At 47.4% G+C, this 139376-nt stretch overlaps 5 protein-coding genes and 1 non-coding gene across 17 annotated transcripts; 5 read left to right on the top strand and 1 right to left on the bottom strand.

Moving 5' to 3' along the window:
- Positions 1 to 33627: 33627 nt before the first annotated feature.
- Positions 33628 to 59912, top strand: ARAP3 (ArfGAP with RhoGAP domain, ankyrin repeat and PH domain 3). Of its 4 annotated transcripts, none has more exons than XM_061151575.1 (33): positions 33628 to 33708; positions 35366 to 35915; positions 36027 to 36088; positions 36180 to 36291; positions 39727 to 39927; positions 40064 to 40133; positions 40400 to 40520; positions 40612 to 40796; positions 40889 to 40995; positions 41256 to 41455; positions 41548 to 41633; positions 41790 to 41972; positions 42114 to 42249; positions 42886 to 43002; positions 43450 to 43597; positions 43702 to 43804; positions 45823 to 46042; positions 46797 to 46860; positions 47104 to 47267; positions 51900 to 52112; positions 52371 to 52476; positions 53587 to 53734; positions 54052 to 54120; positions 54752 to 54826; positions 54925 to 55039; positions 56796 to 56924; positions 57025 to 57158; positions 57395 to 57477; positions 57574 to 57609; positions 57715 to 57778; positions 57877 to 58014; positions 58200 to 58238; positions 58731 to 59912. In XM_061151575.1, exons 2-33 carry the CDS (start codon positions 35383 to 35385, stop codon positions 59214 to 59216), a joined length of 4647 nt encoding a protein of 1548 aa, XP_061007558.1. In that variant the 5' UTR covers positions 33628 to 33708; positions 35366 to 35382; the 3' UTR covers positions 59217 to 59912. The 4 variants fall into 4 exon arrangements, with proteins under 4 accessions (XP_061007558.1, XP_061007562.1, XP_061007561.1 ...); XM_061151579.1 differs by having other exon boundaries at positions 58130 to 58238; positions 58731 to 58941; XM_061151576.1 differs by lacking the exon at positions 33628 to 33708 and adding an exon at positions 34581 to 34604 and having other exon boundaries at positions 35398 to 35915.
- A 2462-nt stretch (positions 59913 to 62374) lies between these two features.
- On the top strand, positions 62375 to 75030 carry FCHSD1 (FCH and double SH3 domains 1). Of its 7 annotated transcripts, none has more exons than XM_061151570.1 (20): positions 62375 to 62442; positions 62675 to 62772; positions 63372 to 63417; positions 63795 to 63862; positions 64189 to 64324; positions 64411 to 64547; positions 64644 to 64707; positions 65528 to 65656; positions 66091 to 66213; positions 66390 to 66485; positions 67854 to 67979; positions 68390 to 68494; positions 68682 to 68843; positions 69674 to 69802; positions 69880 to 69963; positions 70130 to 70247; positions 70353 to 70573; positions 71301 to 71388; positions 72543 to 72598; positions 72736 to 75030. In XM_061151570.1, the coding sequence occupies exons 1-20, from the start codon at positions 62422 to 62424 to the stop codon at positions 72799 to 72801; spliced, it is 2073 nt and encodes a 690-aa protein (XP_061007553.1). In that variant the 5' UTR covers positions 62375 to 62421; the 3' UTR covers positions 72802 to 75030. The 7 variants fall into 7 exon arrangements, with proteins under 7 accessions (XP_061007553.1, XP_061007552.1, XP_061007549.1 ...); XM_061151569.1 differs by having other exon boundaries at positions 64183 to 64324; XM_061151568.1 differs by having other exon boundaries at positions 62397 to 62451; positions 64183 to 64324.
- Positions 73516 to 77362, bottom strand: RELL2 (RELT like 2). 3 transcript variants are annotated; one of them, XM_061151574.1, is made up of 7 exons: positions 76569 to 77362; positions 75925 to 76164; positions 75476 to 75541; positions 75314 to 75380; positions 74684 to 74869; positions 74044 to 74419; positions 73516 to 73651 (listed from the first exon to the last, which is right to left on the bottom strand). In XM_061151574.1, the coding sequence occupies exons 2-7, from the start codon at positions 76106 to 76108 to the stop codon at positions 73631 to 73633; spliced, it is 900 nt and encodes a 299-aa protein (XP_061007557.1). In that variant the 5' UTR covers positions 76109 to 76164; positions 76569 to 77362; the 3' UTR covers positions 73516 to 73630. The 3 variants fall into 3 exon arrangements, with proteins under 3 accessions (XP_061007557.1, XP_061007556.1, XP_061007555.1); XM_061151573.1 differs by having other exon boundaries at positions 76586 to 77362; XM_061151572.1 differs by having other exon boundaries at positions 76593 to 77362.
- Positions 77363 to 77494: 132 nt separating this feature from the next.
- HDAC3 (histone deacetylase 3) lies at positions 77495 to 90522 on the top strand. The gene is made up of 15 exons (XM_061151563.1): positions 77495 to 77628; positions 77736 to 77818; positions 79145 to 79287; positions 81585 to 81666; positions 81797 to 81853; positions 81979 to 82034; positions 82422 to 82555; positions 83035 to 83115; positions 83496 to 83569; positions 83726 to 83790; positions 85128 to 85217; positions 85336 to 85394; positions 85645 to 85724; positions 86031 to 86188; positions 89869 to 90522. Exons 1-15 carry the CDS (start codon positions 77574 to 77576, stop codon positions 89936 to 89938), a joined length of 1287 nt encoding a protein of 428 aa, XP_061007546.1. The 5' UTR covers positions 77495 to 77573; the 3' UTR covers positions 89939 to 90522.
- A 2100-nt stretch (positions 90523 to 92622) lies between these two features.
- Positions 92623 to 137779, top strand: LOC133062492 (protein diaphanous homolog 1-like). Its single transcript, XM_061151561.1, has 17 exons — positions 92623 to 92820; positions 122252 to 122278; positions 123290 to 123445; positions 125848 to 125949; positions 126298 to 126428; positions 126617 to 126703; positions 127514 to 127577; positions 129960 to 130099; positions 131211 to 131319; positions 131801 to 131911; positions 132212 to 132330; positions 132987 to 133103; positions 133569 to 133684; positions 134210 to 134274; positions 134949 to 135128; positions 135903 to 136667; positions 137540 to 137779. Exons 1-17 carry the CDS (start codon positions 92704 to 92706, stop codon positions 137762 to 137764), a joined length of 2631 nt encoding a protein of 876 aa, XP_061007544.1. The 5' UTR covers positions 92623 to 92703; the 3' UTR covers positions 137765 to 137779.
- On the top strand, positions 101972 to 102078 carry LOC133062936 (U6 spliceosomal RNA). The gene has a single exon (XR_009694256.1). It is a non-coding gene; the product is annotated as a U6 spliceosomal RNA (small nuclear RNA).
- Positions 137780 to 139376: the final 1597 nt, after the last annotated feature.

Raw genomic sequence — 139376 nt, 5'->3', positions numbered from 1 at the left:
CCAGTGGCCGGGGAAGGCAAGCAAACTTCACAGGGCAGTAGATGATTCTAGGGGTGGGGAGGGAGAGGGTGTTTCATGTACAGAGAACATTAAAGCCCACAGAAAGCTCCTGACCCAATCAGGGAGCAAGAAGGCCTCTGGGAAGAGGTGGCATCTGGGCTGAGTCCTAAAGAATATGTCAGAGTAATGAATGCCTGAGCAAGAACCCGGGCTCTGCCGCTGCTTGCTGGTGACCTTGAACGAGTCACTTGACCACTCTGTGCCTGTTTCCTCATGTGCAAAATAGGAGTAATAATGGTAATTTACCCCACGGGCTTGTTAAGAATGATGTAAGTTAATACATATAGGCGTTTAGGACAGTGCCTGGCCAACAGTAAGCATCTATCACATGTCAACTAGGATTATTTTTACCTCGTAGTTTGTTGTGAGGATGAAATAAGATAACACTGAAGCCCTTAGCACAGAGAAGTTCTCAATAAATGTAAGCTGCTATTATTTTTGTTACTAAGGAGGCATTTGCCAGCACTGGCCAGGTGGACGAGAGGGTTGGGGAGAAGAAGAATCAAGGCGGACATAACAGCATATGCAAAGGCCTGGAGGCCAGAGAAAGCCTGGTGCATTTGGCAAAGTTGAGACATTCAATTAGACTGGCACAGACGTGGCTTCCAGGAGTAACGCAGGATGGGGCTGGAGAGATGGAGGCAGTGGCCGGATCTAGAGGAATGGTTAATACACTGAGCCTCCGCCCCTAGTGACAGCTCAGCTGAGTGCCTAGGCTGTTAAAGGCTTGTCTGGGGTGGGGGGTGGGGGCAGGGAGGTGTGAGAGTGGACAGCTTGGCCCCATCCCCACCTCGGCCCCATCCCTCAGGGCCACTCCTCTGTGTGGAGCTGCCGGCTGTCAATTAGGGTGCCTCAGTGCAAGGGGCTCTCTTTCCTCACGCGATACATGTCACATCCGGGAACGATCAAAACAGCTTTGCTTTGGCAAAACGTCTTGTGCTGCGTGTTTGTTCTTTGGTGTCTGAGTGTAACTCCTGTTGTTTCTGAGACACCTGTGATTTGCTGGTCCCTGACAGCCATTACCTGCTCAAAGTCGCTGCCTGCCACACAACCCACCTGGTGGCACCCCATTCCTTTCTCTGCCATCCCCAGAGCACTAAATGCCTCTCCAGGCCACAGGGGTTGAGGCTGGCATGGAACCAGACACAGTTGGCAAGAATGGCCAATTTTAGTAATCACCTCGGCTATTGAGGATACCTACTGTGTGCCAGGTGTTTGAATGCCTTATTATTCTGCCCAACAACCCACGTTCAGGCTTATTATCTTTATTTAGCTGAGGCACAGTAATGCTAAGAAACTGGCCCAGGTCCACCTGGTTGATAAGAGTCTGAGGTGGTGTTTGAACCCAGATCTCTCAGCTGCCACAGCCTGCACGCCCACACTGACACCAGGCTGTCTCTTTCCAGCTCACTGGCTCCACAGCCACTGAACAGAAGCATTTGGGGCTGGCTAGGACTCAACATAGACAGGAGATCAACAGATGTCAGCTCCTCGGGCCCCAGGGCCCCTCAGCCCCTGAGGACTGGCCCCCATGGAGGTATCAGGCCTCCTGCATTCAGTTCCTCCCCTGTCTCTTTCAGCTCCCAGACCCCTTTATGGCCTCCACCACCTACCCACCAAATCTCCCTTTGAGTTCATCCATGTCAAGCATTCAGTTCAAATTAACTGTTGTTAGTATTACAGTGGATGCAATCATAGCCTTAGGTTTGAGGGTCCTTCCTCCCCCCCTCTGCCCCCCCACTTTTCCCACTTTCTGGTACTCCATTTTGTGATAAGCTCCCTGAGGGCAGAGCCCTGTCTAATCTGATTCATCCTTATTTTCCCAGTGCCTTGAACCACAATTAGGTGCTCAGAAAGTATTTGTTGAATAGTCACCTCCATAGCTGCTATAACTGAGCTGCACTGAGCATTTCATTCACATGACCCCATTTAGTTGTGATAGTAACCACAGAAAGCAGGGATTATTTTTCCCACAGTTGAGGAAACAGAGGCTCTGAAAGATGGAGCGATGTGTCATCAACCACAGTGAGGAGGTGGTGGAGCCAGGATTCAAAGCTCAGGGTTGCCTGGCCCCAAGCCCGTGTTTCTTACCCCCTATCCTCTACTCCCCATTAATGTAATCAATCAATGAATAATCAATCAGTGAGTGAATGGAGGAGTCTCACATGCCATCTGCAGTCAGCTGCACCTGGCCGGACCCCTCCCACCATCTCTGAGGACACTGGAGTCCCCTGCCCACCCTGCCCCTTCCCTTGGCCATGGGCTCAGAGCAAAGCCTCTTCCAACAAGGCTGATTATTTCTGATCTGAGGAGAAGAGCCTTAGTTCAAAGGGATTTCAGTTCCATGGGAGACAAGGAGCACTTTGCCTCTCTGACCCTCTAACACCCCCACCTCCTCCTCCACCTGGCACCAGTAATACAAGATAAATCTTCCCTCAGAAATATAATAGTCGTTCTTCCTCTTCCCGTTGAAGTCTCTGCCAGGTAATTAGCATACGCTGACACCTTGATAGACGAAAAGAAAGGCATGAGATAATTCCCTTTTTCTTTAACCATTATAGTATGAAGCCGCCTTTCAATTTGCCAGTTACCCAATCCAGCATTCCTGAACGCAGCCCACCGTGTGACATGTTATTCTAGCTGATCCTACCATTTCTGGTATTCATCACCAACCCCAGGTCACACTTCATAGAGCAAATTCTCCCTCTTCACATTGACCCTCCTCTGGTAGGAGGGGCAGCCGGGGTTCAGACCGTCTGGAAATTTCAGTGATGCCGTCACACTTGGTTGGGCGCCCCCAGCTGGCAGCCTGAGGCCTTACAAGGGCCACAGAGCTCCCCAGAGGGCACCTTCAGACTCCTTCCCCTCTTCCTCTTTCCTGGTCCCCAGAGAAGCTGGCCTTTGACTAGGGCTCTGGAATCAGATGCAGCAGGAGCTTCAGCATGCAACTGGTGGTTTTTCTTTCTCCTCATCAACACACACACACACACACACACACACACACACACACACACACACACACACACTCACAGTCACTCTCTGGGCTCATGGGCCTGACATCTTGGGGTTGTGCCCAGCCTGTTTTGGGGGACTGTTCCTCTACAGTCATATATACGTTTATATGGATATGATTTTCTCTTTGTCCATTTTGGGGTTGAGGAACAGGAGAATGCATTCACTTAATTCATTCATTTTACAAATGATAATTTATTAAGTGTTTACTAATGTGCCAGGCAGACAGGGATGAAAAAGACAATTGAGGGTTCCTGCCTCATGGAGTTTATAATTCAGTCCTAGGAAACATTCAAGGAATTATTAATAAATCAGTAAAAGATATAATTTCAGATGGTGATATGTGCTGTTTAAGGAAACAAAACAAAAGAAGTGAGGGTATAGGGAAGGTGTGGGAAGACTATCTTAGACAGGGTGGCCTGAGAGGGCCTGAGATGTGAATTGATAGATGGATGAAGGCGAACAAGCCAGCTCCATATGAGCTTGGGGGGAACTTTCTTGTAAGTGGGAACAAATACTTGAGAACTTGAGAGCTTGAGAACAGGTCAGCCTGTATCTGGGCCCATCACTTTGGAGGGGTCTGTCCCACCCTGACACCCAGTTTGACATTCCCTAGGATTGCAGAGGGTGGGCCAGGGTGGGACAAGCAGCTCACCCCTCTCTTTGGTGATGGTGAACAATAGCTGCCTGGGTCAACCAGTCTCTCAGGCCCTCTGCAAGGCTGGGGACCGGGCGCCCCACACCTAAGCAGAAACCAAAAGCCAGATCAACCCTATTATCCTCCCAAAGGCTACCCAAGAGAATCTAGCCCTCCATGCCTCAACCCCCTTCTGCTCCAGGCAGGAGGCTCCCCTGACTCCACCTTCCCCTCCCCTGTTTGCCCACTGGCTCCTCCTCTTGGGTGACAGTTCCTGACACCCTCACACCAGACGCAGGGGCTGGGGGGTGGGGACTGAGAGCCTGCCAGCTGCCTCATCTGTGAGGGCACTTCCCCCTTGTCAGTCAGCGAAGAGAAAGGGAAAATTTTCTTCAAAGGAAACTCACCTAGCAAACAGAGAGAAAGAAAACAAGAGAAAGGAAGGGTGGGAAAATGAAGAAGCTGGGAAATAGGTGTCTACAGAGCTGGGGTTCTGGATTCAAGGAATTCTAGCCTGCGCCATAGCTCACTTGGCCTCCTGAAGACCTAGCCCCACCACCATCAAGATGCAGGATGGCCTTGGGACAGCACTCAGGCCACCAGGTGATTTGTTACGGGTTTTGAGGGGGGTGTAGAACATAGGCCCAGAGCCCAGCCAAGCCACGTGGAGCCTCTCCTTCCCCCGTCTCACAGGGGAGCCTGTCAGCACTCCCAGCCATCTCAGCCTCCAAACTCATCTCCCTACCTTGCCCCGTGCCCTTCCCCTATCTGTTCTCCACACATGAACACCAGCGCTGCCTTTAAAAAACATTATATATGAATCAGATGACATCATTGATGGATAAAACCCTCTACTGAATAAATACCAGGATGAGTGAAAGAGAAAGGCCTGAATACACGGCATGAACAACATGAACTGCCAGCCAGACCTCCCTTCAGAGATGGGCTGGTTGCTCCAGGTGCTGGGGTGCTGTGGGCAGACGGCTGCCAGCTCTCAGCCCCTGCAGGGACTGCCTCAGCTGCAGAGAACAGGGTTCAAGGTCGTGTCCCTTCCTGGGGTTTCCACATTCAAGAAATGATATAGGTCATGAAGGACATCTTCGGCCCAACTCTGAAGGGCCATCAGCTGCCGAGCTCACCATCGCGCTGGCCAAGGCTGTCCTTGGCCCGGATCCCAGGTCCTCCTCTCCCCCTGTCCGAGCCAGCCTCCTTCCACAGGTGGTAATCCCAAGGGAACAGCTTAATAAAATCTTGCACACTAAAGCAAAATCAAAAACAAAAATAGAAAAATTCCACTGACCTCCCATAATATTTTCAATAAAAAAAATATATATATATATTTTTTTTTACGAGGGCCAATAGACCTTGCACGCCTGCCCTGAACCCAGCCTGCCTTTCTCACCTCATGTCACTGAGGTCCTTCGTGGCCACTGTGTCTAAAATTTCAACCTCATATAACCATTCATTTTTTTCTCCTTACCATTTATCACTATCTATCATTCTACATATATATTTAAGCTAACTTATCTAGCTTATTTTCTGTTTCTGCACTAAAATATAAGCCCTAGGAGGGCGGGAATTTTTTACTTTTTTGTTCCTATTGTGCCTTCACAGTTTAGCAGAGAGCCTGATGCACAGTAGGTTGTTTAGTGAAATCATCGACAAATCTCCTACCTGCTGCTATCTCACACAGCACCAGGAACATAGTAAGCATGAAATGAATATTGATAGAACAAATGAAAGAAAGAAAGAATAAATAAAGCTGTGTCTGCTGTCTGCAGTGGCATCCCTCCAAAATCCTTTTTTTTTTTTTTTTGCTCTAAGGGGCTCCTTCTTTCCTCCCAGTTCCCTAAGTTCTCTCTGGTAACCCCTTAGAAGTCCAAGGTCACAGGGATCTGTGGCAGAATTGTATATGCCTGTCCCCTGCCACCTGTAAACCCCGATCACAGACTTCCTGACCACGGGCAGTGTGGGGAGTGGTTACAAACCAGGGCTCTGGAACCAAACGGCCTGGATTCAAGTTTCGGTTCAACCAAGTTTCAGTTGGGTGATCTTAACATCTGAGAGCCTCTCATCTGCAAATGAGGAAGATGACTGCCTACTTCCCAGGGCTCTGGAAGGTGCCTACTGGACACTGGTCCCCTGCTAGATCCCCAGTGCTCAGAAAGCAGGGCCCAAATACACAAGGTCACAACTGGCTCCTCAGCAGCTAATAGGTGTTCAATAAACTGGAGAGTGACACTCCGTGTTGCCCACTGTACACGGCTCCTGAATGTGCATGAGTGAACAAAGTGGTCAGATGACACAGCAGATACAGACCTCCACTGGCCACACTCAGGGAGTCTCTGCCTGCAGGGTTTGCCTTCTTCTTCCCTGGCCTGAGGGTGGCCACTGTTCCCTCATTTGGAGGTGGAGGTGGGAAGGAGAGAGTCCAGTGGTGGTCATCCTATGCCCAGGGGTCCCTGTGTACGTCAAGATCACCATGCTACCCTGCCGCCTCTCCACTCACTGGCCTCTGGCTGAACCCCAATCTCTGATCTTGCACCCCTCTCCTCACTCCAGGATCCAGCCTAGTCCTGCCTCCAAACAGCCTCAGATAGCTCAGGCCACAGTGTTCTCTCCTCTTTCTAACCACCCACTGCGTGTATCGATGGAATCGTGCTTGCTGGCATTTGCTTCCACCTAGGCTGGCATTTGATTAGGTTCTGCCCCAGGTTCTCCCCCAGGTTCTCATCTCACTTGCCTGTCAGATCTCCAAAATCGACTTTAATAATAATAACGCTCTTGCACATCTGGGACCCTACTGGGCACTCACACAAAAGGCTTCTATTGTTTTTATCTCTGTCTCCACAGCCACCCCAGAAAGGAGAAAGTGGGGATGTAGAATCCACCCCACTCTACAAATAAGGCAACCAATGCTCAGATAGGCTCACATCAAAACCCCTCACCCAACCCGTTCCCCTCCCACCAGCCCAGTCACTGGAACCACTCTTCACAGAGATGCCCAAGCCAGAAACAGGGGTGACATCACTATGCTGTACCTCATCCTTTCTTTCACAGACAGACAGTCCCCAGGCCCTGCCCAGGCCACCTAAGTCTTTGACCATTCCTCAGTTCTGCCGCCTTGGCCCATGGGAGTTGGCTCTCCGCCCCCCACCACCCCACACCCAGGGGATTGCAAAGATCCCTCTCTTTACCTCCGCTATTATCCCACCCTCCCCCCCATTCTTCTGTGCACTGCATCAGAATGGCCCTTCCTTACTACCCACTCATTTATGAATGTATGTGTTCATTCACGCAATAGTTTCAAGAGCTTACTCTGGCCAGGTCACTCTACTAGATGCTGGAGGTTCAGCAATGAACTAAACAAAAAGCCCTTGCTTTCACGGAGTTTGTATTCCAATGGGGAGGTGGGGGATCAGTAAGAAATGAGCAAATAAATACAGAGCATCTAGAGAGTGTTGAACCTTCATAGAAAGAAAAAAAGCAGAGGGAAACAAGGAAGTGCTTGGGCAGTAGAGAGGCTTGGGATTATACAAGACAGGAAGGGAAGCAGACTTCTAGAAGAAGTGACACTGACCCTAGTTGACACCCGAGGCTGTTCCAGGCAGTGGAACAACAATTGCAAAATCCTCAGGTGAGATTACTCTCGGCAAGTTCATGTTTGAGGAAGTACACAGCCAGCAGCAAGGCTAAAGGAGTAAGAGAAGAGGGAGAGATGTGGCGGCAACCACATCACCTGGGTTTATAGGCAGGGTCAGTAGGCCATCTTAAAGATTTTGGTTTTGAGTAAGATGTGGAGCTACTGGAGGGTTTGAGCAGAGGAGTGACATGATTTGTTGTACAGGATCCCTCTAGCTGTTGGATGGATAATAGACTGCAGGGAGACAAGAATAGAAGCAGGGGGACCCATTAGGAAGAAACTGCGGCCATGTGGGAAGAGATGATGATGGCTTGGACTGGGGAGGTGGCTGTAGAAGTGGTAAGAAGTAGTCAGATGGTGGACAACTTATGAAGGTAGAGCCAACAATATAATGAGTCAGATGTGGAGAATGAAAGAGAGGAGGCAGGAATGAAGCCATGGACGACTACAGATTTGATCTTGTCACTGCACTACTTCCCCATGGCTCTTCGGTTTGTCCCAACCCCTTAACACAGATTATAAGGTCCTTCATGATCTGAACACCCACCCCCATCACTCCCCATGCTAGTAGTCTAATCTTGGGCAAAAGTAAATACTACTGTTTAACAGTTATTGAATATTTACCTCCGACTGTGTGGACCACAATAAACTGTGGAAAATTCTGAAAGAGATGGGAATACCAAACCACCTGACCTGCCTCTTGAGAAACTTGTATGCAGGTCAGGAAGCAACAGTTAGAACTGGACATGGAACAAATGACTGGTTCCAAATAGGAAAAGGAGTACGTCAAGGCTGTATATTGTCACCCTGCTTATTTAACTTATGTGCAGAGTACATCGTGAGAAACACTGGGCTAGATGAAGCACAAGCTGGAATCAAGATTGCTGGGAGAAATATCAATAACCTCAGATATGCAGATGACACCACCCTTATGTCAGAAAGTGAAGAACTAAAGAGCCTCTTGATGAAAGTGAAAGAGGAGCGTGAAAAAGTTGGCTTAAAGTTCAACGTTCAGAAAACTAAGATCATGGCATCCAGTCCCATCACTTCATGGTAAATACATGGGGATACAGTGGAAACAGTGACAGACTTTATTTTGGGGGGTTCCAAAATCACTGCAGATGATGACTGCAGACATGAAATTAAAAGATGATTGCTCCTTGGAAGGAAAGTTATGACCAGCCTAGACAGCATATTAAAAAGCAGAGACATTACTTTGCCAACAAAGGTCCATCTAGTCAAGGCTATGGTTTTTCCAGTAGTCATGTATGGATGTGAGAGTGGGACTATAAAGAGAGCTGAGCACCAAAGAATTGATGCTTTTGAACTGTGGTGTTGGAGAAGACTCTTGAGAGTCCCTTGGACTGCAAGGAGATCCAACCAGTCCATCCTAAAGGAGATCAGTCCTGAGTGTTCATTGGAAGGACTGATGCTGAAGCTCAAACTCCAATACTTTGGCCACCTGATACAAAGAGCTTACTCACTGGAAAAGACCCTGATGCTGGGAAAGATTGAAGGCAGGAGGAGAAGGGGACAGACAGAGGATGAGATGGTTGGATGGCATCACCAACTCAATGGACATGAGTTTGAGTAGTTCCAGGAGTTAGGGATGGACAGGGAAGTCTGGCGTGCTACAGTCCACGGGGTCGCAGAGAGTCGGACACAACTGAGCGACTGAACTGAACTGAAGCCCCTGCCTACAGGAGATAATAAGAGCTGACGTTACTGAGTGCTTACTGCGCACGAGGCACAATACTAAGCACATTACATGCCCGATCTCACTTAATCCTCCCAACACGTCTTTGAGATAAACATGTTTATTATCTCCATTTTCCAAGTGAGGTAACTGTGGCTCTCAGAGGTTAAGTAAACTCCCCAGGGTCAAAAGGACTTGGATGCTAAACTAATAGCTGATGAATTGAACTGATGACACCGGCAGTAACTGGTGCCTGCTTTCTGTGAGCCCACTGCCCTCAGCCCCCAAACTGGCACACCGTGGGCAAGGGGCTTAAGCAGTGAGCAGATCCCAGCTTTCAGGCCACGGAGGAGGGCCTCCCTTCGCTCCCTCAGAGCTTCCCTCTGCTCATTCATCTCCCCCTTTGCACCCTCAATGAAAGTCCTGAGAGTGACCGATTGAAGGATGTGATTTCCTCTGGAAAGCAGCATCATTTACATGGAAACATTCAAACAGGAACAGAATTCTTCCGCGAGGGCATGGGCTTTAGAAGACAGCTGTGGATGGAGGGTTGTTGCTAGGAAGGAGGGGGGTGCCCGAGGGATGGGGAACGATCCTTTATTTATTTATTTCCCTCTCAGAGCCTTCACCTTTCATTAAAACAGCCTCCGGATGTAGGTGCAATCAAACATTCATTAGACAAGCAAGGTACATTAAAAAAAAAACTAACAACGCCCAAACACCACACACACACACACACACACACACACTCACACTATACAGCAATAATCAATCTGCGAAATGAAACCAGTCCCTTCCTTCAGGCAAGAAAAGCAGGCTGTGCGCCCCCGCACGAAGCTCCAGAGGCAGTGGGTACGCCCCCGGAGACCGTGGCTCCCTCCCTGGCTGTGCACCCGTCCCTGTCCGTTAGCTTTCTGCTCCAAAGCTGTGACCCCAGGATTTGGCACCTGAGTGTGACGGGGACCTGCGGAGCAGTCTGTTCCCCGCCAGCGGGCCTGACCCAAGGGGTTCCTTCCTGGCGCTTTCACTACCCGCCTCGACAAGTTGCCCATCCGGTCTCAGGCGCTCACAGAGCTCTCCCTTGCATCTCTTCGCACACCGTGACCCCAGGCTCAGAGCTTGGCTCTAGGGGTCGTCTGCACAGGGCATCAGCATTTCCCCAAAGCCATTTCTGGGTCGTTGGGGGAGTGGGCAGTAGAAGGCAGTTGTCAGAAGACCTTGGCTCTCGTTCCCTCAAGCACGACCGGCTTCCCGGAGGAGGGGACGGCGGCAGAGCGGGGGAACCGGGCTAGGAAGTGAATCGACAGATGGGGAGTAGGAGGCTCTTCCCAGCATATGGAGCCGCGTGGGCGGAAGGAGTCTGGGCCGGGTGTGGGGGAGGGGGCACAGGGCGCCGGGAGCCGGGACGCGCACTGGAGAGGGGGGTGGGCGTGTGAACTGGACGGAGAGGGGAGGAGGTAACTCTCCAAAGACGCGGGCGGGGGTGTGGGGGCGGCCTCGGATGCGCTCACTCCCGAGCCTGCGGATGGCGCCCCTCGCCCAGCGCCTTGCACAAGGGCGCCCCCTGATGGCGCCTCTCGTGTCAGGCAAGGCTTCTATTTTCTTCCCTAATCAGTTTAACAAAATCCTTCAGGAAGAGCTTCCTAGGAGCCCCGTCGCTGGGCTGAACTCTTTGGAGGATACCACCGTGCCCATTTTTCAGTTAAGGGAATGGAGGCCCAGCGAGGTTACACCTCTAAATCTCGGTGGCAAGAAACAGGATTCAAGTCTGTGCATTCATTCATTCCATAACCCCCACTAAGAAGCCCGTACATCCCACTCCAGTATTCTTGCCTGTGAAATCCTGTGGACAGAGGAGCCTGGTGGGCTACAGTCCATGGGGTGGCAGAGTGGACACAACTAAACAACAACAACAACTGGGGAGATACTTCAGTACGGGAGACCAACGGGTCCCTGGCCTCCTGGGGCTTATGGTCTAGGTGAGGAGATAGACAGTACACAAGTAAACAAATAAATAAGCAAAATAATATGAGTGCTGTGGAGGAAATAAACCAGGGTGTGGAACCAGGCAGCAAGTGCTCTCAGCTTCCCCCCGCCTGCCTCCCCCTTACTGCTCCCTGGGGAGTAAAATTTGTCAGCCTTGGCTTCAAGGCAGGCAGCAAAGGATGGTGGCTCTGGGGTAGAAACTAAGGTGTGGGGGGGTGTAGATTCCCAAGACCATTCTTGGGAGCCGCTCCCGTCCCTGGCACCCCCTCCCATGTGCCACCACCAGCACCTGCAGCCCCAGGCTTTCCCACTGTGGCCAACAGGCTGAATTATTTTCTCATCTCAACCCGATGAGTTTTTAATCTGTCTTTATACAGAAGCCTGGCTGCCTGCGTGGGGATTATTACTGAGTTCTCTGCACATCGATCCTGCCTCCCCTGGCTGTTCTGACCAAGTGAGGCTCTGAGACAGAGGTGGGAGGAGCCTCCACTCTGGAAAGATGTAGGGGTGCACCGTGCTTGCTGTGGCAGGGGCCTGCAGCATTCAGATGGCAGGTGCTCCGGATTTCAGGGGCCCTGCCTGCAAAACGGAGTGCAGCCAGGGTGTGAAGGTGTGGGGATGAAGGGGCAAAGTGCACCATTTGAGCTCAGGAGATGGGGCTGTTTCCATAGGGCCAGGTTACTGTTCACTTGATAGCTTTGTAGCTCTTGCATCTTTGGATGCAAGGAGGCGGAAGAGGCTAAGATGGCCCAGGACAGGGTCAGAAGATCAGGAGAACAGGGCTCTGATCCCACCTCTGCTATTTCTAAGCCGTGTGCCCTTGGGTAATTATTTTTCTGTAAAAAGGAGGTGAGGAGAATATTCTGAGGATATTTAATGAGGCAGTGTATGCACATGGTTTTCACACAGTAAACACACAGTCGTGTCAGCTATGGTTATTAATATCGTTATATGTAAAATGGAAGTAGGAGTGCTGGCTCTGCTTCATGGACAGATCTCTGGTGAAACACAAATGGACAGAGGCGCCCGGCCCACATGAGGACTATTGTTGATCCATGGCCAGCTCACCATTGCTAATAAAGGTGTGAGGAGGCGTGAGGCAGACACACATATTTAGTCGCTCCCGCACTGGGTCAGTGACAGACACACACACACACACGCTGACAGCTGTTTCGACAGATACACCTCCCCCACCCCTGCCTTTATTCTCAGCCCGATAGCAGGCATTGTGGAACAGCAGCTCCCACACGTGATTTTGTGTCTGCCCTGGCGCCAGTAGGTGCTTGAGAGTGGCCTTCAAGCGCACAAATCTGAGTATTTTCATTGTTTTCATTTCATTCATGGTCCTGGGATAAGTTCCCAATGCCCTGGATGGCCTGGTTGTGTCTTCTGGTCCCACCTTGCCACTCACCTCTCCTGCCCTCTGCATGCCGAGCTCCCTGGGGCTCCTATGCTATACTTGGTACCTCTTGTCTCTGCCCTCACATGTGCAGTTCCTCCTTCCTGGAACACTTTTCCATTCAGACTCTAACCCCCTGATAACAGGGACTTGGGCTATTGGTTTATCAAGTGGATGATCAGAAACTATTTGTTGAACTGAGTTGAATCCATCCACATCCCAACTGGCTCCTTCTGGCCTCAACTCAAACTTCACTTCTCAAGAAAAGACTTTCTGCTGCAGAGGCTGGATAGAGACTCTTGTTTCCCCTCCGAAAGCCACCTGTACCTCCCCTGGGAAATGGACTAAACTCTACAAGGGCAAGAACAGCCTTTTCTTGTTTACTGCTCTGTCTTCATTACTCAGCATGTCGTAGGTGCTCAAGAAATATTTTGAGTGAGTTAATAATGGAGAGATGGTACCAGGACTCCCTGTCTTCAGTTTTAGTCCCTTTCTATCCTCCCTGTCTTCACCCTGACTCACCCTCCTTCCCTAGCTTCAAAGGAATGACTTCTGGTATATCAGAACCAGGTCTTTGGTCTCCAGCCCCTCTTCCTTCCCTTTCCTTCTTCTACGTAACCATTCATTTCCAGGCCACGCCCTGGCTCCTGGGTCCACCCTTCTGCCTGGGCCCTCTCAGCTCTGGTTTGCTTTCTCTGAGGAAGAGTAGGGTCTGCTCTGAGCTCCTGAGGGTAGGCTTGGCCCTGGGCACACTGGGCCCACTTCCCTTCCCCACTCCAAAGACCCCAGCTCTGAGTCTGCAGACACAATGAGGCTGAGCGCCTCTCTCCCTTCAGCAGCCAGCCCAGTCTAGCAAATGCCGAGTCACTGCCTTGCCAGCTGCTGCCTGTCTCCAGCTCCTCCAGCCTGAGGAGCCGCCAGGAGCAAAGCCAGCAGAGCAGCCCCTGGCAGCATCTGAAGCACTTCCCACCTGGAGCCAAAGACTTCCCGTTCCCTTTGTGCAGACTCCGACTTCCAAACAGGGGGATAGAGGCCCAAAGCCAGGTGGGACCATTGTCCCCTCTCAGTGCCACCTCCCCATCCCACCCTCCACTGCAAGGACCATGGACACACGCTGACCACCCAGCCTCAGTTTCTCCAGGGGACCCTTCCCATGAAGGGGCTACCAAGGGAACCTCTGCAGGGCTGCGCCAAAGCTTTGGTGCCTGGGAATGCTGACTAATAATTAAGCCCCTACAAACTGCCTGTAGATAAGCAGAATCCCTGCATTTATACAGCCCTGCATGCATTTCAAAGCCTTTTCACATATATTATCTCATATGATCTCAAACAATAATCCTATTGGGTAATTACTAGGAAGAAAATGAATGTCCTTATTTTGCAGAGGAGAAAACCAAAACTCAGAGAGGAAAGAGTCTTGTCCGAGGTCACACAGCATGTGGAGGTCAGAGCCTAGAATGCAGATTCCTAATAATCTGTGGCTCTTAATTATCCCTTTGCCCAGGAGCCTGGAATAGCCTCTACAACACTAACCCTCTCAGCTTTTCTGCCCATGTTACAGGTGAGGAGGCCAAAGCTCAGAGAAGTTAAGTAACAGTCTTGTGTCACACAGGTTCTTCAGGACATAACACTGGTCTCTTTGACCAGTCTGACCTTAATCCCTATCCTTAGGCTCTCCTTGACTTAACCAAGGCTCCTTCTCAGACCCCAAAACTTCAGAACCTTTTCCTTGTAGTCCAGGACAACTAGAGATCTCCTTTTTCAATGGCTCTCTGCATTCCCAACTCATGCATTCACTCATACATTCATTTGATAGACATTCACTGAGGCCTTCCTGTGTGCATGGCATTATGAATTCCACAGTGAACAGTGGGTCAATCTCCTGCTCTGGAGGATCTAGCCCTGGCTGGGGAAACCTGGGAAGGCTTCCTGGAGGAAGGGGCACCCAAGATGAATTTTGAAAGATAAGTTGGGAGCAGGCAGCAGAGAAGGAAGAATGTTGCAAGCAGAAAGAGCCAGAGGCAAGAGAGAGCAGCACCTGTTCAGAGACACTGTTAGTGTGGCAGCTTGACTAGAGAAGAGAAGAGAGTTAAGGTTAATGCAGTGCTGTAGAGGGGCCTGTGGCAGGATAGTGACCCTGTCAGGTCTGTTAAGTGTGCTATGGGCCCTCCCTGGTGGTCCAGTGGTTAAGACTTCACTTTTCAGTGCAGGAGGTACTGGTTGAATCTCTGGTCAGGGAAGTAAGATCCCACATATCTTGTGTTCAAAAAACCAAAACATAAAACAGAAGCAGTATTGTAACAAATTCAATAAAGGCTTTAAAAATGGTCCACCTCAAAAAAAGGAGGTGGGGGGATGCTATGGAGGCTGTGTGGAGGGTGGGGCTGGACCTGGGGACATGTGTTCCCAGGTCCCTTCTGATCTAGGACCTTTGGAGTTGGGCTTACAGGCTTTGGGGATGTGGGAGTGTCCTTCCAGCAGACTCTTGGCTGAGCCTGGGGATACTTCGGAGGCCAGGGGTAGGAGGGTGGTTTGTGGGTGGGGTGAGATGTGACAGCCAAAGCTTCCCCCGCAAGTGGTCCCCAATCAGGTACTCATTTGAGAGCAAGCAGAAGGAAGGACATTCTAGAAAATAGGTACATCATGTGCATAGGCCCAGAGGCAAAACAGAGCAAGAACAGCAGGGAGCTAGAGACCTTCACTGTGACTAAAGTGTGTGTGTGTCGGGGAGTAGGGGGTGGGGGGGCGGCGCTCTGGGCGGGGTGGAGTCATTACTGTGCTTTAGTAGGAGTGAACTCAGGCTTTAATGGGTGAGTCCTGGGGCTCTGCAGGCGGTCCTCTGTAGGGTCCTACTCCCAGCTCCTACTACCTTGTGTCCTGGGGCAAATTACACCATTTCTCTGGTTCTCAGTTTTCTCCTCTATAAAATGGAATTGCTATGAGGATTATACCAATAATACATGAAACACTCAGTATATAATAAATACTCAATAAATGCAACCTATGTTATTATCGCTATCATGAGTATTATCATTATTAGCTGTTTTGCAGTGAGAAATCCAAGGAGGAGTACCACTTTGTAAGGGAGGAATCTCATTTTAAAAAGTAAAAACAAGTTGCAAATGTGCTTATCTGTAATCTCCACATTCACAGATATGTGTGAAATTTCATCTGCAACTGTTTTCTCAGGGTGTCATCCCATCCCAAATCAAATGATGATGTTGGATGTCGTTACAGGAATAGTAAGGGCATCACAGCAACTGGTAACAGGCTTGAGGCTGGGAGCGGGTGCAGGGGAGGGGAGGGGGGCCTTTCTTAGTCCCTGGGGGGATGACAAGCTGCATGTTTCTGAGTTGAGATGGTGGGGGGCACTTCGAGGATTAGAAGTGACTCTGCCTGCCCCAGTTAGGATGAGAGTTAGAATCAGCCACGTTTTGGGGCTTCCCTGGTGGCTCAGTGATAAAGAATCTACCTGTTGATGCAAGAGACAGGGGTTTAATCCCTGATCCAGGCTGATCCCACACGCTGTGGAACAACTCAGCTGGTGCACCACAACTATAGAACCTATGCTCTAGAGTCCAGGAACCGCAACTGCTGAAGTCTGTGAGCCCTAGAGCCGACCTCTGCAACAGGAGAAGTCACAGCAATGAGAAGCCCACCCACTGCAACTAGAGAGTAGTCCCCATTGCTGAAACTAGAGAAAACCCCTTGCAGTAACGAAGACCCAGCATAGCCTAAGATAAATAAATTAAAAAAAAAAAAAAGGGACCGGGTGTTTTTCTTCTGGACTGAATGCTGTAAACAGTCTGGGACCTGGCTGCCTGCCTCCAGAAGTTTATCGTCTTCTAGAGTTATAGATTAATTTCATAGAATCTGAATTGTTTCAGCGAAGGGATTAAGATTTTTCAGGTATTAACAGTGAGATCCATAGCTCCTACATGGTCAGACAGGCGATCAAGGACCGATAAACCTGTGCTCCAGAGTCCTGCCTAGTTGGAATCCCGCCTCCATTTCTGCAGCTCTGGGCCTTAGACAAGCTACTTCTCTGAATTTTGGTTTCCTTGCCTATATATCTGAACCAATAATCAGAACTATCTCAAGGGTTGTGTTAAGATTCAAAGAAATAACTCCTGTACAGTGCTTGACATGGGCCCTGACACACAGTCAGGGCTCAGAAACTGGCCGTGGTCATTGCCGATATGATGTGCTTCTCCTTCGGGGAAACTCGATGGCCAGTCTCAGGTAGACTGCCCATGGAGAGGGGCAAGAGGCTGGGGCCCTCTGTCTGGGGATTAACAGGTGTTTCAACCAGACTACTGTCCCCTTAGGCAATGGCAGTTTGCAAGAAGGGTCCATGCTCAGAAAGACAGCTGTGCCTGCAAGGGGATGGGAACCTCTGACTTCAGCTGGGGAACAAATCGGGCCTTGGCCTCAGCTTTGAGAACTGGGAAGGAGGATAAATCAGCCACAAGACTGGCTGGACAAATCAGCACACAAAATATGGAGCCTGGGGCAGGGCTAGGTCTGCATTGGGAGTACTGGTCTACCGCCTTGGTGGAGGCAGGGAGCAAGGCCAATCATTTTCTAGGCCTTCTGAAATTCAGAAACATGAAATTAAAAAAAAAAAAAACAAACAGCACACACGTAAAAAAAATGGTTTTTTGCAGCTGTTTTGGCATTTGGGGAGTAATTTACCAACTTGGAGTTCAACTTAATGAAGTTGGGGATAGGCAGCTTCCATGGGAGTTCCGCTTCCTAGCAGTCTGTGTTCACCCAACCAGCAAGGAGGGCCGAGTGGGTGGTCGGTGGGGGACATTAACAGTAACAGGTTGTGTATTTGTCATCAGAATGAAGCCCCCGGGCACAGGGGTAGTGCCTATGGCTGCTCAATGATGCATTTGTCATGTGGCCACTGACACAATCAATTGACCCCCTTACACACCGGTGTTTACCAGCCATTGTATAAATATTTCACCCCTCCCCAGCTGACACATAATCTCTTCTTTGCTGCCTCTGACAAATGAACATTTCTCTGTAGACTCTTAAATGAGTATGTGTCACAGCTATGTCACTGATTAATTTTTTTTTACCACCACGAACAACGATGCATAGAAATGTAACTTATATTCATTTCCCGGCTTGAGCCCAGCTGTCTAAAAAATTCCACTACGACTGACAGACAGCTATCCCAGTGCTTGGGCGTGCTGACATGTGGTTGTGTGAGTGCCAGCTTGTTAATTACGGGCTTTCTCTTCCGGCCTGGCTGCTGAGTAACCAGCCACAGGGACCTTAATCACTGTTGGGACCAGGAAGGGCCTGCTTCAGAAGGCGCTAGGGGCTGGCTCCCCCACCCAGCCTAATCACACACATTTTTTTTCCTCCAAGCACTGGTCACCTTTTTCTCTGGGTCTTGGTTTAGGAACACCTCTGATATTACCGTGGTTATACTCATCACCGCCTTGAACTCTTCACCCACTGATCTGTGAGATCATGAGGGTAGGGACTGAATCTTACTAAGCACGGGTTGGATGTGCCAAAAATATTTGCAGACATTAAATCAACTACGGTGTAATTATTGAACAAAGTACCAGACACTTGACATGTACTCTTCGTTTCATCTTTCCAATGAGTATACTTGGAGCCTAAAACCTGAGGCCAGAGGAAAAGGTGATCATTAACTTGGGGAAAAAATGGAGTGTGTGGTTAGACTGGGGTGGAAAGCCAGCCCCAGGAGCCCTTGGAAGCTGCCATTCCTGGGCCCAACGGTGATTAATGTGGTTGTGGATGGCTGCCTGGCAGCTGGGCCAAGATGAAGTTCAGGTTCTAGCGGTAGAGGACTAGAGGTTCCCAGGGTAGGTGCTATTTGTGCCTTGGTTTGCAGCTGAGAAAACCAAAGGACAGTCCTTGCCATTGGACTGGCTAAGAGCCTGTGTTGTGGACCCCAGAGCCTGCACACCTAACCGTTCTCTGTCAATCTCCCCATGCCCACCGTCCTTCCCCGGGGCTGCCTTGGTGTCTCCTGCACTACAGCTCACCTCCGCTCCTGTCTTTTCCTCTCCTTCACATTTTCCTCTTCCTGGCAGATTCCCGAGTCACCTTGGGCTTCAGAGCAGACTCAGCATCCCTGCCCCCACCCCGACCCTGTCCATCTGCTGCTTCCCCTCCCCACCCACCCGCCGGCACAGGACTGAGGCTTCCACCGGTGTCTAGGCTGCTCACACCCTCTGCCTGTCTCCAAGCACCTGTGTCCCATGCACCTGTGTCCCTTCTCTGATATCATGTAACCACTGGCTGGGAGCCAACTGCACGACTCCTGGGGGCACTTCCGATAGATTAACTCACTCACACCAGCTCTGCCATCGCCCACAAGGCTCTCAGGGGACTGACCTGAGGGAATTCTCTGGCGGTCAAGCGGTTAGGACTCTGTTCTCACTGCTGTGGGCCTGGGTTCCATCCTAGTTGGGGGATTAAGATCCCACAAGCCTCGCATTGTGGCAAAAAAAGAGAGAGAGACTGATCTGAGAAATAGAGACCCCTCCCCTGCCTAATGTCATGTCCTTGGAGTCGACACAAGTCAATCAAAACCAATGATGTATATAGTAAGGTAGAAAGCCTGGAATGGGGGACAGTGTGAATCCCAGTTTCTCTGTTTACCTACTTGTATCCTTGGGCAAATCACCCATTATCTTCCTGTCTTTGACACGGGGGACCCTGGTATAACACTGGGCTATTATAAAGGTGAAGAGAGCCCCCATGGAGCAGCAACAGGCAGGCGCCTAGCGTGCAGTAGGTACACAGTAAATGGCAGATCTTTCAAGGAAAGGACTTTCAAAACTGTCCCATCCTGACCAATCATCTCCCATCAGAGAAGAAAAGTTGGTCAAACATGTCTCCTGAATCACATGTAGCTGCTTGTTGATACCCAGTCCTCTAGGAGCTTGTTGATACCCAGTGGAACTAGGAGGCAGCCCTCTGAGACCCCGTGTACCATGTACCACCTTCTCCAATCCTGGACTGAGTGGTGTGGGAAGAGAGGCAGCCCCAGGGAATGAGATGAAACTGCTGGGGATGGAGTTGCCCAGAGGATCTCCTCTCACTTTCAATAAGCATCATCCAGAATGAGGGCTACATATGAACATTCAGTCCAGGCAGCCCTGAATGAAGGACATATTTATGTGCATTATCCTACTGAAAATTCCCCCAAACACTCTGAGTTAGGTATAACTGAGCTCATTCTACTGATAAAGAAATTGAGACCCGAGAGGTTCAGGAAACTATAAAAAGTCACACAGAACCAGAACTCACTTGAACTTGGGTCTACTCCCTTCCCAATTAAGGGCTCTTAACTCCCACCATATGCCGCCTTCCCTAGATCTCCTTCCCCACTATGCACAGAAGCAAGCTCCAGGGAGTAGGCACCCACTGTTCAATGATGTCACCCAGGGCCTGTGTTATGACGTCACAGCCCCAGTGGGCCGGCTCTGCCCCACCTGTGGGGACTTAGTGACGCTGAGAGTGGGGTCAGGGGGAGGAAAAGCCCAGATGATGAAGTACCGGGTAGGAACCAGGATGACAGCAGGTCTGGGGAGGGGGCTGATGCAAGAGAGGGGCCCACACAGTGGGTCCTTCAGTTTCAGGGGTGGCTGTGCCTTCCCCCATACGTTTCCTTGTTCGAAATGGAGCATGGAGCCCCGGAAATCAGGACAAAAGCACCACCCACAGCTCTGGTCTCGATGACTCAGACTCCACCTCCCACAGCCTCCTCCTATGTGTGCTTCTGAATGTGTGTGTACCCGAGCATGTGTCCCGCCAGTGCATGAGGCTGTCAGCTGTGCATGTGTGTGTGTGCACATGCACACACAGGGATGAGTCCACTTGTGCACCTGTGTCCATCTGCAGCCCTGTTTCCAAGCCCTGTTTCCAAGCAAGAGACGATGACCAGCAGGGTCAGCGATACTCATAATGTTAACAGCAGACGCACTTCATATGTTCAAAGGCACTGTCCTAAGCATTTTAAATTTTGCATGATGTGGAATCCATACAACAGCCTTTTGACGCGAGTACCATCATTATTCCCACTCTACTGACGAAACCAAGGCTCAGAGAAGTTACACTTCTTTTCCAAGGTCACACAGCCAGGAAATGATGTAATTTTCAGATGCCAAAACCTGTGCCCAGCAACACATGCTTTCGTCCTTGTCCCCTCTAGGGGGTTTGGAGAAAAGACCCCAAAGGGTCCTTTGTATCCAGGGTGTCTAAAGGAACAGGGACTGGAAGCCACAGTCTTGAAGAAGAAGGGGGCAAATAGCACAGAGATGCCTGAGCAGGAGGGGGCAGGGCAGCTGTCTCTCAGAACAGGTGTCAGAGAAGCTGTGACAGCCACTTAGAACCACAGTGGCAAGCCTCCTTTACATGGCGATTTGCATATATTTGCATGTATTTGCATCACCAAATCTGTGGAATCGGCCCTAATGGTCCCTGCCTTGGAAGACTGGCAGAAGCTAAGAGGGTGGGAGTGACGAGTAGGGCCTGGGTAATTCGGGGAAGGGAAAGAGGGAAAAGGCAGTATTGTGGAAGCAATGGGAGGTGCTAGACACAGCAAAGAGACAGTTTCTAGGGGAAAGCAGGAAGGTTCTCTCCCCTGTGCCCTGAGTCCTTCCCCTGAGGGCAGTGCAGAAGGGATGGCGGGTTCAGAAATCAGAGAGAACAGAGGAGGGTGCGGGACCTAAATTAGTGAGTAGCGCTCAAGAGGAAGGCCTAGGCTGAGGCCTGGGTTGGGAACCCGCAGCCCTAGGTCCTGGGAAGACTGGCAGGAGGACAGGGGAGGGCCTAGGCCTGTTGTCTCCCCGCTGGGGCGGCTGCCCACTCAGCTGCTGGAGCTCAGTGGTTCGGTATTGGGGCGCCATCTAGTGGAAATATTTAAGAAGGCGCCCCTTCCATCCTCAGTTCAATTCAGTCGCTCAGTAGTGTCCGACTCTGAGACCCCTGCACTGCAGCACGCCAGGCTTCCCTGTCCATCACCAACTCCCGCAGCTTGCTTAAACTCGTGTCTATCGAGTCGGTGATGCCATCCAACCATCTCATCCTCTGCCATCCCCTTCTCCTCCTGCCCTCAATCTTTCCCAGCATCAGGGTCTTTTCAAATGAATCAGGTCGTCGCATCAGGTGGCCAAAGTGTTGGAATTTCAGCTTCAGCATCAGTCCTTCCAATGAATATTCAGAACTGATTTCCTTTAGGATGGACTGGTTGGATCTCCTTGCAAGTTGAAGGACCTCTCAAGAGCCTTCTCCAACACACCACAGTTCAAAAGCATTATTTCTTCAGCGCTTATCTTTCTTTACTGTCCAACGCTCACATCCATACATGACTACTGGAAAAACCATAGCTTTGACTAGACGGACATTTCTCAGCAAAGTAATGTCTCTGCTTTTTAATATGCTGTCTAGGTTGGCCATAGCTTTTCTTCCAAGGAGCAAGTGTATTTTAATTTCATGGCTGCAGTCACCATCTGCCCCTTCCTCTAACGGCCTGCGGAAAATGGCTATCAATTTTGCCCCTGCGGAAGATGCACAGTGTGAATCATGGTCTTGCAGCCTGCCTGGGAATTACAACTTTCCAGAGGATCGCCAGCAGGGAGCTTCCTCTCGGGCTCAGGTCAGGCTAAGATAGACTAATATAGCTTATGAGGAGCTTAAGCTTTAAAATCAGAAGAACATGGCTGTGCCAGTACTAATATTGTGACTTTTGCAAATTAACCTCTGAATCAGTTACCTCATCCATCAAGGGGGGATGATAATCTTTACTTGTGGGACTGACAGGGGCGAATATATGTTAAGAGATTATTAGTAGGATTAGGACTAGGGAAAAGCAAGTGAAGTCCCTGGGACACAAAATTTAAGGACACAAAACTTGAGGACACTGAGACACCCTCTTAACATTTGTGTCCTAGGCCCCTCATTCTTTTCCCTCTTGTCCTGGCCTTCCTTGTTAGCACATTGCCTGGCAGTGGGGGAGCTATTGCTGGTGATATTATCATAGCATTACTGCCTAGAGGATGCTGAGCCTTGGGGAAACAGCTCTACCTCCAAGGCATAGAAGGCCCCATCTGGCCTGGCCTGTCAAGGGTGTGAAGCAAATTTGGAGGCCAGAGAGGTGAGGGGGTGCTTCCCAAAGAGTCAAGAATGGAGAGGAAGGCACAGACAGGTAGGATGGAGGGGGATATTAGGTCATAAACCTCTTGTGGCTTCTCAGATTCCCTGTGCCCAACTGATAGACAAGGACGGAACACAGGCCTGATTCACAGAGGATCACTGTGATACGCTGTTCAGAGTTGGAAGTGGACTTTGGCCACTCATGGCCCTCTCAGAGTGACCCCAAAGAGCATCCATGGGGACTTCCCTGGTGGTCCAGTGGTTAGCACTCTGTGCTTCCACTGCAGGGGGCACAGTTTTGATCCCTGGTCAGGGAACTGAGTGCAATGCATGCAGGCAAGAAATTAAGTAAATATATTATAGATAATATATACAGGTATATATTATATATGTAGATAATTTTTTTAAGCCATCAGTGAAGGGAAGTCCTACCCAATGTGCAAAGCTTTGAAGGGTACACTTGGTCCAGAAGAAGAGATGGACGGAGGTGTGTATATTCCCTGAATCCTGGGAAATAATGAATGTCTTGGCCACTTGGTCAGGAGTCTGGATTGAACAAGACCAGGATAGGTAGCAAACAGGCTGGGGGAAGGGTAGATGGACAGACCCTGGGAGGGGGCATCATGTGTGCACACTGCTGGTCTTAGGTAAACATGCTGCAGGGCATCCTTTGCTGGGAGGCTCTGAACCAGGCAAATAGAATGGGTCATCAGGCAGGGTCTCTCTTCCTGCCCACCTGAAGTGCCTGCACTGCAGCCCTTGGGCAGAGCATCGGTGGGCCAGAGGTGAGCTTGTTGTGTATGCCAGGCAGCACGGGCTCCCCTCACCAAGGCTGAGCTGCTTCTACCACGCTGGGGGCTCGACCTACCTGCTGCAAGACCCACCTACTCTACTGCAAGACCCACCCCAAGCGCGTGGCATAGAAGAGCCAGCCAAGCCATGATGGCAGGAGGATTGCCCTGAACCCCTACCTTCCACCCTAAAGGGACGTCATTCATCCTTCCTGGAACCAGCGAGTGCTCAGGATTCAAGCTTGTCTTCCTTGTCTACAGAGCCTCCACAAAGAAGGTACAGTAGTGGGGCCAGCTAAGACTTTTACACTTTCAGCTATTACATTTAGGGCTTTCATCCCTTTTTTTTTTTTTTTAATATATGGTATGAGGTAATCATGGGATGCTGATCAGCAGATTTATCGCTCTTACACACTTGTATCACAGCACCCACAAGCAGTTGGCCTGGCAGAACATCAGAGCAACCTGTGGAATGCTCAGAAGATGCCAGCAGTGGTACAACACCTGTGGGTTTGGATCTTGACAGGATACTTTCTTTGAATAGCACTGTGTCCCCCATACCTGGAAATTACAGGTCTCAGAATCCATGCAGAAGTGGACTATCTCATTCTCAGATTTGCACAATTTTTCCTTCTTGTCCCCCAAACTTTAGGCTGTGCCAGTTAGAGGTCCTGGTTCCCAGAGAGGGAGAACTTAAACCAGGGAACACAGTAATGTTTCCACTAAACCTAGCCACCTGAAGCTCCTCACACTAGGGGTGTGCGTGCATGCCTAGCTATTCAGTCGTGTCTGACTCTTTGTGACCCCATGGACCGCAGCCCTCTGTCCATGGGATTTCCCAAGCAAGAATAGTGGACTGAAAAAAAAAAAGAATAGTGGACTGAATTGCCATTTCCTTCTCCAGGGGATCTTCCTGACCCAGGGATCAAACCAGCATCTCCTATGTCTCCTGCATTGCAGGCAGATTCTTTACCTGCTGAGCCATCAGCGAAGCCCCTATACCAGGGGCCCAATAGCCAGAAAGGGCATCACTGTACTATTCAAGGTCATTGATCCTGGCTGCCAGGAGGAAGCATGGTTTTAGATAGAACACACATAGATACAATGAAGGTAGGCCCGAGTACGCCTGGACCCAGTCAGGGGACTCATGGGATATCTCTTGGACTGTCCCACCAGTGCTAACTGACAATGGACAACTTCAAAAATGACAGTCCCCAAAGGGCAATAATCAAAGAATCAGACCTTTCTGGGACAAGAGTCTGTATGATATTATCAGGCGAGTAGCCCAGATCTGCAAAGGGCTAGCTGAGGGGAGGGGGAGAGAAATGACATCATCAATTTGGACTCAGGACCAGATACGGCTGTGGCTCCCCGACTTGCTTCTTAACCCTCTTGCCTGTGTCTTCCTTGAGATCCCATCTAGCACTATCTTAAAGGGGACTTGTTTACAGTGGACTGTACCTCACTTTGAGGAAAAGGAAGGTGATGACAACTTTGTTCTCATGAAAGAAAATGAAGGCACCGTGTTGCAGTAGGTAAGTCAGGTAAAACCAGAAGGCTCGAGAGGATCTCAGCAGCTCCAGCGGTGGGCTGCCTAGAGACACAAACCTTTCTTCTCAAATGCCTTGATTACCTCCTTGCTCTCTCTGATGCTGCCCCTCTGCTTTCAGGTTTAGACGAAAGGCCATGCTGTGCAGTTGCCGAGTGCCAACCTGCGGCTGGACAACAGAACCTAGAAGCTTGGGGTGCACCTTGACACTTGGGGAGGGCTAGGTTGTGGGTGGGAACCGTGGGCCACTCCAAAGTGTGAGTCTCCTCACAGCCTAAAGCAGAAGCCCCCCACATGTTGTGTGTCCACCGTGAAACGCAGCCGGGATCTCAGGGCAGTGCTCCTCCCCGCCTGCACATCTTTTCTGCCCCCTTGTCCCCTTTTGTCTCACCCTTGGCCCCCTGGGTTTCACCTGAATCCTGGCCACAAACTGCTTCTGGAAGACCTAAGACGAGGGGTGTCTGAGAGTTGTCTCGCCTCATGTGTCCCACGCCATGGTCACTGCTAGAGCCTGCCTGACCACTCCAGTCCTGCTGCCAAAGCCAAAGAAATGAAGACAGGGGGCGGGGTGGGGGGTGGGGAAGGCAGGAACCAACCAAGGTCTTTCCAGTTGGGGTTTGTCAACAAAGAGGGTGGGCACCTGAGAAATGAAGGAGGGAGAGCAGAGAGGGTAGAAGCTGAGTCCCCCCAGCTTTGTGCAGTGGCAGTATCATAGCCAGTGAGATTTATCCAAGGCTCAATTATTGCTAAATGGAAAAAAAAGAAAGCTGAGTCCCAGTGAGAGTTGTCTTCTGTAAACAGGTCTCTGTAGGGAGCTTTAGGGAAGGAGTGGTTGGAGCCCTGAGGTGAGAAGTGAGGGCAATATTTGCATCTGGTGGACATTCCCATCCCCGCAGTGCTGCAGGCAAGGTCCTCTGAGTCCCCTTCACATTCTTGGGAGGGGGAGTGTCTGATTCTCGAATGATGTGGACAGTAAAAACCGCAGAAGCGAGTAGATAGTGCTGGGGGCAGGGGAAGGCAGCCTCAAGCAGAGGGTCCAGAGGGAACACTCCCTTTGCTGGTGCGAGGAGAGGGGCTGGATGAGGGCTGAGCAACCTCCCTCCTACCTGAGGTCCCTCCCTCTCCTCTGGCTCCTCCACATCCCCCAGTTTATAAACACTGCAGGCTTCTGGCACGACCCCATCTCTAGAGTTCAGCTTCACACTACAATGGAGTTATGTGTCCAGGAGGGACCGTCCCAGTGGCAATCTGGTGGTTTTCAGGGCGGCAGGGCAGGAGGAAGTTCAAGCCAAGACTAAGAGACCAAATGTCCCTAATGTCAGCTCTGGCTTCACCCTCCCTTTCTTTAGATGTGTGGGAAGTACTCCAGGCTGCGGCAGAAGTCCAGGCTTAAAGTTGCTCTGCTTGGAGTACTACCAGTGTTTTATAACAACTATAAATGGACTATAACTTTTAAAATTTGCAAATCACTATATTGTACACCTATAACTTATATAATATTGTATATCAACTGTAGTTCAATTTTTTTTTTAAAGAAAGACTGTGTTCTGCTAGTTTCTGGGGTCTTCCCAGTCATTCTTCTACCTCCAGGCCAGACCCTATTTTTCTGCACATTAAAGGCAGAAAGAGGGGCAGGTAGATCTGGGACCTGAGCCCCAGGCAGTTGGCCCTGCCCGCCTGGGCCACATAAATGGGACTAGAGGGGGCCATTGATAGAGCGCGTGAGAAGGAGAATTCTCATAAAAGTTTTGCCGCTCTGTATGGCTTGCAGGATCATAGTTCTCTGACCAGGGATTGAACCTGAGCCATGGCAGTAAAAGCCCAGAATCTTAACCCCTAGGCCACCAGAGACCTCCTCGAAAGTTTAAGGTATGCCTGTGCTGTCCTGTAAGGTAGCCACTAGCTACATGTCGCTATTTTAAATTAATTACAATAAAATAAAATCATTCAGCTCCTCCGACTCACCAGCCATATGTCAGTGTCTCAGTGGCCACATGTGGCTAGTGGCCACCATGTTGGACAGCACAGATACAGAACATGCCCATCATTGTAGAAGGTTTTATTGGATAGCACTGCTGCCCATTAACCTTAACATTTCTTTCCAGCTTTGGGACTTCCCTGGCAGTCCAGTGATTAAGACTCCATGCTTCCAGTGCAAGGATGTGCAGGTTGGATCCATGAAAAACTTGTTTTCCATCTTTATTGACAGAATCGTATGAATTTCAAGTGTACAGAGCAGTAGTTTGATATATGTTTATATGTATTGTGGAATGATTACCACAATGCCGTTTAGTTAACACATCTACCACTTCACATAGTTACCATTTTTTTGTGTGGTGGGAACATTTAAGATCTCCCTTAGCAAATTTCCAGGATTCAGTGCAGTATTCTTAACTGTAGTCACTATGCTGAACATGAGATCCCTGCCCACAAAATGTACACATCGGGAAACTGAAAGCTGTGAAGGGGTGACCTGCCCAAGGTTCCACGGGGAGCCAGTGCTAAGCGGAGGACTAGATGCCCTTCTTCAAATATCTGGCAGTGAAACTGCTTTACACTACCTCCTTGTAGATACAGCTGACATCAACAGCCTAGGGTGGAAGGAACGGGGCTCTAGTTTCAGGGGTGAGGATGGGGGGGAGGAAAGGGAGCTCTTCTGTATTTATTCCTCCCCTCCCCCATCCCAGGGCTGCCCTGGCCCTACAGGATAAAGGAGGCTCAGAGGCCTGGAACTCCCTCCCCTCCCCCACGATGACCTCATCCTCACAAAAATGTGAGGAGGGCACTGGGGAGGGGCTGTGTGGAGGAAAGTGTGTGGGTGAGGGAGATGGCACAGTCCTCAGGCCAGAGAAACTGGGGGTGGGGAGGGCTGCACTGATCCTCACCGGTCTCCGTGCAGCTATCTTCCTAAAAATGCATCACCTGTCTAAACTCTTTTGGGAATGGAGACCGGATCCCAACCAAGAACAAGAGTCTTCTTCACAGCCTGACCCCTGAGGTCTCTTAATCTGGGGTAGCCTCAAACTCCCTGGGTCTTTGCTAAGTCTCTATTTCTCACCAGGCTTGCATCCCATTGTGATTCCTCTGCCTCACAGACCCTCCCTCCCACCCCCAATTAACTCCTAGCCTTCTTTCTGATCTCAGCTTAAGCACAGCTTTCTGGACAGGCCTTTGCAGAACCCCAGACTGGGTCAGCTTCCTCTGTTACATGTTGTTATAGTACTCCCTCCAGAAAACCCATTTTGGTGTGTATTAACACATTTATATGGGGTTCTTTGATAAGTGTCTCACTCCCCTAGTAGCAGACCACACTCTGCAGTCTGTTTCTGCTCATTGTTATACCTAGTTGGGGAGGGAAAATTTCCCCTTCTACCCATCTTGAGTTCTTGTGGCTGGACTAACAATAAAATTGACACAAGAGAGATTAACAGGAGAAAAAAGAAATTTTAATTCATGTACATGGAGGTTTCATAGAAATGGGACCTAAGAAGTAGCCAAAGAGGGTAGCTTTTGTACTTTTTAGAGAAAGAAACAATAAATGTATGAGATTGACAGGACAAAGAAACTTGGGTTTGGGGTGCCCAATTAGTGAAGAATTTAAACAGCGTTTGGGCTTGGGGCAGTAAATTAAAGAAGTAGCAAGATTTGTTTATACAGGCTTCTTGGCCTGACCTTCTATCTTTGGTGATAAGGGCGTCCTTCCACCTCCAGATGCAGGGAGCGCACCTGTCACATGAGAGATGGATTTCCTGCTTCCAGAGAGACAGAAAGGAAAGTCAGGGTGTCCCTCTTGCATTGGCTGTTTCTTAGGTAACTTTAATTCAAAAGAATCAATATGCCATCGAGGCACAGTTCGGGGTGGCCAACCATAGACCCCAACAATCTCTAAACCCTTGAGCAGTGGTTGGTTCATAAGAGATGCTCAATAAAAACATGATAGGTATCTAAGCATGGGGAGAAATGTGAGAAATAAATGAAATAATCGAAGGGGAGTGTTTCCTCCTGAGAAAAACATGCCCCTCAGAGCCCACCCCCAGCCCGACTGGCCCAAATGTGGGTGAGGTTTTGCCGTCTACCACACAGAAGGGGAGTGAGATCTGGAGGCCACTGAAGACAATGGAGGTGATCGGGGTGACAGGAAATTGGATGAGGAATAACCAAATTGGTGGAACTGACAAGATGACAACCAGGGACCCTGGGGGATGGCAGAAGTAGGACAAATACAACATGCCCTAATTTGACAATGGATGCCATGGGATGATTGATTAAAACAAGATCATAGGATGTACCAGGGCGATAGGGTAACAAGCAAGGTGGTTGTATTCTAGAGTCACCGTGGAAGTGACTAGTGAAAATAGTGACAAAGAATGGGAAGTGTTTATGAACACTTAATTGTGTTTCATGTCCTTTGCACATTATTATCTATATATTTCCATGGATAAATCTTTACAATAATCCTATGAGGAAGGCACTATTACTATCTCCACTTTGCAGAAAAGGAAGCTGAAGCACTGAGATGTGAGTAACTTGCTCAGGTCCCAGAGTTGGTAGAGGTGTGGTCAGGATTTGACTTTACAGGCTTTGCTCTTAATTACTACATCATACCATCCCTTTCCAGTGAGCAAAATGGTCTCCTAAGTGATGGGGGTTGTAGCAGTCAGTCTACGGTGTGGGTGGGGAAGGGGAGGAGCAAAGAGACATGGGAAGGGCTGTTAGAAAATTCCCTTCCACACCACCACCCCTGCTTGGTTCTGCCCCTTCCTCTGCTCACTAGTGCCCCTTTATCCCATGTGTTAGGGTTAAGGTTCACTATTGTCATGGTTCGGTCTTACTCCTCTCTCCCTTCAAAATGCCAGAGAGGTTGAATCAAACTGCACAAAAAAGACCATGGGAGAGAGACAGACAGGGCTGGCTATGAGGTCTTTGGGGAGATGGGTTATCAAGGAGAGGACCCAGACAACTGAGGTGTGTGAAGCACACGGAAGTGCTGCTGTATGTTATAAGGTCATTTGAGAGATGAAACACTGGAGAACCTGTTCATTCTTTTTGGTGTCTGGACTGTACCTTACCTTATTGATAAAACCATAGCTCCATGCATACGCTGGGTCATGTGAGCCCTGCAGCTTATGTTTGGATTAGACCAGAGCAGGCAGATCAGACGATGAAGGTTGGTAACACAGAACCTCTTGCCAGGGTGAACTTGTGGGAGTCTGGGGTTAAAGTCTAGAGACGGTTCTTCCCAAGTAGTAGCACAGATGACACCCCAAAAGGCAAAGGCAGCTCAGCCCAGACTGCCAGCCACGGCTGTCCCTGGAGTATAAAGTGAGTTCCCTGGCACTGCCTGGATCTGCCAATCTTGCTATAGGTGGACTCCTTGGGCAGCGAGAATGAAGGAGGTCTGGCTAAGGAGCAGGGACCAAGACAACCCCCCGGCCCCGGGGAGGAACCCCTTCAAGGGCCAAGAGCCACCATCCCTGTCTCAGTTTCATTCCTAAGAGCTGGCTCATCCTGCACACTACCAATGCCCCTGCTCTCTCCCAGGATGCCTTCAGCTCTTCCAGGACATTCTGTGACCATTCTCTGTCCCTAATTTCTCTGACCCACAGCCCTCCCTTGGTCCCAATCATCTTGGAGGGTGTGCACTCCAACAAGGGGAGAGCTGACTTGGTACTCCCCTCATTCTTAAGTATTCAGAGAAAATATCAACCCCAGAAGCCCATGCTCCTCTTCCTTGAGGACCCCCGATCTCCCTTTGTCCATTCATGATGTCATGTCAGGGCTGACATCAGCTGCAGGCTCACTCCAGCGCCCCGGTGCCCTCACCCCATACCTGGTCAGCTGGTCACTGCTCTCTTGGGGGGCTGGAGGTGAATACTCAATTCCTGGACTGCAGCTCCACAGAGGGGAGTTTGGAAAAAGATCCCTTGGACCCAAGTCCAGGATCACAGAGGCATCAGCCCTTGTCTTCAGGAGCCTGGGATGCCTTCATTTCCTGCTTCATTCTCACTCATCTCTGTCTTGGCCTATTTCTGCCCCTAAGAAGGCTGAGAGTGGGAAAGGGGGTGGGGAAGGAAACACCCACACTTCCCCCCAGAACTCCGAGGCTCAGGGACACCCCCTCTTCCAGCTCCCAGTGACCCTGGAATTAAAGAGCTCTCCTTGCTCCACTGTGCCCAGGCTACAGGAATCCCCTGAGTCTGTCCTGTCCCCTCAGTGATAAGACTGTGAGGCCACAGGGAGACACAGACAGAGGCACACAGAGACAGAGATTAGAAAAACTGAGAGGAGCCAGGGAGAAAGAGGAAAGAAAGATATCATCCAAGGGCCAGATGGGCCCCTGGCCCCAAAGGGTTGAGTCAGAGAAGGGAAGTGGGGTCTGAGGGAGCTGGGTCTCCTCTGCAGCTCTGCCCCAACCCTCTGACTCAAGTCAGAGGAGTCACTCAACTTGGATGGGAAAAAATTACATTATTTTCACTAATCTCTAGCTGAAATGTAGCACGTTCTTCATTTATAACAGGAATTACAAACCAGTCCTATTAGCCATAACTATGGCTTTGTCACCAGTAGAAATCATATATATTTTTGTATCAGATTGTAGCACTGCAGATATTTTGAAATATCATTTATGCTCATCACTGCTTCAAAATTATGTGAGGCATCGACCTACTGCTAGATCTTATTTAAAGCATTAATACAGAAGCACATATATTACTATATCACTTAAAATAGTTTTATAAGTATATTGCAATATAATTGGTTTCCTTTGTAATCCTACATATTTCATCTTATGCATTTTTAAAACATTCTTCTGAGGCTGGGTCCATACATTTTGCCAGATTGTCAAAGGGGAGCCTGACATACACAAAAATAGGCTCAGAACTCCCGTATCTGGGTCCTGATCAGGACCCCCGGCACCCATCCCTCAAGCTCCCTGTGCCCTGTACTAATTTACCCAAATCTTCTCTCTTGTTGAGTTACTCTGAATCCTCCAAGAAGAAGCTGCCAAGGCAGGATGAAATGTGCAAGGATTTGATTAAAGCAAATGCCTGTGAAAGAGGAAGGGAGCCAGGAGCTAGCTAGGAGATCTATGAAAGAGAGAGGGAAGGAAGGAAGGTTGAGAGGAAATATCCTAGAGAGAATTCTCTAGTCAATGTCTGCTGTCAGGAGAGCCACCTATCTCCCAAGACTGGACCTGTCTTAGGATCTCCACTGCTGGGTCACTGGCTGGGAGCCTCCCAGGGGGACGCTGGCCTTAGAGTGGAAGCTGATAGATTTCAGAGAGAACCAGCCAAAACCCTTGGTCAATTTTCACTCCTTATAGTTGGAGTTCTATGAAGAGCCTTCTCCTGGCCCCCCAGTTACATCCATTACAAAGGCATTCAGAAAACTCTCCTTATTTGTAAAATTGAGGTGGTAAAATTCCCTATCTTAAGGGTTATGGTGAGAATGAATCAAAATTTGCAAAGCAGTGTTTGCACAGGGCCTGGGGCCTAGTCAGTGCTCAATAATTGGTAGCCATTATTATGGCCATTTTAAGTATTATTATCATTCTCCTCCTCAGCTAGAATGGCTCCAGGATGCTGGAAATGGCTGCCCGGTTCCAAGCTGGGGCAACTGGGAGAGGAGGGGACACTTCCCCACATTCCCTTCACCTTCCCTGGGGGGCAGGGGTCTTCCCCTAGCTACTGACAGACAGTTCCTGTGTCTGCTGACTCACAGCCAACTTCCTCTAATACAAACAGGAAAGCAAAGCTGGCCAGCGGGTGTCCCCCCCCCCCCCCCCCCCGCCCCAACACCACACACAGCTAAAGGCCAGCCCAGCTCTGAGGGGGAAGTGCCTCAGGCCCTGGGGGACAGGCTCCAAGGTTGGGGCTCCAGGCAAGATCCTGAGAAGGGAGAGAAGCAGGTTATCCTCAGGCCTTCTTCTCACCACCCCCCTCCAAATTGCAACAGGGAGGTGGGAAGAAGGGGTTTCACCCCAGGATGAAAAGGCTGCTTGCTGGGTAACCGTGCTGACAGGGCACCACGCTTGTCTTCACAAAGGGCAGCCGCAGAGCCTGGTCTGGGAGTAAGGACGTTGCCTTGCTGCCCTGCATCCCTGGGAGGAGTCCTACACCGGGCGCTTGGAGAGGAAGAAGCAGCTGAGGGCTCCTCTACTGGGCCTCGGCCTCTCTCCCCCAAGTCAGACCGCGGGGCTTCTGAAGGTTCGCCAGCTTGTAAGGCTGTGGATATCCGTGACTTGTGAATGTCAGCTTCTGTTCCCCGTTAACTGGGTACCAGAATCCAGCCACCCTGCTGGGCGTGGGAGAAGTGCCCTGAGGACTTAGGGTCCTATGCCTTCCCTCCCCTTTTGACCAGACGGACGGGGAGGGAACGGCGGCGGGGATGCAGAGCTGTCCCTCGCAGCACTCTCCTTCTCTCTCTGGTTCTACCCTTGTCCCCAGTTCCGTCTAGTCTCTGACTCTTTGTCCCGCTCTTTAAGGCTGACTTGGCTTCCAACCTGTTCCGGTCCCCCCTCACCCCCCTCCTTTCTGGGCCCCTAAAGGGGCTGAGCTGGTTAGGCCGCGAGATAAGCACAGCGGTTGGGTAAGGAGCCCAGACCTTTTGAAGACCGCCGCTTGCACAAGGAGTGGCCGGGGCCCCCGCGGAGGGAACCGACGAGCGGGACGGGGCGGGGCTCCGTCGGGGGAGGGCTGAGGGGAGGCGGGGCCGGAGCGGCGACCCGGAGCCTCGGACGGCACGGCGGGTGGGTACCGGGGAGCGGACGGCGGCCGCGTAGTGAGGTGAGGACCCCGCGCCCCCCGGCTCCTGCCTCCCAGACTCCTCCCCATCACCTCGAGGGCCTCTGTGGGATCCCTGGCCCCACTCCGCGCCCGCGGCCCTCCCCTCTCCCCCTCCCCGCCGCGATCAGCCCCTCCCTCCGGGTGCCGGCCTCGGCCCCCTCCCTCCTTGCCCCCTCCCTCGTCGCCGCCGCAGTTGCCCTGCGCTGCCAAGCCCGCCCCCCCTTGCCCCCCCCCCTCCCCCCCCCCCGCCGCACTCCTGCCCCGCTCACCTCCTAGTTCTCAGTCCCGTGCCCTCGAGTCGGGCCTGAGTCACCGGGAAACTGGACTCTGAGTCAGGACGGGAGGTGCAGCACCCGGGCCCTAGCTTGGGGAGGGGGCTCCGTCCGCCGCAGAGAGGCGGAGAGAGGCCAGAACTGATGCTGGGGCGAGTGGCAGTCCTGGTAAGAAGGACCCCGCAGGAGAGAAACTGGGAGAGAGAAGTACGGGCAGAGGCAGAGACAGAAACCTGAGTCAGAGTTGGCCAGAGACAGATAAAACTGAAGATCTAGTTGAAATGGAGACAGAGGCAAGGAGAGGCTTAATGACAGCAAAACAAGGAAGGGGACGGAGATGGATTTAGACGTAGAGATGGAGATGAATGGGGTGGGGACAGGGACAGGGTAGACAGAAAACTCATGGAGACAGGATCCAAGAGAGGTCTAGGTACTAACTAGATCAGGGTCCACCACATCAGGGTGGTGGAATGGGACAGAACCTCAGAGACCTGAGTCCAAAGGCATGGACAGGGTGAAGGAAGGCTTGGAGAAAGCAGAGGTACGGGGTTGTCATTTCACAGTGTGAGTTCCTGCAGGGTGGGTGTTCCAGTTTGCGCACACATATGGGAGAAGATGCTGCAGGTGGGTGCTGAGTGGAGACCCTGGTGTATCCCCGGTCCCTCATCTCTCTGGCCCAGTTAGTTCTCTGCCCCATCCTCACTCCCCAAGTGGCCTCTGCCCAGATGTAGGTACTGCCTAGAGCTCTCTGGACAGCCTGACCAAGGCAGGCAGGATGTGGGGGCGGCCAGAGCTGGAGGGACAGGAAGGAAGTCTGAGCAGAGACAATAGGTGGAAGGGGAGGAGGAACTGGGAACGATCAGGATTAGGATGGCCCGAGCCTGCACTCAGCTCTGGAACCAGTGGGAGTGGGAGGTGCATCTCCCCTCTCCTCCTCCCCTCTCCTCTGTCACAGCTCTGTGCCACAGCAGCTTCATCGTGGGCCCCTCCTCCCCACCAGCCCCTGTCATCCCCACCCCTGCAGGGTTCTGGCATCTTGTCCCAGGCTTGCTGACTTGAGTGTATGCAGAGCTTTGACCCAGACACTGTGTGGGTGGGAGCTAAGGGGCCAACATTCTCACCAAGAAGCCAACTTGCCCGGAGCCTGGAGCAAGCCTCCTCCCCTCCCTGGCCTCAGTTTCCTCCTCTGCAAATGAAGGGGTGCTCCTACAATGGGGAGGCCCTTTCCAATGTTTGGGGTTGGCTCTGCCCCCGGATCACAGGCTTCTGGTCGTTTTTCTCTGGAGGAAGACAGGAGTCTGGTGGCCTCTGTCCAAGCCTCAGACGTTGGGACAGGGAGGGGGAATCTCAGCCTGAGCCCTCCCTTCACCCTACCCCTCCCCCAGCAATGGCCTGAGCCCCCATGGCTGCCCCTCAGGACCTGGACATCGCTGTGTGGCTGGCCTCGGTGCACCTGGAGCAGTATGCAGACGCGTTCCGGCAGCAGGGTCTGGCTACGGCGGGTGCGGCCCGTGGCCTGGGCCACGGGGAGCTGAGGCAGCTGGGCGTCAACGCCACGGGGCACCGGAAGCGCATCCTGCGCCTGCTGCAGGCAGGCACTGCCGAGGGCCCCCCAGATCCCCAGCCCGAAAGTGCCATGGAGCCTTCGCCCAGCCCAGCACCCCCAGCCCAGCCCACCAAGCCTGTGCCTAAGCCCAGGACAGTATTTGGTGGACTCAGTGGCTCTGCCACCACCCAGAGGCCTGGGTTGAGTCCAGCTGTCTGGAGACCAGAGGCATCCAAGAGCCCAGAGCCCAGCCTGAGTCCGAAGTCCCCTACTGTCCCTCCGAGGTCCTCCTCCGAGCAGCCGTCGGCCTCAAATACTGTGGAGATGATGCCCAATGCCATCTACTTTGGCTTGGACTTAAGAGGCGGGGCCCAGACAGCTCAGGACATGTGAGTGGGGTCGGCTCCCTGGGGATCCAACGCTGGGGGCAGGGAGGAGCAGGGCGGGAGGACTTGTCCTTCCTTCTCGCTCCCTGAATGACCGCTAGACCTCTCTCCTAGGGCCCCAGACGGCTCTCAGACAGCTGCCCCCACCCCTGCCCTCAGGCCCACAACGGGCACAGGTAGGTTGGCTATCGTGGGTTGGGGGAAAGGTTGCCCTTCAGGACTCTCATCTGACCTCTTCCCTGTCTCCCCCGTTTCTCCACCTGGCAGTGCACATCATGGACCCTGGTTGCCTGTACTATGGTGTCCAGCCTGTGGGGGTCCCAGGGGCCCCTGACAGAAGAGAAGGCAGAGGTGTCTGTCAGGAAAGGGCTGAACACAGGTGAGTGGTCCATAGAGTGATGATGGCAGGAAGAGGAGCAGGTTGAGCTGGTGGCAGCTGTGTTTCCCATTGGTCATCAAATGTGTGTAGAGCGTCCACTGTGTGCCAACTGGGTTATTGAGATTCAGGATGAATATGACAGACAGACCCAGTCTCCCATTAGGCAGCCTGTGACTCAGTGGAGACAGATAGGAAATAAAACAGGTAGACAAAGAAATGGATATATGACTTAAAATATGGAGAAGTGCCTTTCATTCTTTCATTTAACTATCTTTTTGAGCACCTATTGAATGTCAGATATTGTTGTAAATACTTGGGATAGATCAGAAATCCCTGCCTTTGTGGGAAATTAGTCAAGTAACAATAGATGTAATAAATGAGTTATACCTATGTTGAAAGGTAATAGTGAAAGTGAAAGTGCTAGTCGCTCAGTCGTGTCCGACTCTTTGCGACCCCATGGACTGTAGCCCGCCAGGTTCCTCAGTCCATGGAATTCTCCAGGCAAGAATACTGGAGTGGGTTGCCATGCCCTCCTCCAGTGAAAGGTGGTAAGTGCCATGAAAAAAAATTGAACAGCGTAAGACGGCTGGAAGGGGTGAGGGAGGAAAGGACTGCAGTTTTTCACTAAGAGTTGCCAGAGTGTTAAGAAGATGATATTTGAGCTAAAACTTGAAAGAAGTGAGGGAGTTAGCCCTCTTCTAGGAGAAGAATGTTGCATGTGGGAAGAGTGGCCAGAATAGAGACTTTAAGAAGGCCGTGTAACCAGGGGATCCGGTAGCGATGACAAGGTCAGCAGGGCTGGGGCAGAGAGGGCCAGGCTGGGAAGAGTTGGGGCAGACACTGTCAGAGAGGCAAAAGGAGCCATATTGGGACTTTCGCTTTTACTCTTAAGTGAAATGGGAAGCGAGCTATTGGAAGGGTTTTGACTTACTTTTTTTTTTTTTGACTTACGTTTTAAGAATCCCTCTGGTTGCTGTGTTGGCAGTGATCTGTAGGGGCCAAAGCAGAAGCAGAGAGACTAGTTTGGAGGTTCTTACCACGATCTAGGTGAGAAATCTCAGGCTACTGCTATGAGAGTGGAAAGGGTGAGGAGTGGTTGGTTTGGGTTATATTTTGAAGACAAACTGTCCTAGTAAATTGAAGTGTGACAGAAAAAGAGGAGGCAAGAAAGACTTCAGGGGTTTCCGTCTGAGCCTGCACTGTCCGGTGTGGTAGCCAGTAACCACGTGTGACTGCTGAACGCTTGAAATGTGGCTCGTCTGGTGTGAGCTGTGCTGAAACTATAAAACAACCAAATTTCGAAGACAGTTTGACAGCGCTCTTCTGTGCAACTGAAAGTTCATGGAGTTGCTGTGGTCTGAAATGGGGAAGACTGTGCATAATGCAGGAATAAGGCAGATTCGGAGTTCAGGTTTTGATGTGTTGAACTTGAGGTGTGTAATATATGCCCAAGAAGAAGTGGCAAATAGGCCGTTGGATATACAAGTCTGGAGTTTGGGGGAGAGGTCTGAACAGGAGATCTAGGTTTGTGTGTTGTCAGCATTTAGATGGGTGTATGTAGCTGTAAGTGAGTGTAGGTAAAGCAGAGGACCAAGATAAGGTCCTGGCATACTCCAGGATCGAGAGATTGGGGATAAGAGGAAGAATCAGCAAAAAAAGCTGAAAAGAAACAGTGAAGTAGAAGGAAAATCAGGAGAAGCTGATGCCACAGGAGCTAACTGAAGAAAAGATATAAGGAGGAGGAAGAGGTCAGGTCAGATGAATCCAGTGCTACTGAGAGGTTGGGTAAGATGAGCACTGAGAATTGACCTCTGGAATTGGTGATACGGAGGTTACTCGGGACCTTGACAAGTGCTGGGAGTGAAGGCTTGATCTGTGTGGGCTCAAGAGAGAACAAAGGAGAAGAACTGGAAATATGAAGACAACATTTTTGAGGAGTTTTTCTGCAAAGAAGAGCAGAGAGTTTGAGTGGTTATTGATAGTGGAAGTGGAGTCAAGAAAGGGGTTTTAATAGCATGGAATGCTGTGTATATTCGTAGGTGAATAGGGATGATCTGATAGAGAGGGAAAACTAGTGGACACAGGAGAGAGAAAAGGGACAAAGTCTGGAGTGATGTCCTTGTGTAGGTGAGAGGACTGGAACCAAGTGCCCAGAGGACAGATCAGCTTTAGACAGGGGTATTTATCATAGTACCAGGAGGAAAATGGTGTGTATGTGGAATGGGGCAGATGTGGCGCTGGGAGTCTGCGGGGATTATCCTCTGGTTGCTTCAGTTTCTCTATGAAGTAGGAAACAGGTAGGGTAGAGTGGAGGTTCTTAACCCAAGCTGCACTGCAGCCTGGGGTACTTTGAAAATGACAGACGCCTGGGCCTTGTTTCCAATGACTCAAATTTAAGTGTCTGGCATGGGGCTCACACAGGGCTTCCCCAGTAGCTCAGTGGTAAAGAATCCACCTGCCAATGCAGGAGACTCGGGTTCAATCCCTGGGTCAGGAAGATCCCCTGGAGTAGGAAATGACAATCCAGGCCAGTATTCTTGCCTGGAAAATCCCATGGACAGAGGAGGCTGGTGGCTCTAGTCCATGAGGTCACAAGGATCTAGATGTGACTGAGCACACATGCATGCTCTTGGGGTTCATATGCAGATATGTTTAAGTTTCCCAACTGATTTGTACAGCTGAGGTAAGGAACCACTGGAAAGTGACAGAATAATAGAGGACTTTCTGGGAAGGAATATCTGAAGGATGGAAAGAAGCAGCCTAGGGAAGTGTGTTCCAGGCAGAGGGAACAGCATGGCAAAGACTCTGAACTAGGGAAGAGAATGTAGCTGAACTGTAGTGAGCAAGGCGAAGGCGATGCAGGATGAGGTCGTCAGAGTTGCCCTGGGTCTCTCTGTACACAGTCTTGCATCCACTGGTAAGGAATTTTGATTTATCCTAAGTGTTGATGGGAAGTCATTGTAGAGGTTCCTGCAGGTGCGTGAAATGATCTTATTTGCATCCTTAGTGGGAGAATGACTGGTGGAAGGGCGAGAATGGAAGCAAGTGACTGGTTAGATGATTCCCTTCACCTCGGTGAGAGCTATTGGGAACTTGGTCCAGGGAGAGAAAGGCAAGAACTTTTTGGAGAAAGAACCAATTGGACTTATTGATGAGATAGGCAGCTGTGGCAGAAAGTCATGTGTGTAGTTATTCCTCAACTTTTCCACCATGTAATACTAATGGCAGAGGCAAAGGACTGACATTTTTGAAATGAAAAGTCCGAGTGTGCCCTGGGAAGAAGACCCATGCTTGTGTTTTGGGTTCTTGGCCTCCCTGTTCCCCTGTTTAAAAAGCAGATCTGGTACCTGCCGGGCATTCCACTAGGTGCTGTGGGTGGGGCTGTCCAGGGAACTGGCTCTAAAGTGTGTCCCCCTCTGTCTTGGCCCCCACAAGGCTCAGCAGGCCGGATCTGGAGGCACGTGAGGATGCTGGTTATGCCAGCCTTGAGCTGCCCGGGGACTCCACCCTCTCCCTGCCCACCCTGGACACAGAGACCAACGAAGACCTCATTTCACCCTATGCCAGTTTCTCCTCCACGGCAGACCGCCCCACGCCCCTGCTCAGTGGCTGGCTAGACAAGCTCTCCCCTCAGGGGTGGGGCTGCTGGGAAGGGGAGCGGGGCACGGGAGGCTGGCTGGTGCTGGAGGTCGGGTCTCAAGTGCTCCCAGATCCTAGGACCCCTGGGGTGCAGCCTCCACCAGTTACTGATCTCAACCTCTCCCATCCCCAGAAACTACGTCTTTCAGAGGCGCTTTGTGCAGTTCAACGGGAGGAGTCTGATGTACTTTGGCAGTGATAAGGTAGGTCTGGGAGGTGCTTCATGGGGCCTGGGGAAAGGGAGAGGGAGAGCTGAGAGAGGCTCAGGATTGGAAGGCCAATGCCCCTGTGATGGGGAGGCAGGCACCACGTGACTGATGTCAGGGGTCAAAAGGAGGCGGTTAGCAGCTGTACCCCACTGCTCGCGGAATGAGTGCTGAATCTCATTAAATGTTGGTGCTGGCCCCGGGGGTCAGCGCACATGGCTGGGTTCCTGTCCCATGGGCCAATGGGCTGTCTGTCCCTCCAGGACCCCTTCCCCAAGGGCGTGATCCCTCTGACGGCCATTGAGATGACCCGCAGCAGCAAAGACAACAAGTTCCAGGTCATCACCGGCCAGAGGGTGTTCGTGTTCCGCACAGAGAGTGAGGGTGAGGGCCAGGGCCCCCTGGGTTCAGAGCAGGGCTGGGGAGGCCAGGTGAGCTCACAGCCCACTTCACCTGCTTGCCCATCCCCCGCCAGCTCAGCGGGACATGTGGTGCTCCACGCTGCAGTCCTGCCTAAAGGAGCAACGCCTCCTGGGCCACCCCAGGCCCCCGCAGCCACCTCGACCCCTCCGCACGGGCATGCTGGAGCTGCGTGGGCATAAGGCCAAGGTGTTTGCTGCGTTGAGCCCCGGAGAGCTGGCCCTGTACAAGAGTGAGCAGGTGAGGAGGGCCGGGCGGGGGCCGAGGGGCCTGACCTAGCCCACTCGGACCTCACTGTGCCTGCCTACCACCCCCCGCCCTGACTCTGCCAGGCCTTCTCTCTGGGCATCGGGATCTGCTTCATTGAACTACAAGGCTGCAGTGTGCGGGAGACCAAGAGTCGCAGCTTCGACCTGCTCACACCACATCGCTGCTTCAGGTGGGGCCCAGACTGGCAGGAGGCAAGGCCGGGGGAGAGACATTGAGGGGGGGATACTGGGGTGCAGAGGCTCCAAGGCCTTCTCCTTAGGATGTCAGTGGGTGTGTCCCGACAGGAGTCCAGTGAACAGGGTCAAGGATGTCAGGAGGGGCTGGGCTGGCCCACAGATGGCTGTGGTGACTGCTGCAGGAATGCCCCGGGTGGTGGGGCGGGTAGGGGGGTGGGTGTCCAGGCCCACGGACTGGCTGTCCACCCCTCAGCTTCACAGCCGAGTCTGGGGGGGCTCGGCAGAGCTGGGCGGCCGCTCTGCAGGAAGCAGTAACCGAGACCCTGTCTGACTACGAGGTGGCTGAGAAGATCTGGTCCAATCGGGCAAACCGGCACTGCGCGGACTGTGGCGCCTCCCGCCCAGACTGGGCCGCGGTCAACCTGGGAGTGGTCATCTGCAAGCAGTGCGCAGGTGAGGGCCGGGGCCTTTAGCTGAAATGGGGAGGGGCTTGGGGGCTTGGGGCAGGAGGGCTCAGGGTGCCCATGCCCTTCACACCCTAACAGGTCAGCACCGGGCCCTGGGTTCTGGGATCTCCAAGGTGCAGAGCCTGAAGCTGGACACAAGTGTGTGGAGTAATGAGATAGTGCAGGTGAGAAGTCTTCAGAGGGAAAAAGTGTGTCTCGGAGTGTGGGCTGGGGTGGAAGGAGCATGTGTGAAAAGGCCTTGGGTCCAGCCTGGGGACAGGATTGGAATGCCTGGGGATACAAGTTTCTGTCACTTGCCTCTGCCCTCTGTGACCCTGCAGTTGTTCATTGTCCTGGGAAACGATCGTGCCAACCGCTTCTGGGCAGGGTCACTCCCCCCTGGTGAGGGGCTGCACCCAGATACCCCCCCTGGCCCTCGGGGAGAGTTCATCTCTCGGAAGTACCGGCTCGGTCTCTTCCGGAAGCCCCACCCTCAGTATCCAGATCATAGCCAGCTTCTCCAGGTAGGAGGGAAGGCTGGGGCTAATGGGTCTCTGAGTTGAAATGCCTAAGCTTGGAGTGGGGGCTGTTTTGGAGACAGGAGGACTGTCCCCAGGACTCCCAGGTTGTGTCCTGGGGTTGACAGAGGTCTTTTCTCCCTGTAGGCACTGTGCGCAGCTGTGGCAGGACCCAACCTGCTGAAGAACATGACCCAGCTCCTCTGTGTCGAGGCTTTTGAGGGAGAGGAGCCCTGGACCCCCTCAGCCCTCGATGGCAGCTTCCCTAGTCTCCTGCCCCCAGGTAATCCCCACAAGGCTTCCTCTCTCTCCCTGCAAGAATTCTCAGCCCTGACCTGTGCCTTGGTTCTTCTGGCGGGGGCCCCCAATTACCTCTCAGCTAGGCCATCACAATGGCCCAACTTGGGCAGTTTCCCAACCCTCCAAGTCCTCTAGGCCCTATTTCTTGATATTTGAAATGACCACTAATGACCACTGTCTGGAGTGGATCTGGATGCTTGAGGTGTTAGTGCTGGCCTATCCCTGTCAAGGTCAACCCATAGGTCAGGTCTCACCTGCCCAAGGGAAGTCTGATCATAGAAATGGTCATCTTACACAGGCTGGGCTCGAGTAGCCATGCCACAGGGGCCAAGACACTTACAGGAGGGCCCCTGCTCTGAGCCTTCCACCCAGAGCTTACTTGTTATTCGCTGGCTGGTGGGGACAGGCAGTGGGCAAGGCTGGCTTAGAAGCCTCATCACTGCCTGCCACCTTCTTCTCTGATCTGGATGGTGAGGAGTCCAGCACCACTGGGCTCTACTAGGCCATGCTGCCGATGGAGTTGGGTCCCACTGTTTTCCTCGATTCAAGCACTTCCCCAAGGGGGTCAGGCCGTTCCATTGCACTGGCCTGACAAGACCACGTCTCCTTTCCCTTGCAGACCCCTCCCCTGGCGTGTACAATGAGGTGGTGGTGCCTGCCACTTATAGCAGCTTCCTGTACTGTGGTCCCATCAGCAACAAAGCTGGACCCCCACCTCCTCGCAGGGGCCGAGATGGTGAGAGGGGAGCCAAGGGACGGGAGGAGATGGGCAGAAGCCAGGACGGTTGGGAGTGTTCCCTAGAGGGACAAGGAGGAGAGGACTGGGATAGGACATGCCCTGAAGTGGACAAGGGTGCTGGGATCATGGGGACCATGGCAGGGGTGGGGAGGGGCAGCATTGGCTGATGGTTGAGAGGCTGTGCTTTGAAGTCACACCGCAGGGGGTCAAATCTCAGCTCTGCTGCTTTCTCCCCACCTGACTTGGGCAAGTACTTCAACTCTGAGCCTCAGTTTCCCCATCTGCAAAACAGGAGTGAATGTGAAACTCCCCTCATAGAGTTGTGACGACTACAGGAAATCGTACATAGGTAGAGGGCTTGGCACAGAATGATATCTGGCAAATGGGAATTCTGACAGTGGGGACAGAAGTCTGCTGCCTGCTGACCACCACTTTCCCTCTTAGCTCCCCCCCGACTGTGGTGTGTCCTGGGTGCGGCTCTGGAAATGTTTGTGTCGGAAAGCAGCCCTGAACCCCTCCACCTCATCCAGCCCCAGGATGTTGTATGTTTGGGTGTGAACCCCCCACCCACTGACCCAGGTGACCTCGACAGGTAACACCCACCCTGTTCCCTGAACTTCCCTTTTCCCCTCCTGATCCTGAGCCTGCCAGCCCCCTCACTCACCTCGTCCCTCCTCCCGGACCTCATCTCTCCAGGTTCCCCTTTTCCTTCGAGCTCATCCTCACCGGGGGGAGAATTCAGCACTTTGGCGCAGATGGAGCTGACAGTCTGGAGGCCTGGACCAGTGCCCTGGGCAAGGTGACACAGCTGAGACCCCTCCCCTACAGCTCGCGGGTCCCCTGCACCCACCCTGCCCCCATCCTGTCCCCCCCTATTCCTGCAGCCACTCCCACCCCCGCCACTAACAGCTGAGGTTGACTGAGCACTTACTCTGTGCCACTGTGTTAAACGCTGCCCGCTCAATATCTCATTTAATTTTCACAACAACACTTAGAGGTAAGGATTATCAGTATTTCACACCTAGAGAACTCAGAGGTTACGAAGCCACTCAGTCAAGGTCACAGAGCTAGAAGGCAGCAGCACACACAGGATGGAAGTCAGGCCTCTGTCTGCAAAGCTCACAGGCCAGACTGCACTGTGCTGGGCTCTTCCCACAGAGAGGCTGCCACCTGACTCCCACCCCCTCCCCCAGGCTCAGATCTCCAAATCCACAGCAAAGCTGCCTTCATCTGACCCAACTTCTCTATCCCCAGGCAAGCCACTCTCTCTCCATCCTGCACCCCGCCCCTGGCATTAAAAGTTCAGGCCCTGGAGTCAGATATCCTGGGATTTGAGTCCTCCGACTCCCACGTGTGAGCTCTTCCATATGGGTAGAGTGGGTGTCAAAGATCTACCCCCTAGGGTTGAGGATTAAGTGACACGTGAGGCCCACACTGCCTGGCAAGCCGCAAGCCCTCTATCTGTGGGTGTTGAAGTAGTAATGGCGATGACAGTGATAATCGCTCCCATCCTTAAACAGCTTTCCCCCAAGCCCTGCTCCACCTTCAGCTCATCACCCTGGCATGCCACCTCCCTGTCCCACCACAACTTAGAAAGTTACGAGCTCTGGCACCCTGCAGCTCCTCCCTAACCCCTTCTGGCTGCCCTCCTCTGCCTTGCTTTTCTGAGCGACTCCCATGCAGGTGGCCAGCGACTTGCCCTGGGTAAGGTTCAAGGGCTGTCCTCTGGCCTCACCAGGTCGCATCTGACACTACTCTATAGGAAACGCTCCCCTGCTCTGGCTTCTGACCCCACTCAGAACTCCTCACACCAATAAGCTGTCTCCATATCCTCTAAGGGCTCTGATATGGTCCTCCAAGTCTCCTCTTATTATCTCTTGTTTATTTGCTAAGTCGTGTTTGACTCTTTTGAGAACCCATGGACTGTAGCCTGCCAGGCTCCTCTATCCATTTCCCAGGCAAGAATACTAGAGTGAGTTGCCATTTATTCCTCCAGGGGATCTTCCCTACCCAGGGATCAAACTCATGTCTCTTACACTGGCAGGCGGGTTCTTTGCCACTGAGCCACCACTTTTCAAAAATCCTTTAAGGCAGTGCTACCCCAAGTTGGTCTGTTACCTGGTTCTGGCCGAGGAATTCTCTTATGGCCCATGACAGGTTAAGTATAGAGCTTGAGAGTCACTATTTAGAATCTTTCATAGCAATGTGACAGAATAATTTTATGTGTGGAGTCTAATTTTTAAAAATTGGAGGCTTATATTTTATATGTCATTCTTTTTTCATTTCACTTTTCTAGTAATTCATTTTGTTGTTTTTTAATCAAAGTGTTGGTTAGTGACAGATTGGTAAAAAAATTTTAAATTCCCTGTTCCTTCAGCACAAGTAGCTTGAGAAGCACTGCTTTGAATTACACCTCGAATAGTCCTTTCTCCTTTTTCCGTGAAGCCTCTGCCTGGCCCCCTGGGGGTGGGACTTCCCGGGGCCTCATGACTCTTCGGTCCCAGCATGCAGCTACCCAGTCTGTCTTTCCCTACATCCCAATTAAGGGTATAACACTGCCTGCCTCACAGGGATCTTCTCTGTGTTGGCTGGAGCAAATCGAATTGAACTGCATTTCTTTCTTGTTTTTCTCCATCCATCTCCTGTCTCCTGCACTGTCTTTCCTTTACTCTCTCCCCATCCCTTTCACCCCCCTCTTTCCTTGGCTTTCTCTCCATGTCCTCCTCTGCCTCCCCTTATCCCTCTCACTCTTACTTCTCTCCCCACCCCCTGTCTCTTTCCCTATCCTCCTCTTTCCCATTGTCCTCCTCCTCACAGTGGTTCTCCCCACTGAGCTGTCACCAGCTGTTGGGCCCTGGGCTGCTGCGGCTGGGTCGCCTGTGGCTGCGGTCCCCCTCCCATGCCGCCCTGGCCCCTGGCCTCTGGATGTCTGGGTTCGGACTTCTTCGTGGAGACCATCTCTTCCTGTGCCCAGCGTCAGGCCCTGGCCCCCCAGCCCCTGAGGACATGGTGCATCTGCGCCGGCTACAAGAGATCAGTGAGCAGGGCTGGGGAGAGGGACGAAGGGTGGCTGTGAGGGGTGGGGGTAGTGGACCTTCATGTATTTGGGGTCCCTATGGGAGATAGCAGGAATAGTGGATTCAGGCAGAAGCTCTACAGTCAAATTGCCCAGATTTAGACCCCCCCCCCCCCCCACATCTCCATCACTTGCTGGCTGTGTGACCTTAGACAAGTTACTTAACTTCTCTGTGCTTCAGTTGCCTCATCTTCACAATAGGTACAATAATAGGGTTGTAATGAGTTTCATATAAGGCAATGCATGTAAAACACTTATCACAGAACCTGGCAGGAGGAATCTTACAGGTATTCAATAAATGTTATGTGTTATATATGTTATTGTTATTATCATTCTTTGGAGTCGCTTGCTGGTTGGGGACTGAGAGAAAGGGCTGGGAATTCTCATTTCCTCCTAAAAGAGGAACAGTGTAGGATAGTGTTTTAAAGAGCTGGAGACAAGAAACTTGAGTTCAAGCTCAGCTTTGCCATAACAAGTAATCTGAGCCATGTCACTTAATCTCCCTGAGTTTAGGTGAAACGGGTGTCCCTCATTGCTGGCGGGTTCTTTACCGTCTGAACCCAAAATGGGGATAATAGTATGTAACTCATAAGGTTTAAGGCAGTATTGTTTGTAAACCTCCTAGCATGGAACCTACATACCTTAAATACTTAATGAATATTAATCACTATGATGAAGATGACACTGATGATAATGTTCCTGGTTCTCCTCCCAGGTGTGGTCTCAGCAGCTGACACCCCAGACAAGAAAGAGCATTTGGTTTTGGTGGAGACAGGAAGGTAAGTCTTGCCCCTGTCCTTGACTCTGGGCTGCCCTTCCTAGAGCACAGCTCACACCTTCCACCCAGGCCTGCTGGACCACTGCCCACTTCCTCAAAGTCACTTCCCTAGTCAGGGGCCCTGTCTGGGTTGGATGTTGCTGCCCCCTGCTGGTGTCTCTGGGAAGTCTGATCCTTGTGCTCCTGGGCCTCAGCCTGAGGACTCCCCTGGAGCTGGCTCTGACTCAGATCTCTCGGGTCTCAGGACACTGTATCTGCAGGCAGAGGGCCGGCTAGACTTCTCAGCATGGAACGCGGCCATTGGGGGGGCAGCCAGCGGGGGAGGCACAGGGCTGCAGGAGCAGCAGATGAGCCGGGGTGACATCCCCATCATCGTGGATGCCTGCATCAGTTTTGTCACTCAGCATGGTGAGTGGGTACTGGCTGACACTGAGCTAGTGAGGGATGGGGAACGTGGGCACTGCAGGTCAGCCGGGATTGAGGAGGGAGATGTGTGCATGTGACTTGCCTTCAGAAACTTTGCCTCCAGAGACTGCAATCTGACAGTGACAAGCTGCTCTGCCTTTCTGAATCTCAGTTCCCTCATCTTTAAAGTGGGCCAGGACTTCCCTGCTGGTTAAATGGTTAGGAGTCAAGGCTCCCAAAGCAGGGGGCACAGGTTCAACACCTGGTCAGAAAACAAAGATCCTGCATGCCACTAACATCCCACATGCCGCACAGTACAGCTGAAAACTTTAATAATAATAAAATAGATTTTAAAAAATAAAATGGGGCTATTGGACTTCCCTGGCAGTTCCAGTGGTTAAGACTCCACGTTCGCAATGCAGGGGGCACAGGTTCGATCCCTGGTCGAGGAAGATCCCACAAGCCGCATGGTGTGGCCAAAAAATAAAAAGAAAAAAAATGGGGGTCCTCACAGTCTCATATTCCAGGATAGTGGTAATAGTGAGAGAGCACATGTGAAGCATTCAGGACTTATAGGTGGTTAAGTGAGAAATAGATTTAAGGGACTAGATCTGATAGACAGAGTGCCTGATGAACTATGGATGGAGGTTTGTGACATTGTATAGGAGACAGGGATCAAGACCATCCCCAAGAAAAAGAAATGCAAAAAAGCAAAATGACTGTCTGAGGAGGCCTTACAAATAGGTGTGAAAAGAAGAGAAGCGAAAAGCAAAGGAGAAAAGGAAAGATATACCCATTTGAATGCAGTTCCAAAGAATAGCAAGTAGAGATAAGAAAGTCTTCCTCAGTGATCAGTGCAAAGAAATAGAGGGAAAAAATAGAATTTTCGTGCAAAGATGGACTCAATAAAGGACAGAAATGGTATGGACCTAACAGAAGCAGAAGATATTAAGAAGAGGTGGCAAGAATACACAGAACTGTACAAAAAAGATCTTCATGACCCAGATAATCACAATGGTGTGATCACTCACCTAGAGCCAGATATCCTGAAATGTGAAGTCAAGTGGGCCTTAGGAATCATCACTATGAACAAAGCTGTGAACAAGTGAAGGTGATGGAATTCCAGTTGAGCTATTTTAAATCCTAAAACATGATGCTGTGAAAGTGCTGCAATCAATATGCCAGCAAATTTGGAAAATTCAGCAGTGGCCACAGGACTGGAAAAGGTCAGTTTTCATTCCAATCCCAAAGAAAGGCAATGCCAAAGAATGTTCAAACTACCGCACAATTGTACTCATCTCACACACTAGTAAAGTAATGCTCAAAATTCTCCAAGTCAGGCTTCAACAAACGTGAACTGTGAACTTCTAGATGTTCAAGCTGGTTTTAGAAAAGGCAGAGAAACCAGAGATCAAATTGCCAACATCCGCTGGATCATTGAAAAAGCAAGAGAGTTCCAGAAAAATATCTATTTCTGCTTTATTGACTATGCCAAAGCCTTTGACTGTGTGGATCACAATAAACTGTGGAAAATTCTGAAAGAGATGGGAATACCAGACCACCTGACCTGCCTCTTGAGAAATCTGTATGCAGATCAGGAAGCAACAGTCAGAACTGGACATGGAACAAGGGACTGGTTCCAAATAGGAAAAGGAGTACGTCAAGGCTGTATATTGTCACCCTGTGTATTTAACTTATATGCAGAGTACATCATGAGAAACACTGGGCTGGATGAAGCACAAGCTGGAATCAAGATTGCTGGGAGAAATATCACTAACCTCAGATATGCAGGTGACACCACCCTTATGGCAGAAAGTGAAGAAGAACTAAAGAGCCTCTTGATGAAAGTGGAAGAGGAGAGTGAAAGAGCTGGCTTAAAGCTCAACATTCAGAAAACAAAGATCATGGCATCTGGTCCCATCACTTCATGGCAAATACATGGGGAAACAGTGGAAACAGTGAGAGACTTTATTCTTTGGGTCTCCAAAATCATTGCAGATGGTGACTGCAGCCATGGAATTAAAAGATGCTTACTCCTTGGAAGGCAAGTTATGACTAACCTAGACAGCATGTTAAAAAGCAGACATTACTTTGCCAACAAAGGTTCATCTAGTCAAAGCTATGGTTTTTCCAGTAGTCATGTATGGATGTGAGAGTTGGACTATAAAGAAAGCTGAGCGCTGAAGAATTGATGCTTTTGAATTGTGGTGGTGGAGAAGGCTCTTGAGAGTCCCATGGACTGCAAGGAGATCCAACCAGCCCATCCTAAAGGAAATCAATCCTGAATATTCATTGGAAGGACTGATGCTGAAGCTGAAACTCCAATACTTTGGCCACCTGATGTGAAGAACTGACTCATTGGAAAAGACCCTGATGCTGGGAAAGATTGAAGGTGGGAGGAGAAGGGGATGACAAAGGATGAGATGGTTGGATGGCATTACCGACTCAATGGACATGAGTTTGAGTAAGCTCCGGGAGTTGGTGATGGACAGGGAGGCCTTGCATGCTGCAGTCCATGGGGTCGCAGAGTCAGACACAACTGAGCGACTGAACTGAACTGAACTGAAGTGTTCCATAGCCACTCTTATTGGGGCGTGGGCATGGAAGGAGGGGGGCCCTCAGATGTGACTGGAGATGCAGAGCTATGGAGAACAGAGACAGCGCAGCTATTAGGCAAGAGCCAAGCTGAGCAGCAAAATCCTTGAGGGTCTGAGTAGAATTATTCTGTGTGGGAGGGTTTTCCAACCATAAAGGATGAACTATGCAAGGAGTTCCCTGAATTCTTTGTGAGTTTTTGGCCTCTGCTTTTTTCTCTTTACCGAGTAAGGATCGAATTGATTCTTTTCCCCCAGCAAACTCTCTTTAGAAGGCTGGACTCTTGAGAAGAAAATTCTCAGAAAACTAAGTAGGACAGTAAAGGGGGAAAAGGCACATCCATGTGCCTACAAATAGTTGTGCTTACTACACAGACAATGGATAGCCAGTGGTTAAAGACATCCTCCATGCCTTTGCAGTAGCCTCATGTACTGACTCCCCAAACTTACTAGACCCCATCCACTTCTCAGCCTCACACGTGTTCCTAGGAGGATTGAAGTCAGAGGCCCAGTGAAAAGCCCTGGAGAAAGTGTGGGTGTTCTTCCCTGCTGCTCCACAGATCTTACACTGCCACTCTTCATTCAACACATATTTATTGAGCTGCTCCCCTGTGCCAGCCACGGCAGGTGGGGCAGTGAACGAGGAAGGTTCTGTGAAGCTCAGAGACTAGTGGGAACGATGGGTAATAATTAAGAACACAAATACACTCAGTTCTCATGATTCATGGCAGTTATAAAGTCACTCAATCACTGGATCAATGAATGCTGAACTGTCGCCCCAGTGGAAATACAGGGTTAAGTTCCTGGGAAATTCTGGTCATATTTTCATCATGTAACTTTGCTTTATGTGTGCTTCTGTTTAAAGACACTTAGAATTTTTTTCAGTTTTCATCTTCTTTTCCTCTCTTTTTAAATTGAATTATAATTAATTCACAATGTTGTGTTAGTTTCAGGTGTATGACAAAGTAATTCAGTTATATGTGTGTGTGTGTGTATAAATATATAATACCTATATTCTTTTTCAGATTCTTTTCCATTATAGGTTATTATAAGATACTGAGTGTAGGTCTGAGCTTTCATCTTTAAAATTTTTTTATTTTATTATTTTTTTTTATTGAAGCATGGCTGATGTAAAATATTTGATAAATTATACGGGTACAACATACTGATTCACTATTTTTGAAGATTGTACTCCATTTATAGTTATTCTAAAATATTTGCCACTTTCCCTGTTATACAATATATCCTTACAGTTTATTTTATACCTAATAGTATACCGCTCCTCCCCTATTCCCTCTTCATACTAGTCACCACTAGTTTGTTTTCTGTATCCATGAGTCTGCTTTAAAGACACTTTATTTACTATACAGCTGATTCGTTAACTTTGAACTAGCTGCCAGCAGTACTGTAACTTATGCCTGAACAAAGTCATCTGACACACGTGTTTTCTCCACAAGGCCTTCTGGTACTTAGAACACTAGACAGCACTTCAGCCCTAAGTTGGGAGCCATTTTAAACAGTGAAATTCCCCCCCAAAAGAAGTACAAGAATGCAAAAATATGTGGCTCTAAATATACCATTAGTATGACACTTGTTTACCGCTTGAGGCCTTAGCTGGGAAAATGTTCATCAGGCAACTGAAAATTTTCTCCATTTGCACATGTTCACAGGTAACTGCAGAGTGCCACAGGTATTGATTTGGGGGTTCCAAATACATTTTAGCAGGTAGATGAATTCATAAATTCAAAACCTGTGAAGAACCTGTCCTGAGTGTGATATGATTTCATAGAGTGCTATTTAAAGATCAAAGTGGTGAGGAGAGAAGGGAGCTGCAGTGTGATGGCATGGTTAGGGATGGGCCTTCTGAAGGCGAGGGCTGGAGTAGGGACCTGAGAAGCAAGACCAGAGAGGCTGATTTCTGTCTGACCCTCCTACCCCCAATAGCCACGTACAGGAAGGGGGGGGTGGGTCACAGACAGGGCACTGGGTGAGTGATAGCCGGTCTTGGGCAGTGGTGAGCTGAGATGCTGGCTGTTCGCAGGGCTCCGGCTGGAGGGCATATACCGGAAAGGGGGTGCCCGTGCCCGCAGCCTGAAGCTGCTGGCTGAGTTCCGGCGGGATGCCCGGTCTGTGAAGCTCCGACCAGGGGAGCACTTTGTGGAAGATGTCACCGACACGCTCAAACGCTTCTTTCGAGAGCTTGATGATCCTGTGACCTCTGCACGGTTGCTGCCTCGCTGGAGGGAGGCTGCTGGTAGGTACTCCTAAGAGCCTCATGGGCAACTGAGACCCGATCAGCAACTCCACACTCCCCCAGAATCACTGAGGCTCCCTTGTGGGATCGGGCAGCTCCCGCCCCAACACTCCTGGCACAGTTGGCCGATCACCCAGGGACTCAGCCAGGGAAAGGTGGGAAGGGGCAGACACACATCCATCCTGGGTTTGTTTCTCTAAAAATCCCTCTGTTCTTCTTTCCCCGGCCCTCTCCACCCCTTGCCCATCACGTCCCCAGAGCTGCCCCAGAAGAACCAGCGCCTGGAGAAATACAAAGAAGTGATTGGCTGCCTGCCACGGGTCAACCGCCGCACACTGGCCACCCTCATTGGGCATCTCTATCGGTCAGTACAGCCAGACCCCTGCAGGCTTCCCCCTGACCCTTCGTCACCTCTGTCCAATCCCTCACTTATATTCACATATCCATCCCATAGACAATTGTTCAGTGAAGGTGTAACAGCATAAAGGTTCACAGGATGGACTTTGGGGTCAGACAGACCTAGGCCTCAATCTGACTCCACTATTCTAGCACATGACTTTGGATAAATTATCTGTTTTCTTTGAGCCTCAGTTTCCTCATTTGTAACAGGAAAATGGTATAAGGTACAGAATCCATCTCATGGGCTTCCCTGATGGCTCAGTGGTAAAGAATGCTCCTGCCAATGCAGGAGACCAGGGTTCAATCCCTAGTCTGGGAAGATTCCCTGTAGTAGGGCAGGGCAGCACACTCCAGTGTTCTTGCCTGGAAATCCCATGGACAGAGGAGCCTGGTGGGCTACAGTCCAGGGGGTCACAAAGAGTCGGACATGACTCAGCAACTAAATCATCACCACCACCATCCACCTCATAGGTTATATGAGATTTAAATGACGTGCTGGTTGTAAACGTCTTACTACAGCACCTGGCATATATGTGGTAAGCATTCAGAAATGGTGTCAGCAAAGGATTAGATGTTGGAGACACAAAGAGGAATAAGATGCAGGTCTACCTTTACCAGTCTATTGGGAGAGACAGATTTTTTTAAATGATTCTAGGATGAGCCTCAGTTGTATGGTACTGATTACAGACTGGACAATTATGGCCTCTGGGCCAAATCCAGCTCATTGCTTATTTTTGTAAATAAAGTTTTGTACATAAAATGTAAAGTCATACCCATTCTTCTATATATATCCCATGGTTCCTTTCACATGACCAGAGCAGAGTTGAGGGGTTGTGACTGATGGTACAGCATGAAACCCTAAAATATTTACTATCTATAAACTTACATAAAAAGTTTGCTGACCCCTATATATAAGCCTGGCTCTCCCCTAGACTGGGAGCTCCTTGAGGGCAGGGTTGTGTCTAACTCACTGCTATAGCCCAAGTGCTTAGCCCAGGCACATAGCAGGGACTCAATAATAAGTGTTTGCCGAATGAGTGCTGTACCTACCCGTGACCCACACACCCCTCCACAGGGTGCAGAAGTGTGCTTCTCTGAACCAGATGTGCACGCGAAACCTGGCACTGCTGTTCGCGCCCAGCGTGTTCCAGACAGATGGGCGGGGGGAGCACGAGGTGCGAGTGCTGCAGGAGCTCATCGATGGCTACATCTCTGTCTTCGATGTAAGCTTTCCCGACCCCTGACCTACGGCCCCTCTCCTTGGACGCTGGATCCTGCTCGTCCCGACAAAGCCCTAACCTCACCCTCTAAAGGCCCCCTGCGCCAGGAACTCCGTCCCAGATCCCTGGGCCCCGTCTCCTGTAACCGCACTCCTAACATCCTTGCCCCTTAGCTCTCAGCTCTTCTGGCCTCTCCCCCTCTCCTCCAGGGGCTCTGGTCTTGCACATATCTCCGGGCTTACCCCCTTTCCCGGCAGCCTCCCGCTAACGCACACACACACAGACACAGATACACACACACCGTTTTGGCTCTTCCACAGATCGACCCTGACCAGGTAGCCCAGATTGACTTGGAGGTCAGTCTCATCACCACCTGGAAGGATGTGCAGGTAACTTGTCCTGACCCTAGACTCCTGAGTGGGCCAGGAGGGGACATTGAGATAGGAAGGTGACCTTCAGCTTCTGGGCCACAGGAAACCCAAGGAGAGGAGCACCTTGAGGAGGGGTGGTTGGTTTAGGATTTGCTCCATTTATTCTACCCTGAGGGTTCTTCATTACAAAAGGGTGGCAGGAGCACTTCAGTTTCAGGTGTAGAGATCCAAAGAAGGGTTAGCTAAGTTAGACAAAGAGGTGAGAAGAATAATAAATGCTGTAGCTAACATCTGGGGACAAATTATATTCCAAGCACCTGTAATCTCACTTTAGTGCCACGCAACTCTAGGAGGTCAGTGGTCCCATTTTTTCAAAGGAACTGAGGTTTGAAGGGTCACTTATTCAAGGCTGTACTGTAGCAAGAGGCAGAGTTGGAACCCAGACTCCAACCTGTCTTCTCAAGCGCTACTGTACACAGTGCCACCATGCCTGGAGTTTCTTCTCTTTAAAGGGCCTGAGGGATGTTTGGGATGAGGGTTCAGAGGAGGCCTCTTTGGGGGAAGCACTCATGAGACAACCTAAGGGGTCCTCTGACCTTGATTCTTTGTACTGTCTGTGTCCTCCTCATTTCTTTACTCCTCCCCTCAGCTGTCCCAGGCTGGAGACCTCATCATGGAGGTCTTCATAGAGCAGCAGCTCCCAGACAACTGTGTCACCCTGAAGGTGAGTCCTGAGGACACAGGAGGGGAGATGAGAGGGTGGCGGGGAGCAGGGGCAGTGGCCTGACCCGCATGGGTCCTCTGCTTGTGCCCTGACCCCAGGTGTCCCCAACACTGACTGCTGAGGAGCTGACCAACCAAGTATTGGAGATTCGGGGGACAGCAGCTGGGACGGACTTGTGGGTGACATTTGAGATTCGAGAGCACGGGGAGCTTGGTGCGTATGACAGTGCATGTGCACGTGCGTTTGGGGTGAAAGTCACCAAGACTTCTGGGTTACCAGATGTGCAGCTGTCCTCTCGGTCTTTTTTTTTTTTTTTTTTCTTTTTGTATTTATTTATTTGTTTGGCTGCGCCATGTCTTAGTTGCATCAAGTGGGATTTTTAGTTGTGGCATGCAGGACCTATTCCCTGACCAGGGATTGAACCTGGACCCCTGCATCGGAAGTGTGGAGTCTCAGCCACTGGACCACCAGAGAAGTCTCTACTCACCCTTTCTCAATACTCTCTGTTCTCTTGTCTTTCGTGGGTCCCAAAGACCCTTGGTTTTTCACTTCAAAGGAGGCGTCTCTTTCTACTTTGCCCAGGCTTCAAATGCTGGAGGGACTTGGGGCTCAATCCTCGACCCTCTTCCTTTCTATGTGTGTTTCCTTGGGTGAGCTCATCCATTTCTGTGGCTCTAAATGCCACTAATAAGCTGGCCCCAAATGTTTATGTGTGGTCCAAACCCCTTCTCTGAGCTCCAGACTCACATAGCCAGCTGCCCGCTTGACACCTCCACTTGTACATCTTCTAACATCTCATGTTTTAAACGCCTAAGACCAGGACTTCCTGGCAGTCCAGTGGTTAAGACTCCACACTTCCAACTAGAGGGATGGAGGTTTGATCTCTGGTTGGGGAACCAGTGGTCCCACATGCCACATGTACAACCAAAAAAAAAGTAAATAAAAAATTCTAAGGCCAAACTCAATTCCCAACCCCCTCCCCTGACACAAAGCCCAAACCATTTCCTAGTTTTCCTGACTCAGTCATTGAATCAGCATTCACCAGTTATCAAGGCCAGAGACTTGGGAGTCCTCTGGGACTCGTTCTGTTCCTTAATCTTCATACCTACCAGCTAACTAGTCCTCTTGAGTCTAAATGTATCTTTCTAAATTTACCACTTCTCCATCTCCATTGCTACCACTTTAGTTGAAGTCACCATGATCTTTCTGCAACCCAACACTAACCACGAAAATGTAGAGCTCCATAAAGGGCCCAGCTGGCCAGTGTCCCTTCTTGCGTTCCAACAATCCATTTTCTACACAGCAGTCAATGAGCATGTTTAAGCATAAATCACATCATGCCACTCCCGTGGTTAAAACCTTCCAATGGCTTCCCATTGCACTTAGAATTCAAACCCTTTATTCTAGCCCACAAGACTGAATATCTGGCACTCACTTATTTTTCAGATTTCATCTCAAATGACGTGTTTTCCTTGCTTCAGCCACGCTGGCTGTTAAGCTCCTCAAGCATATCTTTCCTAACTCAGGGCCTTTGGTGCTGCATTTCGTCGTCCCTGGAGTCTTCTTCCCCCATCTCCACATGGCTTGTTCTTCCCAATCCTCCAGGCTCTGTGTCTCATCTTCAAATGCTTCCTCTGAAAGGCTTTGCCTGGTCACCCTATCTCAGTAGCTGCCCCATTTCTCTCTCTCAGGTTTTTATTGTTTCCTTCAGAATAATGGTTTGTCTTTACCTCGTTTACTTATCTGTTACTCTCGGCTGCCTTGCTAGGCTGTGGGCTTTGTGAAGGCAGGCTGGGTGTTTTAAGCTTCCTACTGTATCCCCAGGGCAGCCCCGTGCCTGGCACAGTCAGTGCTAAATTACATCTGTGGCTGGCTGGACAAATGAATGAGTGACTGGTGGGCAAGGAGGAGGGGGCGCCAGGCTGTGGATGGATATCTGGTTGACACCTACCATCACCTTGCCCCCTAGAGCGGCCACTGCACCCCAAGGAAAGGGTCCTTGAGCAGGCCCTCCAATGGTGCCAGCTCCCAGAGCCCTGCTCAGCCTCCCTGCTCCTGAGAAAAGTTTCTCTGGCCCATGCTGGCTGCCTCTTCACAGGTGAGCCTCCTTCTTCAGCCCAGCACCAGACCCCGCCCCCCCGCCTCTGGCCTCTCCCAGGGACCCTCCACCTAGCCCTGCCCTGCCCCTCTGTGCCCAGGTATCCGGCGTGAGAGCCCACGAGTGGGGCTGCTGCGGTGTCGGGAGGAGCCACCCCGCTTGCTGGGAAACCGCTTCCAGGAGAGGTTCTTTCTGCTGCGTGGCCGCTGCCTGCTGCTGCTCAAGGAGAAGAAGGTGGGCCCTGGGCGAGTGTGGAGGGAGGCTGGATGGCTATGTGTGAGGAGCCCTGACTGCTCGATCCTGTCACTCCCCAGCCCATTTTTCCATCAGTCTCATTGCTTGCCTGGCCTTTTGACCTCTGTGACCCTTTGACTTCACACAACTCCAGTGCTTCCATGGTTTCTTGACCTCCTTAACCATGATCCTTCTCTCTCACCGTTCAACCTCACTGCCGGCTTTCATGTTGTCAGAGCTCTAAACCGGAACGAGAGTGGCCTTTGGAAGATGCCAAGGTCTACCTGGGAATCCGCAAAAAGTTCAAGCCTCCCACCCCGTGAGTTTTTTCCCCCAGTCCACCCTTCTAGAGCCTTCATGCCACCAACCCTCTGGCCTTTCTGACCACCCATCACTGGTCTCCTTTGCTTCTCAGGTGGGGCTTCACATTGATCCTGGAGAAGATGCACCTGTGAGTACCTCCCAGCTAGACTCCCTGTCCTCCAGCCTTTCCTATCCTCCACCCCTCTAGTTGTGACCCCTTCCCTCCTGGTGATCCCACTCTGATCACCCCCAGCTACCTGTCCTGCACAGACGAGGACGAGATGTGGGACTGGACCACCAGCATCCTCAAAGCCCAGGTAAGGGGAAGGAGGGAGCTGAGAGCCAGGTCTGTGGGCCCAGCTCTACCCTCAGCACCTCCCATGCCCACCGGTGCCTCCCCTCGCCCTCTCTCCAGCACGATGACCAGCAGCCAGTGGTCTTACGACGCCATTCCTCCTCTGACCTTGCCCGTCAGAAGTTTGGCACCATGCCTTTGCTGCCCATCCGTGGGGATGACAGTGGGGCCACTCTCCTGTCTGCCAATCAGACCCTGGTGAGGTTCCCCTAGCCTGCCCAACGCCTCGGGGTCCCTGCCCATAGCCTGGCCACACTGCAGGAGGAAATGGCATGTGTGCCAGCCTGGTGCCCCCTCTGCCTTCTCTGTGCAGTTCCTGCTGCCAGGCCTCACTGTGTCTCTGTGTCTTTCCCTCCTTGCCTCCCCACCCTACCTGTGCCCAGCGGCGACTTCACAACCGGAGGACCCTGTCCATGTTCTTTGTGAGTACTGTGCCTGCTCCAGTCCTGTGCCTGTCAGCCCTGTGCTCTGTGCTGCTGGAGCCCATGTGCTCTCTATTTGTCTGATGCAGGCCATCCGTGAGTGTGTGTGCGGATGGACAGAGTGTTGCGACCTGAAGGAATGAGGAAAACAAGGGATGGTAGGATGCAGTGAAGAAAGGGGGAAGTGGTCACAGGATTTGAGAAGTAGAAGGAAGAGGTTAAGTGAATGCATTTTGGAGTCAGACAGACCTGGGTTCAAGCTCCAGCTCCACCATTTACTTACTGTGTGGTCCTGGGCAACTTACTTAACTCCTCCGTACCTCAGCTCACTCACCTGAAGTGTATCCATCATACAGGGCTGTTTTTGACATCATACACGCAAAAGTATTTTTGCAGCATCTGGTCAAGAGGAAGAGCTCAATAAATATTAGTGATTAATAATCTGGGAACTCTAACTCTGTGCCTGCCTCTGGTTACCCCATTCTCATCCAGCCAATGAAGTCATCCCAGGGGTCTGTGGAGGAGCAGGAAGATCTGGAGGAGCCTGTGTATGAGGAGCCGGTGTATGAGGAAGTTGGGGCCTTCCCCGAGTTGACCGAGGATATCTCCACCTCCTTCTCTACCCCACGGGAGCGGACAGCCAAGCTGGAGACCCCTGTCCCCAGCCAGAGGTCCTTTGATCAATATCTTCTGTCCAAAGCAGGCCCCCAGGGCTGGGAGGAGAGGCCGCCTGAGCCCCCTCCGGGCCCCCCTTCCAAGAGCAGCCCCCAGACACATGGGTCCCTGGAGGAGCAGCTACTCCAGGAGCTGAGCAGCCTCATCCTGAGGAAGGGAGAGACCACCGCAGGCCTGGGCAGCCCTTCTCAACCCTCCAGCCCCCAGCCCCCGAGCCCCAGTGGCCTTCCGACACAGACACCTGGCTTCCCCACCCAAACTCCCTGCACTTCAAGTCTACCCCCCAGCCAGCCCCTCACATGACTCTGGGACAGCGGTCTGAGGGGTAGGTAATCAAAGACCCAAGCTCTCCCCGTGGCAGACACTGCCGGGGCACGTCTGCCCTGGCTAGAAAGACTCTACAGAGTCCAGTCTGGTGCTGTGGAAGGAGCACAGGGCCAAGAGCTCCCGAGACAGCATCCGGCTCAGAAAAGAGGCAGGTCATGGCTCCGCTATCAGCCTCTGCTGACTCACCTGTACCATGAAGTAACTGAAATAAGCAGAACAATGAATGTCAAACTGTTTCTCAGAACTATAAGCCCCACATAGTTTCCCTCAAGAAGGGCAATTCCTGCTTTATGTATTTGATATGTAGGGGTTCTGTGAGAGATTTGGGGTTTGAAAAGAATTGTTTTATGCATTAACGGTAAGAAGATTTGGAAGGCAAACTTTTTTTTTTTTTTTTGGCCACACCACTCAGTATGCGGGATCTTAGTTCCCCGACCAGGGATCAAACTGGCATACCCCTGCAGTGGAAGCATGAAGTCTTAACCATTGGACTGCCAGGGAAGTCCCTGGAAGGCACAAATTTGAATGATCTCCAAGTTTATCCTACCCCACCTTCAACATTCAGAAACTACAGTGAAGCCCTAGAGTGGGAGGTTGATTAGGGTTGGGAGCTGGGGCAAAGAGAAGCCCAAAAGGATAGGTCACTGTTAATAAACCTTGAAACAAAAAGGCTGCCATTCATTCATTCATTATTCAACATGTATATGCTGAACACCTAATTGGTGCCAGGTCTTGGGGATATAGTGTGAACAAAAGAGATGGGGTCCTTGCTTTAATGGAACTTCCACTGTAGAGGGAAAACAGAAAATGCACACATAGAATCAGCGCTGTGAAAGAACTAAACCAAAGTGATGTGCTTGAGGAGGTGGCACTGGGCTGGGTGGAAGGGTTTCTGTGAAGAGCTGAAATGTAGGAATAAGAAGCCAGGCATGTGGAATGCTGGGAGAAGGATCACTCCAGAAGGAATGGAAAGGCAGTAGGTATGAAGGCTCTGCAATGGGAAGGCACTTGGCATATTGGGGGAAGAGCAAGGAGACTGGAGTGACAGCACAGTATGGGCTGAAGGGGAAAGATGGGCAGGGACCTGATCATGCACAGTCTTGTAGGCCATGATTTTATTCTGAAGCAATCAAAGAGTCTTAGGGAAGAGAGGGATGAGATTTTCTTTCCTTTTTAAAAAAAAGATTGATCACTCAGGCTGTTTTCTGAACAATGGGTTGTTGAGGGGAAGACTGAAAGCAGAGACCAGATACCAGACCATATGGGAGACTGATAATAGGGGCTTGGACCAGGCTGTTGGTTCTGGAAATTGAGAGAAGTTGATCAGTGGGAGATAGAACATTTAAGACTTGCTGATGGATGGAAATATCAATAACCTCAGATATGCAGATGGCAGAAAATGAAGAAGATCTAAAGAACTTCTTGTTGAAAGTGAAAGAGTAGAGTGAAAAAGTTGGCTTAAACTCAACATTCAGAAAACTAAGATCATGGCATCTGATCCCGTCACTTCATGGCAAATAGATGGGGAAACAATGGCAACAGTGAGAGACTTTATTTTGGGGGGCTCCAAAATCATTGCAGATGGTGACTACAGCTATGAAATTAAAAGACGCTTGCTCCTTGGAAGAAAAGCTATGGCCAATCTAGACGGAATATTAAAAAGCAGAGACATTACTTTGCCAACAAAGGTCCATCTAGTCAAAGCTATGGTTTTTCCAGTAGTCATGTATGGATGTGAGAGTGGGACTATAAAGAAAGCTGAGCACTGATGAATTGATGCTTTTGAACTGTGGTGTTGGAGAAGACGCTTGAGAGTCCCTTGGACTGCAAGGAGATCCAACCAGTCCATCCTAAAGGAAATTGATCCTGAATATTCATTGGAAGGACTGATGTTGAAGCTGAAACTCCAATACTTTGGCCACCTGATGTGAAGAACCGACTCACTGGAAAAGACCTTGATGCTGGGAAAGATTGAAGGTAGGAAGAGAAGGGGACGACAGAGCATGAGATAATTGGATGGCATCACAGGCTCAATGGACATGAGTTTGAGTAAGTTCCAGGAGTTGGTGATGGACAGGGAAGCCTGGTGTGCTGCAGTCCATGGGGTCTCAAAGAATCAGACACAACTGAGCAAAGAACTAAACTGATGAGTGGAATGTAGGGGTAGAAGGGAAGGCACATAGACTCTGGGTTTCTGACTTTCCTCACTGTATGGAGAATGGTTCCATTTAGTATGTTAACTGGGGGAGGTGACTGGGGAAGGATCAGGTGGAAGGAGCTGTTTTAAAAGTTCGAGGTACATATTTAGATCTCGTGAGGTGATCTTCATGGAGGTAAGCTGTTGGAAATATGAACCTGGAGTTTGGGCCACAGATACCTGCCTTTTCCAAGTCAGGGGTGTGGTGAGGAGGTGTGAGCCACGGAAAGGTGAGAAGGATGAGGAAAGGGTGTGCAGATCTTCAGAAGGCAGTGCGGGGGTGGGGTGGAGCAGGGTATGTCCTGGGGTGCAGAACCTTAAGGGTGCAGAACCTAAAGGTGATAGAGGCTTTCTAGGCCACAGGTCCCCACGCTCATCTCCCAGCTCACGCACGCTGGTTGTTTCTTCTCCACTGGCCCAGGATGTTCCTGTCTTTTCCTCTGGTATGGGTTGCTTCCTGGCTCCAGGCATCTTTCTCATCCTTGCTCACACGCCGGCTTTTCCAGTTCAGTGGGAATTGGGAAAAGGCCTAGGACCAGCCCTGTTTCCCTCATCAGACGCATCTTCGATGAGGCATCCAGTGATTCAGTTTTTCTGGTCACAGATTGAGTTCCTCGCCGTCCTTCAGCCGTCGCGTCAGGATTGGAGATCTGCATATGTAAATGAATGATTAGAAATAATTATGGGCTGAGTCAGCAGCTCCCTACTAGAAATAGAACCCAGGCGTCTTGACACAGAAACCTGAGGTTTCCCCCTACTGTCTGGCGGACTGGGCGTCCACCTGGCGGCGAGGACCCTTTCCGGGGTATTCACAGCAGTAATAGAGGTTTAGTTTCTCTGCGGCCCCCTCGCGCTCTGCCGCGCAGCAAGTAGACTGACCAGGCGTGGGCGGGGCGAGGGCGGAGCTGGACCGGGGCGGGGCTTACATGTGGGCGGGGCTTCCTTGAGTTCCGGAGTCGACTAGCTGCCTGGGCCGGAGCGGAGATGCAGCCGCCGCCCCGAAAAGTGAGCTTGGTCTGGAAACGGGGACTCCCGGCGGGCTGGGGGAGTGATGCGGACCAAGGGGGCACCAGACCCGACCAGGGGGTCGAAGAGTAGGAAGGGGTCAAAGGCCAACCCAGAAGTAACCGAGGAAACAGCCCAGCTCCTCCTTGGCCCCGCCCCCTCACCGCTCCCAGCGCGGAGTGTTTTTCAGGTCCCCGCGCCCGGGGTCTTCATCCTCTTTTTACCCCTACAGGTGAAGCCGGCCCAGGAGGTGAAGCTTCGCTTCCTGGAGCAGCTGAGCATCCTTCAGACCCGGCAGCAGCGAGAGGCAGACCTACTGGAGGATATCAGGTAGACCCTGACCCCCTCCACATATCCCCCACTTTCTCTGTCACATGCTCCGCCCCTTCTCCAACATACTACAGCTGTCGGGGCGGGCGGGGGTGAAGAGCTCTCCAACCTGCCCATTCAAGTCCTTCACCCTAGGCCTCTCTCATACCGGATAGGAATTATCCTTCCGCCCACTCCAACACATATAAACACACTGGGACCCTCCCTCAAAGCCCTTCACTCCACACTGCCCCGCCACCCCCCCCCCCCCCCAAATCAAGCTTTGGGCAGAAGCCTACCCCCCCACCCTACCCCCCGCTTCGAAACCTGTTGGAAGGCTGGCGGACACTGTACCCAGGCCCCCGTGCGTCCTCACCTCCAAGCCCGCAGATGGTTCTCCAGGGGTGGGGAGGATCCTGCTGGGTCTCTGAGCACTGAGGTGAGGTTGTCCTGTGCTGCGGCTGCCCGAGGTGATCTCAAGGACTCTCTCTTCAGCGTCAGTGTAGTCACGCTCTAGGCCTGACTCCCCACTCCTTCCTGCACACGCTGAAGACAGGATAGAGGGTGGGAGAAATGGACCAAATGGTAACACCCCCCTCCCCCACCCCCAATCTCCACAGATCCTACAGCAAGCAGAGGGCAGCCATTGAACGGGAGTATGGGCAGGTATGGGACTCTCTTCTCTGGACCTTGCCTTTTGTTCTGACCTCCTTTACACCACTAGCAGTGTGGCTCCACACATACTTCTGTGCTGGTCAAGAGCACATGCCTAGAATCAGGCACGGTGTGTGTCAAGTCTCTGCTGTGGTACTATTTAGTTGTGTGACCTTGGACAAGTTACTTAACCTCTGGGCCTCAATTTCTTTCTCTGTAAAATGGGAATAATAATAATTGTACCTTCACGCAGGGTTCTTGCAAGGATGGAATAAGTTAATGCATGTAAAGCACTTAGCAAAGTGAGGAGTATTATTATATTGTGGTCCTATGTTCTCACACGTGGGGTCTTTGAAAGGGAATCGGGTCTGTGATGATTTTCCCGCCAGGCACTTCAGAAACTGGCTGGGCCATTCTTGAAGAGGGAAGGACACCGGAGTGGGGAGACGGACAGCAGGTGAGTCCCACAGTGGGGTGGGGTGGGGGGAACTGGGGGCCAAGAAAGAATGAAGCACTCAACCCCAGGAACCTGTAGGGAGGGCACGTGAGCTGTAGGTGGAGCTGATGCAGCAGGAGGAGAGCAGCTGACCCAGCAAGGACACTGGATGGCGGGGGAGGGCATGAGGGATCCTTGTGGCTGAGATAATGGGCGGATCGATTGATGGGCTCCCAGACGAGGGGGATGGGAAAGCTGTCTGTCTCCCATGGTTCTGGAAGGGGGGCATCTCGTGAAGCTTTGGAGTACTCACCTCCTTAACACAGTCTTTCTCTGGGGAGAGGCAGGATGGTGTTCGGTGCCTGGCGCTGCCTGCTAGATGCCACCATGGCTGGGGGCCAAGCCCGGCTCCAGGCATCTGACCGATACCGTGACCTGGCTGGGGGCACGGGGCGGAGTGCTAAGGAGCAGGTGCTTCGGAAGGTATGGTTCAGTGGATGGGGTGAAGGAAGGGCTGACTCAGGGATGGAGGTGGTCTGGATCAGGACTTCCTGTGACCATGCCCCTAGGGAGCAGAGAACCTTCAGAGGGCACAGGCTGAGGTGCTGCTGTCTGTCCGGGAGCTGAGCCGAAGCCGAAAGCTGTATGGGCAGCGGGAACGCGTGTGGGCCTTGGCCCAGGAGAAGGCGGCTGATGTCCAGGCCAGGTGGGCTGATGGGGAGTTGGGAAGCCTGGGGACAGGGTGTAGAGCCAAGTCTCCATGTCTGGGTCTGACCTCCACTCCTTTCCTTTGCCTGCACAGGCTTAACCGAAGTGACCATGGCCTCTTTCACACTCGGACCAGTCTTCAGAAACTCAGCACCAAGGTTCAGAGGATGTGGGCATGAGTGGGGACAGGGAGAGGTGGACAGATTAGTCTAGTGGTTTAGAACCCAGGGGCCTAAGTCAGAGAGACTGGGATGAATCCAGGCTACCCCACTTCCTTGGTGCATGACCTTGGTAAACTTGTTCTCTCCGAGACTCATTTTCTTCATCTCTAAAATAGACTAGTACCTTTGTTTTTCGTTCCTTTTTTATGCACTTACTGAGGACTTTTATGTACTAGGCATTGTTCGAAACACGAGGGATACAGTGGGGAACACTACCTGTAGAGTTCCTGCCTTCACAGCCTGGTTAGGGGAGACAGATAGTAAATACACAAAGACTCAGAATAAATGAAAAGATCCTTTGATAAAGCATAACAGGGGAGTGTAATTTAGAGGGAAAGCCTGAGTGTCAAGGAGGAACCAGCTGTGCAAAGATGTAGAGGAAGAACATTCTAGGGAGAGGCAGTGATAAGTGCAAAGGCTCTGAGGTGACAATAACTTTGTAGGCTCAAGGAACTGAGAGAAGGCCAGTGTGGCTGGAGCACTGTGAGCAGGGGGACGAGTACTGTGGAAAGAGAGAGGGTGCTGGGGCCAGCTCATGTTGGCCCAGGTAGACCATGATAAGAAGCAGTTGGGATTTTCTTCTAAATGTATGCAGTTTCCACTAGCGGACTTTGATCAGGAGTTGTGAGTATGTAAAATTTTTAGTATAGTTTGCCAGTTATCTCAATAATGTGAGAATTCTTTCTGGATCTGGGTTAGTCTTGGAAGAACACCAAGAGTCTAGAGCTCCCAGCTGACACCTGTGTTCCTCTCCTAGCTGTCTGCCCAATCAGCCCAGTACTCCCAGCAGCTGAGAGCAGCCCGCAATGAGTACCTGCTGAACTTGGTGGCCACCAATGCCCACCTTGACCACTACTACCAGGAAGAACTGCCGGCCCTGCTCAAGGCTAGTCTCAGCCTAGATACCCCTGCCTCTCCACAGAGAGAGCCTCTCCCTGCCTCTCATCACCCACAGGCTGAGTTGGGCGGGGGATCTAGCCTGCTTAGAATGGGCAGAAGAGACATTCCTGGCTTCTGCTTCTAGCTGGCTGCGTGACATTGTGCAGAACACTTAACCCTTCTGAACTCCTGTTTCCACAACAGGAATAACCCTTGCTCAGACTACTTTATAAGACTAATGGGGCTCAAGGGAGAGAATGAATGTGAAAATGCTTTTTAAACTGTTAAGTGCTATGTACACAAGAGGGTCTGTTTTTAGAAGCAATAATAATGTCTTATTCCTTCCCAATTTCCTATACCTCATGCCCATCACCCACCCAAACCTGGACAGAGAGCCTGCTTGGGGGGAGGGTGGTGTCAGCATCTTGGGACTCTCTCCAGGCTCTGGTCAGTGAGCTGTTAGAACACCTGAGGGACCCGCTGACCTCACTGAGCCGCACTGAGCTGGAAGCTGCAGAGATGGCCCTGGAGCATGCTCGCCGCGGGAGGCAAGTGACCTCCCAGGTGAGGGCTGTGCCCTATTGGAGCCCCCCAGAGATCCTCTTTACCCTTCTCTCCCAGTGCAGCCCACCCCACCACATGTCTGCCCATTTCCTTGTCCTTTCTCTTCCAAGAAGGGCTGGGGACAGGCTTGGAGAGGGAGCCAGTGTGGCTGACTTTGATTTTTTCCAACCCCCAAGGTAAGCTGGGAGCAGGATCTGGAGCTTTTTCTTCAGGAACCTGGAGTGTTTTCCCCCACCCCACCTCAGCAGTTTCAGCCAGCAGGGAATGATCAGGTGAGACCTCTGTGCTAGGTGGATCCAGGCCAGTTGTGAAGGGGACTGTGGTTTAGGCCTCTCCCCGATTATTCACATCCTAGTATTAACTTTGTTGTTCTTTAGTTGCTCAGTCATGTCTGACTCTTGTGATCCCATGGACTGTAGCCCACCAGGCTCCTCTGTCCATGGGATTTCCCAGGCAAGAATACTGGAGTGGGTTGCCATTTCTTTCTCCAGGGGGTCATCCCAACTCAGGGATCAAACCCACATCTCCTCCTGCATGGATAGGTGGATTCTTTACCACTGAGCCCCCAGGGAAGCCTGTGGAATTTACTTCAGTTCAGTTCAGTTCAGTCACTCAGTCGTGTCCGACTCTTTGCTACCCCATGAATTGCAGCACGCCAGCCCTCCCTGCCCATCATCAACTCCTGGAGTTTACTCAAACCCATGTCCATTGAGTCGGTGATGCCTTCCAGCCATCTCATCCTCTGTCGTCCCCTTCTCCTCCTGCCCCCAATCCCTCCCAGCATCAGGGTCTTCTCCAATGAGTCAACTCTTCGCATGAGGTGGCCAAAGTACTGGAGTTTCAGCTTCAGCATCAGTCCTTCCAGTGAACACCCAGGACTGATCTCCTTTAGGATGGACTGGTTGGATCTCCTTGCAGTCCAAGGGACTCTCAAGAGTCTTCTCCAACACCATAGTTCAAAAGCAACAATTTTTCGGCACTCAGCTTTCTTCACAGTTCAACTCTCACATCCATACATGACCACTGGAAAAACCATAGCCTTGACCAGATGGACCTTTGTTGACAAAGTAATGTCTCTGCTTTTTAATATGCTGTCTAGGTTGGTCATAACTTTCTTTCCAAGGAGTAAGCATCTTTTAATTTCATGCCTGCAATCACCATCTGAAGTGATTTTGGAGTCCCCAAAAATAAAGTCTGACACTGTTACCACTGTCTCCCCATCTGTTTCCCATGAAGTGATGGGACCGGATGCCATGATCTTAGTTTTCTGAATGTTAAGCTTTAAGCCAACTTTTTCACTCTCCTCTTTCACTTTCAAGAGGCTTTTTAGTTCATCAGTGGAATTTACTTAGAAACTGTTAAACCATGGACAGAGGGTTTCAGAACCCCAGTTCACCTCCCTCCCACCAGGACACAGATTAACACTCTTTATCCCACCCTTCTCTCTTTTCACTTCACTATCTTTTTCATTCTACCTCTTCCCCTCAACCTGGATCCCATTTCCAGGACTGTGTTTGTGTGTCCACAGTCGTAGGTGTGTGCTCCCACCTGTTTGTGGGGAGGTGATAAGGAGGGAACTGTAGGGAGGAGGTGTAAAAGGAGCAGCGTCAGGCAGTCCTCACAGTTCCCTATTCATTCAGGTGTGTGTCCTGGAGCTGGAAGGGGGTGCAGGAGGTGTGGCGGGGGAGAGTGGCCTGGAGAAAGAAATTCAACGCTGGACAAGCCGAGCTGCCCGAGACTATAAGATCCAGCATCATGGGCATCGGGTGAGGTGGGGGTGCAGCTGTCATGGGTGGGCAAGAAATGCTGAGTGATGGGGGTCCCTGAGTCACTGAGGGATGCCATGGGGCTGTAGGCAGGAGGGGAGGGAAGAGTAATTCAAGCCAATAGTGTGGCACAGTAATTAAGAGCATAGCTTTGGGAGCAAGACTCACCTGGACTCAAATCCTGCTCTGTTGCTTCCTAGTTATATAACTCTGAGTAAGAGAGTACTGAGTGACTTCAGCTCTTTGGACCTCAGTTTCCTTGTCATTAAAGTGGGGCTAATAATAGCACCTACATCCCAGGGAAGATTAAATGACATAATGCGTGTGAAGCAACTAGCTAACTACCAGTTTGTTCTAAGTTGTGCCCCATGGTGTCTCCACCCTCCCCTGTCCTCCACCTCTCCAACCAGGTGCTGCAGCGGCTGGAGCAGAGGCGGCAGCAGGCTCCAGAGCGAGAGGCTCCAGGCATAGAACAGCGGCTGCAGGAAGTAAGGGAGAGCATCCGAAGGGCACAGGTGAGGCACCACGCTGGGGGTTTAAGGCCACTGAGATCACACCTCCTCTGGCCTCCTCCACTCCATCTGATGGTGGGGAGACTGCAAGCAGGAGGTAGTAGAGGGTGGACATATCTGGGGAGGCTCCACTCATTTCCCAGAGGCAGACCCAGCCATCGCCTGGGTTGATCCCTCTTCCCCATGTTAGGTGAGCCAGGTGAAGGGGGCTGCCCGACTGGCCCTGCTGCAGGGAGCTGGCCTGGATGTGCAGCACTGGCTGAAGCCAGCCATGACCCAGGCCCAGGATGAGGTGGAACAGGAGCGACGGCTCAGCGAGGCCCGGCTGTCCCAGAGGGACTTCTCTCCCACGGTGAGCTCCCTCCACTCCCTAGCCTTACACACTTGGGAGGGTAAAGAGCCCTAGTGGAAAGCAGACTTTATGAAACAGGAATCACAATGGTACATAACTCAACAGGTTGTTGTGAGGCTTGAATGGAATCACTTAAGTGTTTAATTCTTGGCACGGTTTGTAACAGAGTTCTCAGTTAACTTTTACTGTGAGTATAGAATGGTGGTTATGAACTAAGGTCCTGAGAGCAGGCTGTAAGCAGTTTGAGTACCAGACATTGCATTTACTAGCAGTGTGATCTTGGAAAGTGATTGAAGCTTTCTGGGCCTCAATTTCCTCATAAGTAAAATGAGGTTGGTAGTTTCACAAAATAACACAGGGTTATTAAGAAACTTGGCTTCGCCGGTGGCGCTAGTGGTAAAGAACCCGCCTGCCCATGCAGGAGGTGCAGATGTGGGTTGACCCCTGGGTCGGGAAGATCCCCTGGAGTAGGAAATGGCAACCCACTCCAGTATTCTTGCCTGAGAAAATTCCATGGGCAGAGAAGCCCGGCAGGGGTTGCAAAGAGTTGGACACGACTGAGCATGCGTGCCATTAAGAAGCTTAAACAAGACAACATACATGAGATACATAGCACTGTGCCTGGCACACAGTAAGCGCTCAACTACTGTAACCCTGTGATTATCATTAGTGTTTTCCTGCTCTCTGATGACTCCCTGTGATCCAGAGTGATTGGTTGGTTGGTACTGCCTTGGAGGAGGATCCACAAGGTTAACAGGAGGATGGAATGGGAGACACAGAGGGTACTTGAGACCGGGCCTCATAGTGATGTCTGTTCTCTGCCCCTACAGGCTGAGGATGCTGAGCTGTCTGACTTTGAGGAGTGTGAGGAGACTGGGGAGCTCTTTGAGGAGCCTGCCCCCCCAGCCCTGGCCACCAGGCCCCTCCCCTGCCCTGCCCATGTGGTGTTTGGCTATCAGGTGTGAATGGGGGTAAGGACCTCAGACCATCAGGGCTAGGGGACAACCAGTCCTGAATTCTTCTTTGTGGGGCCCAGGCAGGACGTGAGGACGAGCTGACCATCACAGAGGGCGAGTGGCTGGAGGTCATAGAGGAGGGAGATGCCGACGAATGGGTCAAGGTGGGTAGGGACCTGGGGCTCAGACCTTGGCAAGGGAGCAGTGGGAGGGACTTCTGTGTGGCCCATAAAGACCCAGCCAGAAAAGCTGGAAGCCTGAGTGGAGGAGGGCCAGGGCCGTGGACAGCTGAGGCAAGCCCACTTTCTGTTCACATTGCTGGGAGAGCAGGCTCGGAACCAGCACGGTGAGGTAGGCTTTGTCCCTGAGCGCTATCTCAACTTCGCGGACCTCTCCTTCCCTGAGAGCAGCCGTGACAGCGACAACCCTTTGGGGGCGGAGCCCACAGGTAAGAAAGGGACAAGAATTGCTGAGTCATTGTGGCCCTGGGATGTCATGGTCCAGGGCACGCTGCCTACCTCCTCCCCTCACCATCTTTCCTGGGCTTCTACAGCGTTCCTGGCCCGTGCCCTGTACAGCTACACTGGACAGAGTGCCGAGGAGCTAAGTTTCCCTGAGGGGGCGCTCATCCGCCTGCTGCCCCGGGCCCAGGATGGAGTGGATGATGGCTTCTGGAGGGGAGAATTTGGGGGCCATGTTGGGGTCTTCCCCTCCCTGCTGGTGGAGGAGCTACTTGGCCCCCTAGGGCCATCTGAACTCTCAGACCCTGAGCAGGTGAGCCTTCCTTTTCCCTGGGTCGCCAGGCACTTCTGGTTGACCCTCCCATGCACAGAGGTCCCATATTCATCTTAATGCTCCATCCCCTGTATTGTGGCTTGGGCCTCCCCATCTCCTTTGGCACAGAGAAAAGAGAAAGCAAGGCAGTCTTCATAAGAGTTTGGTTGTCCTGTTTTAGAGCTGGATTTAAGTTCAGATTCCTGTTTAATTAGTTTAGGCAATGATTAGGCCTCGCTGAGCTTGTTTCTTCACATGCATGTAGAAGGGGGATAATAATAATCTTTTTCAAGAGACTCACTTACCTGATTTGAGATAATGGAGGTAAAATGCTTAGCACAATGGCCCCTAGGAGGTGCTTTGATATATGGTACCTATTGTTCTAGCAAGATTTTGTCACTAACTAGCTTTGTGATTTGGGATAGATGGTTTAATCTGAGTCTCACCTCTGACATAGTAATCATCAATACCTCCTTCATGGGTTGGTGGTGAGGAATGAATAAATTTTTAGTGCATGTGAAGTGCCAGCAAAATGCCTGGGACATATTAAGTGTCAATACATATGGGCTGTTGAAATGTGTATCACCTACAACCCTACCCATATACAAGCATTTGGCTGCTCTCTGGCTTGGGAAGTGATGGGACAGGAACTGAAGGTGGGATGAGAAGAATAGCTGGTGAAATCTTCCCACATGCCAGGAATAAGCCTTTGCCCTCTCATTCCCAGATACTGCCATCCCCTTCCCCTCCCAGCTTTTCCCCTCCTGCACCCACCTCTGCTGTGGATGGATCCCCTGCACCTGTCCTGCCCGGTGGTGAGTAGAAGGAGCTGGGCCCCCAGGAGGGTAAGAGACAGGAAGTCTAGGACTCTTGGGTTATACTTGGCCCCTTTGCTTGCCCTCATGAACCTCCTCCCTCAGGCTCTCTGAAGCTTGATGGTAGAAGAATTTGGGCTTTGGAGCCAGGCCCACTGTTCAAACTCTGCCCAGACTTCCTAGCATGCAATTTAACCTGTCTGGGCCTTTATAGAGTGAGGAGGAAGGTTCCTCCCTCATTGAGTTTTGAGAGGTAAAGAGATGTCTGTAGGGTACCCAGTGTTGTGCTGGGCACATAGCAAGCATGCAATTAGTAACTGTTTCTCATTATTAAAATTAACCAGTTTCTCCCACAGTGTTTTCCCAATACACATCCTTAGTGTTCTTGAATCCTGCAAACATCTGGTTTGCGTCATCATTTTCCTCGTCCATCTTTTCCAAAACCATCTCTTCTAAAACGTATTTCCACTTTCTTCTCTGAATCTTTCTCCCTGTCCCTGGAGCCCCTGTTAGCATTTTCTGCACCCTACTTCTCCAGCACCCTTAGTTTACTTTGAATCCTTTATTACTCATTCATTGTGTTTGTTGGTGTTTCATTATTCAGTCGCTGACAGCCATTAGGGGTGGGGGAGCTCTGATCCCACCTCCCCTACTCTGGTACCTTTAGCAGGGCTGAGTATACAACAGGTGCCCAGTAAGTGTTGAGGTTAGATGGACTGATGGATGTTATGACCCAGGTTAGTGACTGTTAAATCAGAAAATATTTAGAGAGTGCCATGGACCTAGTAGCTCAGTTGGTAAAGAATCCACCTGCAATGCAGGAACCCTGTTTCAATTCCTGAGTCGGGAAGATCTCCTGGAGAAGGGATAGGCTACCCACTCCAGTATTCTTGGGCTTCCCTGGTGGCTCAACTGGTAAAGGATCCGCCTGCAGTGTGGGAGACCTGGGTTCAATCCCTGGATTGGGAAGATCCCCTGGAGAAGGGAACGGCTGTCCACTCCAGTATTCTGGCCTGGAGAATTCCATGGACTGTATAGTCCATGGAGTCGCAAAGAGTCAGACACAACTGAGCGACTTTCATGGTCCTAAGTGCTGGAGATACAGAAGTGAACAAAATAAAGTCAGAAGGCTGACTTGCGGTTCTTATTTCCAGACCAAGACTTGGACTGCCCTGGGTCTCTGGATATGATGGCACCTCGACTCAGGCCGGTAAGGGCCCCTCCCGTGGAGGAGAGTGTTGGAAGAGGGGTCAGTCCAATTTGTCCTGTTTTATCTGCAGAGCAGAGGGAATGGACGGGATATCCCCAAGGGAAGCCTCAGGAGCACTGACTGTGTGTTTCCTACAGATGCGTCCACCGCCTCCCCCGCCAGCTAAAGCCCCAGATCCTGGCCACCCAGATCCCCTCACCTGAAGCCGGGGGGACTCTCCATCCCCTAGTGATGCTGCTGCCCCATCTCCGTGCTGTCAGACTGCCCCTCCCCATGGTGATCCAAAGCGACACAGTCAAATGCTGGAATCTCCCTGATTTCCATTCTCACCTTCAGGGGTAGACACTACTTCTCCACCCATTTCTGGGGCTGGAACCCACTCCTTTTCCTCCATGATCCTTCAGCCATCTCTGGGGCTGAAACTACCCCCTTTCTCTTCTGCCTCCACCCCATCTCTAGGGTGGTGAACTACCCTGAAATCTCTGGGACTGGAATTTGTCCCCCGAAGTCTTGAGTGACTCTGGCTCATTTGTGTCTCCACCCTGATTCTGTGAACCACCCCACTACAGATGCCAGTGCCACTGGGGTTGGGGCCTGGGATGGGGATAGGCCTGTCAGAAGGAGCTGGAGCCAGTATGCGAAGCAGCTGTAATGGTCTGAGCGGATTTATTGACAGTGAATAAAGGTCACAAAGCCCGAGCCAGGGCCTGGGCCTCTTGTGCCAAGAGGACAGAGGGCCTAAGGTGCTATTGCTTTAAGGGTCCACCAAGGGCAGGGGCCTGCTCCCAGCCGCCACGCTGTAGCACATGGAGTGAGGTGATGGGGAAGGTGGGTCAGGCGGCCTGCGGGCAGGCAGGGGAAGGGGAAGAGGCTGAGGGCCAGGGATGGGACTTCTCCCCAGGTCCCCCCAGCCTGAGACTGTGCAACTCCAGGTGGAAGTAGAGTGGGTCCCTCAGCTGGGGGGCAGTGCTGTCCACTGGAGAGGAGGGGCTTCATGCCCACCCACTCCCTGGCCTGCCAGCTGGTAGTCCGTCAGCACAGTGAAGGAGGCGGCTTGGAGGAAAGGAAGGATGACTGTTGCCTCCTATTCAAGCGGAGCCCCTGCTTTTCCCCAGAGGCTGCGGGACCTTCCCTACTCCCTGGAGCACATGGCCACTCCCCACCACCAAACCAAGGAATATGTACCAATGGCTGAGCCTGCGGTTGACCCCGGGAATTCAGGGAACCAATGGGCTGAGGTAGTTTCATTTAGGGGTTGGGAGGATGAGATTGACTTGGGGCCCAGGCAGAATCACCTCACACCCGCCCTGCTCCCCGTGGTGGGGACACCTGAGAGAGAGGAGGGGAGGACAATGAGAGAACAGGACGTGGGTCATACCAGTGCCCCTTGCAGAGCAGGGGCAATAAGAGCTCAGCCCATTGCAGCGCTGGCCATGTCTTCATACCTGGTGATTTGAGGTGTCCTGTTTGCTTGACTGTCCGTTTGCTTCTTTTCTGGCCGGCCCTGGGCTTGGGCCCCTCCCTCCAGCCCCGAGCATCGGCTCTGCAGAGGCTCCAGGGTTCCCCTCAAGTGCACGAGGGACTTGGCTGCTGTCCCTGAGTCCTCCATTCTGCATGGGGGTGCTGGCGAGGGTTGGGGGCTGCGGCCTCTCAGGGGGAAGGCTTTCGATGGCAGGCATCCCTGTCCTGGGCTGCCCTCCCCCAGGCCCCTGGCCGCCCCCTGGGTCCTGCCCCCCACCAGACCCCCAGCTCCTGTCCGTGGGAGAGCCGTCACGATGCTCATGCAGCCCATAGCGCTTCTCAATGTGCGTCACCCGGAACCTGGGAGGGGAGGGGACACGGGCTTAGGGCCACTACTCAGAGACTGCTTGGCTCTTCCTTCTGGTCAGGGACATCCTGGGTTTGATAGCCATGTCCTTCTGATCTAAGGCAGGGGAGACAGCCTCTGTGGGGCATATTGTGCAGCCTGACTCCTGCTGTAGCTCCCAGTCCAGGAAGCAAGAGCCAGGGCCCACCTTTGGAGTCAAATGCCTGAGCACTGGATCCCACCTCAACCTCCCTGTCACTGGGGTACTCTATACCCACCTGCCCACAGAGAACACGGTGGTCTCCCCAGGCCGGGGGCGACTCTTTCCTTCCTTGGAGCGTCCCTGACGGACAAGTGGGGGTCTCTTGTTGCGGCTGCAGTGGATGCACGGGGCTGAGGAGCCCAGGTGCACTGTGTGATGATGGGAGGGGGCTCCGTCTTGCAGGCTGGAGGTGGCATCCACGCTGGATGGTAGGGAGGAAGGGAGCAGGGGGGAACATTCCCATTTTTCTTCCTGTTTGTTCCCGTTCTTTCAGTGTGCTCCTTATACCCCCCCAGATGTCCCACTTCCCCCAGGCTGCGCCATTCTTTTATTGTCTTTATCTAATAAACTGAATATGAAGATGTTGCTGACCATGTGTTGTTTTCCCTCCCAGGGCTAGAAAGTGTGCAATGTATAACCCAGGGGAGTGGCATAAGGGATGAAGGTTAGGCTTGATGACATCTAAAGGAGAGATGTGGTTTGGAGGATTCAGGATTTCTACCAAACTTTCTTCTTCCTGTCCGTTATTCAGCCTTACTCTCCCCTGTCACCCTAATCATGCAAGGAGACTGGGAGAAGAATGTGCTGGAGGAGAGGATACTTTCCAAGGCAAGCTACATCATACTGGACCGTGTTTCCAGCTCACCTGGACAGTTGCACTGTCCCTTCTCCTTCACTGTCCCCCAGCATCTCCTTCAGGGCCTCAGCGTTGGCTGAGGGGAGAAGGAAAAGAAGGGGTCAGTGGAGGCAAAGGCCAGGGCAAGAGAAAGTCGAGGAGGTGGGGGACAAGGGGACAGCCTACACCCACCTTCATTTTGGATGATGCAGCGAACAATCCTCTCTACTGTGTCCTCATTCATGTCATCGTCCTCAGCTGAAGGATGAAAGAAGTTGGTGAGGCAGAGGGAAATGAGTCAACTTTGAGGGTACATTACCTGGTGGCTTCTATGACTTATTGCTCAAGACCTACCCCTTTACCAAACTGCATCATGCTGTATCTTAGCATTTCAAGGGCCAGGGCAGAAAAGAAAGGAAAATCAGTGGGAGTCCAAGACTACCACCAGTGGGCCCTTCCCACCCATGGTGCCTTCTCTAGCCCTACTCAGGGTGGTGGCACCCCACTTGCCGACTCAAGAAATCGTTACTAGGCCTCCTATCTTGGTCAGGATTTAGCTTGGGTCTGTTGGCCAGGAAGAGGTGTGGGGAGAAGGGTGAGGGAGGAAGGTGATTGAGTCAGGTTCTAGGCTGTTCACTCACGGGGCTGGAGCTGGGCGTCGTCAGGCTCCGAGCCCCTTGAGGTGCGGCAGCGGTAGCCCTTCTTCTTGAGCACGTGGCAGATCATAAAGCCTACAAGGCCCATGAGGAAGAAGACCAGCACAAGCAGGAAGAGCATGTACAGCCCATGTTGGGGCGGTTCCAGGTCAGGCTGTGGTTCCGACATGAGGCCCTGGCGGGTGAGCACGGGCCAGGGCGGCTCCTGGAGTTAGGGGGCTGCAGCTAAGGATGGGGGGAGGGTTAGGAATGCCATCCTCAGGATTCGAGAGACAGACAAGCCTTTGAGGTCTGGCCCCACCCCCTACCCAACCAAGGAGCTGTCCGTGCCAGGGGTGCTGGTCCGGGCCAGGGGTGTCAGACGGCGGCTGCTCAAGCCCTCTTCCACTACCCTGGTCCCGCTTCCCCGACGCCCAGAGCTCCCCCTTTCCAGCTTGTCCTGAGCTTTCGTCCCTCCCAAGGACACTGCAGAGCGAGATGGGACGGAATTCTCAGGCGGCCGGCACAAGGATAGTGCCTGAGTCAGCGTCCACATCTCTTCTGCGCGGGCCTGAGTCAGGCCTCCGCAGCCCCTTCCCTTCCTGTACTGTCTCACACACACCCCCTCCCGCCTTTCGGGTTCTCCCGACCTGACCACCTGGCCCACCCGGTACCGGTGGTTTGGTTCTGGCTCCGGCTCCGGCTCCGGCTCCAGGGGCGTCCTAGTCCGGCTCAGGGCCCCCGACGCCCTCCCGGCGCTCATCCCTCGCTTCCTTCCCCTCCCCCCTTCGCCGCCTCAAGGGCTCCGGGCTGCGGCTGCAGATACCCGTGCCGCGGCAGGGGTGGGGGGAGGGAAGGATGGAAAGGGATGAGGGCTGGTTGGGACCGGCGACAGGCTCCAGACAACTCCAGCCGTGGAAAGAGAAGGAGAAGGGGGGCGCTGCCGCAGCCGCTCTGGGTCCCCCAAAGCCTTCGGCCGCCGGCCGGGAACCAGGGGGCGGAGCCCAGGTGTGCGGGGCGGAGAGAGAGAGCCCTGCGCGCTTCTGAGCGCAAGTGTGGTGCGCGCGTGACTGCGCAGCCCCCCCACTGCCGCCCGGTGACGGTGCGGTGCCGAGTCTGGGTCCGGGTGAGGCGGACGGGCAGTCAGGCGAGAGCGCTCTCCACTGGTCTATTGGGCACGCCTGGCTTGGCTCCAGCCCTCAGATGCCCCGGCTGGATGTGTAGCTGGGAATCTTCCCCAGCGGGCCGGGGGAAGCTGGCTTTCTGCACCTGAGAGGGTCAGCGTGGCCGGTTCTCCGAAGCCTCCTAAAGAGGCGACACGGCCTGCGCCCCGCTTGGGACAGGTAGCTGGACAGGATGGATCGGCTTCCCGAGGATTTGGCCCCCGCCGGGAAGGAAATGGCCCTGTCATCCTAGGACCGATGCTACTGTCCTCCGGCCGAGCCCAGACGCTCACGCCCCAGAACCTAGAAGGGCGGAGCAAGCCGAGGGCTGAACTCCGCAGGAGGCGTGACCTGGGCGTGGTCTAGGGGAGTCGGGCTTGGGTTTCCTGGTTCCGCAGAGGCAGGCAGCGTGCTTACGCAGCACGCAAGGCCGGGGGTGGGGCAGGTGGACAGGCTGGCGGCGGAGGCGCGGGGCCTGGTCCCGCCGGCACCATGGCCAAGACTGTGGCCTATTTCTACGACCCCGACGTGGGCAACTTCCACTACGGTGAGGGAGCAACATTGCACGCGAGGGATTTCGGGACGCGGAGGTTTCGAAGCCGGGCCTACAACTCCAGGGATGGGTACTGACGAACTCTCTTCTCCCACCCCCAGGGGCTGGTCACCCTATGAAGCCCCATCGCTTGGCATTGACTCATAGTCTGGTCCTGCACTACGGCCTCTATAAGAAGATGATCGTGAGTCTCACGGCTTCTGCTGGGGATTGAGGGTGGGGACGAGCTGCGGCCTTAGGGATAGGTAGGCTGCACTGAATGCATCAAGAGTGACCCACCCCAGGCAGCGGGGAGGTGGATTGACGGAATCAGGAGCACTCCCATATGCAGAATGTTGGTGGGTGCATCCACTGACTTAATGAGAGTTAGTTTTTAGGTCGGCCACCTTTTGACCTCAAGTGGACCAACCTTTGGCCTACGGTTAGGGTGGTGTGGAGCTGGTTTGCAGACACAGAGTATTTCCCTCCCTTGCATCTTAGGATAGTTCTGTGACCTCAGGGAAGGGAAAGCGGCTGGCTCAGTGTATCTGGATATGAGGTTTACCCTCATTCCCACCCCTTCTCCTCTGCCACCTCTCTCCACCGCCAAGCCAGAGTTCTAGGGAGGACTTTGTGGCCCTGTGTGTAAATGTGTATGTGTGTGGAGGACAGTAGGAGGTGTTCTGGATATTCCCTTTTCAATCTAGAATACCCCCGCCCACACACAGAGTTCCATTTAATTACTACTCATTCCTCCATCTCCCCCTGTATACACATCCTGTCTGTCCCTGGCTTGGAATTTATAGCAGTGTGATATGTGATCATAACATACGGCCCTTGTGCATTGCAAGGGGAATTAGCCAGCAGCATGAATGAGTGTCCACTGCTTGTGCTGAGCCACAGACTAGTGAATTGATCATAGAAACGACTGAGGTGATCTTAATGCCTGAATCTCTGGCTTTTGAAATTGTTTGCCTATGTGTGCCTATGAGCATTTTCTGGGGAGGAAAAATTTTTTGCTTTTGTCCAATTTCTAAAGCATGTGGTCCTCTCAAGAGATAATAAATCTTTGGCTTAGCACCTGGGCATCTTGGGTTTTAATTAGAAGGTTATTGTGTGTCCCATATTATTTGATTCCAAAATTAAGAAGAACTCAGAGGAGAGAGAGGACAGAGTCAGCACCCAGGGGAGATGAGTACAATGAGAATAAGGAATAGGAGATCCAGAGAACAGGGCAGGTGAAGGGAGTTAAGGTTTGAGAAGGTAGAAAAGGCTGGGCTGGAGGTAGGAAGGAAAAGGCAGGCCCAGTGGTCTTTAAAGGGCTTGATCATAAGAAACTCTCAAGCTAATCAAGAGTCTCTCTTCTTCACAGACGTTTGTCTCATAGAATAACAAGGATTAGAGGGGAGGGGGCAAGGGGACTGCTGTGTGTGTTTCTGGACAGTCCCCAGGGCTGGGCTCAGTGTGGTCAGTCTCAGCCGGATGAGTAGGACTGACCCTGCCTGACTTCATCTTGTGTTTCCCTCTCAAGGTCTTCAAGCCATACCAGGCCTCCCAGCATGACATGTGCCGCTTCCACTCTGAGGACTACATCGACTTCCTGCAGAGAGTCAGCCCCACCAATATGCAAGGCTTTACAAAGAGCCTTAATGCCTTCAACGTGGGCGATGACTGGTAAGGGGAGAACTGGGACCTTTGATGCCAGGCAACTTGATGCCAGGCATTTCAGTGAGAATACTCGAGTGAGACCTTATGGCAGCAATGGAAGATATGTAGGTGGGTGGGGTGGGGAATACTTGTCAATGAATCATCATTTACTCATTGGCTTATTCAACAAATATTGATTGGTTATTGGCTGTGGGCCAGGCCCTATGCTAAGTGCTAGGGATGCAATGATAAACAATACCAACACAATTTTAATATAAGCCCTTGGGCTAAGTCCTTTAGAGGAGAGGTACATGACAGACTATGAGAGGGTAGACACGGGAGAATTATCTAGCCTGGGCTGGCGCTGGTCAGTGGCGGCTTCCTAGAGGAAGTAATGAAAATTGGGTTGAGTTCTAAAGAAAGTAGGAAGTAATTAGGTGAAAGATAGTTGGGAGGTTGGAGGATGAGGGGAGGAATGGAAAGTAGGGACAACATGCCCTAAGGGTCTGCAGCAGGACAGAGTGTGACTTATTTAAGGAACAGAAAAAAGGCCATGCACGATATCTGAAGAGTGATCTGAATTGTGTCTAAAGAGATAGGTAGGGCCTTTAAAAAATAAACAGCCCTATTATGAATTGGGGTTTTTAACTTCTAGAGCAGGGAGAAGTCATTGGAGGGTTTTAAAAAGCAAGAGAGTGTTTAGGTACAACCACATTTATGTTGAGCTTATTTCATATGAGAAGTCAGCTCAGAGTCTTGTGGGGAAAAGGTGGCTAACAAAGATAAGCCATGATCCTTGCTTCCACTCTAGTCTGCATCCACTAAAAGATAGTGACCACAACAGCTGCCAGCTGCTCCATTCATTTTTAAACTTTTTATTTATTAGGGAAAATTTTAAACATTTCTGCAAGTAGAATAGTACAGTGAACCCCCATCTATCCATCACCGAGCTGCAACACTTAGAGCAGATGGCTAATCTTGCTTCATCTCTGTCCCCCACGTTAGGTTATTTTAAAGCTAATTTGAGATGTCACTCCCTTTTGTCTATAAATATGTTACTATATATCTCCAAATGATACTCTTTAAAAAAATGCATAGTATCATCACACCTGAAAAATCAACAGTAATTCATATCATCAAATGTGCAGTCAGTACTTAAGTTTCTCCAGTTGTCTCACATTTTTTTCTTTTTTGCAGTTGATTTATTTAAATTAGGATTTAAACAAGGTCCACATATTGTATTTGGTGGCTCCATCTCTTAAGACTTTTAACCCTTAATGTTTCCTTCTTGCCTTTGAATTTATTTATTTTTGCCATGCCTTGGCTTGCAGGATCTTAGTTCCCTGACCAGTGATTGAACCCAGGCCCTCTGCAGTGAAAACATGGAGTCCTAACCACTAGATTGCCAGGGAATTCCTTGAATTTATTTTTTGATGAAATGAGGCTGTTGATCCTATAGTTTCCTATAACAGCTACAGTTTCTTGAGTAATTTACTCTGCTGTGCTGAGGATTACTGGTGTATCCACTTAATTCTTACACCAACCCTGAGATGTAGTAGTCCTTTTCATGATGGTAAGCATTAAGTACATACATTGAAATTTGAGGAGATTTTGATAACTTAGCCTGGACAGTGGCAATGGCAGGATTCAGGTCCAGAGGCTAGGTTTTTAAACACTACACCAATCGGTTTCCCCGAAAGAGCCTACCAATAGAAGCAGACTGGGCTGGAGGATTGAGGCCGACTCCTTAGGCCGGCAATGAGCACCTTGCCAACCTTATCCCCACACCTCTGCTGCACAGGGTGTCTTCTCAGAATACCTTTTGTTCCCCATTCAGCCTCCAGGGCCTTCACAGCCTTCAAGCCACCACAAAGCTTCATGTCATGAAGGCTTTCTTGACCACACCAGCCCCAGAGGTCTGTCCCGCACACACTACCCTGCTCATTGGGTTGTTCTGGCACGTGCTGTCTTGGGAGCTTTCTTGTTTTTTGTGTTATTGCTCCTACTAGTTTTGAGTTTACTTTATAGGTCTGGGAATGTAAAGTCCACCCTCACCCACAGCCTGGGGCCCTGTGATTGCTCTTTGTGCAACTAGCACTACAATCACTGTGCTTCTCTACTTCCCATCCAGTGCCTCGAACAAGTCTCAGTATATGGCTTGGTCCAAAATATTTGTTGAATAAATTTGCAGATAACTTGGGTATGTAGGAGGGGCAGAAGGGGTTATTGAAGAAAGGAGACTATAGGGCTTTGGGCTGGGGAGAAGGGTGAAGGAAGGAAGTGGACAGAGGAAAAAGGGCTCTGACTTGCTCTTCTTCCTGCAGCCCCGTGTTTCCCGGGCTGTTTGAGTTCTGCTCCCGTTACACAGGTGCATCTCTGCAAGGAGCAACCCAGCTGAACAACAAGGTAACTATACCCTGAGTCCTGTTTCCCCCTTCCTGTGGGTCCCTGAATCCAAGGCCTTAACTGTGATCCTGAGCTCCCAGCTTTGAGGGTGGGCAGGAGAAGGATTATGAGTTGGGCATTTGTCTTTCAGATCTGTGATATTGCCATTAATTGGGCTGGTGGTCTGCACCACGCCAAGAAGTTTGAGGTGAGTGAGGAGGTAATGGGGGAGACAACAGCTCCGCTAGGGTAGGAGGTCAGGATGGCAGTCGGGGGGCAGCTGGGTGGAGGAATTGTTCTTCTTTGTAATAGCACTATACTATCTTACCATAGGCTTCTGGTTTCTGCTATGTCAATGACATTGTGATTGGCATCCTGGAGCTGCTCAAGTAAGTAGCCCGGGAGGAGATGGGGCCACTTACGAGGCTCTTGGCTGAGGTCTGAGACTGCCCTGGCCCTGACCCTGACCTCCAGCCCCACCCTAGCTTCTCCTGAGTTCTTGATGCTTTTCTCAGGCTGCCTCTTCCTGTGCTCTGCTGCAGATTCCCCGCTGCCTGCTCACATTTCAGCCTTCTCTGCACATCCCTCTCCTGTCCCTGCCTCCAGGCTGGAGCCCCAGGGTTGCCCTTAGGGAACTGGTGGTATTAGGTTTCAGGTGACTTGGGCCAAAGTAGAATCTTCATAATTTCTGGCCTTGTGTTTGGGAGGAGTGGGATGGGGGCTTTTCCTCCTGGGTTTCACCTCTGCCTCAGACGCTGGCTTTGCCCTCACCCTAGGTACCACCCTCGGGTGCTCTACATTGATATTGACATCCACCATGGCGATGGGGTTCAGGAAGCCTTCTACCTCACTGACCGAGTCATGACAGTATCTTTCCACAAGTATGGAAACTACTTCTTCCCTGGCACAGGTATGGGAATAGGAATGCCTGTCCCCTTCACACTCCTCAGCTCTTACCATGACTGCCTCCTTCGCAGGCTCAGGTCTCAGTTCAGGTGGTCCCTCCTTGGAGAAACCTTTCCTGATCACCCTGTTACTCTGTCACATCACTCTGCTTTTTTCTTTTCAAGCACTGATTGCTGTTTGAATTTATTGTGGGGTTTTGTTTTGTTTACTGTCTCCCACCTAATCATGCCTGTCTCCCAAGAATATGAGCTTGGTGGGATTTCATTTATTTCGTTAGTTCTTTTTCCTGTTGTATCCCGATACCTAGTTCACAGCTTGGCTCATAGTAGGCCCTCCAAGAGTATCTGTTGATTGAATGCAAGCTGCAAGAGACTTAGTGGTTTGAGGGAGTGTGTGGCAGACGTACAAAGATGGAGTGAGAGGCCCTCAGAGTACATGGTGGGGTTGAAGCAGCCGGCACCCCCACCCACCTCTTCCCCACAGGTGACATGTATGAAGTTGGAGCAGAGAGTGGCCGCTACTACTGCCTCAATGTACCCCTGCGGGATGGCATTGATGACCAGAGTACGTACTAAAGTCTTCTCCTTGCTCACTAGACTCCTTCTCTGTCTCCCTCCTTGAGTTAACCTCTTCTGCCTGGTATTATCTACTGTTGGGCCAGGTGTCCTTCAGGATGAATGGCCTTCAGAGGGACCATGAACTCCCCGGAAATTGTATGCAACATATTGTGTGTATGTGCATTTTTCTGGGAAAAAGGTCATTAGCTTCCATCGGTCCCTCCAGAAGTCTCATGAACTTCCCCACCCAGAAGTTCGGAACCAATGGTTGTCCCTTTGGGTTGCCCCTTTCCTGGGCTACACGCTCTCTGAACCCCCTTTTTCCTTTTGTTCCCTGTCTCCCCATCCCCTTGGGGTGCCAGGTGCCCATCTTTGGCCCTCTCCCAGGTTACAAGCACCTTTTCCAGCCAGTTATCAACCAGGTGGTGGACTTCTACCAACCCACGTGCATTGTGCTCCAGGTAATACGGTCAGTGCCTCCTCAGGCCCTCAGGCTTGAGGGAAGAGAGCAGGAAAGAGGAGAATCCCTAGGCTGGTGGGGGAAGGGAAGTGAAGGACTTTGGTGACATTCTGAGTAGTTCTCTCACTGCAGCCACCTGGGGTTTTGATTTTTGCAGTGTGGAGCTGACTCTCTGGGCTGTGATCGATTGGGCTGCTTCAACCTCAGCATTAGAGGACACGGGTGAGAACTGCTCTCCTTCCACTCCCCCAGGTTTTCAAGTGGCCTTGGGCCTCAATACATGGAACGGGGGTAGCTGGGAAACAGGCCTCACCTCCTTTTGGGACTCCAAAATAGCTACATGTTGTACTTTGAACCAGAAGTGTCATCTTGAGCAGGGTTCCCCAGTTGGCAACATTCACATTAGGTTTTTATTAAGCACCCTTTGTGTTCCAGGCATCATACTAGGAGATGGGGAGGCAGTCAGGGAACTCCTATGGAGTTTACAGTTCAGCCTAGGAAACAGGCAAAACTATAAGTGAGCAAACAAGATAGGTAGATTGTTATAAATTCTATAGAAGAAAAAGATAGAAAGTTAAGATATGGGATAACAGTGGAGAAACTACTTTAGATACTGTGATTTGGAAGCAGTTTTCCAAAATTCTGAGCTGAGACCTGGAGCCTAAAAGGAGTGAGCCATAAGAGGAAGAGAGAGAGGTCCATCCCAAGCAGTGAGAAAAGCGCGTGCAGACACGCCGAGACAGGGCAGAGGGTGTCATGGAGGAGATGAAGTAAAACCAGTCAGGTGGAACACAGAGAGCAGGCTGGAGGTGGTTTGAGGTGACGTCTGAGAAGTCGGCAGCGTTGGGGTCGTGCAGAGCCTTTAGACCTTGCTAAGGAGTCTGGATTATATTTCAAATGTGTTGGGAAACTGTTGACAGGTTTTAAGCAGAGAAGTGACATGATCCAGCTTTCGTTTTAAAGTGACTGCTCAAGACTTCCCTGGCAGTTCAGTGGTTAGGACTCTGCACTTCCACTGCAGGAGGCATGGGCTTGATCCCTGGTTGGGGAAGTAAGATCTCACATGCCTTGAGGCACGGCCGAAAAAAAAAAGCCGCTGCTCTGAGTGCTGAATGGAGAAAGGTTTGGGGTGGGACTGGGCACACAGGAGTGGAAGTGGGAAGACCAGTTAGGGAGCTCTTGGTGTTGTCTTAGACAGGGGGCTAAGTTGGAGGAGGTGGCGGGGGAGAGAGGTAGGTGATATGAGTTATATTTTGGTGGCTAAACTGACAGCACTTGCTGCTACATTGGTGAGACTAGTTGATTAACAGGTGGGGTGCCAGGGTGGGTGCTGAGCAGGACAGAGGTGAGAGTGCAGTCTGTTTTAAATTTCACTGAGACACAACGTGCAGACAATAAAATGTGCATATCTCAGGGATATAGCTCAGTGATTTTCACTACCAAGATCAAGATACAGAACATTCCTAGTTTCCTTGTGCCCCTTTCCAGTTAGTCGCTAGAAGTGTGTTCTCTGGCTTTTGAAAACTTCTTCCACCCATTCCTCTGGTTTCTTTTAACAGGGAATGCGTTGAATATGTCAAGAGCTTCAATATCCCTCTGCTGGTGCTAGGTGGTGGTGGCTACACTGTCCGGAATGTTGCCCGCTGCTGGTGAGCATGCCCCATGTTTTCTCCTCTCCCTTGTACAGTGTGAGCTAGGGGCTCCCTGAGAAATGGCCAGTGGACCTTTCAGCCCACTCGCTCAGCCTGCCCTCCTGGTTTGTTTCAGGACATATGAGACATCGCTGCTGGTAGAAGAGGCCATTAGTGAAGAGCTTCCCTATAGTGGTAAGGACCACCCCATGATGCCCCCACAGCAAGAAGGCCATTCTCACAAGACCATAGAATGGCCTGGTTTGAAAGCGGGTGGGAAGTTTGACTTTCTCAGAGCTCTGCAGACTAAACCCCTGGGCCCAGAGCGGGGAAGAGGTTGAGCAGCTGTTATGTAGGTGTTTTGGATGGAAAGGAAAGAGATAGGCAACTCTTGGGACCTGCCTGTGTCTATTTGAGCCATCATGTCTCCTCCTTTTTCCCCAAGAATACTTCGAGTACTTTGCCCCGGACTTCACGCTCCATCCAGATGTCAGCACCCGCATCGAGAATCAGAATTCACGCCAGGTCAGCAGCTTGGAGAAGCTGAGCACAAGGGTGGAGGAGCCAAGGAAAGGTCCAGGATGTGGGAAATCAGAGAAACCAGGGAAGAGAATCTCAGCCCTCACTATCTCTGTTATCAGCTAGTAGGCAGCCTCGGTGAAAGCACAGGCAGTCAGGGTTTGGAGGACGGACAGTTACCAGCTGGGGGATTCAAACTAAGATGCAAAATAGGACTGAAACTAGGACTGCAGGGACAAAAGGCAACTACAGGCATTGACATCCTGGGAGTCACTGGGAGCTGCTCATTGTCTATTCCTCATCCCCAACCAGTATCTGGACCAGATCCGCCAGACAATCTTTGAAAACCTGAAGATGCTGAACCATGCACCTAGCGTCCAGATTCACGATGTGCCGGCAGACCTCCTAACCTACGACAGGACTGATGAGGCTGATGCGGAGGAGAGGGGTCCCGAGGAAAACTACAGCAGGTCTGGAGTAGGGACATAAGAGGAGGGAATTCCAGCAAGCTTTGGGGGAAAAAGTAAGAGGGGAAAAGTAAGTTAGACAGCATTAGTCTAATTGTCCTCAGTTTACCTTCTTCAGTATGCAGCCATCCCATGCTTTTTTTTTGCCCTGATTTAATGATGTAAGTGACATACATTTATTGTAAAACTTTTCAGTTCAGTTCAGTCGCTCAGTCATGTCCGACTCTTTGCGACCCCATGGACTGCAGCACGCCAGGCCTACCTGTCCATCACCAACTCCCGGAGTTTACTCAAACTCATGTCCATTGAGTCGGTGATGCCATCCAACCATCTCATCCTCTGTCATCCCCTTCTCCTCCTGCTCTCAATCTTTCCCAGCATCAGGGTCTTTTCCAATGAGTCAGCTCTTCACATCAGTGGCCAAAGTATTGGAGTTTCAGCTTCAGCATCAGTCCTTCCAATGAACACCCAGGACTGATCTCCTTTAGGATGGACTGGTTGGATCTCCTTGCAGTCCAAGGGACTCTCAAGAGTCTTCTCCAACACCACAGTTCAAAACCATCAATTCTTCTGTGCTCAGCTTTCTTTATAGTCCAACTCTCACATCCATACATGACTACTGGAAAAACCGTAGCCTTGACTAGACAGACCTTTGTTGGCAAAGTAATGTCTCTGCTTTTTAATATGCTGTCTAGGTTGGTCATAACTTTTCTTCCAAGGAGTAAACATCTTTTAATTTCATGGCTGCAGTCACCATCTGAAGTGATTTTGGAGCCCAAGAAAATTAAGTCTGCCACTGTTTCCACTGTTTCCCCATCTATTTGCCATGAAGTGATGGGACCAAATGCCATGATCTTAGTTTTCTAAATGTTGAGTTTTAAGCCAACTTTTTCATGCTCCTCTTTCACTTTCATCAAGAGGCTCTTTAGTTCTTCACTTTCTGCCATCAGGGTGGTGTTATTTGCATATCTGAGGTTATTGATATTTCTCCCGGCAATCTTGATTCCAGCTTGTGCTTCATCTAGCCCAGTGTTTCTCACGATGTACTCTGCACATAAGTTAAATAAGCAGGGTGACAATATACAGCCTTGACGTACTCCTTTCCTGAGTTGGAACCAGTCTGTTGTTCCATGTCCAGTTCTAAGTCCATGTTACAGTTTCTGTAGATGACAACTGCACTGTTCAACATTTATGTATAAACACAAGGGCATACATACACTCATTTTCAGTGTTGTGCAGTCTTTTTTTTTTTTAATAAAAGTTGGATCATTCTGTACATGTTCTACAATTTCCAAGTTTTTTTTTTTACTAGTGTATTTTTCTGTGCCAATATATATATATAAATCTGCTTTGTTATTTAATTAGCTGTATAATATTCCATTGTGTGGACATAGCTATAATTTAACCAAGTGCCATGGACAGGCATTTACATTATTTCCTGTTTTTTTCACTGTTACAAAGAGTGTGGCAGCGAATCCCCGTGTATGTACGTCTTTGAGTGCTTGAATGGGTTAGATTCCTGGACTTGTTGTTGCTAGGTCAAAGGCTGTGTGCAGTAAAGTTTTTTTTTTGTTGTTGCCAAACTGCCTTCCAGACAGTCTATAACAGTTTATATTCTTGCCAGCATTTTACTGACTCTTTCCAGATTACAAGCTGGACAGGTCACTGCACATATACTGCTCTTGTAAGGCCCTTGGATTTCTTTCCTCTGTTAATTTTTTCAGGTGTGATAGTTGTATTGTGTGTATGTGTGTCTTTTTAAATATCTTTACCTTCCTGAGATACATATTAAAATATTTACAGATGCACTAAATTAGGGGAAAAAGCAACCAGAATAGACTTAAAAAAACCACAAAAGCTGAAACAAGCTTTTCTGAAAAATGAAGGAAAAAGACAAGAGAACTCAGAAGTGCAGAAACAGATGCATTTAATAGAGAACAGATTTCCTTACGTGACTGGGGATAACCACAGCTGGATGTTTGCAGGACACCTGGTCCTGCTCCCACGCACTGTTAAGAAGTCTGAGCTGACTCTGCTGCAGAGTCTGATGGGCTTCTCAGTCCTTTCCAGAATCTTCTCTCTGTCTTAAGAGTTCATACTTCCAGATCTCTCCGCTGGACCTGGGTTTTACAGCTTAGACTCTTGGGACCACTCCAACCCTTCTCCTCCATGTGTACCCCTTCATTTCCTCCCTTGGTTGAGGATGTATCTAAACATCTGGCCTCAGGGATCCTTTTTGACCCATCATCTCAATCTCAGCTTCTCCAGGTCTCTGAGGCTTGACTTCTGGAAATTGATCTTAAAAATCTGTTTTTCAGTTTCTTCCTTTTAGAAAAGTTTATTTTTTTCATCTGTGATTCCAGGTTGGTATCTGGGCCTTGCCTCTACATTATACAGCCTGTTCTCAACAGCCAGCAGAAGCCTCTGGCCTCTTCCTGTCCTAAGCCCTGTTACTGTTGGACTATCCACTGAGTTCCTTGTCTTTGATGCTTGTAGCATATCAGCTATATAGGATCTGATATTTATATTAAATTATACATGATACAGTGCCATCAAGTCATCATTCTCTTGCCATCCGACAACCCTGAGAGGTGCGATTCTTAAATTAACAGAAGAGGAATCTAAGGTTCAGAGAGATTAAGTAGCTTTCCGAAGTTCTCACAGCTAGTTAAATACCAGGGCTGAGATTCAAACCCAAGTCTCCTCACCTTTAACCCTTGTCCACTTAGAGGTAACTGAGACTTTGCTCTCCAGGCAGAGGGAGCCTTTCCTGATTTTGTTCCCCAACTTCTCTTTGATGACTTTCTCCCTTCTTTCTCAGTTAACAGCTGTGGGCAAGATAACTTAGTTATTCATGTTCTCCCAGAGAACAGTTTTCCAAAAAGAAATCAGAATTGGGTACATATTGGGTCTTGTATTGCTTTCATATCCCTTCACCCACTACATACAGGTTTATAATATGTCACTTCTCTGCTAGAAATGCTCCTTTCCCTTGCACTTAGAAGAAAGTCCAAATTTCTGATGATGACTTTAAAAGGCCCTGCATGCTGGCCCTTACCCTCGTCCCTGGTCTCATTTCTAATGACTCTCTCTCCTCTAGCTGTCTTGACCTCCTTCTCTCACTTTTCTCACCTGTCTTCCTCATAACCTTCTAACTTCTGTACTTGGTTTTCTTACAGCTTGAAGTGGTCTTCCTGAGATGTTTGCCTGTCCAGCTTCTTGTTAGTCTTCAGGTCTTACCTTGTCAGAACAGCTGTTCGTAATAATCCTGTCTGAAATTTTACCCTTTTTCTCCTGTAACTCTTAGTCACATCCTTTTATTTCATTTTATTCATAGTGCTTTCCACCATGTGAAATTTTTGTTTTTACTTTGTTAGTTATTGTCAGTCTCATTTATTAGGTAAGTTTTTTGAAGATAGGCAGAAATGTCATCTGGTTTATTCTCTCCTGTCTCGCTAAGGCTTACGACAGTGTCTGGCACAGAGTAGTCTGTCAGTAAATGTTTATTGACTACCTGAGTGGATGAATGAATAGCAATCAGTCTCTACCAACAGAAGGAGAGGAGTGGTTCCCTGACAGTGGGGGCCTGAGAAGTGGCTCCAGACAGGGTGCCTATATGGGAGAAGACTGAACTGTGGAGAGTGGGAGCCTGACCTCTCTTTCTCTCTTCCCTTGCTTTGTAGGCCAGAGGCACCCAACGAATTCTATGATGGAGATCATGACAATGACAAGGAAAGCGACGTGGAGATTTAGGAGGAGCTGGGCTTGTTATGTCCCCAGGAATTCCTTTTTACCTCTTGGTTGGGTGGGAGGGAAAAAGTGTGGTTCTCCCACCCCTGGTCAGGTTACTTTCAGAGCTTTTACCAGTGCTGGGGGAGGGTTTGGAGACCACATCTGGTTCTTGAACCAACCCCTTTCTTCTCTCCATCAAGGCCTGAGAATGGTACCTATTAAGGATAGAATGGGGACAAGGATAGCCATCTCTAGGAAAGCCTGGGCTTGGGCCCTAGAGGCCAGTCCTAGCCCTTTTGGCTTGCTTATTCCTTCCCTACTTCCTTCCAATCCAGAGACTTCAGGAGTGAAGGGGCAGACAGGAGTAAGGTTGCCTTTGGCCTCCTCCTCTCCTGGATTCTCCTACTATAGGCCTTGCTTCCAGTGCAGGTGAAGAGTAAAGGATTTTAGGGGGCTCTGGCTCCTTAACATCCTAGCCCAGATGATGGGAAGTACGGTTTTGAGATGGGGGAGGATGTGAAAACGTCTTGTTCTGACTTTTGGTTTTATGTCCATTTTACCACTCTTTTTATCCAATAAACCAAGTTGGTATTTTTTGTACCTTTTGCCTTTGTAGGAATATTCTTCTTACTAGCTGCCTGTGTATGAAGAGAGGAAATGGGATGATGATGTATATAATAAAAGTCATAGTTAACATAGTTAACACTTACCTTACATTAGTACCTGTGCATAAGGATTCTACATGGATTATTGTACTCATATATGGGGCATTAATAGAGCATTTAATTAAGAGTTAGACAAACCTGGGCAGATTAGTAGCTTAAGAGAGGGAATAGAGGATGACTTCAGGTTTTTAGTCCTGGGTGTTTGGATTGGTGATGCTAGTTAAGATACACTGAGAAAACACATCAGGTACTTAACACAGTGCCTGATATAAGCAGTTGCTCATTATCTTCATTGTTTATGTGAAGAATGATGCTGGATACTATAGTAGCCACAAATACAGACTCTTCCCTGGAGTTTACAGTCCAGTAGGAAGGAAGAGAAATGCCTTAGTAGATGTAGACAATGGTATGGGAAAGAAGAGTAATACCTGGATCACTCCTTCCATGCTTTGATCCTGTCTGTTTCTCAACACTCTAGCTTAGAAAGTAAGTAGCTGTTTGGGACAGTTTTGGACAAATTGATTTTGAAATGTGCGCTGGGCAGTCCTATGCAACTCTCCATCAGGCAATTAGAAAGTGAAAGGTAAAAGCTGAAGGTCAGATTTAGGAGCCAGCCGTTTTGGCAGACTCCTTGTAACATACCAGACCCTAGATTGAGCGCTGGTGGCTCCCTAGTGAGTCACTGGCTGTCCTCCAGGAACATGCAGTTGAAATCTTTTGCTGGTTCTGAGCAAGATAATTAAGTCCAGAGTTTGAAGGCCTACTGGGTGCCACATGCTTTTCACACAAGGGACCAGATGTAGCTGGGAGAATAGAGGAAATTGGTGAGGGAAGAGTCAAGCTAGTAGAGCAAAGAAAACACTTTTGAAGAATGCCTGTTCTTTTCACTCAGTTTGGTTTATGTCAATTCAGTTGAGTTCAGTCGCTCAGTTGTGTCCAACTCTTTGGGACCCCATGGACTGCAGCATGCCAGTCTTCCCTATTCATCACCAACTCCCAGAGCCTACTCAAACTCACGTTAATTGAGTTGGTAATGCCATCCAACCATCTGTTGTCCCCTTCTCCTACTGTCGTCCCCTTCTCCTTTTGCCTTCAGTTTTTCCCAGCATCAGGGTCTTTTCCAGTTAGTTCTTCATGTCAGTAGGGAATCCTTTTTAAACACAGGGCTTGGCAATCAGACCAACCTGGTTTTAATTTTTTTTGTGTGTCAATTATGTGTCCTTGGGGAAGTCACTTCAGTTGTCATTGTACAAATTTCCTGTCCTTAAAATGGTGAGACTAGTGGAATCTGTCACATGCCATTGTGGAGATTCAGTAAGAAAATACTTGTGTTTTTGCATAGGGTCTGGCATAGAACAAGTGTATGGTAAATGGTTAACTATTATTAAGTTTCAGGCACAGCAATGGCAATAACTAGTTTTTCCAGATTAGGAACATGGAACGTAGTAGACCTGGGATTTAGAACTAGGTAATTGAACTCCAGAGCTAGTAGAGTTTGCTCTAGCACTGGCCCTGAACCAAGCTCTGTTCTTGGCACATAAATGGTAGCTATCGCTTTATTTTTTCGTGTGCTCCATGGGTATTGAACACATAAAAACTATTATCCTGGAAAGCCTGGCACTAAATTTTCTGCCAGGATAAGTCTCTCTCATGCGATTTTTTTGGTTCAGGTAATATCTCGGTCTGTGGGGTGAGAGGGTTCAGGCTTCACAGCCACGTGGGCACTGCGTGGGAGCAGGGAGGCCTGCGCCGCTCCAACCGGCAGGCGGCGCTGTCCCAGAGAGTTACACCGCCCACTCACCACCCCCCCACGTGAGTCCAAATGGTTAGGCCCGCCAGGCAGGTAGTGCGCTTCCGCGGCTTTCCTCCACCCTCTCCCTTCCCCCGTTGGTAGGGGCTGCGGGTCCGGGCGGAAGTGGGGCAGGCGGGCGGGAGCGAGGCGTCGTCGTTGTATATTCATGAGGCGCGCGCAGCCCGGCATGCTAATGAGGCGGGGCGCGGCGGCGGACTGAGAAGCTGCTGGGCGGCGGCGGCGGCGGCGGCGGCAGCAGCGGCGGCGGGCTTGGAGCTGCCGGGCGGGAGCGGCGTGGGCGCGGGGTCACTAGCAACGCAGACCTGGACATGGAGCCGCCCGGCGGGGGCCTGGGACCCGGCCGCGGGACCCGGGACAAGAAGAAGGGCCGGAACCCGGACGAGCTGCCTTCGGCAGGCGGCGACGGCGGCAAATCCAAGAAATTTGTGAGTGTCCCTCCCACCTGGTTCCCTCAGGCTGGCCCCTTAACCGCCCTCAGGACCCAGAGACCACCGGCAGCTGGCCCTGGGGTGCACGCCCGTTTCTAGGGAGCCGCCCCCGCGCCTCCCTTCCTCGTTTTGCTCGGCGCTGGGCTCCGAAGCCCGACCTCCGACCGTTCTGGGACCTCGGGAGTCCCCGGAGTCCCACCCGGCTCTTGCCCTGGCAGCCTCGGGGCTTTCTCCCCCCCTCTCCCCTCCCTCATGTTCTGCCCTTGCCCGCGTAGCCCTGGACCGTCTCAACCCTGTCTCTTCCCTCTCAGCCCCACTTCCTTTCTTCTTCCTCCGTTACCCGAACACGCCTTCTCTATCTCTAGCCTCAGTGCTTTTTGGGTCCATTTTCTCTTACTACCCTTCCCCCCTTTTTTGGTTTCTTCTTATTTGCTTCTTCAAAGGTCACTTCCTTCCCCAAGCTTGATCCCTTTCACCTGCTAACTTTGCTCCCGCCCAGTCCCCTCTCTGGGCCCTCAGCCGGGTGTCACCTGATAATCCTTCCCCTCAGGAATGTTACCTGACTTGGGCGCTACCTTCCCTCTTCCCTTGGACGTTTGTCCTTGTGACTGCAGAAATGGGTTCCTGCCCAGTTCCTATAATCGTTGGGTATGACGGTAGTTGGCTTTCCAGTATTTCCCCATCCAGAGAACCTGTCTCTTTGCCCTGTTGCTAATCGGTCTCTTGTCAGGGGATTGGAACTTCTCTCAAGAATATGCCCTTCTTGACTTAAGAGTGGTGATCACCCTCCCCCACGGGGAAGAAGTTGGACTAAAAGTTGGTCCAGAAGTTTTTGAGTACCTGATTACATTGTCTTCTATGCATTTTCATGATAACAATCTCCTCGGCTCTTCCGCTACCTCCTGTGCCCAAGGCTACACTGATAACCTTTTTCCCGACCTGTAGAAGAGTCAGACTTTCTTCAGGTGCCAGTTACTTCCAATCTGAAAGAATACTGGTGTTCATGTAACACCGTGGTATCTTATTATCTTTGCCCACACTGAATCTTGGTTTTTACTCTATCTAGGGAAAGATAGGGGGCGCTGTCCAAGATAGGGCGTCTTGGATCTTAATAACCGTTCCTAACTAGTTTTGTAGTCTTCTCTCCCAGGTAATTCACTCTGCCGCCCCAGTGTCTCTTTCTACTAACCAAATGGTTTCTAACTTTCCCTCTTTCTCTTTTCTCTTATCCCCACCCATTAGCATTCTGATGCAACTCCACAAGTTTGGGAAGAAAACTGAGAAAGTGATGAAAATAGGAAGATAATGTTGCTTTGGGATGTAGAGGGTTGAGCTGTGGAGAGTACTGAACAGATTTAAAATAGTGACTCATCTCTTCCTACCTATTTCCATCAAGACAGGTGTTTCTGGACTGTCCTTTCCAGTGACTATAGGCTGTCAAGTCAGTGCCTGTTTTTATCTGGTGACTATCTTTTTTTCCCCCCAGAAATGTGGGTTTAATAGTAGTGACAACTTTCCCTCACTGGTGATCAAAGCAACATTCTCCCAGGTTTCCTTAGGATAAGCATGACACTCTAGTTAGGGAGCTTTCCTGCTAAGTCTTAAGCTTTAGGGCCCGTATATCTTCTATTTCTGTATCCTTTTGTTTTGCTTTTGTTTCCATGGGTACTATTTGACCTTACTCACCCGAATTCCAGCTATTTTTGCTGATTTATAGTGGCCTTTGTGACTTGCAAATTTTTTCAAATTCTAAATGGAATTTTATGTGTGCTTTTGTTTTACCTAACATGAGTTTCACTAATTTGTGAATTCTGCTAAGTATTTGGGGCTGAAAGGTGAGATACCTGAGGAAATTGAACTTCTTTTCACCTGTTTTTGGAATGTCCATGGAGTCTTGTGTATGCTGAGAGGATTTGGCTCAGAGTTGTTGGTATTTGCTTTAGGGAGGGTGGAGCTGAACCAAGTTCTCTTTTTCTTTCGAGGTGTTTTTCTTAACTCTTAATCTGCTGAATTTTTAGAAAATATGTAACACACACAGGTAGTGAGGAGAATTGCATTCCTGGCTGGGGGTTGGTAGGTTTCCAGGAAAGTAGTGCTGTTTAACCCCTTTATTGCCAACTATACCATACCTCAAGACTTTACCATATTCTTTCTCATTGCTTTTTATGTAAGAACTCTGTGGAAATGAGAGCCGAGGAGGAGCATTGCAATCCACTTCTCTTTGTGTCTGTGTATGTATGTGGGGGTGGGTAGAGTGGGTGAGATTGCTGGTTTGCTTCTGTTACCCATGGCTTAGTTTTCTTGAACTGTAGGCTAAAAGTGAAGTCAAAGGGGTTTCGCCTACTCCACCTTTTCTAGTGTGTGTCCTCGGGAACTCCATTAAGAATACATTTTATAAAACTGCACTCGTTTGGACTGAGTGTGCCTGAAGATTATTTGTTTGCATCTGAGGAGTTACTAATCCCTTTAGCTGCTGTATACCTTTCCAAGCTTATGCGGATTCTAAGTGCAGATCAACTGATGAGAATACAGAACTCACAAGTTACCAAAGATTTGCTCTTTACTCTTTGAGGTAGCTTGTGTGAAAAGGACACAAAGAGCCTAAGTTGAAAAAGCGGTGAGGATCATCTTTTTAAAACATGTTCGAGATGCAAATGTGTGTGGTGAAGCCAGGCTGTCTGGTGTTCTATTCCTTGGTTCTTCAGTCTGTCTCTGGGTGGGCCATGAGCTTATCCCTCGTCCAGCATTATTTCAGTTCCTTTCGGAAGCCCTTAAGACAAAGGAAGATAAAAATGCTAAATGAACAGTGTTTTCTTACTTTTTAGCAGTGATGAGTGTGGGTGTCAGATAGACTGATTTCTGAAATATGTGTAAGGGGAGTAAGTGTAAGCAGGATGTTAGGAGGCTGCAGAGCATTTCTGCATTTTGTAGACTGCATGTCTTCCCGTACAATCAAGGATTGATCTGTTTTAAGAAAGACTATTGCATCTTTATTCAGCTAGGAGCCTAACTTTGTAAAACAAGCTTAATGTGGGATTAGAGACAGTACAAGGTATGTACTTTTAAAAATCTTGTTTATTGTTGGACATCTATGTTAAATTTTTACCATGTTGCAGTTTCTAAAAGCAAAGTGAGAGTGAAAGTACGTTTAGTTGTAGATCCCTGTCCATCCAAAATGAGAGCAAGGATGAAGGATGCTAGGCAGAATTTTAAACAAATATTAGGAAAGGTGAAGATTATAAAAGAAGTAGAGTTGTTCCTGCTTCTTTCCTCTTAAAGATACTAACTTTGATCCAAAAGGTCGCTCAAAACCAAGGAGTATGCAGAGAACTTTATACAAGTCATTTGTGTTTTTTGAAAGTTTATAAACACAGGGATTACATAGTTTGAAAAGAGGGAGGGAAACCTACAGGAATGTTACTGAGAGTTTGAGATGACTGCATGATACCTGAAAGATTTGCTCTCTGCCTGCCTAGTCTTTAAAGACAGAGCCCAAGGATCACTGGATAATGTTATTTTCACTTGTCTCTAAGGAAATCCTCTTCATAGGAGGTGAAACTGAGGGAATGCCTCAGCATTTAAATCTCTTGAGAGAGTTGTTAAATGTTGGGATATTTTTATGAAAAGAGTTGAAAATTTTATGACTTGTTAATTGTTTATTTAAAAAGCTAAGAAAATAGTAACAAGTGAGGAATGATTTAACTTTGTTGATGGGTATACAGGTCAGAATAGACTAATTTTATTCCCTCTGTGGTAAAATCACTTTTTGTTACCCCTGGGGTGCTCAGTGTATTTTGTAAATGGATTGCCAAGTTATTCTTGGAGAGTGTTATATTTTCAGTGAAATGTAATAGAGGCTTAAAAGATAAGGTGTGAATTAGAAGAACAGGTTAATGTTTATTAACAGGAAATACTCGGTATTGTAGAGAAACAGTTTGTACATGCAGGTGGTGTTTTCTATCATTTTGTGTCTCAGTTGAAATCATTCATGACTACCAAAAGCATCCCCATATTCAAACAAACCTTGTGTTTTTATTTATTATGTTGAACCTTCTATTCTTTATCACTTTTATTTGAAAGCAGTAGGGAAAAAATCACCACTTGCTAACCAGCAGAGCACCATTGATTGGTTGTCCCTGATTAGGGTTAGGTGAGACCAGGTGAGACCATGCCAGCCCTCTCTCCCTACCCTGCTGTCTGTCATTCCCTCCCTCTTTGTTTTTTTAATATTGCCCAGCTGCTGTAAGAGCTGATTCTAGCCCTTTGGATATCCAGGCCTTTGGGGAATCAGTAGTAGTAAAAGATGTTGATGCTGAAATTTCTTAAAACTTCAAAGCTAAAATTGAAAAGTAAAGAATATTTTAATCACTATGAACATATCTTATTATCTACCTGCTTTTTTTTTTTTAACAATTTTTCTTTTTTTTCCAAACAATTTTTCTAATCGAAGAACTCTTTTAAGAGAGTAAAGTTATTGAAGGAAAAGGGAAATTGAGACCAGTATTTTAAGGAATTTTACCACTGATTACAGGATAACTCTGGGTTAATCATTGTTCTTTCAGCTTGGAGATTCTTACTTCATTCATTATTAACGCTTGCTATGAATGGTAGTCTTAAAATTTTAGAGTTGGAAGGGCCTTTAAATGTCATCAAGCCCAAACACCCACTCAGTGCAGCAGCAATCCCTTCTTACAGTTGTAGGTAGAAAATTGAATAAATAACCAGCTCAGGAAAAAAGCATAGATTTTGGATTCTACATTTCCTTTAGTAAATTTCAGGATCTTGGAAGAAAGTGATCATGTAAAAGAAAGAGATATGCTAGAAACTCTTGAGACAGAGAGAAAATATTGAAGAAAGTGACTCTGTTGTATAGTTCTGTGACAATTAGGGAGTATCAATTTGTCCTTTAAATAGTTGCTTAAATTTTCTTCCCTCCAAGAAGGGGGATGAGACGGATAAGGGGACACAAGAAAGAATTGTCATAATGAACTGAATTAAGAGAAACACGTTGCATTCGTGTGTGGAAGCCATGTTGTATGGAAGATGGGAAATTTTATCCTTGGCTGTGATTATAAGTGGTCTTTAGGCAGTAGCTGCTTTGGCATTTTGTCAGGGTAGCAGATACAGGTAGAGTTTATGGTGTCCTAGAAGATTTTTCCAGGTTTCTGATTGTGACTTATTCCCTGTTTTAGGAATAATACTGTTTGAAAGCAATAGGATTTTCATTTTCTTTTAAGACTTAGCATACTTTAAGGATCCAGCAGAGATTGATTTATAAACTGTCTTTGATCCTAAAGGTTACAGAAAACCAAGGTAGTAGGCTTATATCTCAGATATAGCTGCTTTTTTAAAACTATGTTAGAACTTGAGGGTCAAGTAAAAAGATAACCCTCACTTCCCCTCTCATCCCCCCGTCCTCCGCCTGCCAAGTAGCTCATACTTTATTTACTTTATTCAGGGTCTTCACCTTTCTGGCTGTTAACCCTAACCATCTTTTTTTATTGGTGTATAAATAACATATAATAAACTGCATATATTTAGCGCACAATTTGTGAAGCCATTACCATCGTCAAGATAATGAATATATCCCACACCCTCAACAGTTCCTTCTGCCTCATTGTAATCTCTCCTTCTCACCCCTCCTTGTGCCCCAATGCTCAGGTAACTAATCACTGATTTGCTTTCTTTAACTGTAGATTGTTTGTATTTTCTAGAAGCTTATATAAATGGTATTATACACAGTATGAATCCTTTCTTTTGGCTTCTTTCAGCATAATGTATTTATGTTAGCTATATTAATAGCTCATTTTTTTTATTACAGAGTAGTATTACATTGTATGGGTTTACCATAATTTATTTTTTTATAATTTTATTTATTTATTTTGGCTGTGCTGGGTCTTCATTGCTGCCCAGGCTTCTCTTTAGTTGTGGTGCACAGGTTTCTCATTGTGGTGCCTTCCCTTGTTGTAGAGCATGGGATCCAGGGTACTCAGGTTTCTGTAGTTGTGGCATCTGGGCTCAATAGTTGTGGCTGCCAGGCTCCAGAGCACAACCTCAGTGGTTGTGGTGCACTGGCTTAGTTGCCCCGCTGAATGTGAGATCTTCCTGGATCATGGATTGAACCTGTGTCTCCTGCATTGGCAGGCAGCTTCTCTACCAGTGAGCTACCAGGGAAGCCCCTACCATAATTTATTTATTTACTATATAGACATTTGAATTGTTTCCAGTTTGGGGGCTTTGATGTTTGGATTGTTTCTAGTTTTGGTTCTTTATTGTTTTGCTGGGAACATTCATGTACAAGTTTTTGTCTGGGCATACGCCTTTATTTTTCTTTTGTAAATACCTAGGAATGGAATGACTCGGCTATATGATACGGCTATGATTAACTTTCCAAGAAATTGCCAAACTGTTTTCCCAAATGGTTGTACCATTTTACAGTTTCACAAGCAGTGTATGGGTTCTGGTTCCTTGTCAGCTCTTTGTATGATCAGTTTTAAATTTTAGCCATCCTGGTGAGTGTGTGAGGGCTTCCCAGGTGACTCAGTGGTAAAGAATCTGCCTGCCAGTACTGGAGATGTGTGTTCCATCCCTGGGTTGGAAAGATACCCTGAAGGAAGAAATGGCAACCCACTCCAGTATTCTTGCCTGGAGAATTCCATGGACGTAGGAGCCTGGCAGGCTGCAGTCCATGGGGTCACAGAGAGCATGCATGCACACATGCACAGTGGGTATACATAGTGTGGACACAGAATTTGTCTGCCATTTCAGTAAGCAAAGGATGTTGTGGCCATAAAGCCATCAGCCACTGTTGGGGTCACTGATGGTGTACCCTGAGGGGAATTCAGGAAGGAGAAAAACAGGTTGCCAGCCACCAAGTCATCAGTCACTGTAGCTGTCCTGACAGTGCACCCTGAGTGGAATTCAGGATGGAGAGAAATAAGATACTGGCCTTAGGTAGTTAAGATGTGTATCAGAGGAATGATTCAGTAAGCCCGTACTCTTCCATCTTCCCATGTACAGAAAAGTGCTGAAATCATTAACTTGGGATAATCTGTTTTGTAATTAGCAATAATCAGTTGATGTGCAACCTCATGTTTTTTTCCCAGCAAAAATTCCTATGTATCCCAGTTCCTTTCTTACATCTTTGGAATGGTCCCTCAGAGCTGTCTGAGAGACTGCCATCCCAGGCTGTAGTCCTCAGTAAGGCCTTTGATTAAAACATAAATTTCAGCTTTTAGATTGTGCATTTTTTTGTTTTTGTTTTTGTTTTTTTTAATCAACAAATGGTATCTCAGTGTGGCTTTTTTTTTTTTTTGGCAGCACCAGGTTTTCATTGCTGTGAGCAGGGGCTACTCTGCTGTGCATGGGCTTCTTGTTGCAGTGGCTTCTCTCGTTGCGGAGCATGAGCTCTGGGCATGTGGGCTCAGTAGCTGCGTCTCATGGGCTCCAGTAATTTTGGCACATGGGCTTATTAGTTGCTCTGAGGCATGCGGAATCTTCCCTGACAAGGGATCGAACACCTCTCCCCTGCACTGGCAGGTGGATTCTTTACCGCTGGACCCCCAGGGAAGTCCTCAGTGTAGCTTTAATTTGCATTTCTTTAATGATGTTGAGCATCTTTTCATGTGTTTACTTGCTCTCTGTATATCTTCCTTGAAGTATCTGTTCAAAAATTTTGCCCACTTAAAACTTTCTATTACAGTCTAAATACAAGTCCTTTGTTGGATATATATTTTACAAATGTTTACTTCCTCCTGTGACTTGCCTTTTCATTTTCTTAACAGTATATTTTGAAGAACAAAAATGTTTAGTTTTGATGAAGACCAATTAATTTTTTCTTTTTAAATTAATTTTTATTGGAGTATAGTTGCTTTATAGTGTTGTTTAGTTTCTGCTGTACAACAAAATGAATCAGCCGTACATATAATATATCTCCTTCTTTTTGGACTGAAGTCCAATGAATTATTTTTGCTTTTTGTATCATATTTCAAAAATCTTTGCTAAAATCACAGTCACTAAGATATTTTTCCTAAAGTTTTAAAGATTTAACTCAAATTCTCCTCTTATCACTGTGGAAATGTGAGTTATATTCCACATGTTCTCTTTGGGGTGTAAATTTTCACCTGTAGACAAGACAGACAGTTTCCAATTCTTTTAGGATTGGGGACCTTTGAGATTCTATTTATCCTGAAAGCATTTGCATCTCTTATGTGGCGTTAGAAACCTTTTGTTTTCCTGTACTCAGTGTGTTACAGGTTGTATAATGCCAATCTTCCTATCTATAAATATTAATGATTGTTCAGCATCTTTATAGATAGGAAGATTACTTCATTGCAGACCGTAAGGACAGGGAGTAATAATAACAGTAAGAGTAACAATAATAATAGCACTTGTCTGTTATACTTACTTAGCCCTAGTGCTGCACTGAAGAGTTCTAGACTCATTATTGATCTACATCAATCTTATAAAATAGGTACTGTTATTATTCCCACTTTATAGGTAATTAAACTGAAACTCAGTGTGATCAAGCAACTTGCTTTAGGTCATAGAACTGGAATTCAAAGCTAGGTCTAGCCGATTAAAAAATAAAACACACACACAAAACCATGTTTTTATTTACTGCATTGTGTTGACAGTTTATAAGTGTCCAGTTTTTTTCACTTGTATAGTGTCAAAGGAATTCACTTGTATAGTGTCAAAGGAATTCTATAGTGTCAGAAAATTTTGATGGTATATCTTTAGAGCCCTTTGACTACTGTGGTTTATTAAAACTGGACTTTCCTTCAGTTCAGTTAGTGGGAAAGAAGTATTGGGTCTAGGTGAACAAAGTGCAGTGGCTAAATACCTAACTGCTTTTTGCATTTAATAATTTAGACTTTAAACCACTGCAGGAATCTTAATTAAATCTTTCTTTTCTTCAGCATGTAAAAGTAGCTGTTATAGTGCATGCAAAAGCTATCTTTCTCCTGGTTATTAAAAAGTTGTCTAAATGTAACCATGTCTCTTTTGTAAATAGAACAGCTCTAACAGCATCACCTGTCAGGAATTACTGTCAAGAGCAACAAGCAGTGGTGACGTGCAGGGAGGAGGAAGCTGCTGCTAGACCCGCTCTCTAGTTGTCTTCTCTGTATGTTAGAACTGGCCCTGAGTGCTCACTTCGGCAGCACATATACTAAAATTGGAATGATACAGAGAAGATTAGCATGGCCCCTGCACAAGGATGACACGCAAATTCGTGAAGCGTTCCATATTTTTTAAGGTCCCTGGACCCCCAGCCCCAGCAGGAGCACAAGAGGAAGAGGGAGTTCCTCAGCTGCCGGGGAGTCCTTGCCCCACCTCCATCCTCCACCACACTGAGAATCTCCCGACCTCCACACAGTTTCCATCCCCAAGGCCCTGAGGAAGGGGAGGGGCTTAGGGAGCCCTGCCTTGTTGTGTAGCCATCAATAAAAGTACCTTATACCCAGGAAAAAAAAAGACTGGCCCTGAAACTCAACCATAAGGACTGCAAATGGGTACCAACTTCAGCGTCTTTCCTGAGTCTGGGAACTGCTGAAGTTTATTCTCTAGACCTAGCAGTTGGTTAATAATTAAGACATTGCCACAGAGGTCCAGGTACCTGGAAACTAGGATTTTCTGTATGATTGGTGGCAAAGAGTAGAGAATACAGTTTCCTTGTTTGTGTGAATCTGCCCTAGATCCAAAAGGTGGAAGATCAAGAAGTCATGTGGTTGACGTAACAGGTTCAGTCCATGCATTTTAAGAGGTTGTAATCTCATCCATGGCTGTAGAAGAATGGACAGGAAAAGCTCAAAGGCCATGAGCATAGGAGTGGGGACCTTTGAGATTCTGTTTGTCCTGAAAGCATTTTTCACTGCGTATGTGGTGGTGGAAACCTTTTGTTTTCCTGTACTACTCAGTGTGCTATAGGCTCTAGCTGTTCAAAAGTTGTAGAAATTCAGAGAATTTAAGGAATTAAGTGGAAAGATTACTGAACTAAGAGTCAGAAGACCTAGGATTCAGAATCTTAGAATGCTGGAGGTGAAAAGGATGGTTAAAAGTTATTTAATTCATATCTCTTATAGATAAAGAAATGTGGGCCTAGAGAAGTGATCTGTCCAAATTTACAGCTAGGACTAGAACCCCCGTCTCTCATTGCCAGTGACATATTCTTTCCATATATTTCTACTTAGTCTGACTCTGCTACTAATTAACCATGTGAACTCTGGGCAAGTGACTCCTCTTTTCTTGGTCTTTTCTTATGAAATGAGAGAATTATTAATAGTGTGAATGATTTCAAAGATCTATACTAATATCCCAAACTCTGCATGAATAATTTAGAATATAGTTGCGGGCAATGCTAGTTAGCTTCATAGAAGATGGGGAACATGATCAGCCCTGGAAATAAATCCAAGGATTGGTAGAGGAGAGGGGGAAGGGGTTTCATGGGGTGGGGAGTGGTGTGAACACAGGCTCAAGTTTGAATGTGTGGCTGTAGTAAAAAGAAATGGCCTGGTTATAGCCATCAAGAGGATAGTGGGAGATGAATCATTTAAAGAAAGCCACTTCATAGAGATTATTTTATCCCTGGGAGGAGCTTTTAGGTTCTCTTTCTGTAGAAACCTATAGAAAGCAGGACTGAAAATTTGCATTTGGTAGCATGTCACGATGCATGTTGATGCAGTTTTTGGCCTTGTGAATATGTGATGGTGAAGAACTTGAATACATTAGTCTTAAGGTTCCAGCAAATCACTTCTGCTGCCAAGATGGAGTTTAGATAGTTGTTTGTTTGATTTCCATTCCTTTTCCATTATAATAATCCAGCTTCTCAAACATCCAGTGATCATTCTAGATTTTAAAAGATGTAACTGTCTTCATCTGGAGTCAAATTGTAGGCTCAGGTAGGAACTGCCATTGAGGGAACAGTCTGAGCCTATCTTTGGGTCTTTTCATTTTCTTCTAAACATACTCCAGCACAGTGCAGTGTAGGTTTTGATCACATGCTAATTTGAAATGTTCTTTAGTCTTTTGTGAAGGCACTATATATGAAGAGAAAGAGAATATGATATTGAGATCTCTTTTGGGGAGGGTGGGTCATACCTCCCATCTAGCTTGTAAGGTATCTAAGATCAGTGATGGAGTTTAGTTCATGTTAGCAATATCCTGTTAACGTATTTTAGTTTTACTGTTAGTCTTCTGAATCTTGGGATTACTTTCAAGGTTCTCCATTTCTGTGATCTAATGACAGTTTTGAAAACATAAGTCCTCTCACCAAGGTGACGGTAAGGCAAAGAGAATCACTGATATGACTATACCAGACCAGAAGAACTCTGTTGAGAAAAGATTTTAATTTTCTCTAGAGATAGTATCTTAAGTTTTTGTCTTGTGTTTAATGAAGGGACATGTCTATAGGATTAAAAATCTCAGCATTATTTCACACAGAACAGGGCTGCCAACTTTTGTCATTATAAATGAGAGCAGTATTTGTCCCAATCGTCTTGGGATTGATAACATACATTTGGGGCTTCCCTGGTAGCTCAGATGGTGAAGAATCTGCCTGCGATGGAGGAGACCCGGGTTTGATCCTAGGGTCTTTAACATACAGTTAAAGTGAACAATTGCTAAGTCCCTGTGGTACTGAATCTGTTAGTACAGTAGTCTTTCATAGCTTTACATAGAATATTAAATTAAAGGTCACATAGAATAAAGAAGATAAAGATGAGTCTTCAAGTCCCTGGGATATGTCTGGATCTCCACGAAAAATGCTGCTGGCAGTAAGATTGCCTTTGTTTTTTCTCCAAAGTCACATATTTCTGCCTATAGCAATGGAGTTCCTTCAGTTCCTTCATTTGGCCTTAGAAGCTAAGTTGTTTTGGACTCTTCTAAAGTTATTTCATCTTGCTTTCATGGGGCCTAAAGAGATATTTTTAGTTTTGTTAGTTTTTGTGAAAGATATGTGTCAGGCTCCCCAGTCATAGAGGTTTCTAGTGATTTCTTGATTCTGGTATTTTAAAAAGATGGGAGTTGGCCTTAGTTGGCAGCTCTTTGCATCCGTCAGGGTTTGTTCGTTACTTACTTCTAGGCCCATGGGTGACGTCTGTTTCCTGTGATTGAAACCACAAGAAGTGGTGAGAAGCCACTGTAGGATATGTCCTATTCAGCAAGCAACAGGCATTGGGCTGCCCTCAAAAGAGCAGTAGTAACTAAGCACTGCTTTTAAGGGTCCCTGAAGAGACCCTAGACATGATCTGACCCAGCCTCCTCATCTTAACATGAGAAGGCCACTGAGGCCTAGAGGTATGAAGTTGCCCAAGGTCATGTAATTAGGTGAGTTAGCTTTTAGACTCCACTAACTGCTCATTATTCTTTCTCATATTGCATTTTGTAACTAAAGTTTATTAACTGTGCCCTGCCAGAGTGTTTCCTTAAGCAAAGTACTACTGGAAAAGAGTAAATGCTCATGGGCATTTTGAATATGAAGATTGGTTGATGTTGCTTTGCCTTTAGAGGCTGTGCTATGATTTTTTATACTTTTCTTTTGAAATGACTTTTACATACATTTTCAAAATAGCAAAGTCTAAGAACCCTCAATTTTTTAATTTTTATTTCACTTAGTATTTGAACATTTTAGTCATTATCTTTATGCACAGATATTTTTTACAATATTGCAATTACAGTTTTTACATGTTTTCTTCTTGTAAAACAGTGTCATAAACATTTTTTAGCTTTTTCATCTTTGAAAATTACTACTTTTTGAAGTGGAAATTTGTTTTTCCTAGCCACACCACATGGCTTGTGGGATCTTAGTTCCCCCCACCAGGAATCAAACCTGGGCACCCAGCAGTGAAAGCAGAGTCCTAACCACTAGACAGCCGGGAAATTCCTTGGAAATGTATTTTCATTATAAAAGTGATTTTCATTATTCTCATTTTCTAAGAGAATATAGATGTGTATAAAAATGAAGTAAAACAATCCCCTCTCTTGTTTTCCAGAAATCATACTTATTTTTCAATAATTAGATCCAAAGAAAAAAATACATATTAATATATGGAAGTCTCTTTGGAGTCCGAGTACTTTGGCATGAAATTCTGTAATGTGTTTGCGTTAGAACATAGTTCCACACAAGTACAGGTGCTGGAAGTATTAGAAAGTTCTTGTTTTAACTCTCGATTATACCAATATTTCTCATTACAGAGGAGTAATGAGATTTCACCTCATGCTGTCTCCCTACTCCCTTGCCCAAATTTTCGCAAAATCTTAGTTCTAGATTTCTAACAGGCCAGTAAATGTTTGCTGTGGTTTTGTAAGATCAAGTTTGGCTTTTTCAGTAGTAGTATAATTTTTGGATCAGTTAAGCTATTGTCAGTAGGCCCTGATGACTTCTATCCTCACATCATTCAGGAATGATGTGAGGATAAAAGAAAAGAGGTGTAACCATCATTTAGAAATGAAGGGTTTGGAATGGTGTTTAACACAAGGTGGCCTCACACTCAGGGCCTGTGTGTGGCAACAGTGTCAGCTGCAGGAGCTTCCTGTCTGCGGGCCTTTGGGTGTGTCAGTCACAGGCTCACCCATGAGGAAGGGTAGACGTTCTGCTTCTCACATCACAACATGGGAGGAGAAGACCGTTGCTACGGAGATTGGGAAACAGCATTCCTGAGTCATTGACTGTTTCCAAATGAATGAACAACACCCCTTTTTTCCTTAGCTTCTCTCAGCTAAGGCAGTAAAGAGATCTAATAAGAAAGTAAAGAACAAGTATCAGTATTTGGATCTTGAGAAATATGTCAAAACTTTGGAAAAGTAGGTTAACATTATTTATTGCTTTCTATTTATGTATTTGGAAGTTTTATTAGAACCTTCAGATGTTTGAAAGAGAGGAAGCTTTACTTACTCTGTTCTCTCACACAAATGACAGACTCTGTGTGCACCTCCTTCCTGACAGCAGAGGAGATGGGCGTGTCTGCCACACCATGTGACACATTGGTCAGAAACTCAGCTCAGCTCAGTCGTGTCCGACTCTTTGTGATCCCATGGACTGCAGCACACCAGGCCTACGTGTCCATCACCAACTCCCGGAGTTTACTCAAACTCATGTCCATTGAGTCGGTGATGCCATCCAACCGTCTCATCCTCTATCGTCCCCTTCTCCCGCCTTCAATCTTTCCTAGCATCAGAGTCTTTCTAAATGAGTCAGTTCTTTGTATCAAGTGGCCAAAGTATAGGAGTTTCAGTTTCGGCATCATTCCTTCCAATGAATATTCAGGATCGATTTCCTTTAGGATGGACTGGTTGGATCTCCTTGCAGTCCAGGGGACTCTCAAGAGTCTTCTCCAACACCACAGTTCAAAAGCATCAATTCGGGCTTCCCTGGTGGCTCAGAGGTTAAAGCGTCTGCCTGCAATGTGGGAGACCTGGGTTTGATCCCTGGCTTGGGAAGAGCCCCTGGAGAAGGAAATGGCAACCCACTCCAGTATTCTTGCCTGGAGAATCCCATGGATGGAGGAGCTTGGTGGGCTACAGTCCACGGGGTCGCAAAGACTTGGACACAACTGAGCGACTTAACTAACTAACCACTCCAGTATTCTGGCCTGGAGAATTCCATGGACTGTATAGTCTTCAGTTCATGGGGTCATAGAGTCAGGCACGACTGAGTGACTTTCACAAAAAAATAAATAAATAAAATTTAAAAAAACCAAAAGCATCAATTCTTTGGCACTCAGCTTTCTGTATAGTCCAACTCTCACATCCATACATGACTACTGGAAAAACCATAGCCTTGACTAAACAGTAGGAAACTAGGGCTTTAGAACCTGAGTACTTGCTTTATTGGCAGCTTGCTTTCACAACCCCTGAGTTCTTTGTAGTGCAAGGGGGTGGCAGTTTGTTTTGGATGGACGTAGGGGAAGAATGCAATGTTCCCAGTCTGGTTTCCACCTGTTCTGCTGGGCTGGAAGAGTGAAACCTGAGTGGACTGTCCTTCCTGGAGGCTATCAGCTATCTAGGATGCAGGCTCTGCCAGTCCCAGGCTTCAGGATGAGCTAAGCTGGAGGCAAAAGTTTACCTTCTCCTTTTCTTCAAGAGACTTGCCTTGTTGGACAACTAGAGAACTATTAGAATATACTGGACCTATCTGTCAGAGGATTGATTCTAATATTAATATAGTTTTCCCCCTCATTTTAATAATAGTTGGGAAATGTTTATTGGAAAGCAGACTCTCATCAGTTTTAGATGGTTATGAGGGAAATTGAGTTTGTTGCTTTAATTTCTAAGTAAATTGCTTCCAGTTTATAAGTAAATTAATGAAAAAGGGAATGGAATATAGGTACCTAATGTTCTTTATATGGCATTTCTCACTTGTGCTTCACATAGGCTACTGCTTAGAATCTTTCCAGGCTCCCTGGTTTGTATCAGGAAACATACTGATTCTGGAAGGCAGGGGTAGACTGAAAGAAGTCTTTTAATTAGGAATGAAAGATTTGGACTCCTCTCTACTGTGTTTCCTTTGTTGTCTCTTGCATGAATTCTGACAATACTGAGTTTAACTGTGGGGCTGCCCAGGCAGTGTGGAACTAAGTGGATAAGCTGCTACAGTCTTTCTTAACCTTTAGCACATTTTCCTTAGCAGTCACGGAGAATGGGAGTGTGCCATCTCATTCCTGGGGTCTGCTAGATAATCTTCAGTTTTCTTTCCCTGAGACACATTTAACTTTATAAAGGTAAATTAGCTTTATAGTTCATGTTTTTCAGTTTCTCGTCATTTTTTGCTTCTCTTCTGTAGACTTCCTTTCCTCAGATATACCCTTTTCCTTTGATTTTCTTTTTCCAAGTGGGTACTTCAGTTCTACACAACTCCTGTTGAGTCTTTTGGCACCAGAAAGTAATGATGTCACAATCTAGTTTGTTTCTCTGTAAATGGTCAATGAGGTATTGACTCATTCAGTGCCATCTTTGGGCCATGATTTGAAAATGGAAGGGAAGGTTTCCTACATTGGAAGGTATCCATTATTTCCTTCTCTCTAGTTCTAATTGACTTCTTTATAAGGAGTGGGAATTGAAGGGAGTTTCATTGGTTCCATCATCATAAATTATATACCTTTTACAAAGCACTTTGCGAAACAAAGTGCTTTACATCTATTTTATTATTCTTCACAGAAGCCCTGTGAGACAACATAGTCCTAAAGATAGGAAGACTGAAATTGTGATGGATAAAAAGAAAAACTTACATTATCTTTTCTGTCCTTTAGTGGAAACATAGCAAATCTTGTGGCAAAGCTGGAATGGGATTCTTTGGTAACTGAATTCAGGTTTTTGTTAACGATCATCCATTGCCTCGCTATCCTAAGAAACAATGTCAGTCCTGTACTAAAATAAAAAAATTGAATCAGAGCCAGACCTTTCTCTCTGTTCACTTTGATTCTGAGTGACAGATACCTTACCTGTTCCTTCCTGGGTAGGTGTATTAGGACTTGGAAGGAAACTATTGTTGGCTACGGTGAGACTTATTTCCCATTTTACCCATAGGTAGCCTATGTCTTTGTTTCTTTGTTGTTGTTTAGTCACTCCATCCTGTTTGACCTCCTGGACTGTAGTCTGCCAGGCTCCTCTGTCCACAGAATTTCCCAAGCAAGAATACTGGAATGGGTTCCTATTTCCTTCTCCACTCAGGGTCCCCTGGCCTTATTCATAGGGAAAGACATCATTCTCAAAAGTTTTGTCTGAGCTGTCTACAACAATCGTAAGGTACTGTCATAAACCTTGACTTGAAACTTTTCCTTTGTTTGTTCATTTCAATAAAGTAATGAATGAATTAATATACTGGACTTAGAATGATGCTCCTAAATCTAGAGTGATGATAATTTTTAAAATGTTTATTAACTATTAGACGTGTGAAATGGCAAGAATACACAGAAGAACTATACAGAAAAGATCTTCACGACCCAGATAATCACGATGGTGTGATCACTCACCTAGAGCCAGATATCCTGGAATGTGAAGTCAAGTGGGCCTTAGGAAGCATCACTACGAACAAGCTAGTGGAGGTGATGGAATTCTAGTTGAGCTATTTCAAATCCTAAAAGATGATGCTATGAAAGTGCTGTACTCAGTATACCAGCAAATCTGGAAAACTCAGCAGTGGCCACAGGACTGGAAAAGGTCAGTATTCATTCCAATCCCAAAGAAAGGCAATGCCGAAGAATGTTCAAACTACCACACAATAACACTCATCTCAAATGCTAGCAAAGTAATGCTCAAAATTCTCCAAGCCAGGCTTCAACAGTACATGAACTGTGAACTTCCAGATGTTCAAGCTGGTTTTAGAAAAGGCAGAGGAACCAGAGATCAAATTGCAACATCCGCTTTATTGACTATGCCAAAGCCTTTGACTGTGTGGATCACAATAAACTGTGGAAAATTCTGAAAGAGATGGGAATATCAGACCACCTGACCTGCCTCTTGAGAAATCTGTATGCAGGTCAGGAAGCAACAGTTAGAACTGGACATGGAACAACAGACTGGTTCCAAATAGGAAAAGGAGTACGTCAAGGCTGTATATTGTCACCCTGCTTATTTAACTTATATGCAGAGTACATCATGAGAAACACTGGGCTGGATGAAGCACAAGTTGGAATCAAGATTGCCGGGAGAAATATCAATAACCTCAGATATGCAGATGACACCACCCTTATGGCAGAAAGTGAAGAACTTTAGTTCTTGATGAGCCTCTTGATGAAAGTGGAAGAGGAGAGTGAAAAAGTTGGCTTAAAGCTCAACGTTCAGAAAACTAAGATCATGGCATCCAATCCCATCACTTCGTGGCAAATACATGGGGAAACAGTGGAAACAGTGGCAGACTTTATTTTGGGCGGTTCCAAAATCACTGCAGATGATGACTGCAGCCATGAAATTAAAAGATACTTACTCCTTGGAAGAAAAGTTATGACCAACCTAGATAGCATGTTAAAAAGCAGAGACATTACTTTGCTAACAAAGGTCTGTCTAGTCAAGGCTATGGTTTTTCCAGTAGTCATGTATGGATGTGAGAGTTGGACTATAAAGAAAGCTGAATGCCAAAGAATTGATGGTTTTGAACTATGGTGTTGGAGAAGACTCTTGAGAGTCCCTTGGACTGCAAGGAGATCCAACTAGTCCATCCTAAAGGAAATGGATCCTGAATATTCATCGGAAGGACTGATGCTGAAGCTGAAACTCCAGTACTTGGCCACCTGATGCAAAGAACTGACTCATTTGAAAAGACCCTGATGCTGAGAAAGATTGAAGGCAGGAGGAGAAGGGGATGACAGAGGTTGAGCTGGTTGGATGGCATCACCGACTCAATGGACATGAGTTTGAGTAAACTCCGGGAGTTGGTGATGGACAGCTAGGCCTGGCGTGCTGCAGTCCATGGGGTCGCAAAGAGTCGGACATGACTGAGCGACTGAACTGAACTGAGACATGTCAAATGAACCAAATGTGGGTTTCTGCCCCCAAGCAACTTACAGTTCGGTCCACAAAAACAGCTACAATAAACGGTCTGAAGAAGGACCTGATATAAAAGTATTTAGAGCCTGGTTTGACTGAGTCCTTTAGATCTTTCTGTGGCATGACTTACTATGGCTAAGTATACAATTTATAGATGAGGAATAACTGTTTCCTTTCGACATTTTGTAGGAGTGCTTTGTCAACTAGTACAGTCTTCATGTGTATGTTTTTCTAGAAGTTTTTCTGTAGTAATAAGAGCATGATTATTTTTATAGAATGTTCTCATTACTACATTTTATGACCTTAATGGTTCCTAAGGAGGCCTGGTGTGCTGCAGTCCGTGGGGTCGCGAAGAGTCAGACACGACTGTGCGACTGAACTGAATTGTTCCTGGAAGTATGTCTGGTTTTGTTTTGTTTTTAATAAATAGGGTAACTGAAGCATGAAGAATTAATGTGATTCACTCAGAATCACACTTGCAGTGTTTAGGATGCTAGAAGTAAAAAATAGGACTCATGATCTTTTTCCTTTAGCTAAAGTTCTAGATAAATTTTGTCAGTTTGCTTAACGTTTTGGTTGCCTGCTTTAACATGACAAACTCAATAGCTTAAAATAAAACCCACTTGTTAGCTCATAGTTATCTTGGTCAGAGTCCATCATGGGTCGTGCGGCTGTGGTCTCAGTGTCACAGGGTTGAAATCAAGGTGTCAGCCCGGCCAGTCCTCATCTGTAGTTGCTGGAGGAAAGCCTTCCAAGCGCATTCAGGTTGGAAGAATTCAGTCTCTTGCAGCGGTAGGACTGAGGTCCCTGTTTCTTCATTGACTCTTAGTTCTAGAGGCTGCCTGTAATCCCTGCCGTTTGGCCTCTTTGGCTCAGACCAGAAGTGGCATGTTGAACCTTGTATTTCTCACTCCTCACCCTAGATTTAAAGGACTTGTGTAATTAGGTCAGACCCACACAGATAATTTCTCCTTAAAAGTCTGTCCTTGGGGATTCTCCTGGCAAGACTACTGGAATGGGTTGCCATGTCCTCCTCCAGGGGATCTTTCCAACCCAGGGATGGAACCCAGGTGTCCAGCATTGCAGGCGGATTATTTTTACTGACTGACCCACCAGGGAAGCCCTCTTAAAAGTCAGTTGTGGCAAGTAATATAACCTAATCACAAGAGTGATAGCCTATCATATTTACAGTTTTGATAATTATACAGGTTATGTACCTCAGGCTAGAAATCTTGAGGGAGGTCCTAGAATTCTTCCTACCACACTAAACATTTCCCTCACTCTGAATTAGCCCATGAGCAGGTGTGGATGTCAGAAGAGGGAGAGCTGGGAATTAAGTATATTGAGGCAGTGAACTGCATTGTGATTGTGGGTTTTATGAGAAAAACCTGTAGTTCCCAGGAATCCTCCTAAGAATCATCACAGAGTAGGGGCCAAGGGGCATTCAGCTGTGGTGTTTTCCCTTAGCCAAGAGCTCAGATATAGTTGTTCCGGATAAGGTAGCCTGAACAAAATCTTTAGAAGGTACTAAAATATGGTCTTGCTCTTGTAGGCTTATATTACCCCTGTGCTAGCCACATGGTTCATGAGGTAATTGCTCATGATTAACTGTTCTTGCGAAGCACATTGGTAGAAATTAGAAACACTCTTTGCTGTGTAATGTACTCTGTGATCAGAATAATGTTTAATCATATTCTCTTATTAGATCTCTGCTTACCTCTCTTCTGCTATGGACACTACCTAATTACCTTTTGTTTGGCTACATGAGAGACTATCCTTCATTGAGAATTCCCTTTTTGTGACTGGAGGGAAAAGTTAAAGATTCAGGGAATTGGGTTAGAAGTGAATCAGTGCCTTGGATGAATTTTCTTATATCCTTTAATCTATAATAAGGCCAATTCTGTTACTAGGCAAACAGAGGGAACCTCTGTCCAAAAGACTGGCAAATTTAGTCCAGTCAACCCACTTTTAAAAAGCTCAAGTATTAATAGATTTGGCTACCACCACCACCACAACAAATCCAGTTATAGAAAAGGAGTTTTAGATTTCATTTGCATTTATTATGATACTAATTGATCAGGGTATGCTTCAAACTCATTCAGTCATCAATTTAATTAGTCTAGCCTCACAGGGCATACTTTGGGATCTTGACTTTAATTTTTGGTTTCTTTGAGAAACCAAACTGTAAAGTGTCTAGGAAGTTTCTTGTTTCCTATAGATGGTAACCAAAAGATTTATCTTACCACATATTACATTAGGATGTGGTAACTGAGTCAGAGCTTTGAATTACACTCTGGAAGGAGTGAGTGAGGGGACAGCTTTTCATTTTTATTTTGATTGATGGTCTTAATGCAGAGCAGTGCCCAGCCAAATATGTTTATTTTGATGCTATTACTTTGATGCAGTGCACCTTTGAGCAATTTGTGTTAATTTAAGTAAGATTTGATAATACTGAGAATCTTTCAGAGAAATTGAATTTTTATTAAATGCAGTTTAAGCTCTTTTCCTGTACCAACTAACGACCTTCAGAAATTTATTTGCTCATTTAATTCTATTGAACAAAAAATTCCTATCGAATAAATTGTTATTCTGCCCCTTAAAAAACATTTTGTGCTTCTATCAATAATTGTTTGCATATAAATGAAAGGTTATTATAAAAATTGAGTTACCAGAAAAAATCTAGACTATGTTTAAGTGACAGTATTGCCACTGTGAGATCGAGGCTCCCAGGAGAAAATAAACAGTACTATCTTGGAGGCACAGTCTGACCTTAGATTCCCCGATTGCTTACAAGGCCTCCTTCTGAGGGTGTCAGTGGCCAAGCCATGGGGTGTGAGGGTCAGCGTACAAACCTGAAGTCTCTGCTCTGGGAGTCTCCTTTACCTCGCAGATGATAGGTCTCCTGTTGCCTGTAGTTCAGGTCTGTCACTTTCTTGGTTTGCTCCCTTATTTTGGTAGAGTGTATCCTACAGTTGCTTCCTAAGGTGCACTTGGATACATTTCCTGAAGACTTTTAATGTCTGAAAAATGTCTATTCTGAACTCACATTTGATTAATAATTTGGGTATAGAATTCTAAGTTAGAAAATTGTTTTTATATTTTATTTTATTTTTTTATATTTTAAACTGCCTTTTTTGTTGTTTAGCTTTTTGTATATATTAGTAGTTAAGAAATTCAAAGCTTCTCTGATTCCTTTGACCAATTTTCCTCCCTTCTTTTTCTCTCACACCTCCCCCTGCCCACCCCCTCCCACCCCCCCACCCCCCCCGCTGTGTGGCATTTGGGATCTTAGTTCCCGTACCAGGGATCAAACTTGCACTACTTTGCAGTGAAAGCATGAAGTCTCAACCACTGGATAGCAAGGGGAAGTTCCCCTTCTTTCAAGTTGTAAAATTTTGTTTTCCTAGTGTTTTGGAATTTCACCATGATATGCCTTTGTGTGGTGATCTGTCTGTTGTGATGGAGACATCCTTCAGTCCTGGGAAATATTTTTCTACATTAATGTGTAGTTGATTTACAATGTTGTGTAAGTTTCTGCTGCACAGCAAAGTGATTCAGATATACACATGTGTGCATTCTTTTTTTATATTTTTTTTTCAATTATGGTTTATGCATGTTACTGCAAATAGCATTATTTCATTTTTTTATTGCCGTGTAATATTCCATTGTATATATGAACCGTATCTTCTTTATTCATCTGATGATGGACTTTTGGGTTGTTGCCTTGTCTTGGCTATTGTGATCAGTGCTGTTTATGAACATAGGGGTGCATGTATCTTTTTAAATTACAGTTTTCTGCATATATGCCCAGGGGTGGGATTGCTGGATCATATGGCAACTCTGTTTTTAGTCTTTTGAGGAACCTCCATCCAGACTGTTTTCCATAGTGGCTGTACCAGCTTACATTCAGTGCTAGGAAATATTCTTGAATTATTTCCCTGATAGCTTGCTCCTCTGTTTTCTCCTGTTGTTTGGGTATTATACTTGCCAAACTGATCTAATTTTCTTATCTTTACTCTCAGTTTCCCATCTCTGTCTTTTTCCTCTACTTTGGGGAGATTTCTTCAAGTTCTTATCTTTCAGCCTTTCTTGAGTTTTCTGCTAAGTTTCTGTTTTCATGGGTTCAACTTCTAAGGGTTCTTTTTTCTCTGAATATTTCTGTTTAAAATGGCATTATGAGGACTTCCTAGGCTCCAGTGGGCTTCCCTGGTATCTCAACTGGTAAAGAATCCACCTGCAATGCAGGAGACCTCGGTTCAATTCCTGGGTCAGGAAGATCCACTGGAGAAGGGATAGGCTACCCACTCCAGTGTTCTGGCCTGGAGAATTCCACGGACTGTATATTCCACAAAGAGTCGGACACAAGTGAGCGACTTTCACTTAGGCTCCAGTGGTTAATAGACTCCATGCTTCCACAATGGGGCACAGTTCGATCCCTGATCAGGGAACTAAGCTCTTGCATGCTGCATTGAGTGGCCAAAAAATTTAAAAAAAACAAACACAAAAAACGGCATTATGTCCTCTCTTATAGATATTAATTTTTTTCTATTCTCTTTTCTTGCATTGTCTCTATATAAGGAATTGCTTTTTCCCTCTCTCACATTTGTATTTTTCCTTATGTGTTTAATAATCCTTGGTTGTCTGTTCATATTTAAGAATGAGGGACTGAAAAATTCATTGGAAACTGGATCCATGGGTAGAGCTTGTTAGCTGTGCAGTTTATTGTAGGCTTGCCCTGTTCAATATAAATATAATGTGAGTCACATATGTAATTGTAGGTTTTACAGTAGCCACAGAAAAAGGCAAAAAGAAAAAAAAAGGAAAAGAATCATGTGAAATTAACTTTAATAATGTTTTTTAACCTTGTATATCTAAAATAGTTTTAATGTGTAATAGATATATATTGATTGTTAATGATGTTTTTACCTTGTTTTTTATATGAAGTTATTGAACTGCAGTTTGTTTTATATCTTACAGCACATCTCAATTTGAATGCTAAATTTTTATGGATATACTTGATGTGTATTTAGATTTCATAAAATTTACAAGTGAAAGGTAGATTCACATACCTAGCATATTCCAAACATACTTAAGTTTAACAATAACATACTAGTTTTTAATTTTAAATTTTTTAAAAATTAAATAAAATTTAAAATTCCTGTTTCAGTTGCACTAGGCACATTAGAAATGCTCAGTGGTGAACAAGATAGAAAACCCAGAGATAAACCTATGCACCTATGGGCACCTTATCTTTAACAAAGGAGGCAAGAATATACAATGGAGAAAAAACAGCCTCTTCAATAAGTGGTGCTGGGAAAACTGGACAACTATATGTAAATGAGTAAAACTAGAATACTTCCTAACACTATACACAAAAGTAAACTCAAAATGGATTAAAGACTTAAATGAAGGCCAGAAACTATAAAGCTTTTAGAGGAAAACAAAGACAGTACACTCTTTGACATAGACCACAGCAAGATCCTCTTTGACCCACCTCCTAGAGTAATGGAAATAAAAATAAACAAGTGGGACTTAATTAAACTTAAAAGCTTTTGCACAGCAAAGGAAACAATAAACAAGATTAAAAGACAACTCTCAGAATGGGAGAAAATAGTTGCAAACAACTGGCAAAGGATTAATCTCCAGCATATATAAACAGCTCATATAGCTCAACAATCAGGAAAACAACCCAATCAAAAAATGGGCAGAATACCTAAGCAGACATTTCTCCAAAGAAGACATACAGATGGCTAATAAACACATGAAAAGATGCTCAACATTGCTCATTATTAGAGACAAGCAAATCAAAACTACAATGAGGTATCACTTTACACCAGTCAGAATGGCCATCATCAAAAAATGTACAAGCAATAAGTGCTGGAGAGGGCGTGGAGAAAAGGGAGCGCTCTCGCACTGTTGGTGGGAATGTGTGTGTCTGTTGGTCGTGCCTTCTCTTTGCAACCCCATGGACTTCTCCAGGGTATTCCCTTCTCCAGGAGATCGTTCCAAACCAGGGATCAAATCCAGGTCTGCCACATTGCAGGGAGATTCTTTACCATCTGAGCCACCAGGAAAGCATGGAAACATACAGCGCCATATATAAAATAAATAGCCAGTGGGAGTTTGCTGGATGAAGCAGGGAACCCAAAGCTAGTGCTCTGTGGGTGCCTAGAGGGGTGGGATGGGGAGGGAGGTGGGAAGAAGGTTCAAGAGGGAGACGACATCTGTATGTCTCTGGCTGATTCATGTTTGTGTGTGACGGAAACCATCACAATATTGTAAAGTAATTATCCTTCAATTAAAAATAAAATAAATGCTTAGTCGTTACTTGTGGCTGGTAGCTACCATATTGGACGGCATAGCTCTACGGTGACCTGTTTGGACTATGTCAGTAGTATAAGGTTGTTTTTTAGTTCCCCAGAGAAGGCTCTTCCAACCTTCTGCCTCAAGGGTAAGGATTTTGGGGTGCTGGAGTCCTGAGAAACTAGAAAGGGGAAGGTGCTGGGTGTCTCAGTATATAGAGTACGCATAGATTAACTTACTTGTCTTTTTGGTATAGGATTTCTGCCCACAGCTGTGCCTGGCATCCCCCGAGCCAGAGATCTGTGTTTTACCCTCTTCTAAGAATAAATTTACAGATTTATGCTGGAGTAAGGGAGGGTAGTCTCCTGATGGCATGAGGGGAGGGGCTTTGGGGATAACAGGAGGATCTATAGGTCCAACTGCTTCTTTACGTGAAAAAGGAAAAGTGAAAGTCGCTCAGTTGTGTCTGACTCTCTGCGACCCCATGGACTATACAGTCCATGGAATTCTCCAGGCCAGAATACTGGAGTGGGTAGCCTTTCCCTTCCCCAGGAAATCTTCCCAACCCAGGGATCAAACCCAGGTCTCACGAATTTCAGGCGGATTCTTTACCAGCTGAGCCACAAGGGAAGCCCAAGAATACTGAAATGGGTAGCCTATCCCTTCTCCAGCGGATCTTCCTGACCCAGGAATCGAACCAGGTTCTCCTGCATTGCAGGCGGATTCTTTTCCAACTGAGCTATGTAACTGCTTTTTAAACAGCCTTTAAACCAATCTTATTTTTGGCCCCCCTCTCCTCCAGCTGCTCATTTCTGTAAGTATTATACCTGGTGCTGCTAATTCCTGAGCCTGTTGAGGATTCTTAAGTACAGTCTGGATAGTTACTAGCTTTTCCTTCATCAGGTTTAGGGCTCATTTTTCTTAGATCTGTTGAGTCTCAGTCCCAGCTTCAAAAGTTGGTTATAACTACGCTTTTCTTGTTTTTCCCAACCTTGTAGGCTCCTTCCTTTTTTTTTTTTTCTAAAAATTCCTTTTCTGTACATGTAGAAATATTTCAAAAAGGGGGGAAATTTAATTCAGTTTACTGTCTTTTACCTGTATGTCCCTATTAATTTGTATTCATGAGCAGATTTTGATATGTTAAAAATTTTTCATTCTGTATTTATGCTTCCTTCAGTATCTGTATTTGTAGTTAAAGGTTTTAGTATACAGCTTCAGTAGAAGACTCGGTAGGAGGGACAGGAAGATGAAGTATTTAGTGCAGTAAGGGTTCGTAGTTTGAAGGCAGAAAATAATTGATAGCAAACAAGGGAAAAGATGAGCATAGAGGCATATAGAAATAGGTGGGATCATTAGAGATCATCAGAAAGCTTGAACTTCTGGGGCATAATGCATAAGTACACGTCCAGTAGCATTTATCTTCTAGGACTCCACTATTTTTAGTCATTCTTACTTTTCATGAACTAGGAACCTCTTGTTACCTATCTCAGAGAATCCACAAAGCATATTATGTATCTTAGAAAATTCACAAAACAGTTAATGATACAATTAGGAAAAAAGCCTCACAAAACTTACCATTTGTAAACTGTAAGATCCTTAAGGAAAACACATGTAGCATTAAATAAGTAAATTAATACACCCTCAATATACTGTAGCAGCAGGTTCTATTTCAGTAATAGAGCTGAGCCTACAATTTGGGTGTTCTATTGGGTTCTGAAACAGAATTTTGCCTGTACTGTGATTCACTTTGCTGGTAGATGCTGCCCTCTGTTGGGAGTAGTTGAGAAATACATGGATCAGTTCTGCTGTCCTTACTCAAATCGAGCACTAAAACATGGATACTTTTTTTTAAAGGAATTAATCTGTTTCTAATGATTCACCAAGGAAACCTAAGGAGACTGGTTTTTTCCTTTTTAAGAAAACAGATTTTTTGTGTGTATGTCTAAAGGCAACAGTGGGCATTAAATGGGAACAAGACAAGAATTTGGGGAATGCAAAGGTTTAGGGCTATCTGGAGACCAGAGTTCCATACCCAGCTTGCCCTTATATGACCTCAGTGATTTACTCCATCTGTGTGGGCTTCAGTTTCTTCACCGATGAAATGAAAAGGTGGAACAGATCTCCAGGGATTGGTATTTTAGGAGAGCAGCCCCAAATTATGGTATTTGTTCATAGGAGATACAATGACTGAGTCTTAGACTCTGCCCTGAAGGAACTTAGTCTGGAAATAGCTAGAGGAGACAGACAATCAAAATACAGTTGTAATTCACTTGTAGTGCTGTGAGGCGGGCAAGTACCTATTTCTGCAGAAACATAAGGAGAGGTACCTTTCCAATTAGAGGAGGTGTCATCCTGTAGAGCCTGTTGGAGCTAGCCTTAAGCAGTCTCCACTGAGGGAAGCAGCAGCCTAGGGAAGGTTTGTGGTGGTGAGACAACGTGATCTGTCTGTGGACTTGCAATGAATTCAGGATGCCCAGAAGATAGGGTTTGAGGTAGAGGGCTTGTTGAGAGATGAGTCAAAACAAAGAAGTCAGAAGTGTCCTATGCCATGCTAAGGAATTCGGATCTCAACCCAAGGGCAGTAGGGAACTATTACAAGGTTTTAAATGAGAAATAACCCAGACAGCTCGACATTTTAGAACAATTACTCTTGGATTTAGTATAGAGCATAGATTTTGTGTTGGGCAGATGGGAGTGAAGGAAGGGACATGAGTTAGGAGGCTACTACAGTAAATCAAACGACAGCTCATACCACTAGGATGGAGGGAAGAGAAATGAGTCTGCAGGCAGAAAAAAACGGGTTGCTGGTTTCCTGTTCTTTAACTTAACCTGCAGCTACGAAGAGTCCAGCTGGCACTGATTCATTAGACCCAGGTTCTGTTATCTATGTTATATCCATCCCAGAATTGTTTCGGTGGTTGTTTGGTTCTGACAGAACATTTTGAGTTTGGAGGGCAAGGTTCTGGACTGGAAGCACTTGCTCTAGGAGCAAGTAAGTGTAACCTTGGTAGTGACAACCTGACTATAAACACTCACTCTTTGTGTGGCTTGTTTCACCTCTGTGTCAGGCAACCCAGAGCGATGACAAAAGGAACTGTGAGTCTGCCTGGTGTTTCGGTCTCTGTCTCGTGACCCTTCTGCTGTGGCTGCCCAGTGAGCAGCGCACACACAGGGTAGCTTCGGATTCCATGGACACTGAGCAAAGTTCTTAGGGTTTCGGGTGAGTGATTAGCATTCCATCAGCAGGAGGTTGACCTCCTCTGGACTGTGGAGGGCAAAGTTAAAATTCACAGTTTACATGGGATTTAACCAAACTCTTGACATTGGGCACATGAGCATAATGACATAGATTTTTCTTGTCTGTAAAAAGGTTAGTAGAATAATTTTGTGGCAGTGTCAAATAGTTTTTCGTTAGTTGAAGAATGTTAGTCAAGAGGCATTTACTGTACTCTTCTAAGAATAACAGCAAAAATAAGATTAAAAAAATGTTTTTGGCAGCACTCAATGGCATGCGGCATCTTAGTCCCCAACCAGGGATTGAACCCATGTCCCCTGCATTGGAAGGCAGAGTCTTAACCACTGGACCTCCAGGGAAGTCCCTGGTTTAAAACTAAGTATTAGAATGAAGAATTCCTGCTTTCCTGTACCTGGTTGAATCAGACTTTTTTTGGTAAAGTACAGCACACATACAGAAGAGAAGAGAATATAAAACATACAGAAAAGTTAAAAACAGAACATCCATGTATCCATCATCCATCTCAAGAAATAGAATATTATTGTAAGCACCCCTGAAGCCCCCATCCCTTTCTACAGTCATTATTCTTCCACCCACCCCAGGTAACCACTGTTTTGCCATTTGTGGTAATCATTCTCTTTATGATTATACATCCTAGATAATGTAATTTAATTTTGCATGTTTTTAATCTCAATGTAAAAGAAATAATACATTCACTTTTATATTTGTGAGTAGCTACATGTTCATTCACTTTCTGCACATAATTATTTTCCACTGTACCATTACACCAGTTTACCCATTCTACTCCAAATGGCTGTTTGGATTGTTCTCTGTTTTAGATATTACAGTGTTACTGTGAACATTGTTGTTATACTCAGCCTGCTATGTAAGTGCAACTTTCTGAAGGAAAGGTAGATTTATAGAAACTGTTGTGTTGAGTTGTAATATATCTGCGTATTTTCACTTTACTAGATTCCGTTTTCCATTGTGTTTTCCAAAGTGGCCATAACAATTTACATTACACCAACAGTGTGTGAGAGCTCCTGCTGCTATGTGACTAGACACAGGACAATTTTTTGCCAGTCTTGAGAGTAAAATGATAATCTTGTTGTGGTTTTGGTCTGCATTTCCTTATTTACTAATGAAGTTGAACACATTTCATAGGTTTATCGGTCATCTTTCCCCCAAAGGGTTATTATATGTTAGTGACCTTAAAACTCCTCCTGCCCCTTACCTAAGGGAATGTGCTAAGGAGTATGGCAGAAATCTAGCTTGTAGGAAGGAGCCTAGATCCTTTCAACTTGTTTTCTCCTCTTTTTTTCCCCAATCCATCTGGTATTTAGGAAATTTCCTGGCATTTCACTCATCTCTCTTCCCTCTCTTCTCCTTCCTTTTTCCTGTTCCTAGACTCTGAAGAGACTCATGGCAGATGAGGTAAGGAAATTTTGTTCAGCATGTGCATGGCTCATTTCCCACACTTATGGTATTTGCCAGTTGCAATAACTTTGACTTTCTATAACTTATAAATGTGATATGGGTTCTACTCTCAGGTCCTCCCACAGCTTTTTCTAACTCTTTGCTCTATTTGATTTATTGCATGCATTTCCCTGGCATGTTCACTGACTTCCAAGGTTGGGCATGTTCTTTAAACTCCCAGCTAACTTGCTGTCTGGATGCCATTCATATCATTGGAAGCCCCAGAATGCTTGCAGATGCTAACTCTTATTTTCAAACAGGTAGTGCCGATAAGCTGCAGTTTATCTGTAGCTCTTTCTGAATTGAATACCTGTCCTTGTGGTTTGAGGAATGGTTGAGGTTGGTTGACAGAGAGATGGCATATATAGCCCTGAAGCCTGAAGTACAATAGATTATATTCTTTGCAAAGACGATTTTGGAGAATATATTTTGAACTTTTGCTGCTTGCATAACACAAGTGCTATGGAGTGTACAGAAGAAAGAAATAACAATGGTTCCTGGTTTTAAGGCATTTCCTTGTTTCTTATATATAACTTATATCAAAATCATGATCAGACTAAGCTCTCAAAGGGAGAGGTCCTCTGAGGATCTGGCCACAGTTATTATTGGGTAACTAGAGGGAAACAGGGCATTTTACTGAGCACTCCGCATGTGAGGTGCTTTCAGGTCTGGGTTGCTCAAGGGCTTAGAAATGGCAGAGGAGCTAAAGAGCAAAGTTCTCTTTTTTTAGACAGGTTCCAAATTTTAGTATTTCATTCTCCTTATCTTTGGGTGAAGGTGAGAGTACAGAGTCAGTGTAGTAAATTAGATACAGGAAAGACTGGTTTCTCTTTTTCATGTCATAAGAGCCTTGGAATTGCCCACAAACCAAAGGAACCATGGGTGTATAAGAGGCTAGAGGCTATTTGAGGTATGATTTGTTGTGTAAATAAAAATGGGTCACTGCTAATTCTTTTTTCTCTTTCTCAGCTGGAGAGATTTACCAGCATGAGAAGTAAGAAGGAGAAAGAAAAACCCAATTCTGCTCATAGAAATTCTTCTGCATTTTATGGGGATGATCCCACAGCACAGTCATTGCAAGATGTTTCAGATGAGCAAGTTCTAGTACTTTTTGAACAGATGCTGGTAAGTTCCCCACCTCAAAACATTGCTTCTTCTTGAAAATGCTTTTATGGGCATGTTTGTTGTTTAGTCACTAAGTCATGTCCAACTCTTTGAGACTTCCTGAACTGTACCTGCCAGGCTTCTCTGTCTATGGGATTTCCCAGGCAAGAATACTGGAGTGGGTTGCCATTTCCTTCTTCATTTATAGGCATGATGGGTCCTTTTTCATGCACAGCCCTCCTTAACTAGCCCTTAATTACCAAAAAAACGCTCTAGGTTTAATAGAGAACTTAATAGCAACTCCATTAATGAAGGGACTAAATATACAGGCACCAATCCGTAAATTGGAATCTGTGAATTAGGCTTAGAAATATCTGATCACTGACCACCTTGTTAGTCTCTTTTAGCCCAGCAGCACTTAAGCCACAAAGATACAGAGTGACTGGGCCAACTAATGTGGTAGTGTGATGACAGCCAGAGTAGATAAAGATTTAAAACATTCACAACAAAATCTCTACAAAGAAGAAACTTTGGAGACGTGGAAAGGTCATTTGCCCAAGGTCTTCTGTTTAGTGGTAAATCTGGAAAGAGAATTCTGATGTTATAATCACTAGAAGACCTTTAAAGATTGGGGCTGGGTCAGTTCAGTAATAACCTGTGCATGGGTGACACTGACTTTGCTGCCCTCAGTGAGAACCGCTGAGTAAGGACACTCAGAGAATGTCCATCAGTGCTGAGGGTTGCAGAGTTTTGAGTCCATGTTTATACGGTTTCATGAGACCTATGGATTAACTTGGATTTACCATTTCAGCTTCAATTAGAGACTAGTGGCGAGTCTAACTAAGTTAAAAGCATGGGATTAAAACCCTTAATACAGGGCCTGGTACCCGTGGTTGTAAACCCTCAACCAGTACTACTACTATTACTTTTCACTGAAGCTTTCAGTTTGTCTCATAATGATCCAAGTGTGTTAAGAGTCTAAGACAATCTGTTAGGGGCTTTGGATTGCAAATTGAGATGTCTTCAGGGCAAGGGGAGGTAGCATTAATAAGTTAAGGGCTACATAAAAGATGATAAAAAGAAAAAGAGACTGCAGTAAAATGAAGAACATTTGGCATTTTTGTTAAAAGCCAGCCACAGTTCACTTCCAGGTTTTGAAGCATTCCGGTTGGGAATGCTAGCCCAGTAATCCCAGATGTTTCTATTTTTCAAGAAGCCAGAAATCTGTACGTTTTAAAAAAGCAACAAAAATTGTTTTTTTTTTTTTAAACAAATAGCCAGCATTCAGATTTCCCTAATAAGGTCATTAAAAAAAAAATTTTTGTTTATTCAAGTCGTGATTCCAGATAGGGTCCATTGTAATATTCTCCGAAGTTTCATTTGAACTATAGATTTTCCTTTCCTTCCTATTGCTATAAAAAGTTTCTTGAAGAAGCTGTTTGACTTTTACAGTTTTCTGTGATCTTAAATTTGCTGATTGTATCCCTTGGTGCTAGAAATTCATTTTTTTTTATGAAGTCTCTCAAATTTAAAATGTTGAAATTTTTAGAAGACAAAGCATACTTAGAAATTTTAGAAGACATCTTTGGGTCTGATTCAGCCTCAGGGCCGCTATTTTGCAACTTTTCTGTTCAGTTTATCTGTAAAAGGAGGAAGAAAGCACCAGAAATTGAGTCAGAAAAAAGTCAGATTACTATTAGGGTTTGGTGGTGGTGATTCCTTCACACATCACACACACACACACGGAGAAGAAATTGAATATTTCCACTTTTTCCTCCTATACATTCCCATTTTAAATAATATTCTGGACTTGTTAGGGTTGAACTTCTGTTCACAGAGATAGGAGGCTCAGACAGATGGTTTCATATGTAACATGCTCAAGCAGGGCCTTTCTCCTGATAACACACTCCAGATTATGTCTGTTGAGGGAATTTGTCAGTTTCCAGTTTGTTCTTCATGGAGGAGTTTGTCCAGGGACTTAGTTAACCAGGAATAATGGGTGTTTAGGCGTAGAGTGGCACAGATTTTGCTGGTGTTTGAATGGTGCCAGTGGTTCAGTGCTTCAGCCTGAAGAAATTACTAAAGTCCATCCCAAGTGCAGAAAATATTAATGCTATGTTTGCTTTTCTTTCAATAATACAAAGTAAGTTTTCCCTCTGTATTGAGAGTCCGTTCTTGTTAGGAGTAAATTTAAGTGTATGTATATAAAAATGTCTGTTGGGATTTATACTAAAATGTTAACCATATTTATTCCTGAGGAATTCCCATCATCTATAATAGCTTAAGTCTCTAGGGGTCAGGAAAATTTCTTTATTCAGTAAGCATTTAGTGTGTTCGTCTCTTCACTAACTGTACTAAATATTAAATACTCAAACTTGTAAGGAATTTAAAGCAATTTTCCCCCTTTTTTCTCCTGCTACTAGCTGGATATGAACCTGAATGAGGAGAAACAGCAGCCTTTGAGAGAGAAGGACATTATCATCAAGAGAGAGATGGTGTCCCAGTACTTACACACCTCCAAGGCTGTGAGTCCTGGGGCAGGTACCCATGACATGGGAGACTGTGCCCTTATCTTGGCCATGTTTGTTTTGTTACTTTCATAGAACATTTTATGTCCACGTCAGTTCTATTTCATTCTTTTATGTAAACTTACTCATTTTTTACCTTTACTTGAGTTACTTTTTTTACATACATTTGCCTAATTCAATCATCATAAAGTATGTATGAGTAATGGGAAGGAAATTCTGAATCTCATCGTTCTGTGGTATATATGATGGGTGTCTGCCCTCATACTGTTTAAATGGTATTAACTAATACTAGTCCAATTTATGACTGAGTCCAGTGTTTACTGACCTCTATTTGCTTCTTTCCAGGGCATGAGCCAGAAGGAGAGCTCTAGGTCAGCCGTGATGTACATTCAGGAGTTGAGGTCAGGCTTGCGGGATATGCCTCTGCTCAGCTGCCTGGAGTCCCTTCGTGTCTCCCTCAACAACAACCCTGTCAGGTGAGGATTCGAAGGTGGAAACAGGAGTAAGAGACCACTGTAGAATTCACTGGTGGGGATTAGAGATCAGAGGAGTCAGGGAAGTATGAGAATGTTCTGGATTGGGAGTAAGAAGTTGCCAGGACACATTTTATTTTTGTGGATAAGAGTATATTGATTTGATATTGCGTTGTCTTTGTGCCTTACAGTTGGGTCCAAACATTTGGTGCTGAGGGCCTGGCCTCCTTATTGGACATCCTTAAACGACTTCATGATGAGAAGGAGGAGACTGCTGGGTGAGGACTTCCAAGTCTTGTCATCTTCTAGGTGGAGGGTAGTAGAGGACTTGGCTGTTTGCTGTAAAGGAGGAAATGGCATAAATGTAAAGTTAGGACTAGGACATTATATATTGGCTGAGAATGGGGTTTATCGTGGGGGTGACTGGAGGATGAATAATTATTATAGGTACAGGAAAAGGAAGAGGAACTTAAATTTCTCCGTATATACCACATATGATTGTGAGTCTCCCAATACAGGTTCTTATCCCATCTGGAAATGTGGTCTGATTAGTCCAGAGCTCTCCCGTGATCTGGTCTGGGTCATATCTCATTTGGAAATATGTGTGATCAGTTTGAGACTAACTTTATGATAGTCTTCAGGGTTGAAATAATTCTTGCACTGACTTAAGTTAGGCTTTCTTGAAGCCAACCTGACCCAGTATGGTTTCTCTACTTCCTGGGATCTTTCCAAAGCAAAACACAGGTCCTCTGCCTCCTGAAAGTACAGACTTGAAACCTTTGGTGTAGATGAGGCAAGCAATAATAGATAGGATGCTATTGTGATAGAATTTAGCCCTTAGGAGCCTACTAGGAGTTAAAGGGGAGATTTTAATATAATACTAAATTCTTCGTTAATGAGAGGATTAGCCAGTGGTTCTTTTCTTCAGCTATCTCTTTTTGCCAGTGTTTCAGAACAAAGTGCTATGTGCTAGAGTTTACTCAGCTACTAGTTGGGAGTGTTCATAAGACCCTTGTTTATAGTTGAAAAGTCAGTGGGCGATAGGTGTAGAATAAAGGGACTTCACTAATTATGTCTTCTACACACAGAGGCTATGACAGCCGTAACAAGCATGAGATCATTCGCTGCTTGAAAGCTTTTATGAATAACAAGGTAAGATTGTTCCCATTCTCATTCTGACTCCCATCATGACCCCTGTTCTTGCTCTTCTGTTGGCAAATTCAAAAAAGAAGGACCTAGAAATACAAGGTTCAAGACTTCTGGCTTTCCTTTTTAGTATTATAACTTTTGATTACCACATACACATACTGTTACATATCTTTTTCCTCAGTTGTAATGTCTATTTCAGAGGAAAGGCTTAATTTTCTTCTTCTGTTTATACTTTTGTTAATGATGGATTTCCTGACCTGCAGTTATTAATTTTTGGAAGGTTTATTTTATTCTCTGCTTTATTATTTTGTCCCCTGTATGTTCCTACTGTAGAATATTTCCTTTCTCTTTATTTTTTTCTGTTTAGTATTTAAACCTAGGGAGCCTTCAATGGTTTGTTCATGAGTGCAAATCTGTCTTCCTGACTGTTTAATTTTATTATAATTATTCTATTGGCTTGTGGGGGCATTGAAAAAGAAACGTTAAGAGTCAGTTTTTATTCTTGGAAGACATAGAATTCTATTGTGTCTGCTCAGTTCAGTTCAGTTTCTCAGTCATGTCCAACTCTTTGCGACCCCATGGACTGCAGCACTTCCCTGTCCATCACCAACTCCTGGAGTTTACTCAACTCATGTCCACTGAGTCGGTGATGCCATCCAACCATCTCATCCTCTGTCGTCCCCTTCTCCTCCTGCCCTCAGTCTTTCCCAGCATCAGGGTCTTTTCCAATGAGTCAGTTCTTCACATCAGGTGGCCAAAGTATTGGAGCTTCAGCTTCAGCATCAGTCCTTCCAATGAACACCCAGGACTGATCTCCTTCAGGATGGACTGGTTGGATCTCCTTGCAGTCCAAGGGACTCTCAAGAGTCCTCTCCAACACCACAGTTCAAAACCATCAATTCTTTGGCACTCAGCTTTCTTTATAGTCCAACTCTCACATCCATACATGACTACTGGAAAAACCATAGCCTTGACTTGACGGACCTTTGTTGGCAAAGTAATGTTTCTGCTTTTTAACACGCTGTCTAGGTTGGTCATAACTTTTCTTCCAAGGAGTAAGCGTCTTTTAATTTCATGGCTGCAGTCACCATCCGCAGTGATTTTGGAGCCCAAGAAAATAAAGTCTGTCACTGTTTCTACTGTTTCTCCATCTGCTTGCCATGAAGTGATGGGATTGGATGCCATGATCTTAGTTTTCTGAACGTTGAGCTTTAAGCCAACTTTTTCACTCTCCTCTTCCACTTTCATCAAGAGGCTCTTTAGTTCTTCTTCACTTTCTGCCATAAGTGTGGTGTCATCTGCGTATTTGAGGTTATTGATATTTGTCCCGGCAATCTTGATTCCAACTTGTGCTTCATCCAGTCCAGCGTTTCTCATGATGTACTCTGCATATAAGTTAAATAAGCAGGGTGACAATATACAGCCTTGATGTACTCCTTTCCCAATTTGGAACCAGTCTGTTGTTCCATGTCCAGTTCTAACTGTTGCTTCCTGACCTGCATACCGATTTCTCAAGAGGCAGGTCAGGTGGTCTGGTATTCCCATCTCTTTCAGAATTTTCCATAGTTATTGTGATCCACACAGTTAAAGGCTTCGGCATAGTCAGTAAGGCAGAAATAGATGTTTTTCTGGAACTCTCTTGATTTTTCAATGATCCAGCGGAGGATGTTGGCAATTTGATCTCTGGTTCCTCTGCCTTTTCTAAAACCAGCTTGAACATCTTGTAGTTCACAGTTCACATATTGTTGAAGCCTGGCTTGGCGAATTTTGAGCATTACTTGTTGTGTCTGCTAGAAAATTATTTTTCCTATGCTCATTTTTGTTTAGCTATTTTGGGAAGCATATTCTATCCTGTATTAGTTTGCTAGGGTTGCTAGAACACAGTACTACAAACTAGGTGTCTTAAACAACAGAAGTTTGTTTACCTCACAGCTCTAAAGGCTGTAAGTCCAAGATCAGGGTGTCAACAGAATTGGTTCCTTCTGAAGGCTGGGAGGGAGGGTGTGTCCCACGCTTCTCTCCTAGCTTCTGGTGTCTTGCTGGCAACCTTTGAGATTCCTTGACTTGTATATGCATCACCCAATCTGTATCTTTGAGTTCACGTGGCGTTCTCCCTGTTTGCCTACATCTCCTCTTTTTGTAAAGACAACAGTTATATTGGGTTAAGGACCCACCCTACTCTAGTCTGACGAAATGGTAATCTAACTGACTACATCTGCCTGTGACCCTGTTTCCAAATGAGGTTACAGTCTCAGGTACTAGGGGTTAGGGCTTCAACATACGGATTTTGGGAGGAATACCATTCAACCCATAACAACTCATCAACTTGTCCCTGGTTAGGTGCTCTCATCTTTAAGCCTTCCTTTTCTGTTTTTGTTCTCATAGTTTGGAATCAAGACGATGTTGGAGACAGAAGAAGGAATTCTGCTGCTGGTCAGAGCCATGGATCCTGCTGTTCCCAACATGATGATTGATGCTGCTAAGCTGCTCTCTGCTCTCTGTATCCTGCCGCAGCCAGAGGACATGTATGTGGCTGGAATGATTTTTCTATTTTCTTTTTTATCATCTTCCTTAGTCTTGAGGAATATTGAGTTGCTTGGGTGTCCACTTACTCTTAAATACTAGGTAAGACTATATTTCTTAACGTGAACACTGTGAATCTTAATATTTAAGAATGTTTGTTAAGAGATGGAGGCTGTTCTGCATGTACTGCTGCTTATCAAAGGTACAGCAGAGTGCCTCCTAGATCTCCAGTAATGTCTGTATTGTCTAGGACAAGGGTTTCTTTTTAATTTTTTAAAATTCAGAAATAACACAAGGTTATTTTAAAACTCTGAACAACACAGAAATATATGAAGTACAGTTAAACAATGTCATCCCTTTGGCAAACCCTGTTCTACAGAGGTGACCACTTTTAATGGTGTGGTGTAGTCTCATGGATCATTTTCTTTTTTTTTTTTTTCATGGATCATTTTCTAGCGTAGACAGATATACTAAGTTATAACATACCTGCCACTCCAAAAGATGGTATCTTAGAATTAAGGAAAGGTGGCGCTAGTGGTAAAGAATCCACCTGCCAATGAGGAGATGCTAGAGACACTTCCCCCTGGGTTGGGAAGATCCCCTGGAATAGGAAATGGCAACCTGCTCCAGTATTCTTGCCTGGAAAATTCCATGGATGGAGGAGCCTGGTGGGCTACAGTCCATGGGACTGCAAAGAGTTGGACATGACTGAGCACACATACATGTATTCTTTGTACAATATATATATATTATTTCATATTTATGTACTTATGTTGGGTAGATTTTCTATGAGTAGGCCAATGTTACTGGCATTAAAAATTGGTACTGTTAAATACCTCTCCAAGAGTTGTCCAATTTATACGCCCTAGAACAGGGGTCTTGATTTGGTAAATATGGATAGGACTCTAGGGCTGTATTTTTAGGGAGTGCACTTTTCTGAAGAGATGGTCCTTAGTTTCCTGGTGATCTGGCCTCTGCTCTATATGATAAGAAGAAGAATATGAGAAATCTAGAATGTTGATATTGTCTGTTTCCTAACTGATCTGTGCCCCTGTGTAATCTACCTGACCGGAGCACCTGACCAATTCTCTCCCTTTCCTCACTCTTGGGCAGGAATGAAAGGGTTTTGGAGGCGATGACAGAAAGAGCTGAAATGGATGAGGTGGAACGTTTTCAGCCACTGCTGGATGGATTAAAAAGTGGGACCTCCATTGCTCTCAAGGCATGTATACCTGTGAAATGGCCCACAAGTGGAATTCAAGATAGAAAGACTGAAGTTCATTTGACCTTTTTTTTTTTTTTTTTTGACCTTTTAAAAGAACACATGGAGTGGTTACCAACAATGTATTTTATATTTCAGAGTTCTTTCTGAAGGGAAAATGGTTACTCTTCTCTCTAAAAAGCAGAGAAAGAACTGTTTTCCTCATTACGAGGTGGAAAAAAGGCATGGTATTTATTTACAAGCTAGGAAACCAAGGCCCAGAACAAATTACACTTTCAAATCCCCGGAATTCTTTAGACCTCTGAGCTCTCTGGACCTGTGTTTAAACCAGGCTAATTTGCTGTAACAGAAAATCATTCTTGTCGTTTTTGTACTCCATCTTCTAGGTAATATTTAGGGGCCTCAGAATGCAGGTAAAGAGAGTGGGATCTTGATCTCTAGAAGTTAACATTGACACAGCTGCTGAATTTTCTTATCTTAGGTAGGATGCCTACAGCTCATCAATGCTCTCATCACACCAGCTGAAGAACTTGATTTCCGAGTTCACATCCGAAGTGAACTGATGCGCTTGGGGCTGCACCAAGTGTTGCAGGTGAGAGGCAGCTCTTCATTAGAAAGGCTGGGCTGGTTCCTCCTGTTCGTATAGCCCCACCATCCCTAGGATAACTTCCATTTTCAGTTTAAAAACCAGGTTGAGGGAGTTCCCTGGTGGTCTACTGGTTAGGATTCAGCACTTTCACTGCTGTGGCCTGGGTTCAGTTCCTGGTTGGGCAACCATGGCAGGTCATGCAGCGTGGCCAAACAAACCAAAAAAAACAGGGTAAAAGGTTTGGGTTTCTAGCCAGCATCAGGCACTTCTGGGTTCCCTGACCTATTCTTCTGATGTTGACAGGACCTTCGAGAGATTGAAAATGATGATATGAGAGTGCAGCTTACTGTATTTGATGAACAAGGAGAAGAAGATTCCTATGACCTGAAGGGACGGCTGGATGACATTCGAATGGAGATGGAATATCCTTTTACTGACTGGGTCGAAATAGATAAGACATTCGGTTATTTTCAGTGATAGATCCCTGTATGGAATGGTGTGGAGTTGATGATCAGAAGAGGGCATTAGTCCATCTTCCTAGTAGATAAGGCGGCTGTCTTTTGATTGCTGTGGATTTGTTTACCTCAGCACGGACCAGAGGAGTTGGGAAAGCTCATCTGAGGGTTGCTCAGCATGGAAGCAGCCATCATAGTTAATATAGATCTCCTAGAACACAATAGCTTAGCTTATTAAGATGTGGAACTGGTTTTGGAAGGACATAGGCAAGTCAGGGAATAGGGCTGTAACTTGTATGTGCCCCTGAGACTGACATGGGGAATAATTTGGTTACCTATCAGTATTTTCCACAAGTGACTTTGAGGCACTTACCTTTTTCTTTCTGTCTATTGCTCGATTTTCAAGCCAAGTACTAGGCATTTTGTCTCTGTGTAGTACCACTGACTCACTGGTCCTCTGGCCAAAGGAAGTTTACACAGCTTAAAGTTTAGGCCAGGGTGTACAGAAGGAACAGCTGTTAGAATAGAAGTGGCATCTTGTTCCTTTTCATGAGAGTTGTCAAGCTACCTGTCAGACATATTTTCTAAGTTTATGCTTTCCTTAGCCTCTTCTCCTTTTCCACTGACTTCAGTGAAGTCTTCCAGATTCTGTTAAACACAGTGAAGGATTCAAAGGCAGAGCAGCACTTCCTGTCTATCCTGCAGCACTTACTCTTAGTCCGAAATGACTATGAGGCCAGGTGAGATGGTATACCTTTGGGAAGATTAATCTGAACCTAAATGGAGAGAGCAAAATTCAAGTGAACTGCCCTCTTTCATAGTGGGGTGAAGGTGATAGCCAAGGAAGGCAGCAGTATAAAGTTCTTTCATGTTGGAACATGAGATTCAAGCCATAGACTAGAGATTCAGCAATAGTACTGTCTGTCACAGGCAGGGTCTAGCTTGAATTTTAGATGGAAAATGATTTGCACTGGGAGACAGATGGCAAGAAGTTTTGACTCTGTGAAGTAGATGTGCATAGCTGATGCGGAAGAGGGGGATTTCTTAGAATGGCAGCAGTACTCCATTAATATTATGAAAAAGTCTTTTCCAGGACATTTATCCTCAGGTCCTTCTATTGTCAAAGCAATTTACCTTTCTTGATCCTGAATACCAAAATTATATTTTGGTTTTCCATTAATAACCTTGTTTTGTTTCTTCTGTAGACCGCAGTACTATAAGTTGATTGAAGAATGTATTTCTCAGATAGTTCTGCACAAGAACGGGGCTGATCCGGACTTCAAGTGTCGGCACCTCCAGATTGATATTGAGGGACTGATTGGTAAGTGTATTCATCTATTTGGTTCTGTGAAACATTGCTTCCACCTATCATTTTCCATTTTTCTTTCAGTGAAGATTTCAGAGAAGGTACTTTTTTAGCCCATGGGTATTTGCATTTTCACTCTTTCTTAGGTGATATAATAATATCTATGCTAGGAATATACAGGCCTTTAGTTTATTTCCAAAAAATTCTAAAAGTTTATCCCTTCTCATACACCTCCCCACCTTTTGAAGGGACTTCAGGTATTGTCTTTAACTCCTGCTGGTCCCAGAGATTCATAAGTACTACTTGTAGGCATTTTCTGTGCCACCCAGCATGGTAGCCATACTGTGTAACAGGCACTCAGAAATTATATGTTGAACTTAGCTGAAAGTTCCATTTCTTTGTCCTATACAGAACATTAAGAAGGATAAGAAAAATAACCAAAGGGCAGTCTTTGCTCCTTATGTTTATATGGAAGGGCTTAGTGAGAGGGGCAGGGGAGAATTGGGAACTTGACTTCCTGACTCTTTGCCTTCTTTTTAGACCAAATGATTGATAAAACAAAGGTGGAGAAATCAGAAGCCAAAGCTACAGAGCTGGAAAAAAAGGTATGTATGAGAGATCAAAAATAATTGAGCTATATCTTTCTTTCTTTGTTTAAGGGTTTTGATTTTTCTGACATGTGACACAGTTACTCATGATATTTTGGAAGTGTTCAGCACACAATAGCAGTTCCTTGGGGAAACCTTTCTGGTGTAGGTTATTCAGTGGAGAAAGTATGATCATGAGTAGCTGGTCCATTGTGAGTTTGCACAGTTCATGGGCCCCCGAGCAGGAGGAAGACAGGTGGAACTCTCATATAACATTGTCAGCACTTGGGTTTACTTGATGTCTCAGGCCTCTTAGCCATAGAATAATCGGAACTGGAATATGTCTGAATTCTTTTTCTCTTTGATTAAGGACTCCTATTGTTGATAACTTTTTGATCCTTGAGACTGTTGGGACTGTGCACCTTAGCTGTCCTGGTTAAATGTCCTTAAAATCTTGGTGGTGGTGGCTTTTTTAAAAAGTCACTCCCAAGTATTCATAGTCTATGGAAATAATCCCTGGCTTCCCCCTCCTTTAAGCTTGATTTTAAGGTCAAAATCATAGTGGCCTGTTTTCCCAGGCATTCCTTGGGTCAGTGAGCTCAACAGATCAAGGATTAACACAAAACAGTAAATTATGGGGAATAATACTGGACTTTTGTTGAGATGGAGAACCTGATTTCTTTCTTTTCTAGCTGGACTCCGAGTTAACAGCTCGACATGAGCTCCAGGTGGAAATGAAAAAGATGGAAAGTGACTTTGAGCAGAAGCTCCAGGATATTCAGGGAGAAAAGGATGCATTGGATTCTGAAAAGCAAAAAATTGCCACGGAGAAACAGGACCTGGAAGCAGAAGTGTCTCAGCTCACAGGAGAGGTAATTTCCGAACAGGGAAGGCAGAGTAACCTGGGACTGCCATCAGCAGCTTCAGGGTGAGCCTGTGTTGGAGCAGGACTCTCTCATCTTAGAACTAGGAAGAGTTCAGATACTAATAGGTAATCTAGTTAGGTGGTGCATATTCTTTAAATCATGAACTGTTTTGGGGATAAGTAATACGTAAGATAGACAATTTGGAGAATACAGAACAACACAAAGAATAAAATGAGTCACCGAACTACCCAGAGATAAAGATAATATTTCTAGTAATTTAGAAATATTCTAGTAAATTTAGGAGTAAATACTGAATAAACTGTTCTATTTACTAATTTTCTCTTACTTGAGTCATCTCTGGACAGATCTATGCCTACATACTCTGCCTGCAGTTATAAATATTTATATGATCTGTGATACCTGATAACTTGATCACTTTATGTGTTTATATTACTACATTTATAGCACATATGTTAATTATATAACTAGAATATTTGGTTTACTTGATCTTTGCAATTTCTAATCAAAGGGAGAGTTTAACATAAACTTTGAAGTTGCCTTCTTAATGCAAAGCATACTGAACTAAGAACATGAAAACCTGAATTCTAGTTTTGTCTCTGTTGCTAAGTAGCTCTGTGACTTTAGGTGGAGCCTGTCAACTAACTGTTTTCACTCCCTTCATGTATAAAATGAGAAGTTTGGATCAAGTAATTTCTTAGGTTCTTTCCAGTGGTCCCTGAAGTGGAGTGAGACATATTCCTCTTGGTGGTGTTTCTGCAGGTTGCCAAGCTGTCCAAGGAACTGGAAGATGCCAAGAAAGAAGTGGCTTCTCTCTCTGCTGCAGTTACTGCTGTAGCCCCTCCTAGCAGTGCTGCTGTTCCCCCTGCGCCTCCTTTACCTGCTGACTCTGGGCCTGTTGTACCCCCTGTATCAGTCCCCACACCCCCACTTCCTGAGGCCAGGGCCAGTCCTCCTCCCCCACCTCCTGCTCCTCCTCTACCTGGGTGTGCTTTCCTCCCCCCACCTGGGGGTCCTAGCATCCCCCCTCCTCCCCCTTTGCCTGGAGGTGTTGGCATCCCCCCCCCTCCTCCTCCTCCCCCTTTGCCTGGAAGTGTTGGCATCCCCCCCCCTCCTCCCCCTTTGCCTGGAAGTGTTGGCATCCCCCCACCACCTCCTCCCCCTTTACCTGGAGGTGTTGGCATCCCCCCCCCACCTCCTCCCCCTTTGCCTGGAGGTGTTGGCATCCCCCCCCCACCTCCTCCCCCTTTGCCTGGAGGTGTTGGCATCCCCCCACCACCTCCTCCCCTGCCTGGGGGCCCTGGCATCCCCCCACCCCCTCCTCTCTTGCCTGGAGGACCAGGAGTGCCGCCTCCCCCTCCCCCTTTTCCTGGTGGAATCCCCCCACCCCCTCCATTTCCTGGAGGCCCTGGCGTTCCTCCGCCTCTCCCTTTTGGAGTTCCTGCAGCCCCAGTTCTGCCATTTGGATTAACCCCAAAGAAACTTTACAAGCCAGAGGTGCAGCTCCGGAGGCCAAACTGGTCCAAGGTGAGAATTTCTGTCCATCTCTTCATTAGTAGATTAAGAAAAAAACCCTTCAGCTTCCTACTTTGTGTTTTGTGCATGGTTGGACTCCCCTTTCTTATGGTTCACATCTGTATGTCTTCAAGTTCCACTCATGCATATGTTTATTCAGCAGATAATAGACATATCCTGCATGCCAGATATCACTTGGGAGAGTTCTTGGAACCTGTACTCTGCTAGAAAACCTAAACTTATCCTACAGTTAATGTTTTTTGCCCTTTTCACTGAGGATATGAGTGCAATGATACCGTACAGTTTGATAATAGTCATTTCACTGATCTGCAAGGTACTGATAATTTTACTGATCCAAAAGTCATATAGATTTATGGATACAGCCCCCTACCACCTCTGCCCACCAGGAAATGAGTTACACAGGATATGATTGCACAGATATGGTATGTGTTTGAAACCCTTATGATTCTACATCAGTCCTTTGCTTTTGGAAGCCAAGTGAAAATAAAGGAACTTAGGGATTTGTTCATAAAATGAACGAATTTGGTACATTTAGCCACATTGATGGGGCAGGTGTAATGTAAAGCAAGGGAAGATGTAAAATAAAGCCATATTGCTTCTAAAAGTAGAGGATTTGGGATTAGAAGGAGGATAAGCAGCATATCTGAGTCTAGTTTCTGAATAAACACCAATAAACACACAAGCTGGAATCATCATCTGGTCCACCACAAAGAGCATAGCTGTTCTGTGTCCCAGGTTAGTCTTACTCTAGTAAGACGTTGACAGTGACCAGCCAGCTGCTGCTTTTGCATCTCAATCAGTTTTCTAGGATGGGAAGTACAGAGCTCAGCTTAGTAACTCTTAATACCTACCTGTATCTACAGTTTGTTGCTGAGGACCTTTCCCAAGACTGCTTCTGGACAAAGGTGAAGGAGGACCGATTTGAGAACAGTGAACTTTTCGCCAAACTTACCAGTACCTTTTCTGCCCAGACCAAGAGTGAGTCCTTTCCTCTTTCTGGCAAAGGGCCAAATTTAGGACTAGGGGCCAGACTAGGACTTAGAAGGTTCATTAAGGTGGTCTCCCATTTCTTTCCCTTCCCTGGTTGAGGACTGAAGAGAGCTGGGGGTTCCTATTCAGAAGAAAGTAAGTTTGGTTTTGTGTTCTGGGGATGCTGGAGTTGGCAAAGAGAACTGTTGCATGTAGGTGTTTTGTCCCCCAGTTTTTGTGCACGTAGGTATTTTATGTCAGTGGAGCATGTAGGGATGTGAGATTAACATCACAGAGCTCAGGCTGGGCCCATCTTGAAAGGTTTCTGGCACTGCCTTTAAGGCGCCATCCTCAAACCTATATACGTAGTTGATCAGAGTTGGGCAGAGTCCTTAGTATTAGTAGGTCAGGTGGCTGAGCAACTGTCTTTGTACAATAACAGAGAACCATATGTGATCCCTTTTTTTTTTTTCCATTTCTTTCCAATATCTGATGCTTTCTCCTTCCTGGCCATTTGCTCCTGCAGCTTCAAAAGGTAAGAGTACCGAAGAGCCATGTAGTTGGGTCTCTTGAATATTAGAGAAAACAGTGAAACAGATGTAAAGGAATTTCTCTTTGAAAACTAAGACTAGAAACGGGACTGATTTCTCTTTTGCTAGTGTTTTTTTTAAGAGTCCAGAAGGACCAGTAACTCTGATGTTAACTGACAAGGATGAAAATTATTTTAAGTCAAAGCTACCATATACTTGTTCTTTCTTTGGAAGGTGAGGGACAGCTTAAATAATAATGCTATTACTTTACATTTGTGTTGTGTTTTACAAATTTGAAAGTTGTTGAACATATTTTACCCTGTTAAGCCTGCAAAGAAACCTTATGAGATAGGCAGGGTGTATGTTATCTCCATTCCATAGTGTTCATAGACTGATTAGTTAAGAAGCTTGCCAAAGTTTGTATGACCAGATCCAGGGATCCTGACTTCTAGTCTGTCTTTTCATATAAATTTTTGCTTTTCATCTTCACCTTCGTATCTTCCCTTTTATTTTAGAAGAGCTGATCTCTTTTGGCCTCTTCTTTCTTCACTTCCTAATTCTTGTAGTCTCACGCTCTTTTGTGTTGGGGCATTGTAGTTATTTCCCCAGAGAGATGCAGTATTTGAAAAATATTGTCATTACCTAATGACAGTTAGAACCTAATAATTTTGTATTTCCAACGTCTACCAGCTTTTAGTTTATTTAGAGGTTTGTTTTGATCCTAGTGGTAACAACTGAGTGCAGCTAAGAGCATTCCCCTTCATCAGTAAATAAGCATTTTTAAAGACAATTACTACCTTTTTCCTTAAGTGATCTGATGAGACTAGACCGCACTTTGTTCTAATAAGAAATCTATTGGAGAGAATACCCTGGTGCCTAGTGATTAGGATTCGGTGCTTTCACTGCAGAGGCCCAGGTTTGGTCCCTGGTTGGGGCATCATCCCACATGCTACATGGCATACCTCTGTTAATTGTTCAGTGGTGTCCAACTCTTTGCTACCCCGTGGATTGTAGCCTGCCAGGTTCCTCTGTCCATGGGATTCTCCAGGCAAGAATACTGGAGTGGGTAACCGTTCACTTCTCTGGAGGAAATTTCTGACCCAGAGATTGAACCCAGGTCTCCTTCCTTGCAGGCAGATTCTTTACCGTCTGAGCCACCAGGGAAGCGTGGCAGGGCCAATATAAAAACAAAAACCCAAAA

Source organism: Dama dama, chromosome 9 (assembly GCF_033118175.1).
Source record: "Dama dama isolate Ldn47 chromosome 9, ASM3311817v1, whole genome shotgun sequence".
In the NCBI taxonomy this organism is placed as follows: Eukaryota; Metazoa; Chordata; class Mammalia; order Artiodactyla; family Cervidae; genus Dama; species Dama dama.
Note: the sequence above shows the minus strand (reverse complement) of the source record. Positions and strands in the feature narration are given on the sequence as shown.

Excerpts from the sequence above, each read along its gene's own strand:
- ARAP3 (XM_061151575.1), top strand. The coding sequence starts at position 35,383 with ATGGCTGCCCCTCAGGACCTGGACATCGCTGTGTGGCTGGCCTCGGTG. Across the intron at positions 43,003-43,449 it reads TCCTCGCAGGGGCCGAGATG|CTCCCCCCCGACTGTGGTGT; the intron begins GTGAGAGGGGAG and ends TTTCCCTCTTAG. Across the intron at positions 43,805-45,822 it reads GGACCAGTGCCCTGGGCAAG|TGGTTCTCCCCACTGAGCTG; the intron begins GTGACACAGCTG and ends TCCTCCTCACAG.
- FCHSD1 (XM_061151564.1), top strand. The coding sequence starts at position 62,422 with ATGCAGCCGCCGCCCCGAAAAGTGAGCTTG. Across the intron at positions 63,418-63,794 it reads TTGAACGGGAGTATGGGCAG|GCACTTCAGAAACTGGCTGG; the intron begins GTATGGGACTCT and ends TTTTCCCGCCAG. Across the intron at positions 63,863-64,182 it reads AGTGGGGAGACGGACAGCAG|AGGCAGGATGGTGTTCGGTG; the intron begins GTGAGTCCCACA and ends TTCTCTGGGGAG.
- RELL2 (XM_061151574.1), bottom strand. The coding sequence starts at position 76,108 with ATGTCGGAACCACAGCCTGACCTGGAACCGCCCCAACATGGGCTGTAC. Across the intron at positions 75,542-75,924 it reads CGACGCCCAGCTCCAGCCCC|CTGAGGACGATGACATGAAT; the intron begins GTGAGTGAACAG and ends TTCATCCTTCAG. Across the intron at positions 74,420-74,683 it reads ACCGTGTTCTCTGTGGGCAG|GTTCCGGGTGACGCACATTG; the intron begins GTGGGTATAGAG and ends CTCCCCTCCCAG.
- HDAC3 (XM_061151563.1), top strand. The coding sequence starts at position 77,574 with ATGGCCAAGACTGTGGCCTATTTCTACGACCCCGACGTGGGCAACTTC. Across the intron at positions 77,629-77,735 it reads CGTGGGCAACTTCCACTACG|GGGCTGGTCACCCTATGAAG; the intron begins GTGAGGGAGCAA and ends TCCCACCCCCAG. Across the intron at positions 83,570-83,725 it reads CCACGTGCATTGTGCTCCAG|TGTGGAGCTGACTCTCTGGG; the intron begins GTAATACGGTCA and ends TGATTTTTGCAG.
- LOC133062492 (XM_061151561.1), top strand. The coding sequence starts at position 92,704 with ATGGAGCCGCCCGGCGGGGGCCTGGGACCCGGCCGCGGGACCCGGGAC. Across the intron at positions 126,429-126,616 it reads CTCAACAACAACCCTGTCAG|TTGGGTCCAAACATTTGGTG; the intron begins GTGAGGATTCGA and ends TGTGCCTTACAG. Across the intron at positions 126,704-127,513 it reads GAGAAGGAGGAGACTGCTGG|AGGCTATGACAGCCGTAACA; the intron begins GTGAGGACTTCC and ends TTCTACACACAG.